Below are 102,669 nucleotides of genomic sequence, written 5' to 3'. Positions count from 1 at the left end.
GTGTAACAGAATTACTTTAAGAATGAAGTAACTAGTAACTGTAACTACTTTTTTTTTACCAGTAATGGGCCCAACATTCGTGTCAATACTGCTGCAAAGGCTGGAATGAAAGATTTCACGGAGGGGTGTGCAAAAGCGGGCTTTCGGGACGCAGGGCAGGGGGGCTTATGGGAAAATCAGCCTGTAATGGTTTTCCTGTGGCTTTAGCGCAGGGGGATGAACTCATTTATTAGGGTAGCGGGATGCAATATTGAGTCTGACAGCAGCCGAAGAATGCACATGACCAGCTGTCTGCATAAAGATCCGATTGGTGTTCGGTCTCACGCCGTGCCAGGGAAAACAAAATCACTGCTGCTTTCAGGTTGGAGGGAAGAATTGTTGCCGTCTTCATTTTACTAAATGTTTTGGTCTGAGCATTGGTTTTCACTCGTTTATACAAAGCCATTGGTGAGTGTTTTTCAACTAGCTCCAACGAGTTCTGGACGATCGTTCGTAAATTGAATTTATTTGCAAGTTGATTCAGTGCTATATTTTGAATGGAATGTATTTTTAAGGTTTGTATAAGTATGTTTAAGGCTTGTATAAGTAATCTGTATTGTTTTGTACTGAATATAAACATTTCATAAAATAATATGCTCTAAAAAGATAAATAAAGTTAAGTTTAACTTACTTTTGGAAAATGAGCTTCAAGAATTAGGCGACTTTCTCCTCCGTGATAGAGAGTGGACGAAAAAAAAGCGATCCAACCATTTTCTCAACCGCATCAAGCTTTCATATTCCACTTTCATTTCAAAAGGAATGGTTCGCCTCTTCTTTACACTTTACACCAACCATTTTGAATGGATGCACAAGATATTAAACAATAAAAATGTCAAAGTTAGAGATACAGTATAGAGGAAGCGGATTTCTTCTTCGGGGTGGATGATGGGTGACCTCTCACAGCGCCATACGCCAGTAGTGGCGGAAAGAAGCACAACTGTAATGTCCTGTACTCGGAAAAAGGTGAACACAATATAAAATCTAACTTACAGCAACGTCCGGATATTTTTCAATATCCTGGAATTTTTTTCGTATCTACTTTTTCGTAAGTCGAATGGTCGTAAGTAGGGGAGCGTCTGTACAATCTTTTCACATAAAAGAAACGATATACTGTAAGGCCAACTTCGTTTCCTCGTACGAGCCGTCGAGGGTGCTACCGATTCGAATCTTAAAACCGGTAAAAGACAACAAGAAGGATAAAAATTCAATCGTTTTTTACTGGTGTAAATCACTCTGGGGGAAAAGGGTCCAAACCGAAACTTGGAATGCCATCAACTCCTGGAAGCAGGCGGTAGAGCTTGCAGAGATGTGGGAGATAAAAGAAATATGGCTGTACATTTATCTTACAAAAACACAACAGTGACAATACGCAGTGGACGTGGTGTGTGCAAAAATGTGATAGGATGAGTGCTCTGAATTTCTTCCTCCTAATGAATGTCCTTGAAAAAAGGAATGTTTTCTTCTTTTTATCCTTTCTTCGAACGCTCCCAACGTGTACACGCCCACGCTGTGGAAAAGGTGGCCGTCTACATCGTGGTCTCTTCCCATTCCAGTTCAACGTCACCTGAAAAAATATGCTGCATGAGACGGATGATAGAAAATGTGTGTGAGATTCCGCTGATTTTCAGGTTTGTTTAGTCAAATTTAGTCAGAATGTTCACATTTATTCGTATGTATACACAAAAAAATGTCTTTATCTGTTTACCAATGCCTGTGAGCATACCTGTCAACCGCAGCCAATTTCTCCACTAGTGATTGCAAATTCTTATATTAAGCGAAAATGAATCATACAAACACAACATGGCACCTATCTACTTACAGCAAAACTATGGAGAATACCACGATAATATCAGGAATATAAGACGATGTCATTGTCTGCTACCAGAGGCCAAGAAAATCCGATTTAGCGTCTGAATGCGTCAAGTGAGAACGATCTAACAAAAAAAGAGTTTTTTACAAAACTTGTTATACAGCATAGACAATTTGAAATCATCAAAAAACTTGTTAAATATGGGGAAAAGTGCATACGTCGAGAGGTGTGACTGATGAAAATGAGAATTATAACTTCTAACTAAAATCATATACAATTTTGGTTCAAATTCAGCGATATTTTCAACATCATCAACCTTATTATATAAAAAATAAAAGATTTATCTCCTCTAATTTTGTCATTTTGTTAATTTTATATAACGTTTGTTCCACTTATTATTATCATTTTTTAATGGATTGTTCTTCTCTATCTGATTAGACAGTAAAAGGTGACATAATTGTGATCAATAAGAATGATTCCCGCCATTTGAAAATATCGCTTTTTGTTCAAAACCTCACATTTTAACTCAAACAACTTTGTTAACTATATTTACGACATCACATATTTTATGTAACATTTTAATGCATTTTTAACATGTATGTTTACTAATTTTTCAAACTGATCTGCTGAATACTTTTTAATTTCTATACCAATTTATTTATGTTACAAATATTATTATCCATCCATTATCTGCACCGCTTATCCTCAGTAGGGTCGTGGGGGTGCTGGAGCCCATGCCAGCTATAGTCAAGCAGTGGGCAGGGGACAACCTGAACTGGTTACCAGACAGTCGCAGGGCACACAGGGACAGACAGGTCACTCGCTCATTCACACCCAGGGACTATTGGGACCGGCCAATTCACCTGAAATGCATGCCTTTTGAATGGGAGAGGAAACCGGAGAGCTCGGAGGAAACCCCGAAAGCAGGGGAAGAACATGCAAACCCCGCACAGGAAGGTTCGATCTCATGACCTCAGAACTGTGCCCCGAACGACTCATCCGCTGTGCCGCCCTCAAATGCTATAAATAAAAATTAATTCTTGAGAGGTGCCAGTTTGCAGATAGGGTATCCACAAATCTTGTACTTCCACAACTACAACTTTCCTATTTGCAGGGACTCTTCCACCATGTTTTGACATATTCTAGGGCAAAAGTGGGCACACCTTATAAGTCGCAGTCCACATTGGAATAAACATTGTCGCAACAGTCTCAAATTCGATACATGGGCAATACACGAGATAATGTAGTATGTGTACGATAGTCATTTATGTAATCTCTGCAGTATCTTTTTTCATTTTTCTGCATTTTCCATTCAGGGAAAAATTGAAAATGACAAATGAAATGGCGGTAAGTCATTTTAAAATACCAACAGAGATATGCATCTATGAAAAAACAAACATGCTGACATTTACAAACGCATGTTATGTTTCTTTTTTGGGCCATTCATACATTTTTTAATCAAATTGGCCCACAATTAAAACAGAGTAGAAAAATATGTTCCCTTTAAAAGCATTACATTTGATAAAATGCACAATAAAACTCAAAATGCAATACAACTGTCTTGTTTTTTTTCCATTTAATTTGATAAATATCTTGATAAATCAAATAAAAGCATGATAAGAATAGCAAGTAAAGAAAAATGGATTCAGTTAGGTTAATGTTGGGGACAAGCATGGCACCAAATAGACACAATTTCATCTGAAGTACATGTAATACATGTTCTCATTATACTTTTAACATTTTTCTATGGCAGGTCAGATAAAAATGCCTGATGGGCCACATGTAGCCTGTGGGCAGTAGATTGCCCACCCTTGTTCTAAGGCAGGGGTCGGGAACCTTTTGGACCAAAGATCCATAATGGTGTCTGAAATAACGTCTGCCCGGACGCCCAGGGCGTGCATCTTTTACATCGGCCGTACAACAAATTTCAGAATTTCGGTTCGTTTGGCAATTTGCATACTCGCCATCCAATCAGAAGGCTGCATCTAATAACATCGTGCTTCCAGACTTTCCCGAGCGTTATAAGGCCGTGCATTTGCATATCATTTTCCAAAGTAGACGCACAGAGAACACAAGAAAAATGCACAAGTGGTTAGGAATCAAGCCAAAACCTCAGCCCCACAGGAAATATTTAAAAGAAGCTGACAAAAATGATGACGCTACAAAACGTAAGCGTATATTAAAAGCATCGTGGAAAGAGGAGTTTACGTGGCTTGTGGCAGACGATGCAACGCAAACATTGCATGAAGATGGATGAGTAAATACAGGTAAATACTGATGGCAGATGGAAAACAGCGATCTCATATACATGCAATGAATGTTATAAGTAGATTTATAATAAACTCAATCCTTGATACTTTGCAACAATTATTTTTTTTGCTTATTGTGTTTTAAGTTGTGAAAAATGGGGCAGGCCACTTTATGGCAAGTAAGGCAACTTTTCAGAACTGTGCCGCGGACGCGCTAACCACTCACCCGCCGTGCCAATCAACAAATATTCCACTTTACATTTGTCTTCATCCTACAATTATTCAAGATCGTTGAGGCTCACTTTGACCTTCAAATGTCAGAAAATACTGCAAACGAGGCTACTGACGTATTTACCTTCGAAGAAGACAGAACTGCGCTGTGTGCATAAATCCGCCAACTCCAACTGCTCACCCATTAAAATTGCTCTGCGTACTTGGCGGGCGTTTCTGGCTGTTCACAGTTTTTCTGTGGCTTTTCATCATAAAGTGTCTCAACAATGAACCTAAATTGTTTAATGAGCTTCCGTGTATAGGATTCTTTAGGGAAGTACAGCCAAAACGGGGTGACACCTTGTTTGTAAACTGTATTAAGAAGTATGCTCTTTATATTTTGGATCGAACCATCCATCTTTTTAGCGATACGTCAACTATGCGCGCACTAGACTCGACTTTCCGCTCTTAAGAATTGGAACACTATAGATGAGATTTGCATGAGTATCATTTAATTTCCGAGCCATAGGTTCCTGACCCCTGTTCGAGGGTATTGACAAGAACACTAAACGAAGAGAGAACTTTAGGGATCATGAAAGATTGCGAGGAAAAAAAAGTCATCTAAATTAGTAATGAACAACTTTGAAGAGGTGAAAGCTTCTTTATTTTCAAAATGCAAACTATGTACAGTGGCTCACGAAACTATTTGGGCCCCTTGAACTTTGTTACTTTTTGCCACATTCCATACTTCAAACATAAAGATATACAACTTTAATTTCTGGTGAAGAATCAACAATGAGTAGGAGACAATCATGATGTGGAACACACTTTATTGGATATTTTAAACTTTTTTAACAAATAAAAAACGAAAAAATGGTTGTGCAAAATTATTCAGCCCCTTTACTTTCACTGCAGCAAAGTCTGTGCAGAACAATGCAAGACGTTATGTTTGGCGTGAAAGCAGCACCATCCCCACAGTCAAACATGGTGGTGGCAGCATCATGGTTTGGCTTTGCTTTTCTTCAGCAGGGATAGGGAAGATGGTTCAAACTGATGGCAAGGTGGATGCAGCCAAATACAGGACCATTCTGGAAGAAAACCTGATGGAGTCCGCAAAAGACCTGAGACTGGGACGGAGATTTGTCTTCCTAGACAATGTTTCAAAACACAAAGCAAAAGCTACAATGGAATGGTTCACCAAAGACATATCAAGGTGTTAGAATGGCCAAGTGAAAGTCCAAACCTCAATCCAATTGAGAATCTGTGGAAAGAACTAAAAACTGCTGTTCACAAACGCTTTCCATCCAAACTCACTGAGCTTAAGCTGTTTTGCAAGGAGGAATGGGTAAAAAAAATCAGTTTCTTTATGTGCAAAACTGATAAAGACACACCCCGAGCGACTTGTAGCAAAAGGTGGCGCCACAAACTATTAACTCAATGGGGCTGAATAATTTTGCACACCCACTTTTTTGTTTGTTATTTGTTAAAAAGAGTTTAAAATATCCAATAAAGTGTGTTCCACTCCATGATTGTGTCCCAATTATAGTTGATGCTTCACAAGAAATTACAGTTTTATATCTTTATGTTTAAAGTCTGAAATGTGGCAAAAGGTCACAAAGTTCAAGGGGGCCAAATAGTTTCGCAAGGCACTGTACCTGTTTTATTGGCTAATGTGCGTGTTAACTGTTACCTTCCATTGCATCCAGTGAGTCCATCTTCTCCAGAGCAGAGTAGCTGACAAACCAGATGGACTGACTGTTGCCTTTGTTGTTAAGCAGCTCCAATGTGCTCTGATGCAAGAAGATGTACTGGGCCTAACACACAAACGGACACATGAACATCCACGCATGTGTTCCTCAAAATATCGTGCAGGCCAAAACGAGTCTTTTATGCAAATCAAAGTGACAATAAGTACTGTTCGGCCAATCTGTCTCACCATTATGCGGCATACACAATACATACATTCTGCAAACGCTTCATTAGCTGCTCCAACACTATCTCATGAGAGCTGATACAAAGAGAAATTTGCTGCAACGCTTCTTGTAAGTACAATACATATTCTCAGGTAGCCAAAGTAAGAAATGTAAATCTACAATAAAGGCTTAGAGTTTTTTTTAAATACAGTATCCCGTGATTATTTTATTTAAAACATGACTACTAAAATTGTAGTTTTGGTCGAACTTGAGGATCATACCACCCAATGAGAAGCTGTGACGCAAAACAGGGAAAATATTACAATTCTCAAAAGTTATCGAATGAATTAATTGTGCAATTTAAAGCAGAGGTAGTAAAATATGTTCACCTTTTTTTTCCAAAACCAAAATGACTTTAAGTACATACTTGCATATAGCCGAGATTGCATATAAGCCAACATTTCATTTACAGACGCTCCCCGACTATTCGACTTAAGAAAAACGGTAGATAGGAAAAAAAAATTCGGGATGTCGAAAAATCTCCGGACATTGCTGCAAGTTAGATTTTGTATTGTGTGCACCCTTTTCTGAGTACAGGACATTACTGTAGGGTTTTTTTCCATCGCGTGGTGCTTTGAGAGGTCACCCAGCATCCACCCCGAAGAAGAAATCCGGCTTCTTCCTCCAAGTTTGTGTGTAATCATACTATACTGTATCTCCAGCGCGCCAAGAATTTTGACATTTTTATTGTTTATTATCTCGTGCATCCATTCAGTATTGTTGGTGTAAAGAGTAAAGACGAGGCAAGCTGTTTCTTTTGAAACGAAAGTGGAATAAGAAAGCTTGATGCGGTTAAGAAAATGGTTGGATCGCTTTTTTTCAGCCACTTTCTAACACGGAGGAGGACCTCTTGATGCTCATCTTCCAAAAGTAAGTTACACTTAACTTTATTTATCTTTATAGAGCATATTATTTTATGAAATGTTTATTTTTTAGTACAAAACAATACAGGTTACCTATACAAGCCTTAAACATACTTAAAGAAATCTTGAACATACATTCCATACAATAAATAGCACTGGGGCAATTTTCGAACAAATTCAACTTACGAGCAATCGTCTGGAAGTAGGGCAGTGTCTGTAAGCGATAAACTGCTTTAAAACAGCCACATACTAAAAGAAGTCTTTACCCGATTATATTAAAAAAAAATCGTGCACTTAAACAATGCTAATTGTTTATTTGTGTCGATAATAAAGATCAATCCACTAGAAAAAAACTTGGAAATAGAACATGTTTTAACCATTTATTGTACTTTCAAGCAGTACTTCAATTGCAAACTCGTACAATATTTTTGTACTTCGCAATCATTTTTTTCTTGTCAGTGCTTCTCACTTTTCCTTCCCTTTATCTTTCTTTTGACCCATCACTATGGACAGAAAAAGCAAATAAAACATACAAAATCCCAGAAAATGAGATGTTGTCCTTCTTAAACATGATTGGCACAGCGCTGATTGACTGGACAAGAAGAAGAGTTCAAGTAGGGCAGTAACACCATCTACTGTGTAATAATCGACGCTCCGTTTTTCTCTTCTTCTCAGTATCATTTTGCCGGGTCAATGGCCCGCAACCTACTTTTGGGTCCTAACCCACCAGCTGAAAAACACAGGACTAAAACACAAATAAAAGTAGGGATGGGCGAGTACCATTACAAGATACCAGTACTAGCTGATACTAGCAAATGTAAATTATATCTCAATAGCACAAATTTAATGTAATTTTAAGCGAAAATATTTGGTAATTTAAAATAATTTAAATGGGATTGTTTCTCGTTTACCCTTAGTCTCACGACACAATATTGATATCAATAAATAATAAAAAAATCAGTATTGATATCAACAGATGTCTGGAAATCAATATGGTATCGAACATCCCCAATTAAAATCATGTATCAATCTGACTGACATCACTGTTTGCGATTTTCAAGTGAAAAGGTTGTATCCAGATACTCTTAAGTGGTATCAGTCCGTAAAACATTGAACATCACTAAATAAAATTATGCGTAATTTACACTGTATCGCATCAAATTCATATCAGTATCAAGAACAACTTTAAAGCTTTCATAACAGTATCGATCAATAAACTAGGTTGCGGTATTGCTATTTTGCAGTTATATCAGGACACCCCGACTGGTAGTGGTATCGGTATGTCAAAACATATCACTGAACATCCCTAAATAAAAGTAAGCGTGGTTAATGCTACAGCACATCAAACTAATATCATATATCATATTGATATCAGCATCAAACAATATAATAGGTAGCAATGTTTCTATTTACATAAATTATATTGGTACACCAACAACTGGGGGATGTATCGGTCTGCAAAAAAATGGAATCAAACATCCCTAAATAAAAGCCTGTTTAGATTAATATTGGTTTAAAGTCATAACGTACGTTGCGGTATTATTAGGTAAGCAGACTGGAGGATTTGTTAAGATTTGTGAATATGTCAGGAGGAAGACCGTATGGGTTGGTATCTAGCATTGCTAATGCTATCCACAGTTTCTCTATATAGAGCACTTTGGGCTTTCTCACAAGGTGAGCCACCTCATCCGACAGCTGCACAATATTCGTGACTCGTCATTGCCAATGGTGTTATAGTATAGTATATTTTCGTAGTTGTCGTCTACTGTTTATTGGCCTCGTCCATTGTTCATTACGGATTACTACTGTCCGTCATGGTGTCGTCACGTGAATATGTAGGGAAAATTATGGTTAAAATGTGCCTTTTATACGATATACTGTCACGATTATTCATTGCAATCACCTGTGCCGGCTAGTTTGGCACCAGCTGCTGCTTGTTGCTTGATTGGTCCCCCCTCCCATTTAAGCTCAGTGCTCTCACTCACCCTTTGTCAGTCCGTCAGCAAACCTCTGCATACGCAAGGCAAGCACTTTGACTCTGATCCCGTTTTTTTCATCCGTATGCCACTCGTCTGTTCCTGATTCCCCGTTTGTCTTTGGCTGCGACCAATTTTTTACCACCGACCACGTTCTTATCTCCTGTCCCGGCTAACGACCCGTTTTCGACCACCGACCAAGCTCTGATCCCCTGCTCCGGCTATCGACATGTTTTTTCCCGTTTGACCATGCTACGATCTTCCGCTCCGGGAAGCGGGAGATCCACTTCCGCATTCCAAACACGCTCCGATCCCATAAGCGGCTTGCTTCCATTGTCCAGCAAGCACCGGATCGCTGGCATTTATTTTTCCTGTATATCTCAATAAACTTGTGAGTAAATGTTACGCATCTGGGTTCTCCTCCTGTTCTGATTCTGACATATACTATATTTATATACCCAATATATACTTTTACTCTTACTTTTATACTTTTATATCTTTATACGTTTGTATATTTCTATAGTGTATTCAAAAAGTGTGCAGTTTTTTTAGGAGTGAGCGCCTTCAAGGTCAAGAGAATAAGTTTCCCAAGCCAAAAGAGTTTGTCTCTAATTAAAAGTTACAACTTGGAGGCCACTAGTTATCAAACAGGTGCACAGAACTTCTTTTGTTAACCCATCTACAACTTGAAGGCCACTGGCAATTTTCTCAAGACTCCTATCTATTTTCAAACAATGAACTGCTCTTATGTATCACATGAATCATTCAAAGGATTTTTTTCAAAAAAGGTACGGCCTTCAAGTATCTTGTTAGGTAAGCTTGCTTCCTTGTGGAAGAGTGTACTGTCTTCCTTCCATGTTTATTGTAAGGTTAGCATGCCTTCTAATGGCCAGCTGTGTATATCACACCATGTAACCAAAGAAATTGTCCAATCAGAATACTCTTACGTGCACGCGGTTTATTCTATGTATCACGGTTGCCATGGTGCCCAATTGGCCCCGCCTGGGTGGCACCAGCTGCAGCTTGTTGACACATTGGCTCCCGGTAAGTATCTAAACTATGTCCTTTCAGTCCCCTTTTGTCGTTTCGTCTGCAAAACTTTATTCGGCAAGCCCTTTTTCGCCAGTCCTGTTTGTCTCCCACTACAATCTGTTTTGATCTCGACCACGTCTGCTCTCCCGTCCCGAATTACGACCTGTTTTGATCTCGACCGCGTCTGTTCTCCCGTCCCGAACAACGATCCATTTTTGATCTTGACCACGTCTCCTCTCCTCTCCTGGCTTTCGACTTGTTTCCAATCCCGTTCACATTTTTGCTCTCCTTTCCCAGCTACTGACCTGTTTTTTCAGCTCCCGACACCGCCGTCACTCACCACGAAAGTGCCACTTCTGCAATCAGAGCGACCTGCTCCCCGCGACCAGCTATCAGTGGATTGTGTGTGCAATCCTTTCCCTTCTTCCCAATAAAACTGTGAGAAACGTTACGCGAGTGGGTCCTGTCTCCGTTCTGGGTCCTGACACTATTCTCCCATAAGAATCCATGAAACGGTATAAAAAAGATGCTCATGCTTCAGTCCGTGGGACTATTTCATAGCAATCTAAGAATATTTTTGCCTTGTCCGATGTGCTGACTTTTCTTTAATCAATAAGTTTGTTTGTAACTCAGAGGATCTTTTATTTCATCTTGACATCGTTTTGAACCTGAAGGTCTTCACGTGGTTAGGCTACATGTGTGCAAAAGGTCAATAAAGAAATACACAAAACTTCCTCCCAATTCGTTTGTATATTCCTGTCAATGCTACCTAGTGGATCACTTTGAAGTGTAATGTGATGTTCACAAAAAGGAAATGACACTCGTAAACAGTGTTGAGTTATCCTCGATTACTTTAAATGGAATAAAAATAATAATAATAACAAGCCAGGCACTCGAGGTGCTCAACATCCCCGAAGTTCTGAACCAGAAATCGTCCCCGCTTCACTGCATAATGCTTGTGAAAAAAATATGTTTTAGAATACCCCTATAAATCTTTCATTGATTGGTCTCCATTATTAATGGGACAAACATAACACGGAGCTTAACAGATTCAGGGAATAAACCGGGCAACAAAAACAGATATCGCAATGTCAAAATAACAAACGACGAGCTGAAGACAACAATAACAAGCGCCGAGACACAAATGATCCGTAAGTAAGCACCGGGTGATGATAGGATAACGCCGTGCTTCGTCACGATGGGGGAATCCTGCTCACAATACACGTTTCATCCGGCGTCGGATCATCTGGGTGGAAAAAGAGAATTTTCTAATAATGCCTCGCAGGGAACGGGATCACGCGGAGAGTAAAGTAGGACGACCGCGCTCACATCTGTTGACACTTGGAAGCAAGCCGACGCCACTTAAGAGGATATTCGTTCTTTCTGTGTTAGTCTCGATGGGGGGTGACAAAAAAAAAACTTACGAGATTCTGCACCATGCACATCCTCTCGCTGCGCAGCTCAGCTACCAGGCCGTAGAGGTCCACGAAATCGTGATCTCGGACGTGTTGGATGAGATGGTCCAGAGCGATGAAAACACCTGTCCTGCCCACGCCAGCACTGAAGGCCATATGACTGAATTTGTACCGTGTTTTTCGCAAAATGAGGGATATTTGTACATATACAAGGTGCACCAGACTGGAATTGAATGTGACGGGAATCAAACCTAGGCAACGGCATTGTGTAAGCTGGACCCAAAAGAGAGTCGCGGACCTAATTTCCTTTGCGAAAAAAATGCTATGAAGAAGAAAAAACAGGGGCAATTACACTTCTTAAGAGTAGATGGTAATAATTCCCTGCTCGATCCTGTCTACCTCTTCTGCAAATTGCCGAATAAGAGAAGGACCACATTTCATTTTATTGCGATTTGGTTAGTTTTATTTCCCGTCCATAATAATGTGACCCTAGAAAATCAGTTAAAAGGGGAAGAAAAAGTGGAAAACTGTGAAAAAAGCGATCGAGTCAGAGAAGAAAATGATTGCAAAATACGAAAATGAGCGTCTGCCAGTGAAGCGGTTAAGTAAATGGTTGAATAATTTTATATATTTTTTTAGCTTTTTACCAGTTTTTTCATCTTTATTAACTACATAAATGTCAATGTTTAGGTACACGCTTTATTAATATTATTAACGTTTTTTAGGATGTGGCTATTTCAAAGCAGTTCTAGGGTGTCGCTTATATGCAATGTAGGTCTGTATACGAGTAATATGGTACTTAAAGTCCTTTTCGTTCTGCTGGTCATTTTGTTTTTAATTAAATAAAAAGTGTAAATATGTTATACCATATCTACCTTAAAATGAAAAATCATTTCATGGATAAATATGAGTTGTGGAATTTCTTTCCTAAATTGGGGTTACAACTTTACATTAGGGTGGAATAGTGGGTCCTGACATCAGACCAGTTGAGAACCAGTGCACTAGACCACTAAAAATAAGAATGACACGTGAAAAGGCAGTAATGTTAATATCTGGCCGGGCGAGAATATTGTCAGACCATAAATCGGTCCGTGGTCCAGCCGACTCTCACAGTCTTTACAAAGCGCAGGAGACTCTGAACTGAATGACAAGACAGGTATTATGGGAAGTAATTTGGTCAGTCTGAATTGAATGAAGAGAATGGCATTTTGGGAAGTAATTTGGTCATCCTAAAAGATGAAAGTAAACACATGGCCACACGTATTCAAAACGCTTGTCACTTACAATGCTTAATTTAAGCTAAGAGAAAATGTAACAAATATTCGGCACTGTGACTAAAAAAACTGTGTGATAATGAGATAATACTAAATAACTTTCTCACGTGTCGCCTCAATCCCCACTGGTGTAGTGGTTAAGATCCCATGCTCCCCCCACCGTGATCTGGGTTTGATTTCCGCTGCACTCAATGTTATGCAATTGTGGTCAGCGATAAAATGTATCGACTGATCAACAATTGCACAAATATGGTAGCGTAGTTCCAATTTTGTACGTTTAAGGTGCACCACTTTCACATTTCTGGCCAATTTGTGTTTTTTTTTGGGGTGCTCTTTATAGTCTGGAAAATACAGTATCTTTGCTCACAAGTCTTAAAGAATTTTCAACATTTAAAAGGAACGACGAAACATGCATTGTGGGTACCTGCAGTGCACGGCGATGGTGGTGTGGTCGTGCCGGTGCGCTCGTACCGCCCGGACAAACTTGATGAGGGTGCCGCAGCATTCTGGGACGCCGTGCTCGGGCCACGACGTGTAATTCAGATGGCGGACCAAAATGTAGTGTCCATGCTGCAGAGTAACACACGAAGAAACATCTACTTTGTATTTGTTTTCTTAGCCAAGGCACCAATGGAAATACCAACTATTTTTAACTTATTCACTGCCATAACGTATACATTTGTTTTCAGAAGCATTGTCTCTGAATGGCAAATGGTAAAATCCTTTTTTAAAATCTTTTAAAAAAACTATTCCAAAGGGCTTGATCAGATCTTTGTCTACACATTGAGGAGCCTACACTTCCTCATGTTGCTTCCTCTAACCAGCGATTGAAAGTGTGTGGGCGACCGCCGAGTGACCAAAATCGTGTGATCATGTCACTGGAAATATCGGGCGTTGAAATGTTGTTGCAAAGTTCATGCAACGTTCATGCATAAGATCAGTGCTGTGCCCTTTTGTTTATGTAAAGCACAGAAGTGAAAGTTCTGCTTAAAATGCATCCTTTCACAAAAAGCCGTCGTTTTTAAGTTATTTTCAAGGAACTTAGCAATGTTCAACTGTGTTTAACTAAACAATGGTGAAAGCTAGAAACATCCTTTTTTCTAATGAAAGACCAGGGTTCAAGCTTTTTTTTGATAGTATGTCATATGCCTATTTAGCAACAAAAGTAAATTATCTGTAGGCCTTCATAAATGAGTCAAAATTGTAAAAGTAGAGTTTGCCCATTTGAGAGAAACGCCTGTCATTGAATGAGTTGAATTATTATTATTTCTGTATGGAAAACATACATATAATCGGCCTGGGGAGGGATGGGCGCCACCGGGTTGTAATTGCCAAAAACACACCCACAAGAAATGATGCCCCCAACCACCCAATGCATTTTTCATTTTACTCTGTTTTCAAATTGTTTTCTAATAAAATAGGAAAAGATTTCTGAAAACGGGCTTAATGCCAGTTGGAAGTTGGAAGAAAATCTTGCACATTTAAAGAAATATTTCTACTAAGAATAGAAAAAATGTGTTTGTTTGCAAATGTACGCAGTACTATGCTGTCCTTAGACAACCCCCCCTGCATTTTTGTGTGGTCCAATTCTTTTGCATATGCACTTGTTCAAAAGTAAAGTACAGGGGCAGTAGCTTAGGGAGTTAAGTGCATCTGTTACATAAGACCGTTATGCTTATTTTTAAGTGTAAACCCAACATAAATTATATAATAGTAATAAAAATACAATAATATATATAATATACACATAATATAATATTAGCAATGTTTTCAGAAATATATTGTGTTTTTTGGGTATTTTGTTTTTCACTCGGTAGATAATATTCATCTGGAGGGATGAAGGCATGACCAACTTGGGTGCCGAGGTGCTTAACTACCGTAAATTCCGGACTATAGAGCGCACCTGATTATAAGCTGCATCCACCATATTTTCAGGGGAGAACCGATTTTGTACTTACCCAAGCCGCACCTGTACATAAGCCGGATGCGCCCACATTAAAAAAAATGTAACACAAGCACAAAATTAACTCAGACCCGACTTTAAGTCCCGCGATTTCAACTGAATATCCTACATTAAAGTTCACAGTCCAAAAATCACGGCCGGCATAATGAACGGAGAAATACCAGTTCTTAAGGTTTGATGCAGACCGGCAGAGTCCAGGTCTTGTTGAAAGTAATCCAAAGAAAAAAGTGTATATTTCCAAAGGTAAGGGTGGGAAAAATATATATCCACTATTGTCCGCCGTGTCCATAAACACTCACCTTTACCGGTCCCCACTTCCCGTCAGCCCGCGTTTGTTACGCCCCTTCTTTTTAATTCGCCCGTCCAAAACATATCAGAATAAGTGTCCAAAATAAATACAAATAAATACATTACAAAAATATACAGTTGCAAATACATATTATACATGGTTACACATATTTACAAAGAAAGACGGTACACCGGGAGAGTTTTCAAAGCTTTAACTATTAATAATAATAATAATATAACTTTCATCTGGGCAGTTAATGGTAGCAACACGCTAGCAACACGCTCGCAACACAGTAAACGGGTCTGTTAAAAAAACATACCGTACTTGTAAAAATCACAGTAAACCGTCCTCATCTTCCTCCTTAGAAAAAGTCGTCTTCCTCAGTGTCGGAAAGAAACTTTGTCATATAAACGTCGTCCCACGCTCCCGCAGCCGGACTCGCACCGTCACTGTCGCTAGAACTTTCATCCACTCCAGATTATGTGTCCTCCTCTCCGTCACGCAGCCGACCGGCTCTTCGGAACCCGTTGGTGATGGTGGATTTTTTGATGCTGCCCCACGCTGTCAGGATCCACTCGCAGATTTGCAAAAAAGTTGCCTTTCGCATGCGGCCAGTTTTAGTGGAAGATTTCTCGCCGCTAGTCAAGCCAAGAAGTTGCAGTCTTCCTCGGCGCATATATTCCACCGGTCTAAATCTTACCTTTTGTACTCGAACGCCGCTGGCAGCCGTTGGAAAAATTACATAAATTGCCCGCATCACTGAATAAGCCGCAGGGTTGAACGTTTGGGAAAAAAGTAGCGGCTTATAGTCCGGAATTTACGGTAGTTGTTTGGGCATTTCGGTTGGCCATGGTAATTTTTTTTGTGTTTTTTGCTACTTTTTCCTTTTTTCTTTTCCTTGCTTTTGTATACATGTTTGTCTTGCTGTCGGTCACCCCTCTTGAGGCATATGACTAAGGTAGATAGGTAGTAGATAATATTTCTTAAGTTACCACATTTATTTACTACCTGCTATATTGTGAGTGTGCTTGGTTTAATACTAGTTTTTCTTATTGTTTTTACAAGAACAAGATAAAATATCTCTTAATAAAAAAAAGTTAAAAATGTATACTTAAAGGAAAGCTCTTGTAGGAAAAATAAACTTTTGTAATTATTTGCAATTGTGGTAATATTTGATTTTCCAGAGCATGCAATAGGCACATCACAAAAGTTTTAATTCAAACATTTTACATAGGATTCTAAAGAACTGACTGTATACAATTAAAACAGACCCTCATTTTATTTATCTATCACCCGCGCAACAAAAAATAATTCTTAACCAATTATAAAAGATTTAACTGTTTTTAAGTATTATTTTTCTTGTTTGTGTCATGATTTGCCCTTTGCCCTCACCTGTGCCTGCTCGTTTGGCTCCAGCTGCTGCTCGTTTCCTAATTGATTCCCCTCCCATTTAAACTCAACACTCTCATTCACTCTTTCCGTCAGCAAACCTCCGCACAAGCAAGGCAAGCATTTTTTCCTCCGGCTTACGTCTGTCCTTTCCTATCCTGTATCCTACTCGTCTGCCCCTGGCTGATTGACTCCGGCTACCTGACTTGATTCCTTCCTCCGACCACGCTCCGATTTTCGGTTCCGGCTACCTAACTGTATTCCTTCCTCCCACCACGGTTCGATCTCCCGTTCTGGCTACCTGACTTGATTCCTCCCTCCAACCACACTCCGATCTCCTGTCCCGGCTGCCCGACTTGTTTCTGTCCACTGACCACGCTCTGATCTTCCTTCCCGGCTGCCCGACTTGTTTCTGTCCACCGACCACGCTCCGATTTCCCGTCCCGGCTGCCTAACTCGTTTCCGCCCTCTGACCATGTTCCGATCTCGTGGGCTTCCTGCTTCTCCTGCCCAGCGAACACTGAATCGCTGGTGTTTTTATTTTCCCGCGCCTTACTTCTCCGCTTCCGCAATAAAGCTTGGTGTGTGTGAAACGTTATGCGTTTGGGTCTACCGTCTGTTCTGGCTGTGACAGTTTGAAGATAATTTTAATGTGTTTCTCTAGTTGAACCTTACTTAATAACAGCAACTCGGTAACGGCAGGTGGCAGATACATTTGAGAATTATTTTCTCCCGAAAATGTCAGCAAAACTGGTTTTGCTCATGGTGGACAATTTTGCCGATGTTAAGTATGCTTCTCTCATTTTATTGCATAAAACAGAAAGAGACTATAATAAAATGGGAAAAAAAAATCTAAATTTACTACCAATGGTGTCAGTATCAAGCACGCCACCTTCCCCAAGAGAGCACCAACCGGTTGTGGAGCAAGACACACCTGCGCCATATTTTGACACAGCCGTCCCTATTATATTGACTGGACAACACACGGCGTCGGGTCATTGCATTTTCTTTTGGCCTTTCTTTCTAGTTTGGATTTTGTCAGGTTTGATTTGGATTGGACATGTTATCTTTTTGTGACCCTTTCCCTGTAACTTTGTTCCTGGTTTGGTTATTAAACGTCCCCCGATTTTTGAGCACCCTTGTTGTCCTTCAGATGTCTCCATCCGCAAAACGTAACAAAAGGAGTACCGTAAATTCCGGTCTATAAGCCGCTACTTTTTCCCTTTTTCCCCAAACTTTCAACCCTGCGGCTTATTCAGTGATGCGGCCAATTTATGTAATTTTTCTAACGGCCGCCAGCGGCGCTCGAGTACAAAAGGTAAGATTTAGACCGGTACCGACACTGAGGAAGATGACTTTAATGGCTTCAGTTCTAAGGAGGAAGATGAGGACGGTTTACCGTGATTTTTACAAGTACGGTAGGTTTTTTCAACAGACCTGTTTACTGTTGCTACCATTAACTGCCCGGATGAAAGTTATATTATTATTAAAGCTTTGAAAACTCTCTCGGTGTACCGTCTTTCTTTGTAAATATGTGTAACCATGTATAATATGTATCTGCAACTGTATATTTTTGTAATGTATTTATTTGTATTTATTTTGGACACTTATTCTGATATGTTTTGGACGGGCGAATTAAAAAGAAGGGGCGTAACAAACGCGGGCTGACGGGAAGTGGGGACCGGTAAAGGTGAGTGTTTGTGGACACGGCGGACAATAGTGGATACATTTTTTCCCCACCCTTACCTTTGGAAATATACACTTTTTTCTTTGGATTACTTTCAACGGGACCCGGACTCTGCCGGTCTGCATCAAACCTTAAGTACCGGTATCATTTGCCGTTCATCTTGTCGGATGTGATTTTTGGACTGTGTACTTTAATGAAGGATGTTCAGTCACAATTGCGGGACTTAAAGTCCGGTCTGGGTTAATTTTGTGTTTGTATTACATTTTTTTTAATGTGGGCGCATGCGGCTTATATACAGGTGCGGCTTGTGTAAGTACAAAATCTGTTTTCCTCTTAAAATGTGCTGGGAGCGGCTTATAATCAGTTGCGCTCTATAGTCCGGAATTTACGGTACTATTATTTTTTGCAGCTTGTGTTTTGTTCGAGCTTACCTTTTCCACTTTGAGCATCCTGACAGTCCAATCAGGAAGGACTTCTTCCGATATTTTTGAAACGAGAATGTCACCAAACACCGACATGGGCTTGCTGTCCTCTGGCCAGTACTTGTGGCAGCGGATCTAGAGCGAATCACGCTCGTGTGAAAACGGAGGTGGAATTCAAATACATCTTGTGTATTGTAATTGCCACTCACTCTGCCTTTTTCGTGGCACCGCGTAAGCATGGCGATGGTGCGAGTGCTTGTTTCCCAGATCATCTTCCAAAAGTCTGCCACAGTGTTGGGCAAGGGGCCCTGAGTGGCGATGAACTCATTGGGACATAGGTAGCCCTTAAGAACACACAGACATTTTTTATGATAAGACTGAAACTAAATTAGAACAGAAAATATGAATACGTCATCATGTTTTCCTCTATTGGTACTCACTGAGACAAAGCTGGCGTTGATGTAGTCTGAGCCTGCTGTTCCCGGTTCTGACAGCAGTTTCACCCGATTATTATTATCTGGATGAAAAAGATGTTAGGTTCATTAGAATGGCAGCCAACATCATAAGCAAGGTAGTCTTTTCTTGTCGTAGTTGCCATGGCGCCCAATTGGCCGCGCCCGTGTGTGTCACGGTTGCCGTGGTGCCCAATTGGCCCCGCCCGTGTGGTGCCAGTTGGGGCTCGTTGAGAGATTGACTTTCTGTTTATATAAAGCTCAGCTCTCTCTTGCTTCAGAGTCAGCCGGTCAAACGAACTTCTGCCCCAAGACGTGGGTTCTGACTGTTTTCCTGTGACATCTCCAGTCCGGTATTGTTCCCGTTTAGTGTTGTCCTGTTTGATTTCAGGTTCCAGTTTAGTTTCCGTTTTTGTCCTGTTTATTATTTTCTCCAGTTTACATTCCCGTCTAGTTTCTCCTGTTAATTTTCGATATCCTGATCCGTTATCTACCCTGCCTGGCACTTCCTGTCTGGTATCGACCCCATCTGTCTGATATCAACTCGGGCAATTGGAATCGGTCTCGTCGGTCTCTGGCTTCCGGTCTCTCCACGCCAAACCGGCTACCTAATGTGCATGAATCCCCATTTCCCGTAAAAAAAAAATGCTTGTGTGAGAACGTCACGCGATTGGGTCCTGTATCTGTTCTGGTTCATGACATTTCTCTTACAAAACAAAATAAAATGTTTACGTAACAGGTGATGACTTACTCCTTGTTAAAAGATTGCGGTTATTGTACAGGGGCACCTATTTATACGAGCACCTCCAACCACCCAAATTTTGTTATACGAGTCCTATATTGGAAAAAAAAATCAGAATGCGAGGGATTTACAGGTTACAAGCATTCCCAGAGAGTACAGCTAAAAACCGCCGGTGACCAGAATCGGCTCGTACCAGTTTGCGCATGGAAACTATTAAAGACCAAAAAAACTCAAAAATTGTGTGTGTGTTTAAGTTAATTTAAAGTTACAGTAAGTATACAGTACCTACTTACCTGTTTGTCATGACCAGCACAAAGGGTAGACCCAATTGCGAACTTTTCTCACAAATTTATTGCGATATAGAGGAAAGGCAACGCCAGCGATCCGGTGCTCGCTGGACGCGGAAAGCAAGCCGCTCACGGGATCAGAGTGTTTTCCAAATGCGGAAGTGGATCTTCCGGAGCGTGAGATCGTATTGTCGAAGACGGAAAAAACAGGTCGCTAGTCGGGACAGGAGAGAAAAACGTGGTTGGGATCAAAAACGAATCGTAAGCCGGGACGGGAGAGCGAAACGTGGTTGGGGTCAAAAAACAAGTCGTAGTCTGGGACAAACGGGAAAATCAGGAACGGACGGGTGGAAAACGAGTGCAAAAAGCGGGACCGACGGGAGTCAGAGTCAAAGTGCTGGCCTTGTAGAAACAGAAGTTTGCTGACAGACTGACAACAGGCAGGTGAAAGGACAGAGCTTAAGTAGGACGGGGAACCAATCAGGAAGCCAGTAGCGGCTGGCGCCAAACGAGCGGGCACAGGTAAAACTAATCAGTCATCATGACACTGTTATTAACAGATTCTCGATCCCTGTCAACTTCAGGTAATTGCTCCCCATAAAATCGATTGCAATTCCTCTTATTAAGCCATAATAACCCTTACAAACACACCAAGGCATCTATTTACTCACTGTAAGACAGACTATGTAGAAAACCGCAACAATATTAGCAATCTACAATAACGTCTTCCGCTACCGGTGGCAAGGTGAGGTTGGTCGAACATAAAACAGTTTTTAAAACTTTCCAGTACAAAAATTGTGATACGACGCACACAATTTCAAATGATGATTTATTTTTAATTAAATATAGGGAACACATATAAGTTCACAGGTATGCGATCTCCGATACTCCTCCCACGTTACCTGAGTAATTTGAGCTATGAGCACAATCCTTGAACAAATTAAGCTTGAATGAAGAGGTACCACTGTATAATATTTAATTTTTTACACATTACTCACAGGGCTTTATGTTGGGGAACCGGTTTTTGGATCTGTTCCAAGGCAGGTCTGCGTCCGTAGTCGCCAAATCTTGAAGAAGTTTTGGGAGCTCCTGAAGGGGGCAGACGTTGCTGAGTGTCTGATTTTGCGATTGATCGGAAATGAATCTCACTCAGATATGATTGATCATTTACAGAAAACTCCTCCTGGAACTTGGCGTTGTCATTGCTGCATAGATCCTCGACGTGCTGGAGGAAAGACTTCTTGTTCACAGGCCTTGAAAAGAAAGACAATATAAGACTGTGTGTTCTCACTAAACACACAGACATACACTTCCTACTTTCTATCCCTATTTCACATATCTTTTGATTTAAAAAACGCTATTTTTTATGATGAACATCGAAAATAATATTTGCTTTTCAACTTCGATCACATTGGTATTAGTAGTATATGCTACATTACGTTCATCATAGTACTAGATGAGCTGAGTTTTTAGCAAGAGAGTAAGACTGCGAATAACGATTTCCACGAAGCAAGCGGCACCAATAAACTGTGTTTGAATGCAGCAGCAACTGTCAGCATATTATTTATACACATTGATACATTATTTATGCAGGATGACTTACTTGAGCGATTTCCTGTAGCTGAGGAGTCTGGAGGAAAACAGACGGGGGAGAAACGTGGGAAATAGAACAAGCTGAATCACATTTGCATTATTGCTATTTCTGCACAGGAAATCCTGATTAAAAGAAAATAATTGATCCAGTCTGCTTATGCAAATGAGTCTGGATCAATTACAGTTAAAGACTGGTACAGAAACATATACTTTAAACTCACGTGCGATAAATAATCCTGACAGACTCGAGTAAGAAAGTACAGTAAGGAAGAGGAACAGAGATGAAAGGATGAATGGAGGAAGTATGGGAGGACAGGCGATAATAAAGGAAAAAAAGAGCAAAGGAAGGAGAAAGGGTGACAGGCAGGAAGGAAAGAGATATGGGAGAATGAATGGAATGGATAAAGAGGAAGGGATTAAAGGAAGCAAGGGCAAAGTGAGTTGGGAAGGAAGGAAGGAGGAAAAGAAATAGGGGGAGGACAATGGAAGGGAGGGAGGAAAGAATGAGGAATATGGAGGCAAAAGGAGATCTGGAGGATAAAAGACAAATTCACGCGTAAAGGAATGAAGGGATTAAGAGGAACGTGAATTAAGGAGGAATTAAGGAACAAAAGGAGTGAAAAATAATATACTTATCAACCCCCTGCACAAAAAAAATCTTCACCCATTGCCAATATTTCTCATGTATCAAAGTATTCCTTTTTTTTTTGAATACATTTAAACCTGTTTCTGTAAGAAAAACAAGATCAATTGGTCATGGTAAATAGTAGATAAATGTGAGAATAATTTTTTTACTTAGGTAAAAAAATAAAACTTCAGCAACACAATCTGCATCTACCTTTGGGGAACAATTTTCCTGGTGTTAATTTTATTTTTATTTTTATCTAATGAGAAGAGAAAAAAATATATAGTAAAAAAGGGGAAAAATAATGAATAATAGAATAAGCTCAATTTACCAGCAATGGAGTAGGATTTGAGGAATGAAGAAAGGAAGGACGTAAAAATAGTAGGAATGAAGGAAGGAAGTAAATCAAGAAGGAAGGAACGAAGGAAGGCAATTAGAAAGGAACAAATGAACGAAAGCAGTGAGGGAGTGAACAAAGGAAGTTATAAATGAATGACTGTACGAGAAGAGCAAGGGAGATAGAAATGATGGAAGGAGTGAAGGAAGGAAGGAAGGAAGGAAGGAAGGAAGGAAGGAAGGAAGAAAAGAAAGGATGCAATAGTGTACAAGGATGCAATGAAGTAAAAATGTAAAGAAATAAAGTAAGCATGAAAGAATGCTATGAAAGAAAGAAATGAAAGAAAGTAATGAAACAAAGCAATGAAACAAAGCAAGAGAGCAAGAAAGAAAGGAATGCAATTAGCAATGAACAGATGAACGAAACGACTGAGGGAACGTGACGGAGAAACAAAGGAAGTTAGAAATGAATGAACTTACGAAAAGAGTGAGAGTGATAGGAAAGATAGGAAGGATGGAAAGAAAGAAAGAAAGAAAGAAAAAAAGAGGGAACGAAAGAAAGAAAGAAATAAAGAAAGAATCAAAGAAAGAAAAAAAGAAAGAAAGAAAGAAAGAAAGAAAGAAAGAAAGAAAGAAAATAAGAAAGGAGAAAATTAATGAAGGAAAGGAGGGACAGAAAGAAGGACTGAAAAAAAGACTGAGGAAAGGAAGAAAAAAAAGACGTTTTGTCATGCGGGGCGAGCTTGGCTACAGCAGGCATGAAGAGAACACTTACTGGATGACGTAGATCTCCTTCCGTCTGAAGAAGAAAGATGAATACCTGGTGGGGAAAATTGCACAGTTCGAAAATTTGACGCAGAGTGCTTATAATTATGCCAAATTGAAGCATTTCCGACCAAAATTAGTGGGCAGGATTCACATCGAGATGAAAATTGTCTCTCCTCGAAAAAAAGGTCAGAGCCGATCCTTGTACCATAAATAACAGACTACAAGCCGCTACTTTTTTTGCTTCAATCTAAACACTGTGGCTTTAAATACAGTGCAGCATCTTCTTAAACTGCTCTTTTCCAAAACACATGCGCTTTAATTGGAAATGATTACAGTGACGCCTGGAAACATTTATGATGCCCTTCTAAAGGAGAAATTAGATGTTTTTGCCAAAATTATTCGTCTCATAAGTAAGACAAGCAAAATGTTTTGAAACTACTTGACTAATAACAACAAGTCTTTAAAATATAGATCAGGATTGAACAGCAGTGGTAGTTATTTTATCAAAAGCGCTACACTTCAGTATCTTTTGCATCAATGTAAGGTAGCTGAACTTTCCTTTGATCCTCAAGGAACGTTAACAAGCGAATGCAATACTGTGGAAACCACCAATGACAACAACACAAAAAGATGAAACAAATATTGATATTATAAAAGGAGTACTTGGATCAAATTAATACTATTACTATTTAATAGGGAAGATAAAGGGGTAGGAAAAATAAGTATCTGCTTCTGACTACCCCTTTTCGAACATGTTATGTGACATTATTCTGTTGTTGACTGTTTTTGTCCTGTTTTTATTTTTATGTTCGAAATAAAAGTTTTCATTCATTCATTCCTACTATCATCATGGGATTCAATACTGTCTTACCATTTTAACTAAATAGATTTGGTTACCTGTAGTTCATTTTCTTGGCCTAAAATCCAGCATGGCTTATACAAAGACAAATTTGAGTTTTGTTCATATATCAGAGCATGCAGCTTTTAATCTGCAGCAATTTATGGTAAATATTATACCTGCTTAAAATTTACTATGGCAAATCCGTAATCTAGAATAAGATCTTAAAATCGATACAAACGCACTAAATTGTACGTAGTGAGTTACAAAAAACCCTCACTAGTTTGAGCTTCAGTTATTGCTAGTTCACTCATTTGAGGTAAAAACAAATATTCAATCAAAAAAGATCAAATGTAAAATAACAAAAATAGATGCTTCCATGCTACCAAGGAATGTTTCGGTCAGCCATATATGGCTCGCGAGCCATAGGTTACCGACATGTGCTGTACTGTCACCGTACACCTGTTCTGCATTCCACTGCATCTCGCTAAAAAGAGTTTGTATCCTCTTTTTGTCAAGCCGCCTAAACCATGCATCTCTCTCTATTACTCTCTCCCTCTCACTCTCAGTCAGAAACGTTTTTATTCAAGGAGAGCCAAAAAACAAAACAAAAACATTGACAAATTTAAAATATGTGCTGGGTTTCAACTTTTTTTCCTCTCTTCCTTTTTCTCACTCGCAGTCGGTAAGTTGGCAAGTCCACTCTATAGAAGGGCACCCAAAAAAACAAGTATAGAGGAGGTGGTTTTGGTCCCCATTAACCGCAAAAACTGAGGGATCTCTGAATTTTTAAAATGAAGTCTGGCAGCATTTCAAACAAAAGGCATGTATTGTGGAAGACAGGAGTCGCTTAAGGCCAAGATTAATATGCAACGACTTAAAATCATTGCTTCCCAAAACGAGTGCCATGAAAAGGAGCCGCTATTTTTCCCACCAGGAGCAAATTGTACACGCTGCATATTAAGGGCCACCAGCTTCAATATTTTATGACACTGCCATATATTTTCCAAAGTGGTGGAGTTGGACACAGTAAGTCAGTAATGCGCTTTTATATACAGGATTACTAGTTTTATAGCAGATGAGTATTTTAAAATCAGTTCGATGAATGATTCAATTACGGTGCATTTTGAATAAAAGGCAGTCTTAACATTTAATTATATCAAGCGTGGAGAAGCACTACAGGACACCACTGTAGAAAGAAAGAAGCAGGACACCACTGTAGTGCTTCTTCCCGCCGCTAATAGGGTGTGGCGCTGTAAGAGGTCACCCAGCATCCACCCCGAAGAATAAATCCGGCTTCTACTGCCTAGTTTGTTTGTTAACATACTACATGTACTGTATCTCTAGCACGCTAAGAACTTTGACGTTTTTATTGTTTAATATCACATGCATCCATTCAATATGGTTGGTGTAAAGTGTAAAGAAAAGGTGAGCCGTTACTTTTGAAATGAAAGTGAAATAAAAAAGCTTAATGCGGTTGAGAAAATGGCCTTTTTTTCAGCCACTTTTTACCACAGAGGAAGAAGTCGCCTAACTCTTGAAGCTCATCTTCCAAAAGTAAGTTAAACTTAACTTTATTTATCATTATAGAGCATATTATTTTATGATATGTTTAAATTTTAGTACAAAACAAGTCTTAAACATACTTGTATAAACCTTAAGCATACTAAATATAGAACTGAGGTAACTTACGAACAAATTAGACTTACGAACGATTGTCCGGATCTCATTAATAAGTCGGGCAGCGTCTATTTTTCCATATCAGAAGCTTTTTTTTTTCGTTTTTAAATAATTATTCTGTTTTGGATGAAAACATTTAGTTATATAAGAAAAATAATTCTAAAAAAAGTTCCAAATCAAACTAAAAAAAGTAAAAAAAACAAAAAACAAAAACAACAAAAGACAATATCTAAATGAACAAAAAAAGCCATTCCATTTTCTATATAAAAACGTTTTGTTTCAAATATTTTTCTCATTATGATGGAAAAAGTTGCATATACAGTATAGTAAATTAAGAACCAGAAAGAAATAAACTATAAAAAAAAAAGGAAGTAAAAAAATCTGCCTCGTTTTATATCAGGCCATCTTTTTAATTTCAAAATATTATTAATCTGTCATGATTACCAGTGTGATACACCTGTGCCCGCTCCTTTGGCGCCAACTGCCTCGGACTCTGATTGGCTCCCTGTCACTATTTAAACCCAGTTCCTTTCTGTCACCTGTTGTCAGTCTGTCTGCGAACCTCAATTTACTAGGCAAGCTTTTCGACCCGGACTCACTCCTGTTTTTACTCCCGTCTGTTTCCCGGCTTCGACCCCTTTTTTCTCTTGACCACGTCTACTCTCCTCTCCTGGCTTTCGACTCGTTTCTGATCCCGACCACGTTTTTTGCTACTGATCCGTTTTCTCCGTTCTTGACACCGCCATCGCTCACCACGGAAGTGCCACTTCAGAGCGACCTGCTTCCCTCGATCAGCGATCACCGGAATGTGTGTGCAATCCTTTCCCTTTTTCCCGATAAAACTGAGAGAAACGTAATGCAAGTGGGTCCTGTCTCCGTTCTGGCCCTGATATAATCTTATTTTGATGAAAAAAAGACTGAAATAATATCACATAATCAGAGAAAAATACAATGATCTTTGCAATTTGAGAAAAATATCATTTTTGATGGGGCGTGTCCTTTATTATAAGTAGTCATAAGCTTGATTTAAAAGATTTTCTGCCATAAAACAAAATTTAAATAATTCTTCAATACCAGTGGCTTAGGCACTGTTTATTCTCCGGAACACTCGCAGACAACAGTCTGCAAAGAAGAAAGCGACAAATTTAAAGTCGCGCCTCTGCAACAGCTTTTCCTGCACGCCGCTTCTATTTTCTATTCCGGCTTCGACTCGGCGGGAACGAGAAGATTTAAGGTTGACGGGAGCGTACATCATGTCAGCCACGACGGTGGCGCCACTTTGGTCTTGTTGAATTCATATTTAAAGTCGTATATCAGGAGAGACTGACTTCAGCTTTACGTCCTTGTGTTTAATATACTCACCGGCTGACTTTTTCTTGCTTGAGCTCAAGATCTGCCACCGCGATCAGCTGATCCAGTTTGCACTTGGTCTCGATGATCTCCGCTTCTCGGGGGGAGTATGTTCCGCCCTCCTTTTTGCGCTGATGCACCCTTTGGCAACACATCACATTGTTATTTGTGAAGTAAGTCATGGTCTATTGCCCTTTCAGGCACAACTTTACAGTATTGTTGCATTTAAAACTTCATATCTAAAACAGATGGTGTATCAACACTGGCAGATTTATTTTGTAGATAAAGCTCAATAAAATGTTAAAAAAAGTGTCATATTTTCTGCACTATGAGGTGCACTGGATTATAAGGCGAATGAATGTTAAACTAATGTAAGAGCTACTCTGTTTTCCGTGTTTAATCGTTGGGTTCTTTATACCCTTACGGTGTAAACTGTTGGACTCCTTGAACATTAATGATAAATAAATCGCAAAAATATTGTTCGCAACGGGAATTGAACCTGCATTACATTAACACTAGACTACCAGTCATATTTCTCCTTTTACTTCAAGCTTAACGATTGTTGGCACCATTGTTTCGGTGCATTACTGCCACGGCAGATAACATATGAAAAGGCATGAAGGCTTATCTCATCATTACACTATTTTCACTCATAGTACCAGAAACACTGATTTGCATAGTGTATTTTGTTCTGCATTCTTAATCAATCGTTCCTCTTCTTCACATGTGCGTCCAAATACGAGTATGTAAAAGAGCTTGTATGGTATATTGTTAAAGAAGTTCTTTTTTTTCATTCTATAACATTAGTTTCTGGCACCGTGACTAAATATAGTGTGATAATGACATAAGCTCTAACCCGGACCATCTGGTGGTTAAGAGTTAACCCTCTAACCACCACGACAAGGGTTTGAAACCCTTTGTCCACGGTATTGGTCAGCGGTGCTTATTGATTAGTAGTATACCGTAAAAATTTGCGTAGTAACGCACGCCAATAAATACTATATGCATTTTCAATCTTATCCACTGTATTCTGCTGTATATTAGGGGCACCAGGGTCACTTAACATGTTGGGCCAATTTTAAGGTTTTTAAGTGTGCCTTATAGTCCTGAAAATTCAGTACCTACTTTGTTAGTGAAATTACTGTGTAACTACAGTACTAAACATAATGAATATATGTATCACTGCTGTTCCTAAATCTGTTCCTAAGCGTTGAGTAAACTTGTAAAAACGGCGGCGAGTGTTTTCACTTCCTTACTTGACAGAGGCACAGATGATGACAATCAGCAGCAATGCCAAGACAAAGGAGAGGAGTACACCCAAGATGATCTGCTCGTCTCTGCTTAACAGCCCGTGCGCTACAAGGAGACAAATAATGAGTCAGGTAATTGTTTTTGAAGTATTTATATTTTGCAATGCATACGCAGCTGTGTCTCAATTAACCGGTTTGCTAAGATTGTGACGTGTTCCAATAGAGGAGCGTCAGTGTTTATGCAGACGTTGCATCCTAGTAGATGTTTGGTTTTTATGTAATTTCATGTTTTGTTTTGTTTTTTATCCTTTTTTCAAACATACAAAAAACGGAAAAGAAACTAAAAAAACAAGACAACATTGCAGTGTTGGGTAGTCCAATCTTCATTATTCATAGGTTGTGTCCACATTTTTCCTATAATCTGTCCTTTTATCCCATTTCTCCATGAATTGGGTTTCCTATTCTGACTGTGGTCCTCTCCATTACAAATAATTCCTCCACAGTGAACACCCACTGCTCCACGGTAGGGAGCTCTTGTTATTACCATAATCTTGTTATTACTTTTTTGCTAGCTGTTTTTTTTACCGGGTATTCATCTTTTTTCTGTAATACAGACACTGCCCTACATACGAACAAGATTCCGGGTGATCGTTCGTAAGTTGAATGTGTTCGTAAGTTGCTTCAGTGCTATTGTTTGTATGTTTAAAGTTTGTATAAGTAACCTGTATTGTTTTGTACCGAAAAATAACGTCTAATAAAATAATATGCTCTATAAAAATAAATAAAGTTAAGTTAACTTACTTTTGGAAGATGAGCTTCAAAAGTTAGGCAACTTCCTCCTCCGTGGTAGAAAGTGGACGAAAAAAAAGCGATCCAACAATTTTCTCAACCGCATTAAGCTTTCTTATTCCACTTTCATTTCAAAAGAAACGGCTTGCCTCTTCTTGACTCTTTACACCCACCATATTAAATGGATGCACAAGATATTAAACAATAAAAATGTCAAAGTTCCTAGCGCGCTGGAGATACAGTATCAATGTTTACACACGACCTAGGAAGAGGAAGCGGATTTCTTCTTCGGGTGGATGCTGGGTGACCTCTCACAGCGCCACAAACCGGTAGTGGCGGAAAGAAGAACTACAGTACTTTCCTGTGCTCGGAAAAGGTGCACAATACAAATTCGAACTCACAGCAATATCTAGATATTTTTCGACATCCCGAAATTTTTTTCGTATCAATCGTTTTTCGTAAGTCGAATGGTCCTAAGCAGGAGAGCGTCTGTATTTCTTCAGTTAGAGTCCCCATATAGGGCACCTTGAATGTTTTTGGCATCCAGTATCACACAAATTTCTTTAAAACAAACCATAATTTGTACCAGAAATCTTGATTTGGGGACACAGCCAAAATACATGCATCTGGTCAATGTCTTCCTCTCCACATGCTCTCCAGCTTGGTTGTTGAACCCCAAGGAAAAGTATCTTAATTTTGGTGTAATAGAAAAAGCTATCCGCGCGACCCTACTGAGGATAAGCGGTGCAGCTAATGAGATGAGAGATGAGATGAGAAAAATCTATCTAGGCTCTTCCAGTTAATTTCTCTTACTTTAAATAAAGGCGTGTATTGGCCCCAATACCGATACGTGGTATTGGTATTCGCCATCCCAATCAAAAACTAATTACATTATAAAATGAAATATTATTCTATTTACTGTTAATTTGCAACTAAAATGACTTTTTCCAGACGCCCCAATAGGGTTTGCCCATGGTTTTCACATAGTCAGAATCTCATATAAGCCAATGCCTGATCTTTAAAATTTGTTGCAGTTTCTATCATTTTCTAAATTGTCCCTTAATGGTTTATTAAAGAGTTATTTAACCAGTAGCAGTTGTCTAAATCTGTCATTATGAGAAATATTATTGCTTTATGTAAAAAGTATATCTCAGATTACTTTTGGGGGCACGATAGTGTTTTGTTTTTTTAATCACACTGAAATAAACACATTTTGGAAATATTTTGTTCCACATGGCAGCTATTCAGGTACAGGACGAGGCATTTGTATCATAATGTATCATATCCTAATTCCCTCCCATTGGTAAAAAAAATGTGTTGAAATTCTTTCCAATGGGGAGTCTGATATTGCTACAACTGCCTATTGGCTCGGCATTAGCATCTAAAAACTTTAAAATGAATTACTAATATGTACTGGCTCTCCTAAGATAATTGTCAGGGTTGCCATGGCGCCCAAATGGCCCCGCCCGTGTGGCGCCAGCTGCGGCTCATTGATAGATTGGCTTTCCGTCTTTTTAAGCTCAGTGCTCTCACTCTTCGTTTGTCAGTCCGTCAACTAATCTCTGCTCCGCAAGATGTGGGTTTTGACTCGGTACTGTTTCCTGTTGGCATTTCCCGTCAGGTATTGTTCCCGTTTATGTTTGTCCTGTTTAATATCGGTATCCAGTTTCGTTCCCGTCTATTTTTGTCCTGTTTATTATTCTCTCCAGTTTGTCCAGTTTTATTTCGATATCGTGTTTCATTATCAATCCTGTCTGTCCCGTCCTGTCCGGTATCGACCCCATCTGTCTGTTATCTACTTGGGCAATAGGTATCGATCTCGTCGGTCTCTGGCTTCCTATCATTTAACGCTAGACTGCTGGCGCCAAACGAGCTGGCACCGAACGAGCGGGCACGTGCATGACTCCCCATTTCCCGTAAAATAAACGTCTTGTGTGAGAAATGTCAGGCGTTTGGGTCCTGATCCTGTTCTGGTACATAGAAAATAACAGAATGAAACATTTTCGTAGTGGCATTTAGAAGAGCTGAAAGTAGTTCTAAGACTATGTAAGAAACCGCACACGTTACCTCCTGCTACTGCAAGTGACCAGCAGATGGCACTAATGTACTATGTATAAATATGGAACAATCAACATTGTCAATCCAAAAATAAGCAGTCTGTGATTTTTTTCCCTTGATTTTCATAGTTTACGTAGAAAATGCATATTTCGTAATTTGATGTAAACTGGCATGGTAGACTACAGAAGAACTGTAGTACTTGGTCACGCTGTATGTATAGAGATGCATGTCTACCTGCAGTTTTAATATGGTCGGAGTACTCCGAGTCGGTGTATTGGCCGATGATGTTCGTTGCTCTGAACTTAAACCTGTCGAATAGAGACAGAACTTTTCAAAAAAATGTTCGCCTAATCTAAAAACATTTTTTGTCCCAGGTGTCACTTACACATAAACAGTTTTGGCCTTTAAAGGTCCGTTACAGAGCGCTTCCGTGTTGTTCTCCAGCATACACTCGTCACGTTCTCCGATTACGTACGTCGTGTTGAGATTGCGACGGAGGCTTCTGGATGTTCTCCGACTCTCTTCCAGACACTGCATTTTGGGGAAACCCCGGTCCGTCAAGTACGGGCTGGGCCGTTTAAAGAAGGCGTCCCTCCAGGTCGAAAGGTTTTTGGCGTCCTTCACTGTGACATGATGGTAATTGAAAAGAAATTACGGTCCCCCTTCCAGATTTCTGTGTTTTTTGCACATTAATCACTCACAGAGGTTTCTGATCATCAAACCATTGTTCATATCACACAGAGACAAAATGCAGTTTTAAAATGTTCATTTATCAAAGCAGAACAAAATTAAACCTGTCTGGCTATATGTGAGATTGGCCACCCCTGGCAGCGTTAAAAGACAATAAAGGTTTACAACAATAGGTAATGGCTCTTTCACATGGCTGTGGAAGAACTTTTGCCCACTCTTCTTTGCAAATTTATTTCAACTCAACCCATTTAAGGTTACACCACAGCAACCCAATTGGATTGAATTGACCTTCATTTTGTTTTGTTTTTGAGGCATTCAGAGGTAGACTTGCTGGTGTGTTTCAAATTGTAGTCCTGCAGCATAGTCCAAGAGCATTAGAGTTTGCACGATCGAACGGTTGGTCAAACGTAAACACCAGAATTCATTGTTCCATTAACCATAGCAAGTTGTCCTGGTCTTGAGGCAGCAAATCAGCCTCAGACCATCGAACTGCCTCCACCATGCTTTTATGTTGGCATCTATGTTCTTTCTGTCGAATGCTGTGCCATTTTTACGCCAGACGTAACAAGCTGTAAACCTTCCAAAGAGTTTAATTTTTGTCTCATCAGTCCACAGATTGTTTCTCCAAAAGTCTCGAGAATAATCAAAATGCTTCACAGAGGGCCAGGATAGGCCTAGAACTATATTTCAAAACTGCATTTTGTATTTCCTTGGGTTGTCTTTGTGTGATCTTAAACTGGTTTGATGATCTTAAACCTTTGTGAGTGAGAGATATGCAATAATTCAGGTAGAGGGCAAATACGTTTTTACGGCACTGTATATACTGTTTCCTGTCAAAGTTTGACAGACTTATAGCAGCGTTTGTGAGGAGTCATACCCCCTGACTCAGCCACGATGACCTGAATTTTCGCGATTGGCCCATTGTCGTCACTATAGAAACACGGCGGGATGTGGATGGTGATACTCCGGTGGGTAACCATGGCAACCCCTCTGTGGTTGAGCACAGCCCGGGGTCTTTGGGCAGGCTTGGCCGGCGCTGCAAAACAAATAAAAATCATCATGTTAAGAACCACAGAAACACACGCACAAACACAACCAAAACCACATGAGAGAAAATTGCTGGTGAAATCTAAGTCAGAATTTGGGTATTTAAGGGATTTTCAAGACCACATTTCTTGTCAGACTACTTTGAATTATTATAAATAACATACCCCAAAAGACCTACAGAATATAAACAAATTTTAGAGATCAACAAGCACTAATACCTTATATTGGTATCAGTGCTGATACCAGCCTCATTGTAATGTATGGTAGTCATGACAGTAGGTGATAATACTCGAATGGTGTACATCGGTTTACAATCAGGAACTAGAAATAAATATTTCATTTGAGCAAATTCCATATAATTCAATCCAATATAGAATGATGGGATTTAAGGGTATGTCATTTTGAGGGAAGGGAAGTAATGTAATGAATTTTTGGTATCAGTATTTGGTTCACAGAGAACTTGAGAGTTCAGTATGGCTATCCGTTTTCATTAAAAAAAGAAAGAACAACAATTCCCCAGCCACTTTTCTTGCTGTTCTATGAAATTAATTTTCTAGAGGGAGTGATGTTTTTCCGAATACATTTTTTGTATACAGCATAGACAAATAGCAAAAACTTTAAGAAATAATTGTCGGCAAGATGGTTAGCGCGCAGCCTCACGGTGCAAAGGTTCAGAGTTCAATTCCAGCTACCGCAGCCTCCCCCGGCACTCCACATTCCAAAAACATGCATATCAGGTTAATTGCCCGGTCCAAATTGGGAATGAGCGAGTGAGTTGTCTGTCTCTGTGTGCCCCTTGACTGGCTGGCAACCAGTTTAGGATGTCTCCTGCCTACTGCCGGAAGATAGCTGGGATGGGCTCCAGCACCCCCGCGACCCTACTGAGGATAATGGACAGATTGAGTGACATAAGCCTTCAGTCCCTGATTATGCAGCTACAGTTGCAGAAGCTGACACCAGTATTGATTGTCATTGCAAGTGCCAACACATTAAAATATGCATAGATAATGATCCTATAAGAGGGGAAGGTAAACCTTTAGGAGGGAAACTAGAAGAGGGGTTGGGCCAGGAGGAAAAATGGTCATGATGACTGATTAATTCCATCTGTGCCCGCTCGTTTGGCGCCAGCCGCTGCTAGCTTCCAGATGGTTCCCCGTCCTACATACGCTCAGTCCTTTTACTCGCCTGTTGTCAGTCCGTCAGCGAACCTCTGTTTCTACAAGGCAAGCATTTTGACTCTGACTTCTGTCGATCCCCCCATTTTTTACCCGTTTTCCACGTATCTGTTCTGATTTCCCCGTTTGTCTCCGGTTACGACTCGTTTTTTGATCCCGACAACCTTTTGCTCTTCTGTTCCAGCTATCGACCGGTTTTTCCATCTACGACACTACGATCTCCCGCTCCGGAAGATCCACTTCCGCATTCGGAACACGTTCGGATTCTGTGAGCGGCTTGCTTCCCGCATCCAGCGAGCACCCGGATCGCGGGCGCTGCCTTTCCTCTTTATCTCAATAAACTTGTGCCTAATGTGACGCATCTGGGTCCTAATTCCGTTCTGGTCGTGACAAAAAATATTTGTATTTTTATTTTTTTGTATCTGCCGATACAGTCTCTTGTACATGTTATATTGGATTTTAGATTAACATTCAGAAGTACAGGAAAAGTGATGAAAGGTTTAAAAAAAAAGTTTAGTAGTAACTCGGACAGATAAACATTAAAAAATGATTAAAAATGACAGTTACATAGTTTATTCTTTTATTCATTTTTTTATTTGCTAATTCATTAATTCATCTATTTTTTTCATTTGCACAGTGCTTTTCCAGATATAATAGAACATTTTTCTATCCTAAGATATCTCGGGATGTTGTTTGCAAACACGTTTCGTTAATGTTAGCAAAACAAGCTGTCACTGTGACAAAACCTGTTTTCTTATTCACTTATTCATTAATTGATTGTACATGATGCAGTACAAAAACATGTTTAACGAGGGAGAAGCCACAAAGATACACTGGGGACAAGACAAAACATCAAAAATCATTTCTGTGAAGTCTTTGTTTTGTTCTTACTTCATGTTCAGTGATTAAAAAGCCTGGTTGGCTGCGTGCGTCTTATATAACAGTCCTAAAAGTGTCATGGTTGCCATGGTGCCCAATTGTCCCCGCCCAGGTGGCGCCAGCTGCGGCTCGTTGTTGGATTGGCCTCCATTCTATTTAAGCTCAGTGCTTTCACTCTCCCTTTGTAAGTCCATAAACAAACCTCTGCCCCGCGAGACATGGGTTTTGACCCTGCCCGATATCGTTCCCGTCTATTTTTGTCCTGTTTATTATTGATCTCCAGTTTCGTTCCCGTTTGTCCTGTTTAATTTCGATATCCTGTTCTGATATCAATCGTGTCTGTCCCGTCCTGTCCGGTATCGACCCCATCCGTCCGATATCTGCTCGGGCAATTGGTATCGATCTTGTCGGCCTCTGCCTTTCTGTCATTCCACACCAGACTGCTGCCTAATGTTCATGACTGCCCCATTTCCCGTAAAATAAAAGGCTTGCGTGAGAAACGTCACGCATTTGGGTTCTCCTCCTGTTCCGGTTAATGACAAAAAGTCACTTATTTGGAGATGAGGTGAAAAAAAATCTTACTTTACCCCACCCTAATCACCATTAGTCCGGAATTTTCATGGAAAATGTTTTCAGCGTCAGATTAGAGGAAGCTCTTATCAAATATTTTCAGTAAATGTACGTCCCTCAAGATAAGGAGCACAACCAAGATGATGATCACGTAGAGAAACAATTACCACTCTGGCATTACTCAAACTCAGTCCTATCATCTAAGTAAATGGAGCATCTTTGCACAAATATGGAAAGTGCCAGCGTGCTCCAAACCGTGATGGAAAGAGTTACCCCCAGTAAGGGCATGCAGGCGTGACTTCGATTAAAGGGCCTGTGTGGAATATTTAGTGGCTTCTAGTGATACAAAAAAAACCAAGCCCTTCATGCAGTACAAAAAACCCACAATTGATATGTATAATAGGCGGAAATACATGCACTTTTATACCAGTGTTCTATCTATCCATTATCTGCACTGCTTATCCTCAGTAGGGTCGCGGGGGTGCTGGAGCCTATTTCAGCCATCTTTGGGCAGTGGGCAGGGGACACCCTGAACTGGTTGCCAGTCGCAGGGCATACAGAAACAGACAACTCACTCGCTCATTCACAAATAGGGACAATGTGGACCGGCCAATTAGCCTAACTCGCATGTTTTTGGAATGTGGGAGGAAACCGGAGTGCCCGGAGGAAACTCACGCAAGCACGGGGAGAACATGCAAATTCCACACAGGAGGTTCGATCTCATCTCATGACCTCAGAACTGTGCCGCAAACGCGCTAACCAATGCGCCGCCGTGCTGCCCCATACCAGTGTTAATTTCTATAAATCTTCCTAGGTCGAGAAATTTGTTTTTCTGTTACGTTGCGGAATCCATACCTAGTCATCATGTTTATCTGTCACCTTGCTGCTACGCTGTGCTCATTTGGGAGTTTTTCGTTCGCAGTAAATAATACGGTGCCATCTAGTGGTCAGATATTACACAATGTACCTTTTAACAAGTTTCGGACGGAGAACCACATACCTTTGATTCCTGTCGTTATGTGGACACGAGAGCTGGTTGGACTCCAACCGGCGCCATTTCTTGCGGAGATCTACGGACAAATATTTTTGTTCAGAGAGAAAAACATGCATAGAAACCATTAGGGGTTCAAATTCAGTAGCTTATAGTGTAGGTAAAATACAAATTTTGAATACAGACTTTGTTTCATGCAATTGATTTTTTTGTATCCGTTCATTAATGCACTAAATATGACCCTCCCCAAAAATAAAATTAAAATAAGGTGTCCCTCAAAAATTGTCAGGATTGCCCATTGCCCTCACCTGGGCCCGCTCGTTTGGCGCAGCTGTTGCTTGTTGCCTGATTGGCTCCCCTCCTATTTAAACTCAGTGCTCTCATTAACTCCTTGTCAGTCCATCAACGAGGTTTTGCACTTGCAAGACGTGTGTTTTGACTCTGTCCGGTATCCTGCTTGTGTATCCAGTATCCGGTATCAATCTCGACTGTCACGTCCTGTCCGGTATCTTGCTACAGAATCCAGTATCGATTCTGTCTATCCCGTCCAGTCCGTTATCTTGCTCGTGTATCCAGTATCCGGTATTAATTCCGTCCGTCCTTCCTTGTCCGGTACCTTGCTTGTGTAGCCAGTATCGATCCCGTCTGTCCCGTCCTGTCAGGTATCTTGCTTGTGTATCCAGTATCTGTTATCGATCCCGTCTGTCCCGTCCAGTCCGGTGTCTTTCTCCAGTATGCAGTATCGATCCCGTCTGTCCTGTACTTTCTGGTATCTGCTTGTGTATCCTGTATCTGTTATTGATCTCGTCTGTCCTGTCTGGTTTTGATCTTGACTACCCCGTTACCGTACAATAAGGCTTGTGTGAAAATGTTACGCGTCTGGGTCCACCGTCTGTACGGGTTCTGACAAAGATGATCAGAAATAAGGAAAACACTACAACACAAATTATCAGGTATTATTATGATGATTTTTCATTATTTTGTTTTCTATATGATTTTGGATTACCTAAGCCGCCAAATACCCTAACCTACGCTCGCAGTAAGCTGAACCGCCGACGCTATCTCTATGCCAGTCTCACGACACCCGAGATGGACAGCATACCACAAGTGTACACAACAAATGTGCTCCCGGACAACAAGGTTTTTTGATTTCCAGGAAGTTATCAGACTTTACAAATATACAATAAGTTTTCTATTGTAATCAAAAGATTGTTTGTCGATGTGCTGATGATTGATGATAAATGATTCAAGATCACAAAATGTTTTAATTTGGGAAATTTATAAACACAGGCGTAGCTTTCTTTAACCCGCATAAAAAAAATCTGCGTGCAATGCCAAACCTGACCAGCAGGAATGGCAAATGGTGGAAGGCTCCGCCTCCCCAAACACACTTTTGGGTGGAGTAAAATCACAAGGCCTTAAAAGGTGGAGCACACGTCACTCTCGCTCTTTTGCACCCAGACGAACGAGCACTAATCTTCACCTCCAACATGGGTTAACTCCCACGGAACACATGGCCTACCGATCGAAAATTTTCAATTGACCGTGACTCCTGCAGTCCTGCCCCGCTTTCAGGGTACTTGACACAAAACGAAAAAATGCTGTCTGGTTCTGGGTTGGTCAATTAAGATGAATATGTCTATGAGCAAATTCTCATCAATAGAGAATCATGTTTTCCCTAAGTAATTACAACTTAATACATTCTACGTGTACACCACTACTACGTTAAGCCCCTCTTGTCTTTCCTCTCCACTTTCCCACATGTTACTACTTGCTAATGAGAAACACACAAGTTTGTCTTGATGCAAATTTTTCTTTGTTTGATTGATTTTCTTTCTATGATAAATAAAATGTAGTTTGTTATTTTCAAACCATATGTGCATTTGTTTGTGTCTACATTTTCCTTTGGATCAATCATTCCTATTTAAATTAATTAACTTTAAATTGATAACTTAAGTAAAATAAAATCTATTATTGGAGGGTATTCCCTTCAGAAACTTTAAGATTTGAGACTAATTTAAACTAAGTCTTGTGGTAGACCTCTAGCGCTGGTTAATTAGGTAACTGCCAATGTCCCTGCCCACCATGGTCAATTCTAATTGTCAGCTTTTCAATGTAAATCTCTTGAATTTCTGTCTCAAGGTAATTAGCTTGTTTTTATATTACTAAATATAAAAACAATGTTTCTCATACACACACACATGAAGTAACGTTTCAATAATCAGTCTAATTGCATCTCTTGTACGTTTATCAATCTTATATTCTTTTATTGTGAAATGCTCATGTGAACTTTCTCCCTGAAGTATAATAAATCACGCCCACGTTGTGGGCGGGGTCTCTTTCCTTTGTAACAACATCACATGGAGGACGTGAGGAAATCTGCTCTTGGTATGATTCGATTTTAACTATATATATGTATTTTATTTGGGTAAATATGGCCACGAAATAGTCTTAATAATAATTGACTTTAACACTAATCTAAATAAAAAATTTTTTAAAAGCCATTCCTTCTACACTGGCATGACGTTTTAGTAATTGACTGAGCCTGTTTTAACTCAACTTTGAATAATTGCAGTAGTAATAACCCCCAGTAGAAATAACATAGTGACAACATAGTATTAACACGATAAGTCAGGGGATTACCACTTGTGAGGCCCCTTCTCAAGGTTTCTTTTTTCCTCACGCGTAGATTTAGAGGGGTTTTTTTGCCAGCATGTTGGTTTAAGATCTGGTGTAATTGTAATCCTGTGCAGTCCTTTGAGACATTTTTGTGATTAAGGGCTATATAAATAAATGTGACTTGACTTGACCTGAGTTGTCTAGCAAATCAAACAGAGAGCCCTTCTGGCCAATGGGCAACAAAAAGGTTGGGCCCCCCTTAAAGAAAGTCACCATCATTATGGATTTTAATCTCTTAGAGACCCGACTCACCTGAAAAGTGTAGTGGTGACCACCCTTGAGGCCATCGATAACGGCACTCAACACGTTGTGATCTTTTTGGGTGGTGTTCAGGCTAATGTTCCTCACAAGGAGTTCCTTCTCGTAGATGTGGACGAAGTAGGATGTGATTCGTCCATTGGGCTCTTCTGGAGGCGTGAAGGTCACCTTGACTTGGTTCACCTTGTCTGGGATGACAGACACCACCACGTTCTTTGGTGGGTCTTTGGGCTCTGCGAGGAAGCGAGAAACCGCAGAAAAAGAAGACGTATGTGCTCACTAATATTTGTTATCTGAATGATGTTCTGGAATGAAAAAACAAGTTATTTTGAAATTTTTGTTAGTTTAGTTTAAGTTAGTTTTTTATTTTATTATTAGGCAGTAAGATGATATTGGAGGGAATTATATGTAAATATGGAATTATGTACTGTATATATTTCTCCCTCTCTTATTTTCTTTTTTTTTACATCACCAATTGGGCTATGAAAAAAAAAATTGTATTTATCGATCAGTGCGCCCTTCGGAATAATATATAAATAATCTGCCAGTGTAATTTTGATTCTCTCAGAGGTATGGAATAGACACTATTAGTCCTCCCTTAATCTTTAAGATATTTTCATCTCAATGAAGCCAACATTACATTGAACATTGAGAGATTCAGAAAATAATTAAAAAAGTATTTATTGGATGATTTACATCAGGGGTCCCCAACCTTTTTTTAAGATGAGATAACTTTTTTGGTTAGCGATTAGGCCTACAATTTTGATACGCATTACTGAAATAACATGTTACTACCATGTTATTAACAGGTTGTAATCATTAACAATTCACATGAACTAACCAGGGAACATCATGTCGGTTAGAAATCACATTTCTTAGATAATCACAATAAAATTATACATTTTAAGAACCGCGGGATACTCAGGTAGTCTTTGGGGGTTACCAGGTTGGAAACCCCCGATTTAGATAATGGACAGACAAAAAGACAATTTTGGAGATATATTTTTTCACATGATTATTTTTGGCTATGCAATTATGGTAATCTATATTTCATTTCATCTGATCTTTTTATATCACCGTAATTGTTATGAAACCCAGTAAGTCATTTCGGATTAGGATACTTATCATCACCATATAATCATATTTCTAATGTGGGTCAATAGTTTTCATGTTTCAGATTTTCCTGTTTATAGTTATTATCGTTCCCAGATGGTCTGCTCTCTTTCTGTGAAATATATTTCAAATTAAGTATTAAATACATTAGCACTGTCTACAAAATTAATTGGTATATAGGGAAAGGGAGTCAGAGTGTAGTAGGCTACAAATTTTCACTCTCTCATCAAAACTTTTACAACACACCTTCTTCTAGCGTTAAAAACACAAGGGGCCCAATAGCCTTCCCGTCCTCGACTGCATTATCCACCGGGCCGGTGAAGGCGGTTACCATCACAGAGTAGCGCGAAAACGCCGTTAAGTTGGTGACAACCACCGTGGTCAGCTCCCCAGGGGCTCGTATGGATGAGAGATTCAAACCGGGTCCGTCCACCTGAAAGAAATCCCCAATTAAATATAAATAGCTACAGTGTTACCCAAAGTGAGTAATAGATGAAATAGAAAACAGAAAGTTGTTCAAAAAAGTACAATGCTAGCTCTTATATACATTTACATATTAAACCAAGAAGTTATTGATGCACAGCTGAAGAATTTGAGAGACTGTTTAACCTATCGGAATGCACAATCGCATATCAGTGTTTCTGGCACCGCGACTAAAATAGGGTGATAACGAAATAAGCCCTAATGCCTTTTTGTATGTCATCTGTACCATTGGTGTTCTAGTGGTAGAGTTTGATTACTGGTGCAATTTAAAGTATCGCGTTCAACTGTCATGTTTGCGGCGATGGACCCAAAAGCAGGGAAACTGAAACGTGGGATGGCTGAAGGTCCTTGTCCGTGCCTGCAAAAAGAGGGCGGGAAACGGTAGAGGACTCCTCTCCTAGCCCCCGAGAAATTAACAGGGTCGGTCAGGGGTCCTTGTCGTCCTCCCGTATGCACAAGGGACCAGAAGCGACCTTCTTGTTGTTAGGTAGCTCTGACTGTTGTCTTAATTCTCTTAGTCCGGTACGCCTTATGATGTGGAAAATAGGGTACCCTTATTTAACAATCCAAGCATACATAATAACCTATCCTTATTGTTTAAAGGTTGCAATTCGAGTAGTTAAACAAAATTGCCATCTTGAAAAGTCCTTAATAGTAACTACTTCGGTGGTGAGTTGAAAGATATTCCACTTCACACAACCTCAATCATCATTTATCATAAACTTTCATGAATTGAGGAAGCACTTATCATTTTTTTAGTATATTCACACGTATCGATGAGTAATTCAAACTGGGTCCGTTTACCAGAAGGAAATCCCCAATGCACTATAAACAGCAACCGTGTTACCCAAAGTGAGTGAGAGATTAACCTGCACTAGATAGGACGTTGGTCCAGAGATAATATCCGGAGGATCCCAGTCGATACGAACGCCACTGGAGGAGGGCAGCACCCGGATATCACGCGGAGGAGCATCTGGATCTGATGGATAGACGCGCACATGATGACATACAGGCTTTTTTTCTTTTTCCGTCCTGCACTAACTCATTAGCTCTGTTCCCCGAGGATCCGCTAATTTCAAGGATTAAAGAGAAGCATTACAGCTGATTACTGCTCCGTTGCATCAAGGAGAATCGCTGCGAATGATTAAACATCGGTTTAGATCATGGTTCAATGGAAGCTAATGTCTTTGTGTAAATATCATCTATTCATTACTCAAGGCAAAACATAAAGCACAGTTGGCTTTTTCAAGTTTTTATCCAAAGAGCAAAATATTAGAGGATCATTTGGACTTTGTTTTTCAAGAACACCCGAGTCAGTAGATAAATTCATTGCATAATGTTTTTAAAACGCTTATAGATTTTGGGTGTCCACAAATTGGGTACTAGGAGAAAAATCAGTAGTCTAATCTCATGCCTAAATTCAGAAAAAAATAAAATAGAAATAACACAAGAACTGTTACTAAATGACAATTTGTTATGGTTCTTTGAAATAATTGATGCGATATCCGTATTATTTGGTGCCCTGCAACTGGCTGGCAACCAGTCCAGGGTGTCCCCTGCCCACTGCCCAGAGATAGCTGGGATGGGCTCCAGCACCCCCGTGACCCTACTGAGGATAAGCGGTGCAGATAATGGATGGAGGGAAGCACAGGTTTTAGAAATGTTTCTTTGAAATATGCTTTCAAAGTTATTATTTGGCAGAATAATGGCACATACTTTTTTTTGTTTATTCCTAAACTTTACACCAAAAACAAAAATAATCAGTACATTTTTTCAAAAGTGGAAAAACATGATTGTTAAGTAAACATTTCTTTTTTGGGTTTTAAATAATAATTTATTAATATTTTTTTCTTATTTTTCCCATCATTTTTCCTGAGTTATGGCAGCTCCTTATATTGATCAATTTTAAAAATACGAAGTCATTTCTGTAAAGACGCAGGTAAAACATTACATTGATTTTAAAAAAAATTGTAGAATAATTGATCATATTTCTTATGATGGCATACTATTTTATTGATAAGTCTAATTTCTTCTTTAACCTAATTTTTCATGTTGACAGTGCAAAAAGTCAAGATTTTCTTTTGAAAAATATGTCAAACACAAATAATGTAACTGCCTGAAAAGAATAAATAAATCAAATTGGATGGGGGACCTTAGGGGCCGGTCACACAGCCGTTTGCGGCTGAATCACGGCTAAAATTTTGCGTTTTTTTTTGCCCGTGGTTGCCCGGGATGGAAAATGCGCAAAATTGGCCAACCCGCTGTTCATCGGTGGTATGCCCGCAAAACAGACGCCGGCGACTGTTCCGCTTCCTCATCGCGTCATTTCTGCGTCATTTTCTCGTGTGGACTACGGGTATAAAAGCTCCCGAGCCGGTGTTGTGCCCAAATCCGACTCCTAAGCAACAACCCCCCCCCCCACCCCCTCGCATGAACGCACATTCTGCTGCGTTCGCTTTTGTTGTAAGTGTGCATTGACGTTGGTGACTTTTTCATCCGCGTTAACAAACGCATTTTGTAGAATACGATCGCACTTTATTGTTTAAATAAACGCGTTATATAGACTAGGATCTCCCAATTGTTATAATTAGCTCGCTTTATAGTTTTAATAAGCATTTTATATAGAATACGATCGCTTTCGTTGGAAGCGCAGCAAAATGCGCGTTCACGCGAGGGGGGGAGGATTTACCGTTCGATTACGTTCACAACAAAAACAAAGACGGAATGGTTTAAGTTGTATTACATTTCCAACAAATGCAAGACGAAGTGGTTTTGGTTATATGTTCGCCATTACATTACCTAAAAGTGAGATAAAACGAGGTAAAAGTGGTTGTAGTAGTGAGGGGATGCAAATCTCGGCACCGGGCTGTAGAAATCATAACCGCACAAGACACAGTCCCGTGAAGATCAAGATTTCAAGCTATGGCATCATTTTTATTTTATTATCTTGAAAAGAAATGTCAAGAAATAAAAATGGATTAAGACGAGGTCACTACGCTGACGGGGATCCATGTTCACCCCCTTGACGTCTCGAGCACAACTGACGTGTGCTCGGCATTCGCGCTGTTTATACGCGGAGAAAGGCGTTTGACCGTCACACGCGTAACACGCTAATTTCACGTAATAACACTGCGATACAGGCGCAGAACATGCTATTACCATGCTCCACCCACGATTACCCGCTGAAATTTCCCGTCCTACCCATGTGTAACCACGCCCAGGCCGCGGCCAGAGCACGTCGTTCCGCGTCATTTCCGCGTCATTACCTCGTGTTGACCACGTGTGCGGCACGCGGTTTAACACGTGCTCAAACTTTTGAGCAGCTCAAAAGTTTTGAGCGCGGCCAACCACGTGAAAATTTCCGACCGCGAGTAAAGCACTGCTCTATCTCGTCTATATGGCGGTCTCAAAACGTCTAACAGCGCCTAACAGCATCTGCTTCACGGCCAGAAATTTCTGGCCGTGGGTCAGCCTCAATACGCTCGTGAAAGGCTGTGTACCCGCGCTCTGAAGAATTGAGCAGCGCAAAACTTTTTCGCGCTGCCACCCGCGCGCGAATTTCCGACCTCGTGTTAAGCACCGCTGTATCTCGTCTGAATGGCGATCTCAATGCGTCCAATAGCATCCGCCTCAAAGGCAGAAATTTCTGGCCGTGATTCAGCCGCAAATGTCTGTGTGACCGGCCCCTTAAATAGCTCCTGGACTGATAATTTGTGTAGAATAAATCTGGAAAGCAGTCCTAAAGAGGTCCGTGATGTGTTTTTTTGCTAAAAGACGAAGACTGTGGGTGCACCTTATGAGAGTACCATAATTTCTGGACTATAAGCCGCACCCAATGCATTTTTAAAGGTAAAAAAAAGTTACACACACACACACACACACACACACACACACACACACACACACGCACGCACACACACACACACACACACACACACACACACACACACACACACACACACACACACACCCTATACCTGACTATAAGCCGCATTTTCCATGATCAGGGTCAGTATATGCTAATTTTACTTAAGTAGAAAGCGCGTTACGGTAAATTTCTTCTTTTGTGGTGTTTATTAGGACTTGTGTCTTCCCTCTATCTCCAAACCACCTGTCTCATGTTTATCTTTTCTGTTCAAGCGCCCCCGGCGGCCATTAGGAAACAGGCATGCATTAGCTCCATCTCTACATAAGAAGCAAAATTGAGCGACGTAATTTGCGACTTATAGTCCGGAACTTATGGTATGTTAAAACCCAACTTCCATAAGTGCCGTAACATTATCACAATTATCCTTACTGCCGGCGAGGGTGCGAGCGTAATTCCACTCGGTATATTCTCCAACTCCTGCGTTGGTTACTGCTGCCACTTTAAAGCGATATTGTCTGTACTTAGCCAGAGGATGAACCGTGATACTGGTAGCATCTCCCGAAGCGTTGACTGAGATGGTGACATTCGACTCTACGCAATCTGGAGCGACTACGACTTCGCACTTAGTGTCCAGCAAATCAAAGAGCAGGCGATACTCTTTGAGGAGGCCCGGGACGGAGAAAGGGGGAGCCCATTCTAGTGTCACGTTGACGGACGTGATGTGAGTGATGGCCAGGAAGCGAGGGGCAGATGGGACTAAAAACAAAGACCAGGATTAAGTAAGGATTATGTTTAACATTCACTTTTTTGTCTTTTTATTCAATCCCTAAAAGGATTACATGAATAAATGTATGTACCTGACTCGGAGAGGGTAGAAGCAGTGCAGTTGATTTGCTCTCCAGGTCCTACGGTGTTGACCGCAGCCACACTGAGTATGTACTCCTTCTCCGGTAGCAGTCCAGTCAACGTGTACTCTGCTGGGTTGACGCGGTACGTGTACTCCTCTAATACGATTTCATAAAAGAGGATATCTCCGTTTGGGTTGAATGGAGGATCCCAAGATAATTGAACGGAATCCCAGCTGATTCCAAAGCACGACAGGTTCCCCACAGCTTCTGACACTGCAAGCAGATAGGATTATCTTCTGAAATTATTTCACCAAATGATTTATCTCCGTCTCTCAGAAATGGGACATTTCATTTCTTTATTAAATCTGGAGCAAGGTTACAATTGTAATAGCGTATCGTACGAATTCTGTTTTAGGAGCTTACCACAAACCAGAAAGGAGTCAACATATTAGTGCACTCACAGATGACCTACGTTAGTACCGTTTGATTTTCCCCGGAGAATTTCAAAACAGAAAGAAAGCAACATAACGCATCCCAAACCAATCTTAAATGATGTAATACTGAAAGATAGAGTCAACTGGCATAAAGAGGGAAGCAAAATACAGGATCCTGCCGAGCACTCTTCAATGCCGGTTAGCATTAGCCGTGTTTGCAAGCTAGCTAAATTTAGCACTGGTGACACCTGCGATTTTGATCTAAAATAGCGTTAACTTCCTGTCAGAACCCTAACAGATGGTGGACCCAGGCGCGTAACGTTTTCACACAAGCTTTATTTTAGGGAAATGCGCAGTCATGCGTTTGATTACAAACGCCAGTGATTCGGCGATCGCAGGCGGAAGACGTGCGACAGAGACGTCAGGCGTAGGAAAACAGGAGGCCAGAGGCAGACGAGATCGAAACCGGACAGGACAGACGGGATCGATACCAGATACAGGATACGAGAGCAGATATCAGACAGGACGGGACAGACGAGATCGATACCGGATACTGGATACAACAGCAAGATACCGGACAGGAGGGGACAGAAGGGATCGATACCGGATACTGGATACACGTGCAGATACCAGACAGGACGGGACAGACATGATCGATACCGGATTCTGGATAAAACACCAAGATACCGGACAGGACGGGACAGACGGGATTGATACCGGATACCGGATACACGAGCAAGATACCAGACAGGAAGGAACAGAAGGGATCGATACCGGATACTGGATACACGAGCAAGATACCGGACAGGACGGGACAGACGGGATCGATACAGGATACCTGATACTGGAGCTAGCTACCGGATCTGACGGGACAGACGGGATCAATACCGGGTACCGGATACACGAGCAAGATACCGGACAGGAAGGGAAAGACGGGATCGATGCCAGATACTGGATACTGGAGCAAGATACCAGATAGGACGGGGCAGACGGGATCGATACCGGATACTGGATACGCAAGCAGGATACCGGACAGAGTCAAAATACACGTCTTTTAAGTGCAGCTGCTGTTGACGGACTGACAAGGAGTGAATGGGAGCACTGAGTTTAAATAGGAGGGGAGCCAATCAGGCAACGAGCAGCAGCTGGCGCCAAAGGAGCGGGCCCAGGTGAGGCCAACGGGCAATCGTGACACTTCCACTGAAAATAAGATGATTTTTTTTTTTAAATAGAGTTCAGCGTTTCTTATTCAAGACCATTTCTTTGGGTGGGTGCTTATGTGCGTATATTTATGCGCTTCCGAATAAATCTTAATTCCATTTCCATGTATTTTCAACTCCTAGCTGACTCAAGTAGTAAGGAAACAAGTAGAAGTGAAAGGTAGCTGCTCTGCTAAGCATGACATTATTGCGTGGAGTCACAAGCTTATGCTGAAAAAAATTCCACCAAAAACAACATATTGGTTTTATAGTATTGATATTGAAAATACATATCCAAATGACAAAATTGTGTTCTTAAGACTTCAGACTAAGACCCATTTTTTCATGACAGTTTTTTTAGTGTGTAACGTACACTCAAGTATAAAACCAACACCTAATTTTGGATTTTTGAAAACTGGGTAAAGAATTTTGTTTCCCTTTTTGTCAGCACAATCATTCCAGTTTAGGCATCGGTTTTTATCTCAACATCATACTATTTTCCGTATGTCACTCTATTTCATTCAAAAAACTTACTAAGAAATGTTAAAATTTGCTGTATGGCTTAGCATTTCGGACTTGGAATTTAGCACTTATTCTCAGTAGTGTATCGTTTCCTCAACCTGTTTAAAAGAATCGCAGTCTTATTTCAATGATTAGAAAAATCATGTTTATGCGTTTCTTTCTTTATGAGTCTTACATCTCTCTGTGAGTGTTTTCATTTAGTATGTTTTTTTCATATTGTTTGAATAAATAGTTCATCAGCATCTGTAGCGCAAATTGCCGACGCTCTAGAGCATTACACTACTTGAATTGCCTCTTTTTTTTAATTCTCTGAATGTAAGTGGCAACTTCTCTTGAACCTGATTAAATTCTGTCTCACAATAAAAAAAAATAACTCACCCTAGCAATACTCAGAAAGATGTTTAAGTTTAGGCAATTGAATTGTACTTGTTCGCCGTATAAACAACAAACCATGATTATGTTGGTAATTTGCTTTCTAAAAAAAGAAAACATTGAGACATTGAAGTGACTGTATTTATGTTAGAATCTGGCATATTTTAATTGCAATGCTGAGATTTAAGCATCCACTGAACCTCACATAAATAACAAATTGCTAGAGAATCCGAAATAAAAAATACAGCAAATATCATGAAACACGCAACCTTCATTTATGATTAGATATCAGTATAAAATTTATTTTCCCTTTTTTTCAACTCAACCTAAGCATTGTAAGTAAAAAACATTATTCAATACATGCGTTATTGACAACTATGAACACAATTCCAACATAACACAATATTTATTTAATGTCCTTCCATTTATATCTTTCAGGTTGGCTTTATGTGCCATTTTCCAAAATTTGTCTCTGGTACTGTGACTATAAATAGTGTGATAATGAGATAGTGTCTAATGCCTAATTGTATGTCATCTGAAACACAAGTGGGTTAATGGTTAGGACTCTGCACTGCGACCAGGGTTCGATTCTTGATGCGATTGTGGTCAGTGATGGACTGATCAATCATTGAACAAATGCTGTGATATACTACCGTAAAACCTCGTGTATAATAAGCAACCAAAGTTTGAGTTATTTTTTTAGGTAAAAAAAAATGCGTGTTATACACCAATAACTGTTTTTAATCCCCAAATTTGTTGATGTCTTAAAACAAATAAAAGTCATGTGTTTTGTTATAAGATGCACACGCTCCCCTACTTACAACCATTTGACTTACGAAAAACGGTCGTTACGAACATTTTTTTCGTCATGTCGAAAAATATCCGGCCATTGCTGTAAGTTAGATTTTGTGTTGTGCGCACCTTTTTCCTTGTACATGACAGTACTATAGTGCTTCTTTCTGCCGTATCGGCGTGTGGCACTGTGAGAGGTCACCCAGAATCCACCCGGAGGAAAAAAAAATCCGCTCCCTCTTCCTCATTCGTGCGTCGACATTCTAATCTCTTTATACTATGTCTATACTATCTCCAGTGCGCGCTAAGAACTTCGACATTTCTGTTGTTTAATATCTCGTGCATCCATTCGATATGGTTGGTGTCAAGTGAACAGAAGAGGTGAGCTGTTTCTTTTGAAATAAAAGTGGAATAAGAAAGGTTGATGTGGTTGAGAAAACGGTCGGATCGCTTTTTTTTGGCCACGTTTTACCACAGAGAAGGACGTCGCCTAACTCTTGAAGCCCATCTTCCAAAAGTAAGTTAAACTTAACTTTATTTATGTTTATAGAGCATTTTTTAATGAAATGTTTATTTTTTATTAAAAAACAATACAGGTTACTTAAATATACTTATACATACCTTAAACATACAAAATATAGCACAGAAGCAACTTACGAACAAATTCAACTTACTAACGATCGTCCGGAATCTAACTCGCTCATAGGTTGGGCAGCGTCTGTATTTCAAAAAAATGTGTTGTAGTGGCTGCTTTATTACAACAACACCAAAAAGGCACACATCGCCTGGCCCTTACAATGCGCCTAAAGATTTTACCTCTGAAAAGGTACTTGATGTATCTGGGGTTGTTTTTTTTTTTGTGTCAGATATAGATAAGTTCATTTTCCTTACATTTACATAAATAAATAAATAAATAAATAATATTTCGCCCAAAGTAGTTGTTATCGTCATTTGGGAAACATCTGTGTTTTTTCTCAGGGGCTATTCTTGTCTTCACTTACTTGATTCATTGGTGGTGAAGGTCACCGGTCTGCTAAACTGGTTGCCGTGGCCTACTCGCGTGTAGCTGTAAACACTGATCTCGTAGGAACGGTGAGGCTTGAAGCCGGAGATGTAGTCAGTGTTTGATGGACCAGATGAATTCTATAACCATGTGCACACACATCCGCGCACAAACACACCCATCCACAAAAACAAACCCAGGTTTTTTTTAAGAGAAGGGGAGCCAGTCACCCAATTCAGATTATTTGCTGATGATATCTTATTGTATGCGCACGTGCGGCTGCATATAATGCTAACTCCGAGGGGCATCTGGAGTGTGAAATTAGAGCCACTAATCCATGTGACAGGTATGTTTTTGCAGGGAGGCTCTCCTGAGTGAACTTTCATGTTTTGGTTATTGCGGACCGGGCTTCCGGCGTGTGAAATTGACGGTACCCAGTGTGTGACGGCTTGTGTGATGAGTTCCCGAATCCGGAAGCCGTATTGCAGGACCACTCCGTTGGGCTCCAGAGGGGGATCCCAAGTCAGCCAAACAGAGAAGGCCGTGTGGTTGAAAATGACAAGGTTGAGAGGAGGGGTCAGGGGGCCTGGAACACACAAAGTTATGGTGGTGGGAATTGTATAATTAAATGAGTTTCCTACAGTTCTTGTTCTTTCTGCTACAGTTCCTTTAAACCAGGGGTCAGCAACAAGCGGGTCTTTGGAGCTCTATAGTTGCGTTTTTTCAAAAATGTTTGATAATGGAAAATGATATGGTTTCTGTAGGAGGACAAACATGAGGAAACCATTCTTATCATTTTCAGATGAATGTAGATATACAGTAAGACCTCGGTCATCGCGGTTAATGGGGACCAAAACCACCTACGATAAGTAAAAATCCGCGAAGTAGCGGCGCCCCTTCAAAAAAAAAAATTATTATTTATTTATTTATTTTTTTGAAGGGGCGTTGCTACTTCGCAGATTTTCAGTTTTTGCGGGTGTTTTTGGTCCCCATTAACCGGGTCTAAAAAATAATAAATGATAATATATATATACATATATATATATATATATATATATATATATATATATATATATATATATGTATATATATATATATATATATATTTTTTTTTTTTTTTTAATTATTATTTTTTTAGACCCGGTTAATGGGTAGCAAAACCACCCGCAAAAAGTGAAAATCTGCGAAGTAGCGACGCCCCTTCAAAAAAAAAAAAAAAATCTCATCTCATCTCATTATCTGCACCGCTTATCTTTATCAGGGTCGCGAGCGAGCCCCTAACCCGCGGCGCGGGTACTTTCGGGCGCGATATGCACGACACCGCGACAAGCCGAGCGGGTCGCGGTGTCGTGCGGGAGCGCAGCAGAATGCGCGTTCACGCGAGGGGGGGAGGATTTTGTATGGGAGTCGGGTTTGGGCACAACACCGGCGCGCGGTTTTGGTGCGGCTTCTGCTTCACCGCCCCCTAACCCCACAGGTCCCCCCTACCCCTTTCCCCCGCGGCCCCTGAGCCATCGAGGGCCGTGTAGCGCAATGTAGAACCATCGCGGCCCGAGCGGGAGACGTGACGCTGGTGACTTTTTCATCCGCGTTAATAAACGCATTTTGTAGAATTCTATCGCACTTTATTGTTTAAATAAACGCGTTATATAGACTACGATCGCCCAATTATTTTAATTAGCTCGTTTTATTGTTTCAATAAGCGTATTATACAGAATACGATCGCTTTTGTCGGAAACGCAGCAGAATGCGCGTTCACGCAAGGGGGGAGGATTCTGTACGGGAGTCGGATTTGGGCACAACACCGGGAAAGGAGAACAGCGCGCCGTGCTAGGGTCGTCGGCCGAGGGGGATTCCCGCATAAAGTGAAAATCTGCAAAGTAGAGACGCCCCTTAAAAACAGACCGCGAAGCTCTGAATCCGCGAACGTCGAACCGCGAAGTATCGAGGTCCCACTGTATACAGTATGTATACACTATGCGATGCCTTCCTTATGAGGCTTGAATTTTAATTATTTTGTGCCTCCAAACATTTGTAACTCATTTTTTGTCAAACATGGCTCTTTCAACATTTTGGGTTTCCAACCCCTGCTTTGAAAAATTAAAAACATGTGGAAAATGTATGAATAAATGTAATAGATAGGTTAAATAATTATGTTTCCAAGTAAAAAATATTCTTGGTCCATTGGCGGATAATTTTGATCAATAAAATAGAATTGTTGCTGGTAAAGTAAAACCAATTAGGAGCTATTTGGGATATTATTTTAACAATAAAATACAGATAGAAATATATGAAAAAATGCTAATTAAGTTAAGTAATTGTATTTCCAAGTCAAATGTCCCTGGTACACTGGCAGATAATTTTGATCAATTTACATATTATTTTTTATTTCAATATTTTTTGCTAGTGAAATCAAACTAAGAGCTATTTTGGGTATTATTATAACAATAAAAGACGGATAGAAAATATATGAAAAAGTACCGGTAGTAAAATAGGTTAGATAGTTGTATTTCCATGTAAAATATTCTTGGACTATTGGTAGTTAATTTTGAGAAATTAAAATATTGTTTTTTATTTTAAGAATTACTGATAGTAAAATAAAACCAATTAAAAGCAATATGTAGTTAGTATTTTTACCACAAAACACATAAATAAAATATATGAAAAAATGTCGTAATTTAGTTAAAAAAATCTAATGATCCACAGATCATTCAGATCAATTGAAATATAATTTATTTATTTTAACTTGAATAGGACACAAAAAGCAATTTTTAGGTATTTTTTCAAGTATTATTTTTGCTGTTTTGTGTATGTTTTATTTCACAATTTATTTTAAGAATGATTCTAAAATAATAAAAAATATAGCTTAAATGAGCCAATTAGTTTAGGTATTATTCTAAGTATTTGTTTAAACATTTCACGAGATATTTTAACTTTATTCTCGAATGAAACAACTGTAATACTTAGATGATAGATAGCTTATTCTAGACATAAGATTTATTTACAATTTGTTTTCGGGATTACTGTTAGTAAAATAAGATCAATATCCTTTTTATACTTTACTTTGAAGGGCAGCACGGCAGCGCAGTGGTTAGCGCGTGTGCGGCACAGTTCTAAGGTCTCGGGAACCACCTGTGCGTGTTCAAATCCAGCTACCGGACTTCCTGTGCGGAGTTTGTTTGTCCTCCCTGTGCTTACGTGGGTTTCCTCCGGGCACTCCGGATTCCTCCCACATTCCAAAGACATGCATGTCAGGTTAATTGGTCGGTCCAAATTGTCCCTAGGTATGAATGAGTGAGCGAGTTGTCTGTCCCTGTGTGCCCTGCGATTGGCTGGCAACCAGTTCAGGGTGTCCCCTGCCCACTGCTCAATGATTACTGGGATGGGCTCTAGCACCCCCGCGACCCTACTGAGGATAAGCGGTGCAGCTAATGAGATGAGACTTTACTTTGAAATATTAGCGAATAATACAAATAAAATGAGAATAACATCTTGCAGTGGATCATGAAATAAATAATAAAGGTTTAATAGCAAATTGTGTTCAGAACTGAATTTGTTCAACGTCAGTCTAGAATAATAATGAACAAGTTTGCTTGCAGTTTAAATTTCCAAAAATAATTTTGTGTCACCAAATCCTGGAAGATTTCTGGTACACATACCTGTCAACCTCCACGGCTCCATGCCCTTACAAACTGTCGTATTTTCCCTTACAAAATAATCTTACACCATATTTTTTTTGTCAAACGTGTTTATTTATGTAGTTCAACATGTTATAATGTACAGTTGTTTCGTTATATCATATATATTGTTAATTAACATTATTTTGTCAGATACTGAGTTGCTCGACATGAATGAGGTTTCATATGAAAAAAGTTAAAAAATGAAGTCGCTTGGACGTTCACTCTAGAAGGAAAAAATACATGCAAATATAATTAAGTAGAATAATACATTTTCTTATTCAAATTATTCATTTTCTGCATTAAATTATTGTTGTTAATATACTGATTAAAGGGATAACCACAAACCTGTCTTTTTTTATTTTCTCCTTTCATACTTCCTTTTTTTAAAATTCTTTGTACAACATAATGATTCGCAATATAATGCATCAAAGCAATTGAGCTGTTTGAGAGCTGGCTGTCTTTAATGAGTTGAACCGAAAAAGCCGGTTCTATAAAAAGAAATGGACTTCCTTTCACTACACAACTACCACAAATTTGCGTTTTTCCGTACAGATTTTCTTGTACGTCGTACACGTCTTAAAATGCATAATAAACATACTTTATTCAGCAAAAACGTACAGGTTGACAAGTATGGGTACATCCAATGAATAAATTGTAGTAGTAGTAGATTGTGGCTACTAAAACACATTTACCTTGCGTACTTAGAAAATCGTTGAATCTTTATGTTTATTCTGTTTGTCAATATTGGACAAATGCAAAGGAGATTTCAGAGGATGCCAGTTCCTCATTTTGACTATTATTGCACTCCAAAAATAGGATGCTCAGGGGGGCGGCAGCAGAAACAGGGAATAGAATAATCTTATTTCAAGGCTCCTCACCCTGTTTTTCGTTGCAAGTTCAAAATCCATTGATGTCCTCTCTCCTTATTTAGAGTGTTTGGTGAAGTTCTAAAGTCTAAACTTAACAATCACTCACAAACTTAACATAGAAATGTTTTATCTGTATTAATTTCATAACAAGCATCAAAGCCACACACACTTTCAGAAAACTAAGACTTACCCCCTTCATCAGTGTGTAGGTTCAAAACCAGTGCTGGCCCTGAACCTTTACGTGTCGCGGCGCTGATGCTCAAGTTGTAAGCTGTGTACGGCAGCAGGTTGCTGAACGTGAAGGAGTTCTTTACCGTCTGCGTAGTGTTTGAGCCCCCAGGGCCAGATAACATTAAGGTATACTCAGTGATCTCTCCATTAGCCTCCAGGGGGCGCTGCCATGTCACGGCGATGGAGGACGATGACAGATTTTTGGCCGACACCAGCAACGGGGCAGTACCTGGGACTGACAAAGCCAAAAAAGGACTACATTTATTTGTGTATAACGCACGCTTGTGTAAAACGCGCACCAATCATTTATGATAAAAAAAACGGTATAAGATATTGTTTCACTTTTTCTCATCCAATTCTATGCATTGTAGGTAACAAATGTGTTGAGAATTATCATATAAGGATTCGAATCCGAATCGTGGCGTTGAGAGTGCTGATTCTTAACCCAAAAACCACTACGGTTATAGATGACACAGGAAAAGGGATTAGATTTCATCCCATCATCACACTATTTTACAGTATACGCTTCTGCTGAATAAAATGTAGCCATGATCAAAATAATTTATTGATACTAAATCGGACTTTGAAAAACATTAAATAAATACGTTGTAAATTGTATTTAGGTTTTGTGTTTATAGTTTACATATTCAACAATGTGTTACAGTGAGTAAAAGGAGTTTCATGAAAAGATAAAAGCTAAGGCGGGCATGATTAACATGTCAAAGCAGCCTGTTGGATGATGAAATCCTACCCGCCTTCAATTTCTAATGCAAACCAAATGCTCTCTCCAGTTGCTAGAGGCCAGTGTTGAGTTTGTTTAGCATGGTGAGTTGGTTCAGGTGTAAAACTGCAATTACTCAACTGTCGAAAAATAACAGTTAAAGCATTATATGCCAAACAATTTCTTTTTCTCCAATTGTCTGTGAAAAAATGTGTTATGTTTAGAAAGGATCCATTGTCATCCATGATTATAATATGAAGGGTAAGCTACTAAAGTAGGTTAAATGATAAAGCATAATACTGAAAAACTTATTTTACGTAGATATTCTTTTACCAATCTAGCCCGCCTGAGAACAGAAAGTCTGGATCCGGCTTCAGAGCCAAATTGAGTCGGACATCCCTGGTCTAGCGGTTGATAATCGACCGTCTCACCGCCACGCTCTCTGTTAGAAACCCATTGCAGCCAATGTTATGCAAATGTGGACAGCGATACTTTCGAATGATCAATCACTGCTCAAATACAGTAATGTACCGTAGTAAAACCTCAAGTATAACGCACCCAAACATTCCTTTTTTGGGTACAAAAAGTTGAAAATTATACACAAATTTGAGCTAACCGTCATCATCCGTCCTCAAGTCCATGGTGCTGGTGTGGTTATAGGCAGGGCCGGCCCTGGTTGCCGGAGTGACGGTTAACACATAAGGGAAATACTTTCGGAGTTTGGTGAAGAGGAAGACGGTGTCGGTTGTGGTGCGTCTTATGGTTTTGTTGACCGCCGGAGGAGCTTGGTTAACTCCAAGAGGGATGATGCCGGCCTCCTGCAGAGTGAGGATGTAGTGGAGGTGGCCATTGGGCTCCAGGGGAGGGTCCCAGCTCACAATGATGGCGGTAGAACTGAAGATTTGTGCTGTCAGGTTGTGGACGGGGTCGGACGGCACTGGAGGGAACATGGGTGGGAGAGTGTTAGATTACTTTCTTATTGAGTGACATTGCTTTACCATTAAAGGAGACACACTATAGTATGTCGAATTGACTTGACTGATGTGAGTCTCCTGCTCAATGCCCACACAGCAAAAGTAAAATGATACGACTAGGTACATCTTTTGATATTTGTCTGATGAGGTAAATTCTGAAAAATGATGACACCACAATTTGAATTGCAATGAGGACATTAAAAGTGTTCACTGGCTGAAACATTATTACATCATAAGGAAAAAGGTAAGAAGAGTTGGATTTGTTTTTGCTTTCCTTGCAATTCAGCATTGATAATTGCAGCGTGTCTATCCTATACATGCCAACCTTGTTGCGCACTACATTTTACACATGAAACCCAATCTGTCCAGAATAAAAAAACAAAAAACAGACAAACAACATGTGCTTGTTTAAAACCAGAATTGGCCAACTTTTACCAAACGGATTTCTAATGCGGTCTATGTATGCACAATGACTTAGTCCTGCTTCAAGATAAAACAGACGTAGACTAAATTACTAGTTTTAAGTCAATATTTCCTTTTGCTGTTGACATGCTGAGGTTTTGAGTTTTCCCTTGCCCGCATGTTGGTTTAAGATCAGGGGGTTGTGTAATTGAAATCCTGTGCAGGTAGGCGTAGGCATTTTTAAGGGGAGAAAAGTGGCATTCTAACACATGGCACACAATGCAAAGGGCACTTACGGTATATTCTTTTGTTAGTGTAGAAAAAGAAACTACAAAAGAATCTTGCTATATTTTCAAAACGTTGCTTGTATTTTTACACGTTTTACATTTTTATTACTTTTCACTGTATTTGTATGCAAGACAAATTACCCTTGTAAATAAAAGGAAAGTGGTTCTTATTGGGTAAAAAGATTTAATAAGGAAGAAAGTTTTTTGTTTTAAGAAAATGTCATTCAGAAAAATCATTTTAAAATGAGCATAATGGATAACGAGAAAGCATAACCAGAAAGGTTTGCTACCTAAATGTATCTTTTAATGTAATTGTCCTGATTACTGATGTGACTCAGCTGTGCCCGCTCATTTGGTGCCAACTGCCGCGGGTTCTGATTGGCTCCCTGTCAGTATTTGAACCGAGTCCTGTCAATCCCCTGTTGTTAGTCCTTCTGCGAATCTCCGTGATATGAGGCGAGCGTTTTTTGACCCTGACTCTCGCATGAGTCGTTTCTGCTCCCGTTTATCTCCGGCTCTGACCCGTTTTTGATCCCGACCACATCTGCTCTCCCATTTTGGCTTACGACTCGCTTCCGACCTGACCACGTTTTTGCTCTCCTGTCCCGGCTACTGACCCGTTTTTTTTCCGTCCCCGACACCACCATCGCTCGCCACGGAAGATTCATTTCCGTGTTCGGATCACAAGCCGAGTACAAGAGCGAACACCGGATCGTGGACGCAGCCCTTCCTCGTTCGTTCAATAAAAATTGGTAAACGTTATGCGAGTGGGTCCTGTTTCTGTTTTGGTCCTGACAGTAATGTTTTTAGTTTTCTGATCTTTCCACCCAAGCTAAAAGAATACTAAAATATTTAAACTTATGCCTAAAACATTGCAAATTGGGTATTATTTTTATCAGCAGTGAAGAATGCTTGATATAAACTTTTTAAAGACTGCTACCAACACTGAACTCTCATGTGGTCATTGTTGCTGATACCAGTAAGCCCCAACCCTCCAAAAAGAGCTAAGAATTTATTCACTAATATTTTTCCCCTAAAAACTGGATGAAATATATTGCAATTTATTATTAGTTGGATCTATAAAACGGTCACTAAAGGACAGTTAATACTGATCTCCACTACTATCGAGAGGACCAATACCTTAAATGGAGGCTAGTATCTACTGGAATCGAAATCAAAAGCTGGTATCAGTGCCCACAGGTCCTTACACAGATATGTCTCCTTTAATGTAAACAAATCAGTTTTCACTCGTCACAACCATCATTATTGCAACAATATTGTGATCAAGTGGCAACAATAGAAAAACATGGAATAAGACATCAAAGATGCAGAAAATTGGCAATCAGAAAGGAAATTTGCCTTTGAGGGCTAGAAAAACAAGAGGTCAGGTAGACAATACTCATCCTGCACGTGCAACCTGAAAAAGCATGGGAAGGTTAAGTGTTGCATTTAATATCAGTGAGTGGATTCAGGTAGGCCAGGTATAAGTTGGAGTCGGTGCCCGAGAGGGTATCGACCCCCCCTGCCGAGCTTTGCTGAGTGGCAGAAACGAGGCGGCATGGTGGTCCGCTGCTCGGCCCGAAAACGGAGCGGCTGGATTATGGAGCAGAGATACAGAGTCAGTTACTAGGAGTCAACATTTCATGAACACTCTTGAACTGGGGCTAAAACACCGGAAGCCATCTGCACCCTTTTCCAAAAAAATCACATAAAAACAAAGTCTTCTGACGTCAATTGGTACACAGCGCCAAAATGGGGAGCTAGAGATGAGGGAGGGAGAATGCCGGTTTCCATGGCAACAAAGCGATAGCGGCACGAGGGCAGCGTGCAAATCCCGCTCACGAGACCTGTCAGCCTTCGTTATCCCTCAGTCGTCGAGTGCTTTTTGCGCTCGCTTTGTTCCTTTCTGCTTTTAATCCCACTTAACTTTTATCCTGCTAACTGAAAGGAAATACAAACTGGTTGTCCTCGGGACAAATAAAATACAAGAGCCAGTTTGCTAGATGGAGAGGTATCTCCTTTCGCTGGGCAGGCCGAGCAGAGTTTTTATGTGATTTTAAGTGTAAGGTGGAAGGAGAGAGTTGAAAACGGTGTGCAGATGAGGCCTCCTGGAAAGTACTAAAGGATCAATTAGGTGCTCGCTGGGCACTTTATTAGCACGACACAATCTATTGAGATTGAATATAAATGCTGTCTCATAATTCTGCTTTTGCAAATAAAATACTGATCTGTTTTGTCGCGGGGACAATTGTAGATAACAACCCTGCTACAAATATTACAAATCTCTACATGTTTTTTCTTGTCTTGTCATTACTTTCATGCAAATATGAACAACTCCATCCTTGCTGTCACCCCATAATTCAATATACTCATGACATTCCAGTCGTTTTTTCATTAGTGAGAATATTTTCTACGACTGACATTTCTGCAAGCGAGTAGAGAAATTTTAGCGCAATCGTTGGGTATTAAGTAGCTTTCTGAAGTCATTTTTCTCTTCTGATTAAAAAACAATCGACTCTTATATAACATTTTTGTAGTAGGTGTGATGTCATGAGTACTCATAATACTCACCTGTGCCCACTCGTTTGACGCCAGCAGCTGCTGGTTACCTGATTGGTTCCCTGTCCTACTTAAGCCCAGTCCTTTCACTCACCTGTTGTCAGTCCGTCAGCGAACCTCTGTTTTCACAAAGCAAGCATTTTTGACTCTGACTCCCGTCGGTCCTGTTTTGTTACCTGTTTTCTACCCGTCCGTTCCTGATTTCCCCGTTTGTCTCCTGCTACGACCCGTTTTTTGACCCCGACCACATTTTGATCTCCCGTCCCGGCTAACAACCTGTTTTTCCGTCTAACTACGCCACAATCTCCCGCTCCGAAAGATCCACTTCCGCATTCAGAACACGTTCCGATCCCGTGAGCGGCTTGCTTCCAGCGAGTACTGGATCGCTGGCGCTGCCTTTCCTCTATATTTCAATAAACTTGTGTGTAACGTTATGCATCTGTGTCCTACTTCTGTTCTGGTGGTGATATGAGAATTTTTTGTCGTGGGAAAGTGATGCAAAAGTTTTTTTTCCTACTACAATTTCTATGAGGCCATTACACTGAAATAAATGCTTATAATTATATTAATTTAAAGAAGGGGTCTTCAACATGTTGCCCATGGGCACCAGGTTGCTTCCAAGATCACCTGAGTAGCCTACGGTCTGGTTCTGAAAACACTTTATCAGTGATGGGTCACAGTGATGTTCTAGGATATGTGATTTCTAACTTGCAAGAGAAATCAATGAAAAAAATTTTTTAGCGGTTGACTGTGCTTATTTTAACCCTACTTCTAATAATTACACTCTGATAATAACATAAAAATACACTGTAACAAAATAGTAATACCATAAGTTACTATTTTAGAAATGCATTTCAAACTGTTAACCCTCTGTGCTAATAAGTAACAAAAGATAAGCTTAAGGTTCAAAATGGTTGGCGACTCCAAAATATATATATATTTTTTTATTACTTTTTTTTAAACTATACTTTTACTATACTATACTTTAAACTTGGAAATATTCTTGTTTTTACTTTATTTATGTATTTTATTTCTAAATACTTGTTTATACTGTTCATGTTCTAGCTGTTATTCAGTATTCACTGTCTTATTCCTGTAACAAAAGAAATGTCCCCATTGTGGGTCAAATAAAGGATTATCTTATCTTATTTTATCTTATCTTATCTCCCACCCATGTTCCCTCCAGTGCTGTCCGACCCCGTCCACAACCTGACAGCACAAATCTTCAGTTCTACCGCCATCATTGTGAGCTGGGACCCTCCCCTGGAGCCCAATGGCCACCTCCACTACATCCTCACTCTTATGCTAGTTGATTGTATAATAATAAAAAATGTTTGTAAAACAACAATAGTATTGATAATAAGAATACATTTTGCATCACTATCATCATTATTATTATTATTATTATTATCATTATTATTATATAACCAAAGAGAAATAGAAGAAAATATAGAATAGAATGTGTTATTCATTATTATTATTCATTCATTTATTCATTAAATATATTAGAATTTTGACTAAACCATACAAAATAAGTTTAAGACACGGTAAAATAAGAAAAAGAATACCTATAATATGTTTTAAAAAATTGCTCTATGGTTTTATTTTCCTTTTTATTAAGATTACCATACCAGGATCTATCCAACTGCGGGGATTCATATTGAGGTCATGTATATAAGGCAAACCTAAAATCCATTATTCCACTGCTCTCTGTCAGGGATAAAGTACGTATTTTCTCTCCTGGACTTTAACTTTTACCAAAGCTGCCCTCCAAGGAATCAACTGCAGAAGCAATGTACTGTACAGTAAACATTCAGGACACAAATCAGTTCATATTAGATCTATACGCCAAATCGCGTGTAGTTTAGTGCTTGGAGCAGGTTTTCTTATATTGTTTCAACATTATAGCGAAACATCACTGGATAATATGTTGTTCAATTGTCTCCACTCCAAACGGACCAGTATAATCTTTGAAAAGGCTTTTTTATGATCTCTAAGCTGCTCTCATAAGATTGTGCAGACGACCCAAATATGGCTTTGGACTGTTTAACTGTTTATGCTGTTCTTTCTTTTTGTTTTTGTACCTCGACGTTTATGTGGAGCTTACTTACCATCCACAGGTAGGATCAGGGACAGGGGCTCGCTTCGGAGTCCTCCATCCCCACGCACAGTGCTCGAAGTCATCCATACTGTGTAGTTAGTGCCGCCAATAAGACTAGTCAATGTCCAAGACAGAAGCGTGTCCGCTGATACTGGAACTGACCCTTCTGGAACTGGAACTTCCTGTATTGGGAGAGAAGAATATGAATGTGAGGGTTTTTTTTATCTGCTGGTATATGTTTAAAATTCTCCACACCTGTTTGACTACAGTGCCGTTGTCATCGTAGTAAATTGTATAGCTAATAATAACAATTCCATTGGGTTGAGCTGGTGGATACCAGAGCAAGGTTGCAGTGGAAGTAGTCAAGTTTTTAGACGTCACCATTTGAGGAGGTTCCAGGGGCTCTGAAGGACAAACATTGATCAGAGAAGGTTTCATTTGAGATTTGAAAACGTGTTGAACGGCACCTGCATCAAAAATGATATAAGCTTGCAACCCTCCGTCGCCCAGCCTGGTCCAGCTGGAGACAGACACATTGTAGATGCTGTCTAAGTCCATATTTATTACCAGCAACGTCTCAGTTACGTTCTGCAGAAGATTTGTTGTCTCATTCCTGCGATGACATGGCAGACACTCTTGTTTTTCGTAGTTATACATTAGAGCTGCAACTATCAACTGTTTTGATAAAAAACAATTAGGAACAGCCCCTGATCAGTAGGGAAATAAATCTATTAATACACATCCGCCCATTTTTTAGGTACAAGCCTATAAATGATACATTCAAATCAAATGTATCCCTGTAAACCAAGAACAGGCACATTAGCAGCAGCATAGTAGTACATAAAACAAATATTAAGGGATTTTTGTGTTGTCAAAAGCAAAAGTCCGTAACAAAGGAAGTAAACTCAGCAGTTTGAACTACTGACGTTTGTAACATTTTAACAAGAAGAGTTTGTTCTTCTGACTGCATGCATTTCATTTCAAATATTTCTATCAGGCACAGTCAGGCAAAGGTTAAAGCTTTTTATAGTGACATATACGCCTAAAAATAGTACAATGCACGTCAGCAAAACAGTATTGGCTTGAATGTTACCTGAATTTTATCGAAGCGAGTCAGACTCCTTTTCGTTTAACTTTCCGATGTGCTTTCTCTTTATAACTTCCTGCATCATCGAGGAACTGCCATAATACACAGTGTTCTTTGCAGACTTAGCAAGTTGTCTTTTGATTAGCCGTATACATGCTAAAAAGCTCCTATTTAGAATTTTTTATTGCCTACTTGATGTTGACGTCATCCTTTCTGCGTGTTACGGCTCGAGATGGAGATAATATTGCGCATGAATGACTCTCAGCAGAGATCATATTCACTTAAAGATACCTCACTCTTTTGGAAAAATATGTCAGGCGACAATAGTCCACAATGGAATTCGTTGGATTTCTGGTATGGATTTTTTTCGACAACCACACTTACAGTAATCCGTTCCAGCCCCACTACACATCAATACACTGTGTAAAATCTCACCACACTCTGACAATGTAGTGGAGTATATTCGAGTTGGCTTCTAGTGGCGGCAACCATGACAACTCCACCTCAAAGTTGGATAACCTCCTGGCGCGGAGGAATCGAGGAGGCGTGTCTGGAGCTGTTACGTGGGAGAGAAGCTGTCCAGTTTAGCAATAACAGAAGCAATAAAATTCAAGGCAGTGGAACCTTTTAGTCTTTTGATGCTGGAAATTGAAAATATGGTTAGTTGTCGCCCGCAAGACAAAGAAGCATTTGGTAGGAAATGATTCAGAAAGGAAAGCGTACAAGAGACCAGGATCCAGACTTAACAGTCAGTCTATCCGCCTCACCATCCTCCAGTGTGGTGATGTTCAGGGGCTCTGTGCTGAAGTTGCCCGGGCCGGCGCTGGTGTGCGCCTGCACCGTGATGCGATATCGAGCGTACTTCCTCAGGTGGGTCAAATGCAGGAAATTAGTTGATGAGGTGAGGTTGAGATAGTGGGTGGAATTCCATAACTCCAAGCTGTAGTGGGTTATAATGCCGTTGGGCACCAACGGAGGCAGCCAGGTCACGTTCACCTCGTTGGGACTCAGCGACTCGTATGAAAGACTAGTAGGAGGACTCCCCGGAACTGGAAACAACACAAAGGACTTCCCACTTAACAATTCCATCAAGGGATTTCGTTTCCAATGCTTCAAAAACCCACCGTCCTCCCCAGACAATACGCTTAAATATTCCGAGGTTTGGTTGCCGTGGCCGAAACGTGTGAAGGCCATCACAGAGACGTTGTAGTAGGTAAATGGCCTCAGGTGTGTCAGAGTGACTCGGTTGCTGGAGGTGTTGATCGATTTGAAAGAAAACCGGCTCTCATAGAAGACAGTGTACTGTTGGATAACCCCGTTGGCTTTCACTGGCGCAGACCAGGTCAACGTGACTGTGGATGAGCTGGTGTCCACTATGGTAAGATTTTCTGGAGGCGAATCCGGTTCTGACAGACAAACAATATACACTAAGTAAACTCGGCTGTTTTAATTAAACGCATACCTGAATCCACTTGAAAAGTGTCAATATTGCATTATTGCTCAGTGCTAAATATAGTTCAAACACCTTTGAGAGTGATGTGCTGTTAATGCAACTCTGGTAGTTGGTACAACATTCAGACTGAAAGGAAAAATCTCAAACGTCAAATCAATGCTAGAAAGGGTGTACATTTATTCACACAGTGATTATTAGTGGTGATTTTATTTACTTTTTTTACTGTATAGACATTTAATAGTACAGAGTTTTGGAGCAACACCAACGAGTGTAAAAAATAGAATAGGACTGCATACAAAAATTCCCAGTGCTATTCCAACTTGTTTTCACAGTTTTACACTGTAATCAACATTGGTCAGTGTTAGGATGCCGTTTAATTTACACTAAAAATGTTAAAAGTGAAAAAAGATATTACTGACAAATATATGTAACAATGAAGTAAACTCTTTGCCAGGCATACAAAAAATGAAAACGTACAAATTTGTATCAAAAAAGTTAAATAACATTCTCACAAAAGAACTAGCCAGAGTTGGATTAACAACAGAAGAGTGTTTTCAAATGTCCACAACCAGGGGTATTAATTTGACAATTTTCAAAGGAAAACTATGACTTAAACACTTAACAGTACAGTATTAGTTTTCAGTATTAAAATGAAGTTCTTTGACCAATTAAATCTCATGAGTGAAGACACTAAATATTTTTCCTGTGATAATCCACAATACTAGTGTTTAGTTTTGTGCATAAAAGTAATTACAGTATAGTTAACTGTTAAACCAAACTGTATTTAAAATAATATTTCTGTCAATGGAATAGCAAAACAGTCAATGCAATTTTAAAACTACGGATGGGTGCCACCAGGCTGTACTTGGCAAAGACACACTGCAGGAAATGGTGCCCCTACGACTCTAGTGGTTAACCAACCAACCAACCAAACAGCTTTATCAAACACTGAGGTTTCGGTACACGGCCTTCAGGATTTTTGTGAAGGCTTCCAGGTAGATTTCTGAGCCTAGCAAAAACTAATGGCTGATTTGTGATTCTTTAAAAGGGGTATCCAAAAGTTTAAAATGTTTTACCTGCTCACACCATCTTCTGGCTAAAATTATTGTTGCAGCCTCTTTCAAGTTCCTCTTGTTGTGCGTGCAAGTACGTGACTCTCTTAGAAATGCTCGGATAAACTCTTCCCTTCTTATCTTTTTGGGGGTTTGGGTTAGCATTTTAACTGTATTTGAAACAATCATTTTCTTAATTTCACCATTTTCATCTTAGAACTAAAGAAACCGCGGCCACATGCATGATATCCCTCTTTTTAACCCCAACCTGCCCGCCTCATTTTCTCAAACCTAATACACTGCGAGGCCAGAACACTGATGATAAAAGTAAGATAAAAGCAGACAGGTGCGGTGAAAAAAAAATATAAAGGCTTTTTGAACTCCGTTGCGCATCGTTAACACATAACTGATAGAGAATTTTTTTAAAGACACCCCAAACTATGCCCACCACCATTAAATATAAAAAAAACCACCGGGAAGCAGCGCAAGCAATGAAAGTTGACAGAAAATTTGAAATTATCTCATAAGTATTGATGGACTACATATAATTAACATTATATGATTCAAATTTAATTTCAGGCCAGCCTTGTAGGCCCTGATATCCCACCACTGGTTTCGTCTAATGTTATTCTCCCTCTTCATATAAAACCTCCTTCAGTTTGACTTCATCTCAACACAACCAGACAACAACAAAATCCTTTGTTTGGCAAATTAATTCATACCGTCCTCTAAAGTGAGCACCAAGATGCCATCTCCTTGGGATATCAAACTCTGACCCGCAGCCGTTGAAGCTGCCACTTGTAGAAAATAATCAGAATACTTTTCCAAGTCTGTGAATGAGATATTTCGAAGGGAGATCATGAGACCCATGCAAGGCATTATCATTGGTTTAGCTCGTTACCTGTTATCAGAATGCTGGTTGAGTTTGAGACCCACTGTAATTGCTGACCACTATGCGGTTCAAAACCGTAGACGGTGTAATGAGTGATTCGCCCGTTGGGGTTGAGTGGTGCCGCCCAGTTCACGAGTATGGAAGTGGAGCTGATGTTTTGGTAGGAGAGTTCTTGTACTGAGCTGGGGACTACAAGACAAGTGCAAGATACCATTGTCATGAAGCTGTGAAACACTTAACACAAGGAATGGAAAAAAAAATCAGTTGTTATGTACAAAACTTCTTAGTAGTGGATTCTTAATATGATTTTGTTATCCCTCATAGTTAGGAATTCACTGCTGTATCTAAGATTTGTAGATCACTTATTTGCTTTTGAACCCTCTCACAACACCTAGGGGTAGCCCGCCAATCACCGACACTGCATCTACAACTGGATTGAGCACACCTATTCCCTGCAATCTTGCTACCCAACCTTCATCGGGACTCATCTATGCTATCACACAGTCAAATGAGGAACTTTTTCCCAAATTGAAAATATATTGTTCCTGTCATGATTACTGATGTGACTCAGCTGTGCCCGCTCATTTGGCGCCAACTTCTGCGGGTTCTGATTGGCTTCCCGTCACTATTTGAACTCAGTCCGGTCAATCCCTTGTTGTCAGTCCGTCTGCGTACCTCAGTGTATACTAGGCAAGCCTTTTTCGACCCTGACTCCCATCTGTCCCGTTTTTGCTCCTGTCTTTCTCCGGCTATGACCCGTTTTGATCCTGACCACGTCTGCTCTCCCATCCCGGCTTACGACCCGTTTCTGACCCCGACCACGTTTTTGCTATCCTCTCCCGGCTATCGACCTGTTTTTCCGTCCTTGACACCGCCATCGCTCGCTTCGGAAGACTCACTTCGTAATCCGAGTACGAGAGCGAGTGAACACCGGATCGTGGGCGCAGCCCTTCCTCTTTCCTTTAATAAAACTTGTGAGAAACGTAACGCAATTGGGTCCTGTTTTCGTTCTGGTCCTGACAGTTCCATTGGGAAAACATCTTGCATTTTCTTTTCTTGATACATTTTTACTTTGATTTCAATCGCCAAATAATATTGTTCATTTTAAGTATTGTCCCTATCTTACTAGAAAAACAAATCAAAAAGAGAAACTACAACACAAAAGGACAAAATATAGTCGTATTAAAAAAACATTTAAAAAAAAAAAGAAATCTAAAAATAGGCAAAACTTTCTCCAAAATGAACTATTTTTTATAGCTGTTCAAAAATAATTTACCGTAAATTCCTGACTACAGAGTGCTCTAATTGATTGGGATTGAAAGCTGCGGACATAGTCAGCAGACGAGTGCCTGCTGTGTCACTTTTTTGTACTAAAAATGTCCGCATTCATTCTGCCAAGATTGCAATCTAACTCTATCGTGAAAGTGGGAATCTTTTTCATCCATTCATGCGCGGCACTAATTAGGTGAAGAGGCATTTGGCTACCAAAGCAAGTCATAGCTACTCGAGTCATTCAATCATTGAATATCTTCACTTTGACATTCAGAGCACTTGGAAGAAATCACATCGCTTACTCACCTGCCTCATGCCCACATGTTTGCTTTGTTTCATTAAACAGTCCCACCACACTGGTCCGCACTATTTCTAAGCAAGCTTCTAGTTGCTGGCCGAGGCGACCTGCCGGGGACTGCCGGACAAGGGGCCCCGACGGGAACCGAAGAAATAATAGAGATCCGAGGTTAGGGCCTGGCGAGCATCCGAAGTCTCTACCGACTCTCTTTCGGCCATTTCCAAGAAAAAATTAAAAATCAGAAATAATAAGCCGCATTGTATTGCATGCTGCAATGTTCACAAAAAGTAGCGGTTTATAGTCCAAAATTTACGGTAATTAAAATTAGGATTATCCCCCAGGAGAAAATTATTAAAAAAAACAAAAAGACAAGTTAGTTAATACGAATTAATTAATACACTAAAAGGTATTATTTTTCCTTTTTTCCTCAATGTTTAACTTATCTATTTAAGTTAAATGATATTCAAAATAAGCTAAATTATCTGAGATAGATTATCGCAAATGATTTTGTGACTTTCAAATGTTTTTTTCTCATGTTAAGATGGATTTTAATATTTATTTTTTAAATAAGCTACTATAAGCAATTTTTGTTGCAGGGTCATGCCTATAAACCTCAGCTCCCTTATTAATAATTCCGATAATAAACATTACTAACACAATGCGGCCTTTATCTACTCGAAGCAAGACAGGCTATGTAGAATTAAAAAAAAAAAATATAGTGTAAACATTCTTATCTTATTTATAAAATAATGCTTGATCTGGGATAACATTTACTAGTGTAACTGGACAATTTTAGCAATCTACGATGACGTTGTCCTCTACTGCAAGTGACTGATATGATATTGTCACGACCAGAATGGAATTAGGACCCATATGCGTAACGTTAACCACAAGTTTATTGAGATAAAGAGGAAAGGCAGCGCCCGCGATTCGGTGCTTTGTGGGCGCGGAGCAAGCCGCTCACAGAATAGGAACATGTTCCGAATGCGGAAGTGGATCTTCCGGAGCGGGAGATCATAGTATCGAGGTCGGAAAAAACAGGTCGATAGCCAGGACAGTAGAGCAAAACATGGTCGGGGTCAAAAAATAGGTCGTAGCCGGGGACAAACGGGGAAAACAGGATCGGACGGGTGGAAAACGGGTGCAAAAAGCGTGACCGATGGGAGTCAGAGTCAAAGTGCTTGCCTTGTAGAAACGGAGGTTCGCTGATGGACTGACAACAGGCGAGTGACAGGACTGAGCTTAAATAGGACGGGTAACCAATCAGGAGCTGTAATTAGTCATCATGACAGATACGTATTACAGCCGAAATGGGCAAGATGAGAATGGTCAAACAAGAAACCATTTTTAAAAATCGATACCAGTATTTTTCATGTGCAAAAATTGTGCAGCGTTCACAATTTTGAAGAAAACGTAAAATGTGCGTTGAAAAGGTATAAGTTGACAGCTAAGCAGTGTTCAGTATTTGTTATCTTCGGGACCATGTTTGCGTGAATATGAAATAAAGCGGTTGTACTGTAGAATAATTGTATCGTTAAGCTGATAACACACACCTTGCTCTCGGGTCTTCTCTGTGATGTCAGCGGCAGGCCCTTCACCCACAATAGTGGAGGCGGAGACCCTAAACGTGTACTCAGTAAAGGGTTCAAGGTCAGAAACCAGGTAATAGAGCTCATCTGTTAACAAGTCTGCCACGTCCTCTCGCACGGCTACGCCTACAAGCATGAGCACACATAAATGATAAGAGGTTGTTTTATGAGTTGTTTTGTGCTTCAGTAGTAGAGGTTGTACCTGTACTTCCAGAAGCCACCATGTTTCCAAAGATAGATGCATGCCGAGTAGACAAGCCCAAGTTTCCAGGAGTGTGACTGAGATGGGATGAATCTGCAGTCATGTCGTTGTCCTGCATCATCAGCCAAGGCGGGAGTGAAACTGGTGGCACGGGCGTAGCAGAAAAAACATCGACGGTAGACTGGAGTGAATGTGAAGTCGGGTCGGGTGACTCGGTGAACTTGGAATCCTGGAATTCTCGAGCTTCAGTACTTCGCTCGGCACTTGTGAAGTGAGTGACTGCCAGATTGAAGGAGGTGACACTGGCTGTGAATTCAGAAGAAGTGGCAGTGGGGGTCTGACCAAGATCGGTGTTCCTCTTTTGACGCGCTAGACCGACATCCTGATCAGGGCTCAGTAGCTCACTTTCATGAGAAGCATTTGTGGTGGTATTCTGCCAGGGTAATAGAAAGTCTACATATTAATTTACAGTCTCACAAAAGGTCAAGGATATTCTGGAAAAATTGCATCATGAACTTTCATTTTTTTGGGGTGAACATCATTTGACCTTATCTTTTAAATGCTCAGTGTTTTAGTACCTGAGTTCACTTTCACCTTTCTAAAAAAGAGCTGAATGGCAATAAATCAATAAAGGTGATTTCGCCAAAGGAACAATCCTCTTCTGTTCACATTTAGATACCATAAAGAAACTTAGGTATTGAATCATTTTAAACACTTCCAATAAGAGCTAGCCTCTGAATTTTGAGTGTCAAGAGTTTTATCGGAGACTAAAGCCCGGCGCTTACCTAGCGCTAACTGCATGGGGAATTTGGCACCGTGCCCCCGCACTCTTAAAGCAGTTTTCAGATACGCCGCTTTCAGCTCTACTCCAAGTTGTTTACCTTAAGTGTTTTGGGATCAGGTGACTGTTCAAAAGAGCGACTACCACAGAGTCAAATAGAGATTACAAAGATGAGCACTTTTTAAGTACTGCTCCGAACGCAAACGCAAACGAGGGCTGAGTCGTGTGAAATTCAAGCTTTGTATTTCTAGACAACAGCGCCAGAGAATTCGTACCGTGGAGAATGATACCATATGTAAAAATCGGTCTTTTTGTGTTGGACTAAATTGAATTCATTTGTCATCCTTCCTCATGGATTAAAGGAGTATCGGCAACCTGACAATGCCTCAGATAATGCAGAGAGAGAACGGTAGCATTTTTGATCGATAACCTCCACTGTCGTTATATTCAGATGTATGAATCGTGAGACTTGATTTGTGTGTAAAAAAGTTAAAATAACATGAGTAAGTAATAAGGTTGAATAAAATACGGTCAGACCTTCTGTTTTGTATAATATGAAGAATACTGGGAAAAACATTGACTAATTTCTCCTCTAGAAGGGCGTCATAAATATTTTTAGATGTTGTTGCGGTGTTTTGTATTTATTGCACATGCTCTTTTGAAAATAGGCAGCTTTCTGTTTTCTCTGTCCCCCGCATACTCAAAGATTTTGGCCACTGGGCACTGAAATGATCAAACATGTTTGATAATCAACACCACTGGCACAGCGCCATTTTCCTCCAATAATTATCCCCCTCTAACTGATCCTAAAGGCAAAATGCCGATCGCCGGTGGCATCGAGCTGTTGGCTCCAGGTGTTAAGGGGTTAAGCAAAAGCCGATAGCTCGTATGATTTTTTTTGCTGTGGGAAGAAAAAAAAAGCCAAGCCTTCAATTACTGCTAATTCTCTCTGTCAGCAGTGGTAAATACAATGTATTTTCTTTTTTCCTTTTTTAGCAGAGAGAACAAAGAACACGAGCCTCTTCACAGTTTGCATTGTCCATAAAAAAGAGTGTAGGCTACTTGTGTAGGTGGCAACAAGTCCCCTAGGATGTGATTGGACACTATAATTTACTAAGACTGTGACAATCAAGAAGAAATAAATATTTGTTTGCAACAATGCAGAAAAAATACGTTTTAGGGCTGTCATAAAGTTGTTTTATCGCATCGTTTAGGGCATATTTTCCCATCCTTTTTAGAGCCAAGGCACATTTAGTTATCCAAAAATCTCGAGGCACACTGTGTGTCGAAAATGTTTTCATAGTAAATTCCTGGCACCAGTTTCATATCTTTTCAAGCTTAAGTTATCATGTTGCCTAAATTGACAGTATCGAGTTTTCAAGGTCACTGGCTCCGGATGTCATACAGATTATTTATTTGGGTTCATAATTTTGGATTTTACTATATATACCCACTTAAAGTATTTGGACAAATGCAGTTACTTGGCAGATTAATGAATAAGGCAAATAGCATGTAAGGGAAATTAGGGTTCAAATGTGCTTTTTATATTCTGGTATTTTTATATATTCTTATACTTTTGTACTCTCATATCTTTATACGTTTATATTTTTATTGTATACTCAATAGGTGTGTGGTTTTACGCTTTCACACTTTTGGTGTTCAGAGGCAAGCGCCTTCAAGCTCAAAAGATGGTTTTGCCTCCCACATTCCTTTCTTCTTACAGAGACGCATTGTGTTTACTAAGTTTCGGTGTTGGGAGAGCTTAACTCCCACATTCCAAGTCATCATTATTGCTCTTTTATTATACTCGCACGCCATCTAGCAACCAACATTATACACTGCATCTAAATATGTAATTCCTGTCCAAACCAATCAGATTCACTTCCTGTGTTCATATAAACCAATCAGATGTGAAGTTTCATTCTTGTGTTTTCCAATTAATGAGCCTTCTGCTAGAGAAAGAGTGTGTTTCTCCTCGAGCCGATCCTGGACGCACGCATCTCCGATTGAAGAGGCTATCACTAACCTAAATTTCCGACTTTCTACTACAATCTCAAGTTTTGACCTTGACAGTAAATTTTTTACAAAGATGAAATTAAGCAATTTCCTGCATCACATTAGGCAAGGTCTCACCAAACACTGGTTGAAAAACACTGGTTTTATGCAATGTGTTTTATGTAATTTTGATAAGGTGATACTGTGACATGCCAAAATATTTGCACCTGGTTATAATCAGAATTCCATAAGACATAGAAGTGTTTTGTGTTACGTATCCATTTTAGTTCACCTGTATTTTTATCACCCAAAAGTCAAAATCCCCAAAGATTTTTTTTAAAGGAAATTAAGTTTTGCTAGCACATGAAAAACCAAGGCAGTGTACCATCTCGCCTACGAGGGTGATGTCTTGTAACAGAGTTTGATTCAGCAGGACCTGCAGCCTGTACTGGGTGATTGGACCGTTGGGCTGGGCCGGACTCCTCCAGATGACGCGGACGGAAACTGCATCCTCTGCGACAGCCATCAGGTCCTGAACTGCACTGGGTGCTACTCCACAAAAACGAAAAAATGCTTAAGACAAAACACATGAAGAAATCTTCAGTTTTTTTGTATTTTTTTACATCGTCACCTTCAGCAGATGTTCTCATTTGCTCCTTAGCCACCGGACCCACTTCTCCAGCCGCCCTGGCCCCCACCTCCACCATGTACTGGGTGTACGGTCCCAATTCAGTGAAGGAAAATCTCATGTCTGCTGTGCTGCTCTCGTACAGATATCCTAAACCCAGATGATCAAATCAAATTAAAACATCCTGCTGTCTCTCCATGGACTGCATTTTGTTCTAACCTGTAGGTCCATACAGAAATAGAACGTAGGTGAATTTCCCAGTGATGACGGTGGGCGAGTCCCAGGAGAGTGATATCGATCGAGATGTCACGTTCAATATAGAGAGGTTTTGTGGCGGGTCCTCTGGGGCTGTGGTGCACGTACACACAGACACAAGTATTTTGCCTCAGACATTTAAAAAAACAACAAAACAGAGACAGCAATCAATCAGCAGCGGAGCTGTGGGTAAATCCTGTCGAAAAACCCTGTACCTGACTCGGGCATACGGACCATGGTGGAGGCAACCTGCCCCTCCCCGTCAGACGTGAAGGCGGACACTTCGAAAAGATAAGCGGTGTAAGGCCGAAGCTGATCCACCCCGACTGAAATCGGCACCCTCCAGGCGGCCGCGGAAGGCACGGCAGTGAGGGTGTAGGCCGGAGACGCCACCGTAATTTTTAAGGGGCTCATTGTGCCCCGAGACAGAATATCTGCCGCATCCTTAAGAAATTAAAACACAAACAGAAAGATGCTATACAATTACTGTAGAATCAAAACTTTGCAGCTGGCATAGAATGCTGCACCAAGGCTTTTACAAGAACAAGGGCTATTATAGCTGACGTGCACTAGCTTCCTGTTTACGATGTGATTCTAAGGTTCTGTTGGTAACATACTAAATTTTGCCTCCTAACGTTCTGATTTAATTGTCCCCAATGTTCCTTCTTGGAGGCTTTGCTTGAAAATGCAGGTATATGATGATTCAAGAGTCAAGAAGAAATCTGCAGGTTTGGGAGTGTTCTACATTCGGGCCCAGTGCTTTGGAATGCTCTACTCTCTGAGATACGATCTGCAACCTCAGTGAAAGTGTTTAAATCTAGGCTTAAGACACACTTATATTCTACGGCTTATAGGTGATAATTACCTCATACTCTATCTTATTGTCCTTGAGAAGGAAGGAAGGGCCTGGCTCTGGCACAGTGCATGTATTCTCAGCCATTGTACTTGCACTTGGACCTAATGTATGGCATCGCTTTGGTCAATATTTTTCTGCTTGGGAAGCTGACAACTGGACATTCTGTTATTGAAGGTATTCAATGTTGATGATGTTTGTGTATTTACTGTTGTGCCCTTGCATCTACTGTGGCCTGGTCAATCCTCCTAAGGTTTTTTCATGTTCCTAATGCTGAGGATTTTAAGTTTATCGATGCACTCATTCAAGTTTCAGATGAGGTAATGTTGCCATAGTGGCATGTGCAGCCCTGTTTGTTATTAAGGGCTATCCAGATAAACATGACTTGCAAATACCGGACCAACACAGGTATTGGTGCAGATACCTGTGGTAAAATTACTTAAAATGATTGTAGCTGATACCAGTATTGACGGCCCTCTAATAGACATTTGGGAACGAGAAATTTAAATAATATTAAATCGCCATGAAATAAATGCATTATCAAGAGGAAATGTTATGTATATATATATATATATATATATATATATATATATATATATATATATATATATATATCTCATCTCATCTCATCTCATCTCATTAGCCGTACCGCTTATCCTCAGTAGGGTCGCGGGGGGGCTGGAGCCCATCCCAGTAATCATCGGGCAGTGGGCAGGGGACACCCTGAACTGGTTGCCAGCCAATCGCAGGGCACACAGGGACAGACAACTCATTCGCTCATTCACACCTAGGGACAATTTGGACCGGCCAATTCACCTGAAATGCATGTCTTTGGAATGTGGGAGGAAACCGGAGTGCCCGGAGGAAACCCACACAAGCACGGGGAGAACATACAAACTCCGCACAGAAAGTCTGGAGCTGGATTTGAACCCACGACAGGTTCCCATGACATGAACTGTGCCGCACAAGCGCTAACCACTGCGCCGCCGTGCTGCCTATATATATATATATATATATATATATATATATACATACATATATATATATATATATATATATATATATATATATATATATATATATATATATATATATATATATATATATATATGTAAATATATATAAAAATATATATAAAAATATATACCGTAAGTTATTTTATGTACTAGTTGTATTGGTACCTAGTCTCGATGACTGCTCGAGTTGAGTATTGGTATAGAAAAAATGTGATATCAAAAGTCCAGGAAAATAAACATTATAAAACAAGCATACAGCAAACCCGATTGAGCAATTAATGGAGGAACTCAAAACAATTATACTGGGTGTTAAGTGGGAATGTTGGTGGTCAAAACATTCCCACTTAAAATCAAACTACACCAATACCACTAGAGCAGGGTTTTCCAACGTGGTGCCCACAGGCACCAGGTAGCTCCCTAAAACACTTGAGTAGCCTGCAGACAGGTTCTGAAATAAGCGCACCAGTTATGGGGGATTGTGATATTCCAGGAAATTCGATTTCTAATTGGCAAGATTTTTTATTGGTTGACTGAGCCTATTTTAACCCTACTTCTAATGATTGCAACCTGGTAATAACATACCAACAACAAAGTCATAAGATGATAAGTTGTCATTTTAAAATCTGTATAAATATGGTATCCTTTCCCGCTAAAAAAATAACAAAAAGTTCCTCTCAGCTTTAAAAAAAAGTTTGGAGACCACTGCACTAGAGGGTGCTGCAATGCATTAAATTAAATCATTACGTCAAGTATATTGAGCCAGTTTTAATACCGCACTATTGTGATTTTCTTTTCAAGAGGATAAAAACACTAATATTCGTTCCCCCAAAATATTTTGGGAGATTTTTTTCACATTAAAGAAATGATTTAGTAGTGACAAATTTGTGAAAATGATTACTGTCAAAATAAGTCATTGACGAACCATTAGAGGGCAATTTAAGTAAGAAACAAACAAATACTATTTTTTGACAGCAAGAAGCAGCATTATTTTAACCAGTGTATATTAGGTTTTATAACTGTCTTAGATTAAAGCTACTGAACTTTGTTCATGATGTTTCTGCTTTGCTTTGGCTTAATAAAAAACTTCACATCTCTGCCATTAATACTTAAAGAGTTTACATTGCAATGAGGCAGCGCCCCCGCCATGATGTCCTCGGCATTGACCTCCAGGTTGCGCACCGTCTGGCTGGTGCGAGCGTGTTTGGCCTTCACGGCAAACTTTGTGATAAGGCCATTGATGCGGTGTGGCAGGAACCACTTGACCAGTACTGAAGTATGATTCTGTGCAAAGGCGGTCAGGTTGGTCACCAGGCCCGGAGCTACGATCAACACAGACAAAATTGAATTTCAATATTGTGCTTTCAAGTAGAAAAATGTGTTTGGGGGTACTCACGGGACTCATTGGTCTTTGTATAGACAGGTTTACTAAATGGACCCATACTGGCAGAAGAGGCTGCCACCTAAGGACAAGAAGTTGTAAAGTATTTATCTATAAGAGAGTTTCCTATGCGTAGGATGATTTTAACTGTCAGGGTTTAATGGACCTAAATTTATTTAGATGCAAAGTTATCTCATAATAACTTCTCATTACAGAAATGATCACAAATGCTGTGTTGTGTATTTGTGCTACGTCTCAGTCACAAAGAATCTTGGTCAGTCATCCTTGCCCCCAAACCAGCATTTATGAAGTTTTTCATTTAAATGACTCTCTATTAAGTTATATAATCTGATAAAGACATGAATAATCAGAAAGAGCAGTATTGATTTATCCTTCATTGTAGGTAAGATGACATTCGGTTGCTGCAATGTCTGTCCCGCCCCGCCTGCACTAAGATCAGAGGGCGGGGTAAAATGAGACATTGACGGTGTCACGATTACCGATGCGAATCACCAGTGCCCGCTCCTTTGGCGCCAACTAACCTCGGACTCTGATTGGCTCCCTGTACCTATTTATTTGTCCCCTTTTGGTCAGTCCATCTGTGAACCTCAGTTAACACTAGGCAAGCCTTTTTCAACCCTGACTCCCACCTGTTTTTTGCTCCCGTCTGTCCCCCGGCTTTGACACGATTTTGGATCCTGACCACGTCTACTCCCCCGTCCCAACTTTCGACCTTTTTTGTCCCCGACCACGTCTACTTTCCTCTTCTGGCTTACAACTCGTGTCCGACTCCGACCACGTTTTGCTCTCCTGTCCCGGCTACTGAACCGTTTTCCTTTTCCGACACCGCCATGGCTCACCACGGAAGGTCCACTTCTGCGTTTAGAGCGACCTGCTTCCCGCGTCCAGCAATTACTGGATCGTGGACGCAATCCTTTCTCTTTCTTCCAATAAAACTTGTGTCCTGTCTCCGCCCTGGTCTCGACAGATTCAAGTTGGCCGTCAGGGTTTAATGGACTTACATTTATATAAATGCAAAGTTAACTCATAATAACTTAGATTTCTCATTATAGAAATGATCCCAAATGACATGTTGTGTATTTGCCCTACGTCTCAGTCACAAAGCATTTATAAAAGTTTCCATTTAAATGACTCGTTATTATGTCATTTAATCTGATAAAGACATGAATAATCAGAAAGATCAGTATCAACATATCCTTCATTATTGGTAAGATGACATTCAGTAGCTGCAATGTTTGTCCCACCTCGCCTGCGCTAAGATCAGAGGGCAGGGTAAAATGAGACATTGACGGTGACGTTTTGCCCAAGCTGAGCATTTTTGAATTTTGAGTAAAGGTATTATATTTGGGAGGAATCAGGAAGGGGAAGAGTGATTTTAGCCAAACACCCGCACTCCCGCCCCTTTCCTACCCCAGTGCCACGCGCGCTCAGGCAACGAGGGTGAGATCGCGCGGTCGTCCACAAAGAAAAAGAAACAAAACAACGAAGATGGTGAAGAAAAACACTTTTTATTTTGGAACTCGCCAAACAACCGACATGGCATTGCATACAACTGGATTTCAAAAACATTTATCACTGCCGTCAACATGCAGTGTCAGCCATTCTTAAAGTGATAGCTAGATCTAGTGGTGCTTAACAATACTTACATTACAACCACACCACAGAAATGATATTTAAAAATAAATAAACGAAAGAGAAACCCAGCTTGGCTGCGACTTCATGATTGATATCATCTCGGGTCAGGTCAGGCCTAAAAGCGCCTAAAAACTTGGTACTGCTATTGCAAGCAATTAAAAAAACCATCATAGCAGCAATCACAGAAGCACCTGGACTGATATTTAATACATGTTACAAAATTAACAATATGAGTTTTAAATTCATTTAAATGTAATTGAATGTGTTAAAATACGATACTTTAAAACTGTACAGCATCGGCATCGGAACAGCACTAGTTATTTTTAGTCCCATTAATTAATTTGCATTTAACTCCCGTCTCGTTGACCATCTTTTGTGGGTGTGACTTGTTTGCTGTGTCATTGCCTTTCATTACTATTTATGATTCATTAGTTTACAAGCGGCAGAGTTCTGAGGTTGTGAGATCAAACCTTCTTGCGTTTAGTTTACATGTCCTCCCCGTGCTTGCGTGGGTTTCCTCTGGGCACTCCGGTTTCCTCCCAAATTCCCAAAACATGCATGACAGGTTTGTCTGTCTCAGTGTGCCCTGCGACTGGCTGGCGACCAGTTTAGGGTGTCCCCTGCCCACTGCTCCAAGATAGTTGGGATGGGGCCCAGCACTCCCGTAACCCTACTGAGGATGAGCGGTGCAGATAATGGATGGATAAATTACAAGGGCACACATCCATCATAAATCTAGTTTCTTGATTTTGTTCCCAAAAATGCAACAGATTGATGCATTTGAATCTAAAATGTACAGGATTTTCTGCTGGGGGAGCATGGCCCTGGATCCTCCTTGAATGTCCTGTCCACCCACCACGGTCTCACAGATGATAGGGAAAGACTGTTTGTGATGAATATTCTATTATCTTTTCGAAATTCTTAGGTTGTTAATATTTCAAGGTGTGATTCATGGTCCTCGGGTTGTTTTATGAAAACACGTGTGGATTGTTTTAAGTGTAGGTTTAGGAATGCTTTGGCAAGTGAATATTGTGGTAAGAGGACACACGTACACAAATACTGTAAATGGAGTAGGGACACCTTGAAACACAAAGTGCGCCTCTAAGGCTATTACCTGACATTTGTCCAAGGGTCAGGGCGGGTTAATGAATTCTCCAAACTAATAAGCACTGTCACATTCATTTGGTCATTATGGAAACTGAAAAGAGCCCCGGCTGATCCATAGCTCTGATTACCTGATTAATAATGCAATTGGGATCAATTACCGATATTGAGCCTTATCCAAAGAGCGCTTGCGGGATTGAGAGAAATGGTAAACACGTTCCAGGAGGATTACAATTATTTATTTTTTTGCAAATGTGGTGGCACACAAGCAACCAATTGGATAAACAAATCAGTAAGGCCGCTTGGGCTGTCGCTTTGCAATTTCAGGTTTGTTCTTCTCCAGCACTGTTGGGTACTCTGGTACTATTACACGAAAAAAAAAATCCTAAAGAATTGCTGATTTGAGTGGATTTTTTTCATTTTTATGATTTATTTTTGACTTGTCTTCAAGTCAATTCAAGGAGATGTGCGGAATTAGGACAATTTTTATTCACGGCAGCATATCATGGCTTGTGAAGCTCCTGCAAGTATGTGCATTTCGTGGACGCGCTCAATATACTCTGTTTTATCTTTCTTGGGGTGTGAGTTTGCATTTGGCCTTTTCATACTTTCACCAATTTCATACTGCACTAACAAATAAAAACAAAATAAAACCACACAGACGAGGATTCTTCCTAGCTAATGTGTCTCGCTCCGAACAGCTTTGCTAAAAGTGAGACAAAAGCAAATATGTGCGGTGGGGAAAAAATACACATATTTAATAAACAAAATATTCTACTTTCAACTTTTTTAGGGACAACTCAAACAACGCGCCATATCGTTAATGTTTTTCTATAAAGTAAAAGAGCATTTATTATAGGAATTATTTTTGATGTCATATGAAATAGCAAAATTTTTATCAACAAAATAAGGAATTTTTTACATGATATAATAAATATTTTACTGCATTAATCCTACTGGACTTTTAGCAGAGTACTTTATTTTTATTGTAGGAACCATGTTTGCTTGAAGATGAAATAAAGTGGTTATACTACTAATAATAATAATTAATTAGACTTTTTTCTTAATAAAATAATTTGCCACGATAAAAAGTTTTTATCGTGGCAGATTGTTTTTTGTCAACCCCGCAACCGAAATGGGGGTAACGAGGGCAGAAAAAGCATGGATGTAGTAATCCTTGCACTAATACTCGTCTAATAACTGCGAACTTCCCCACGGGGATGAATGACGTATCTATCCATCTATCTATCCATCTAATAGTGCCCTGTTTAGGTTTTGCATGCACCCGTCATATTGGGCACATATCTTAATAAGACAGTGTCATACAAACTAATGCAGGCTGCTGTAAATCACGAGGGAAGAAATGCAATGGCAAAGTAAAGCCACCAGAGTGCAGTGTCGGCATCATTTTTAAGCAGGCTTGTGGACCATGGCAACAATTATTAGAATTTACAAGCACTTCACCAAAAATTCAAACACGTTTCAATCCGTGAAAGCATTTTCAAGTTTTCAAGCCCTGTTACGAATCCTGAATAAAGAAATCATTTGGATTGTTTTATCTTGTAGGTGGTAGATGTGTATGCCCATTTTGAGAAATATATTCAACCCAGATCAGAAAAAAAATGTCATCTGAAATCTACTAGATGAGAAAATGTAGCTTGTTTTTAAGTCATTTGCTTTTATGTTACTAATAAAAGAGCATCTCTTCTAACTTTTATGTTTTCTAACTTTTATGTTTTCACTTCAAGTCATCTGTTGGATGGCACAATAAAATGTTTTGCACAGCAAGGACAGTAAAACAAAGACGCTGTGTCATCACAATTGAGAGAACATAAAAAGTAGGGGTGGGATTACCTTTTTTTAAAAATAAATAAGTCATATTTTATACAGAACATTCATAATTTTCACAGCACTCTAATTACAATGTGCGGCCTCTTCTCAAGGTTCTTTCATTCTCCCCATGCTGAGGTTTTTGAGTTTTTCCTTGCCCTCATGATGGTTTTAGATCAGGGTATGGTCTAATAGTAGTTAGTGGTCTCTACAGCCCTTTGAGACTTCTTGTGATTGAGAGCCATACAAATAAGCATGACTTGACTTCAATATAAGGATTGTCTTTGTAATCTTGGTAGAAAGTATTTCTCGAAACGAGAAATATTACATTCATTATGCAAAACCAGTTACTTTTACCGATTTTAAAGGAGCAATTTTCTTATTTTTTTTAAGAAATATGATAAACTGGTGAAAATAAGAACCTTATACTACCTTAGAATTTGCCTTGCTGGAATAAAAGCAGTTCCCGGTCCTCAGGATATTCTAAGAGTCGAACAGCTTTGGCACCATCCAATGGCTAGTGTATCAACACAAATTAATTTTGATAAGGGATGTTTTGGAACTAAAGAGAATTACTAATTAGGTAACATGAAAAAATGTGTTTTCCGTAGTGGTTATGACTAATATAAATCAGCCATAGCAGCAAATGTTTTTGAACATTTTCAATGAGAAAAAAACGACTTCCTTTACTTGATTGGAAATTTTCGACAGTAATAGAGGAAATAATTTGCGACTTGACATTAAAACAGAGAAAATTACTCAGGGAGCAAATCCTTGAAGTAAGAAACAGTCAATAATTTATTCAATCATATCCAGCCACCAACCATTTTCCATTGCTCTTTTCCTTATTACGAGTGAGCTGGAGCTTTTCCTGGAAGGCTGGACAAGAGCCAGGCTGCACCCTGGACTGGTTTCAAGCCAATTGGAGATTGATGAAGTATATTAATTATAGATATAGTTTTAATATGATGTCAATCATTAATTTAATCTACTCCGTACAACAGGAATGGGCAAACTGTGGCCTGAGGGCCACATGCGGCCCGTCAGACTTTATAATAAGGGCCGCGGGACGAATGGTAAAAATATTATGGCAATGTATATAACAGTAAATAAAAAACACTAATAAAACATTGTTTGGGCTGCCAGCTTCATCCCTATGTGAGTCTACTACAGAAATGCTTCAAAATTACTACCAAACTTAATAGCAATTTGAGTGCTTAAAAACAGGGACTTATTATTTGCTTATCATCTGTTTAAGCTCAGTACTCTCACTCTTCTTTTGTCAGTCCGTCAACGAACCTCTGCCCCGCAAGACATGGGTTTTGACTCGGTCCTGTGTCCTGTTGGTATTTCCTGTCCGGTATTATTCCCGTTTATTTTGTCCTGTTTAATATCGTTTACAGTTTCGTTCCCGTCTAGTTTGTCCTGTTTAATTTCAATGTCCTGTTTTGATATCAATCCTGTCTGTCCCGTCCTGTCCCCTATCGACCCCATCTGTCTGATATTTGCTCGGGCAATTGGCATTGATCTCGTCGGCCTCTGGCTTCCTGTCATTCCACGCCAGACTGCTGCCTAACGTGCATAACTCCCCATTTCAGGTAAAATAAAAGGCTTGTGTGAGAAATGTCACACATTTGGGTCATGATCCTGTTCCGGTTTTTGACAATTATCTTATTTTCCTTTAATTCTGGGGAAAAAAAAACAGAACAAAACAAATACTACAGAAATGTTAACACAAGATACCGAAGTTATAATACGAAAATACTACTACAGAAGCACTACAGAAATACTAAAACAGTAATACTACAAATATATTACAAGAGAAATACTACATAGATATTTCAAATATACAACTACACTAATACTACAAAGATATTATGAAAGAAATACTAATACAAAAATACCACCAAAATACAACAAAAATACATCTATATTAATACTATATAAATATTACTACAGTAATACTGTACTACAGAAATTCCATGACTGATACAACAGTAAAATACTACAAAAAAAAGGCAAAATACAACTATAATAATACTCCGGAAATACTACTAACATAACTCTACAAAAATACTACAAAATTCTGCAATTGTACTGCAAAACTAAATATCAGTTCTTAAAACAGGGACTTAACTTATTATTTTGTCTTAATTCTGAGTGTTTCAAAACCAATTTGATGAAACTAATCTATCTAAAAACAACAAACATGTACCGGTTTATGTATTCAGTAATGCAAATGTGGAAAAACCCGATGAGTCTCCAGCCCCAGGCGTCTGGCCACGTTTTCGGAGCAGATGCAGCCCCAGACTCTAAAAGCTTGCTCATCCTTGACCTAGGAATCCATTAAAATATCTCCTCTGGAAATACTAAGAGGAAAAGGATTATAACCCAATTGAAACATTTGAAGGACCAGTGTAAATGTTTAATGATCCTGTAAAAATAGTAAAAATGTATGTATTGTAGTGTCGCATTAGATAGCGACCACTCGCACAAATACCTGAATTTGATACGTGGAACCCGAGGTGAATTCCGTGAGAAGAATCTCCGGGACGTCCAGGGCTTCCCTTACATATGTAAAGTCAGCATCCGGGTAGGGACACACTTCCTTGTACCTTAAAAAGATTTGGGCGGGTCAACTCAAAGCATTTTGATTTTTAAAATGAATTGCGAAACAAATAAACCACAAATACCTGATGACATATTCGTCAACATCGCTGGTATCAGGAGGCATCATCCAGGATAGCAAAATCCCGTTGGAGCCTACAGGATGCCCTTTTAGTGCTGTGGGTGGCCCTGGAACTTGGGAAAAAAAAAAAAAAAAAAACCTCTTCAGCGTGTCTGGTATTTAACTCAATTACTTTGATTAAATATTTTCATTTTAATTGGCTGGCAAGTGTAATGTGTTTTTTTCATTCTAAAAAAAGGTGTTTCCATATGAATTGGAGAAACACACATTCTACATAACAGATCGGGCAATGACAGGGTTGGCAACCCAAAATGTTGAAAGAGCCATATTATATCTATCCATTTATCTTTTTTCCAATTTTTTTACAGATAATAATGCAAGTGAACAGCAAACAGTATAGTTTGAAAAAAAGAATGAAATAAATGTACTAACAATAATTCAAAGTATTAGATTTTCTTTTCTGCTGGTAGATAGTTTTGCTCACTTTAAACATTTTTCTTATTTTATGATTTTTCTGTCAAATAGTTATATATTTGAAATAATCAATGACCTGTCCGTTACTAAAAAAAATAAATGAATAAAAAAATAAGATGTCATGAACCGGGACAGGATCAGGACCCAAACGCGTGACGTTTCTCACGCAAGCCTTTTATGTTACGGGAAATGGGGAGTCATACACGTTAGGCAGCAGTCTGCCGTGAAATGAAAGGAAGCCAGAGGCCGACCAGATCGATACCAATTGCTCGAGTATATATTGGACGGTTGGGTTCGATAGCGGACAGGACGGGACAGACACGATTGATAATGAAACAGGATATCGAAATTAAACAGGACAAACTAGACAGGACAAAAACTGGAGAGAATAACAAACAGTGCAAAAAATAGACAGGAACGAAACTGGAAACGATATTAAACGGGACAAAAATAAACGGGAACAATACCGGACAGGAAATACCAGCAGGCAACAAGAATGAGTCAAAACCCACGTCTTGCGGGGCAGAGGTTCGTTGACGGACAGACAAATTAAGAGTGAGAGCACTGAGCTTAAATAGACGGAAAGCCAATCAGTCAATGAGCCACAGCTCACAACACATGGGCGGGGCCAATTGGGCGCCATGGGAACCGTGACATAAGAAAAACAAATAAAATGAGAGAAACTACCGAAACAAGAACATTTTACTCTGAAAAATAAGTACAGTAGTTTATTTATTGGCAACATAATTTACAAGTCATTGGCATGATTTTCTCATTGCTCTTGCCTGCTCTTACTTGTTTAGCCACAGCTTCCACTTGTTCACTAATTAGTTCACCCCCTATTTAAACATATCGTTCTCATTCACTCCTTGTCAGTCCGTCAGCGAACCTCCGCACATGCAAGGCAAGCACTTTTTGATTTTGGATCCCGTCTTTCCCGTCCTGTCCTTTTTCCTGCTCGTCCTTCCCTGGCTTCCCGATCTTCTCCGATCCCCGACCATGCTCCGATCTCCTGTCCCGGCTGCCCGACTTGGTTCCGTCCTTCGACCACGTTCCGTTCTCCCGTCCATGCTGCTCGACTTACTTCCAATCTACGACCACGCTTCGTTTGCAAGGGCTTGCTGCTCCTCCTGCCCAGCGAGCACCGGATCGCTGTTTTTTGTTTCCTTGCGCCTGATTTCCTCGATTCTCCAATAAAGCTTTGAGTAAAACGTTATGCGTTTGGGTCTACTGCCAGTTCTACTTCTGACAGTCATTTTTTTCAGTGACTTTTCAGAGTTTAGAATGCATCTGTCTTGTTTTAGGGAAACTGCATTGGAGTGACTTACTCAGCTATTTAGTGGGGTTTGCTGTAGCTTGCAAGATTGTGCAGATTATTATCAGAGTTATTAATCATTACCAGTTTGTTTAGGTTATTTTACATATTACCCATGCTGGTAACAAATCTTTTGCTCTGTACAATCGTATGCCCACTAAGAGAAGGAGACACTTGGTTTTAAGATTAATGAGGCAATTTGGCGTGTTGCATACATAATTGGAATTCCTGTTGATTGAAATGAATAGGGTGTAACATATGTGAATAAGGCTTACTGATTAATCCTTGAATTTAAAGTGCAATGAATGTGGATTTTTTTTTTCAATATCCTTTTTTAAAGCAAGGCTGTGACAATAAAATAACAGTTTTAATCCATATAAATGCGAAGTGGGAGCTCTACATGTTACCAGCTGTCAATAATTCCCCTTCTGTTCCTGGAAAGTAGCACTTGACAACTCAAAGAGAAGCGTTATTGAAGCAAGTGTGCTAGCGAAAGGGAGGAAGCGTGTTCATGTTTCCACAGTTCTTCACTTAAAAGTGACATTCACGACCATTACTGAGTCATTCATCGAGTAGTTCAAACATATTACCGGGAAGGAATACAATAGTTACAATCCCGAGGACTGACACATTCTATTCTTGAATTCAATAATTACATTACCAGAAGAAATAAAAACATTTGAGAATGTATTTTTCAAAGCAGTGGTGCACTTGAAAGTAAAAAGTATGTGTTCTTGTTGAACTCTTTTCACAAAGACAATTAAAGAACTTGTCTTTACTGGTACTTTAGTGGGGATTCTACCTTCTTTCCACAGACATATTTAGGCAGCTGAAATTTAGCAGTTGGTTGAGTAACAACAGGACAGCACAGTGGAGCAGTGTTTAGCACGTGTGCGGCACAGTTCTGAGGTAATGAGATCGAACCTCCTGTGTGGAGTTTGCATGTTCTATCCGTGCTTGCGGGCACTCCGGTTTCCTCCCACATTCCAAAAACATGCAAGTTAATTGGCCTGTCAAAATTGTCCCTAGGTGTGAATGAGCGAGTGAGTTGTCTGTCTCCGTGTGCCCTGCGAATGGCTGGCAACCAGTTCATCGTGTCCCCTGCCCACTGCCCGAAAATAGCTGGGATGGGTTCCAGCACCCCCGGGACCCTACTGAGGAAAAGCGGTACAGATAATTGATGGATGGATGAGTAAGTGCTGCCTGTCCAAGTAAAAGTGTACAACAGAGGTGATGCAAGGGCCAAATAAAACATTATGCGATAAATCAAAGGCCGGATTTATCGAATGTTCAACCATTTTAAAGTGACACATAAAGTCTAGTCAACCTAAAAAGTAAAATCAAATAAAAAAGCCTCATATAAGCCGTATAAGGAAGGAAATACATACTGTTTTTATCTGTATTCAATGAAAAAAGTAATAATGTGTCCTGTTTGTCCTCCAACAGAGACTATATATTTTTCCATTATCAAATATTTTTGAAAACGTGCGAGGGAGACAGTAGGGAGCGCCAAAGAGCCATATGCGGGACCAGAACAAGCATTGTGGGTCGAGAAGTCCAACTTTGTTGCCGATAGAAAGAATCTTCCTCTGCCTCATAGCCCAGGCCCCTGTGCTTTTGTGGTTCCAGAACGTTTTGTTGAAATGATGGCTTTTAAAAAAATGTGAAGTGTAAAAAAAAAAAAAAAAAATGGCACATATGTAATGTTGGATCATCAAGCTGTTTTACATAGGTGGACAAGTCAGACCGTAACATCATGGATACACAGGCAGACACAGAAAGAAAAGGGGACTGTTTAGTCAATCATTATGCAAAACACAATGTACGAGGAGTAAACCACGATGCAGCAAGGAATTACTACTCAGGGGCCGAAGAATACCTTCTAGGAGGTTGGATGTGGCACAGGGGCCTTGATTTGTGTGATTTGCTGTGGGTGCAGGTGCCCAAGACATACTTCTTTTTTCGTCTTACCATCCTCGTCAGTAGTGATCATGCGGCTGACTCCCGGGCTGAAGTTGGTTGAAGACGCCGCAGTGACTGTCATGGTGTAATGTGTGGACGGACTGACACCGTCAACATCAACCTAAGGTAAACATACGACGTCACATGTCAATGGAAGTGTCGTCAACTATACTGCACAAAAAAGCACAAACAGTACAGTGGTACGTCTTTATACAAGCACCGCTAAACATGAGAATTTTGATATACAATTTTTTTAGGAAGAAAACAGACAAAAAACCCAGGTCACGAGCATTCACAGAGGCTACCACTAGAGACCATTTACTGCCAGCATCAGAATTCTGGTTTGCACATGCAACTACTATGTGCAAAAAAAGTGCTGTATAAATATTTTTGCGTATACATTCATTTAAAGTTACAGTACCTTTAATTCTAAGTGTGCAGTAAGTGCTAATATTGTCAACAGTCTCTCAATCTCATTGGCCAATTCTTCCTCTTATTAAGGGTCGCTATTCCCTTTATTAGGCTATAATAAATGATGAAAACACAATGCGGCATCTATTTACTTGACAATATAATACGTTGACAATATAACAATCTCAGATGCCGCTGTCGTCTGCTAGCAGTAACCCAGACGATCCGGATTAGAGCCAAAATGGGCAAGAATGTCACGACCAGAACAAGAGGAGGACCCAGATGCGTAACGTTACTCATTAGTTTATTGAAATCTAGAGGAAAGGCAGCGCCAGCGATCCGGTGCTGGCTGGACGCAGGAAGCAAGCCGCTCACGGGATCAGAGCGTGTCCCGAATGCGGAAGTGGATCTTCCGGACCAGGAGATCGTAGTGTAGTTAGAAGGAAAAACAGCTCGTTAGCCAGAACGGGAGATCAAAACGTGGTTGGGGTCAAAAAACGGGTCGTAGCAGGACACAAACGGGGAAATCAGGAACGGACGAGTGGAAAACGGGTGACAAAAATGCTTGCCTTGTGAAAACAGAGGTTCGCTGACGGACTGACAACAGGCGAAAGAAACAACCGAGCTAAAATAGGACGGGCAACCTATCAGGTAACCAGCAGCAGCTGGCGCCAAACGAGTGGGCACAGGTGAGTGTAATGAGTAATCATGACAAAGAAGAGATTAATATTTTTGATTTGTTTCTGTCTATAAAAGTTGTTAAACAGTGTACACACTATGAAATGTAAAAAATATATATAAAATATGAGGGAAAACGTTTAGGTAGACAGGTCTCCGTCACTTTGCAAACCCCTAACCTACATCATTTTTTTGTTAACATTGTCGTATTTCTAATTATTACTGTAATTTTTATGTTGAATTGATATTTAAATGTGTTTTAGTGATCAGGAAGATGTGTTTTATAGTCATTCAGGGTTCACTCGGATGCTTTCGGGAGGACAGAAATGAAGCATTTCGTTTTTAATCATTTTATATCGGGCGCATTCACTCATTACACAAGCAGTTCAAGCTATGAGCACTATCCTGGAACAAATTCAGCTCGTGTAAACTGGTACCACTGTACAAGGAAAAACATTTTCTTTTCCATATCATCCAAAATAAGCCGTTGACACCAACTTAAAACTGATATTTTGAGCAAATTTTAGGGATTGTATATGACAAACTCCAATGGAAGAATTCATCAAGTTAATCTCTAAATGGGTAAGCAGGAAGCTATTCTGTTTCATAGGCCATCTTCTGTGGTTTCTGAATACTGTCAAGATTTAGTGATCAGTTTAAGATTTTGGCATTATTAAAATGGTTTCCGGTGCCCATTTGTTGCCACTAAAAGCCTTATTTTAATGTCTTCTTATCTCAAATGATGAGATAGCTTCACAGAAACTAAAGGCTTTGCTGATTAAGCTTAACACGGCCAGATAGACATCTCTATTTTCACAGTTTATAAAATGCATCGATTGAATATCTGAGATATTTCTGTTTTATGTGCTGAAAGCAGTACGTAATTTGTTAGAACACTAGCAAGGACGGGTGCAACAATAAAGCATTAAAGCAGGAATAATAGGCTTCAGCGGCAAAACGCGCAGGAAAAGGAACGTTTTGTCAAACAAAGTGAGCCTTTAAGATAAAAATTGCACAACTGAAGAGAACGGCATGAGTGATTCAATTAGTAAAAACACACTGGTATGAATAGGGAGAAAAAGAGAAACTGTGGGCACATCATCTCACTATGTGAAAAGTTTGCAACATTATGTACATGATTGTGCTGCATGAAATGGTTAATTAACACATTTTAGTTAAACTGAGCGTTTCAAAACCAGCTGAACTGATAGTGATGTAATGTCATTGATGTAAACAGAGTGTAAATGTTTTAATTATTTGTTATAGAGTTGCAAATATGAAAAATGAGTTGATTAACAAATACAAAAATATTTTTGATAAGGGGGTAGAGCGCCCGCCCTGAGACTGGGAAGTTGCTGGTTCGAGCCTCCGCCGGGTTATACCTAAGACTTACAACATTGTTACCCATTGCCTCCTTGCTTAGCGCGCAGTATTAGGGGTTGGAATTGGGGGGGTTTGGTCACCTAACGACTCTCGACGAGATGTTGCAAAATATAAGTTGGGTTGAGCGAGGGGGCTGGGAATCCCCTCCTCTGTATAAATCTCCCAGAAAGGGTCAAACATCTTAATGTGTTTTAAATAAATTAAAAATTTCCAAATGTATTGTTTTTCAGTCCCTCCTCAAAAGCACATATAAATGTATCATTTTATTATGGTGAGTGAAAACAAAAACGTTTGCCCATGTTTAAAGATATTGCACCATTAGTCAATTGTTAAATTAGAGTAATGTTAAATCATTATTATAATTATATAATCACAGCGGCTTAGTGGTGAGGGGGTCCGCGGCATTTCTTTGGTCATGTAATCAAATCCAGCTATTCGGCCCTCCTGTGGTGAGTTTGCATGATCTGCCCAATCCTGCGTGGGTTTCCTCCAGGCACTGCGGTTTCCTCCCACATTCCAAAAAGATGCGTGTCAGCTTAATTGGCCTCTCCAAATTGTCCCTAGTTGTGAATGATGAGTGAGTTGTCTGTCTCTGTGTCCCCTGCCCACTGCCCGAAGACAGCTTGGATGGGCTCCAGCACCCCCGCGACCCTACTGAGGATAAGTGGTGCAGACAATGGACGGATGGCTTGATAATTGTATCATTATTTATATGTTAAAATTAAATCATACAGTAATATTATTAATTTCAGCACCCTAGATTTGCAAAATGTCCTAAATTCTAACGTTAAAATAGTTGGATGTATCAATTATTTGTTGAACTACAGTACTACAGCTTTTCTTTAAAAAAATCAATTTGTCAATTGCTTTAATGTAAACTGGGTAGAAACAGAAGATTAATTTATTTTGGTTATTATATAAAAAATCTAATCCTAATTAAGGTTTTTCTAAGCAGTATGTAAGTCTATTGTAGAGTTACATCTTAGGATATATTTTTTATAAATTCTATTTATACTGTTTGCTAAAAGCAAAATCCCACCAGATTCAGGTTGTCCCAAGCAGTGTATCGTGACGAGGATCCACTACTTTTGCAGAATTAAGAATGTTAGAAGTAGGTTTGCCCTTTTGTGGACGTTTTGCAATGAGAAGAATAGAGGAATATTATACTGTCTTTTTTATTTATACAATCTTAAAGAAAAACTGTCTCAGTCGGATGCGGAAATTATAATTCATGCGTTTGTTACCTCCCGTCTCGATTACTGTAATGCACTACTCTCTGGTCTCCCGAAGTCTAGGATCAAGTCTCTTCAGCTGGTACAAAATGCCGCAGCGAGGCTTTTAACTAGGACAAAAAAGTACGATCACGTAACACCGATTTTGGCTAACCTGCATTGGCTCCCAGTTAGCCTTAGATGTGATTTCAAGGTTCTCTTAGTATTATACAAACTCATAACAAAAAGATCATCTTATATTTCAGATCTGATTTCCCCCTATGTCCCGGTCCGAAGCCTATGATCTGAGAGTGCCGGTCTTCTGGTGATCCCAAGAGCAAAGAAGTGTTCTACTGGTTCGAGAGCATTCTCCATCCGGGCACCGGTGCTGTGGAATGCTCTTCCCCCTGAGATCCGATCTGCAACCTCAGTGGAAATGTTTAGATCTAAACTTAAAACTCACTTCTACTCCATAGCATATGAATAACCTACTCTTCTCGTCGGCTGAAAAATAGTCTGTGTAATAATCTGTGAAGCCCTTTGAGACTCTTCGTGATTTAGGGCTATACAAATAAAAATGACTTGACTTGACTAGACTATTGGGATTCATTTGTGTTTCTTTAAAATATAAATTAATGCAGTAGTAGAATAGGTGACTACTCAAGATCTACGTATCGGTATGGGTAAGTCAGGACCAGTACAATGGGTAAAATGTTAAGAAAAAAAAACACACAGCCTAACTGCTCAAAATTAAAATACTGTACCATGAATCGAACCGCCTCAAATAGTTTCACTGCTTAACATGTCAACATCCATGTATATTTTCATTTTTATAGTTTTTTTAAAGAGCTGCGCCCCTTAAATTCCATGTGCATGTCAGAGACAAAAATTGGTCTTGTGTTTTGATATAGTATAGATGATAGCTCCAAGAATAATACCTGACCTTGATCCTTACCTGTGAGTGAATGAAAGCCATGCAGAGCATAAGCAGCAAGATGCGATAAAAGGCGGCCATGACGCAAAGCCCAGTTAAAGGTTAGGTTGAGTCACCCTAGTACTGAAGAGTTTGTTTAGGTAATCCACGCAGCTCTAAAATGCCTCAAGCCGCTTTGTGGCATGATTGAACCCGGCAGAGTTAGTCATGGAACGACCTCAACTAAGGTGCCGTTTTCCGATGTTTCAGTACCGAGGACAGTGAACGCATTCATTCGTCGTTTGGGCAAATAAAAAATTTAAGTTGGAGATGACTAGGCCATCTCAATAACTCATGAGATCTATTACTCGGCTGCACGAGTGTGTATGTGATTGTGTGTGTATGTGAGGGGGATAGGGTTACGTTTTGGGGAGCTAGGGTATGAGACACCTGGTAACCGGAAAGAATCAGGGAGGGGTGGAGCTTGGCAGGAGGTTTGTTACAATTAAATATTGTTATATCAATTCTAACCAGTAATTGCCGTAATTTCCAAACCATTATGTGCACCAAATACCCTAATTCAGCCAAAAATTTGAAAGTGTGCCTTATAACCCTTTGTGCCTTATATACTGCAGAATATGGCGGATAAGATTAGAAATGCATATGTTAATGATTAGAAAGCTTTACCAAACAAAGTTTTACATCAATCTGTCCATTATCTGCACTGCTTATCCTCTGTAGGGTCGTGAGGGTGCTGGAGCCCAGCCCAACTGTTTTCTGGCAGTGGGCAGGGGACACCCTGAAGAGGTTGCCAGCCAGTCAGTCGCAGGGCACACAGAAACATACAACCACTCGCTCATTCACACCTAGGGACAATTTGGACGGGCCAATTAACCGGACATGCATGTTTTTGCAATGTGGGAGGAAACCGGAGTGCACGGAGGAAACCCACGCAGGTGAGGGGAGAAAATGCAAACTCCACACGGGGAGGCTGCAGTAACTACCAGCCGCCATTTTACAGTAATAGCATCTTTGAACAATGATTGATCAAATCGATAAACATTGCTGACCTAAATTGCAATTTTTTTAGCATATCTGGTAATGTTATCTTTTTCTTTTTAGATTTTGATTTCATTTATGTGTCCCCTTGGGGGAATTCACCTCCACCGACTGTACCGGGGGGGAAAAAACGGGCGTTACATGACAAAAAGAAATACAAATAAATGACAGTGTGGGACAATGAGGTTGAAGGTAGCGGGGATCAGGATTTTACCAAACCAGACCCTCTTGAATCTTATTGTCCTTTATCTGCGCCCAAATGGCAGTGGGAAGAAGTGCTAGGGTAGTGGGTGAGTGATATGCTGGGCTATTGTGTTTGCCAGTCTGATGATGGAGATGTTGTTCAAGTTTTGAGAGGTTGGGTGTGGGTAAGCCGATGATTTTTGCTGCTGTGTGAGTGATACATGTGAGTTTGACCAGGTGCGTGACACAACTGTAACTCACAGTGCTAGGAAAACTGATTTGCATAGTGCATTCTGATAGGTTAAACAGACCACTTCTTCACCAGTGAATGTTACAAAATTGCGAAAATCAACAAAATACCATGCAAGCTCTCTTACATTTGCATACATATTAAACCGAGAGGTTATTGACACACAAGTGTAAGAATGGGTAGACTTTTTATCCTATCAGAATGCACTATGCAAATCAGTGTCATAGCACCTAATTAAACATAGTTTGATGATGAGATAATCTCTAATGCCTTATTGTATGTCATCTGTACAACTGGAGTTCGAGTGGTTATGTGTCACCTCCACTACTCAGGTTTGATTCCGAGTGCATATGTTTAGCAATTTGGGTTAGCGGCACATATTAATTAATTGCATTAATATATACCTGTACACAAATAAGCTCTTACTGTAGTCTCAATTTCATGTGCCTTATAGTCCGGTATATGACAAAAGATCGTTTTTTCGGGCTGCACCTTATAATATGGAGGGCCTTATAGTGCAGAAAATACGGTATTTAATCCACGTTTTCTTAAATTGTATTCTAAATTCCCCATATTTCCATATTGTACCTGTACAAATCCATCGTGAGCTGGGTGCACTGTGACGTTGCCCTGTTTGGGTTGCAGGTCAACTTGGTAATTATCAATACAACCGGCAGCTTCTTCCCATCGGACTGAAAAAGTTCGTGCAGACACACGGATAACTCTTATTCCGCTCACACGAGTAGGCACTTAGAGAAAAGAAAGGGAAGAAGAAACATGATTCAACATTCAACAATTAAGGGGGACATCGACTGGAATACCATGTGCTAAGTATACCCGTGGCGACTGTCACAAAGGTAGAGCGCCCTGAAGTGGTCCCCCTCACTCTCTGCACACTTAAATTATAAGTGCAACCTGCTGCCAAACCTGTAACCACAGCAACACTCTCTTCCTTTGGTAGTTTGAGAGTGCAAACGGTTACAAAAGCGTCAGTAACAGTGACTCTGTGGAAGTCAAAGTCCCTGAAGGCCACGTCCCAGCTCACAGAAACAGACGTGGAGTTCACGTATATCACACGGAGGCCTTGTACTCCGGCAATGACTGAAAAAAGAAAAGAAAAAGTCATTTTTGTCTCCGCTGGTACAACACTCAAGCCCCTAGAAGGCTTGCAAGCATGTGATATCAAAACAAAAAAGATTCTTGCTGTGCAAAGAGGGGGCATTCCCAAATTTGAAATCCCTCGTCAATGCGTGAGTGAGCATCAAGGGCGAGTGAGCGCACAATTGAGAAGGAAACAAAAGGTCTTCAAAATCAAACAGTACATTTTGGGGGTGACCTCTTAAACATGGGAGGTCCTCAAGAGAGAAAGAGGAAGGTGAACTGTGATTGAAAGAAAAGAACCATGCATCGTATATATATATATATATATATATATATATATATATATATATATATATATATATATATATATATATATATATATATATATATATATATATATATATATATATATATATACATATTTATCCTCCTGTCCCGGCTACCCGTATTCTGATTCTATTTCCTGTATCTATCCCCGATCCCTGGCTTCCTGCTCGTCCCGGCTACCCGACTTGTTCCGATCTCCGACCACATTTCGTCTCCCGTCCCGGCGCCCCGACTTGTTCCGATCTCCGACCACGCTCCGTCTCCCGTCCCGGCGCCCCGACTTGTTCCGATCTCCGCCCACGCTTCGTTCGCAAGGGCTTCCCGCTCCTCCTGCCCAGCGAGCACCAGATTGCTGTCTTTTCCCTCTCGCACTGACATTCCCAATTCCTTAGTAAAGCATTGTGTGAATTGTTATGCATATGGGTCCCCTGCTTCTGACGGTCATGACAGGAATGGGCAACCTTTTACCAAAATGGAAAACGGATGCAATCATTACAGAGGTTTATTCACGCAAAAATACTTAGTCTCACTTCAAAATAAAACAGCTGTAGACTAAAATGCTCGTCTCGGGTCAAGATTTTGTTTGTGTTGGTTAATCTAAAAAAGCCTTTTTAAGGGGGGAAAAGCAGTATTCCAACACGTAGAGCGGTAGTGTTGGTGAGTATGTGAAATAACTTTTTTACTGTAATAGTATTGTCTAACCAAGGATAATAATTCCAATCATAGGGTCGTGACCCTTTCTTTCCACAATCTTGATATGAGCACAGAAGATAAAAAACAAGTTAAAGAACACAAAGGCACATGCATGCACACCCACACAAATACACACCCTACAAAATAAAGTCTCAGTCACATCCAAGGGCTGCATGTCGAAACACGCTCGGTCATTTTCCCTGGCCGATGCTCTACGGGGATCATACATCTTTAAACAGCTGGAAACCTGATCTGTCATGTGCCGATGGCGGTTGCTTGGTAACTAACAGGTGAGCCTGGAATGTGACGCAAACATGGAGAAAGACTCTTTTTTTGTGTGCTTTAAATGACATCATCAAGTGGCGCTTGATCGATGTGCCACTCTGTTAACCCCGTCGTGGCGATGAAAAACAGGTGGACACTTTCCCCTGTCAGCGCCCATTCTCATGATGTCTAATGGAATAGAGATCTAACAGAGTGAGAGCACCTATGATCACCTTGACCTTAGACATTGCTTATCCAATCAGCGAAAAAAACGGATCTCATCTAAGGAATTGTGCTTTTTTTGTGCAGGGAACATGCCGTAGTTATAAGCAGTAAACTTGATTCTATTCAAATGAAATCCATTTCCAGTGTAAAATAATTGACAGAGATTAATACATTTAAAAACTACGGAATCAACTATATTGCAAATACGAAACTAATACCCTATTCTCCGGACTACAAGGCACACCTAAAAACCCTAAATAGGCCAGAAATTTGAAATTGCACCCTGTTACCCAGTGCACCACAGAATACGGTGGGTAAAATTTGTAATGTGTACAATAATAAAAGGTATGGAATACATACGAGGATTTGTGAAAAAACGTTTCAATGATTGGTTGTTAGACATTGCTGACCAAAATCCCATAAGGTTGCATGCGACAGGAATTCAAATTGAGCAGTGGCGAGAGTGCCAACACCTTAATGATAACATGCGATAAGGCATCAGAGCTTATCTCATAATGACACTATTTTTACTTATGGTGGCATAAACACTGATTTGCATAGTGCATTTTATCAGTTAAGCATCCATCCATCTATTATCTGCACCGCGTAGGGTCTCGGGGATGCTGTAGCCTATCTCAATCATCTTCGGGCAGTGGGCAGTGAAAACCCTGAACTTGTTGCCAGCCAGTCGCAGGGCACACAGAGACAGACAACCTACTTGATCATTCACACTACAGGACAATTTAGACCAGCCAATTAACCTGCCATGTTTTGGGGAATGTGGGAGGAAACCGGAGTGCCCGGAGGAAACCCATGCAGGCACAGGGATAGCATGCAAACTCCACACGGGGAGGCTGCTGCAGCTAGACTTAAACCCTGAACTTCCGCACCGTGGGGCTGCGCGCTAACCACCCAGCCGCCGTGCCATCATCAGTTAAACAGTCTCTTCAATTCTTCACTATTTAATTTTTCAGAAAACAGAAAGTCTTTCAACTAAATACTATAGTAGCTCTTTTATGTACGTATACAAATTAAAGTGCAAAGTATTGACGCACGGATAAAGAAGTGGAGAGACTGTTTATCAGAATGCAAAACAAAAGGCACTGTGCAAATCAGTGTTTCTGGCACTGTGAGCGAAAATAGTGTAATGATGAGATCAACTCTAATGTCTTTAGAGTTTATATCATTATCACTGACATTATAGAGGTAAAGTGTCGGTGCTCGTCAATACTCAGGATCGAGTCCCATAGAATACAATGCTTTGCAATTTTTGTCAGGGACACTTATCAACTGATCAGTCCTTGCATTAACGTGAACCATAAGTGTAGAAAGAGCCCTAAAGTTAAGAATGAACACACATGGTAGCTCTTACTGTAGTCTCAATTTCATGCCCCTTACAGTCCTGTAAGTGATACAGATGGCATACAAAAAGTCAGATTTGATCCTATTATGACACCGTTTCTACTCACATAGCCAGAAACAATTGTTAGCGAAATGAGAAAATGGTCAACCTGAAACATGTAAATACACACCATACAGTAAAATGTGTGAAACAATTCTTTGGTGTATATAATGATGATTCAGACTTTTATTTATATCTTTCAGGACGGAATTTATATTGTCTCCACAATTTATATGTACATTGTACAATATTGACCACTAGATGACACTGTTTTGTCCAATGCGAACATAAACCAGTCCCAGAACAGTGTAACAGCAAGATGCCACACAAGCATGGCGGAGACTACTAGATATGGATTTTGCTATGTAAAATGAATACAAATTCCTCGACCTATGAATATTTATAAAGATTAACATTGATATAATAGTTAACGTATTGTTGCCTATTATTCAGATCAAGGTAGTTGTTTTTTTCTGGAATAAGGGTTTTTTTCTACTGCTGAAGGCACTCAATATTACACACTTTAACTCTCTTTAACAATCCTCTCTGATAAAAATAGTGTGATAATGAATCAAAATGTAATGCTGTGTCGTATGTCATCTGTATCTTGGTGGTCTAGCGGTTAAGTGTCGGCACTCTCTCGGTCGCGACTCTGGTTCGATATCAATTGCATACAATGCGCAGCAATTATAGTCGCCAATGTTTTTCGATCGATCATCTATTTCACAAATACGTACGGTAATATATCGTAAAACCTTGTGTAGTGATGCACACATATAAATACTGTATGTATTTCTAATCTTGTCCGCTTTATTTTACAGTATACAAGGCGCAAAATTCTGGCCAAATTGGGGTTTTAAGGTACGCCTTATAGTCTGGAAAATACGGTATATTATCCAGACAAATGAAAAGGAACCCAACAGACCTGTTCCTACAATCACAGGTGTCTGCTCACAGCTCTCCATCCCATGTTGAGTGACTGTGCGTACATCAACGCTGTACCTCCTGTCAGCCTCAAGTCCTCCAATCAGAGCAGAGAATAGGTCACCGCTACCAGAGGACTTGGAAGTGTCGGTAAACACAACCATCTGCAGCTCACTCGAAGACAAGTCTTTATAACGGATGACAAATCGCCATCTTGCCTTGTATGGGAAATCTGGACACATCCATAGAATATGAAGTTGTGTCTCTGTTCTGAGCACAACTGTGATATTTTGAGGAGAAGGAGGTTCTAGAATACAGAAGAAAAAAAACAGTATTAATACAAAGAATTTTGTCTTATGACATTCTTGATACACATCCTGAGATCCATGTCAGTATAAAGATAATTCACCTTTTACATTTTAAATCTGCTCCATCAAAAAAATTACCATATTTCCCGCACTATACATTATTTTGTCTCATATTTTTTATGTATGAGGCGACTATAAGGCGCATGGAATTTATACCACACTATGAACTACCAGATTTATTTGTGTATAATCGTTGCACATATAACCTCTGTATATAGTTTAATGATTTATTATCTGCACCGCCTGTCCTCAGTAGGGTCGCGGGGGTGCTGAAGCCCATCCCAGCTGTCTTCGGGCAGTGGGCAGGGGACACCCTAAACTGGTCGCCAGCCAGTTGCAGGGCACACAGAGACAGACAACTCACTCGCTCATTCACACCTAGGGACAATTTGGACCGGCCAATTAATTTGACGTGCATGTTTTTGGAATGTGGGAGGAAAACGTAGTGCCCGGAGGAAACCCACGCAAACACGGGGAGAACATGCAAACTCCACACAGGGGGTTCGATCTCATGACCTCAGAACTGTGCCGCACACGCGCTAACCACTGCGCCACCGTGCTGCCCTTAGTTTAATGATTTATCAGATCAAAAATATCCCTGACTAAAACTGCAATGGGAATTTAACTACACTTTCTGTCATACAGGTAAAATTCGAAAAAAGCATTACATCTTATCTCATTGTCACACTATTTTACTCAGGGTGTCAGAAACAAATGTTGAGGAACGAAAAAAACAAAGTGTCGTCCTGAAAGATACAAATGCAAAAAAGCACGATGAGGGTAGAAACTTTTTAGAGTATCTTATGATTAATCGGATCATCCGTTTATTTATATGTTTCAGGAATTACTTTTTGTTTCTGGCACCGTTAGCAAAAATAAAAATTGAATGCCTTTTCATATGTCATCTGTATCAATAGTTAGCTTTTTGTGCTCTTACTGCTACAACCCAGGTTCAATTCCCGTTGCATACTATGTTTTGCAATTTAGGTCAGTAATGTTTTTCAATTAATCAATCATTGCACTAATACGGTAGTATACAGTAAAACCCAGTGTAGTAAAACACGCCTGGTTGTAAGGCTATAACATTTGTGGAGTTCACGTATATCACACAGAGGCCTTGTACTACGGCAATGACTGAAAAAACAAAAGAAAAAGTCATTTTTGTCTCCGCTGGTTGAGGTTTTTAGGTGAGCCTTATAGTCGGTATAAAGTCCACTTAAAGATAATTTAAGGCTTGGAAAAATTAATTCACAGCCCTTGAGGTTAATATAAACCCTATTCAAGCAATGAGATGCAAGAGATTTTTGCTTAGAATTGTTATTCCATTCTAAATGACATTTTGCTAACCTGGGCCTTGACTTACTCATGTAGGCTTGTCTTGTCTGTCCCAAAGTCCAAATGGCCCCAGCGGTGTGAAATGCCTGAAGCGTGAAGGAATACAGGCTCCCCGGAGACAAACCTGTGACCGTAACCCCTCCAGATGCCAGGGACACGGGGACCTTAACAGATTTCTTTAGATGGATGTTCCCTGGCCACCTACTCTGCTCCACTGAAAAACCACATTGATAGCGGAGGATAACCTCAATAGGGGAGCCGTCAGTCAAAGAGTTCAGGGATGGTAGATCACTCCAGCGAAGCTCCACCTGACGCTCCGTTACTTGAACTAGGTCAAATGTGAAAGTGGATGGCACAGAAGGGACTGTGGAGGAGCCAAAATATGACATTGTCACAGTTTAAAGTTTGCATATGACTGGCTAACTGTGAGAGAATTCTTGGGAGGAAGGAGGGAATCAAATATTCATCTGGAAATGCACCCATACTAGGTTTTAGTGGACCTTCTGAAAATGCTTTGAAAACCTTCTCAAAATATCATGTATAATATTGAAGTGCTTCAGTATGTAAAGTCTTGGTGGAGGGATACGTTGTGTCTTGAGGTAAGTATGACCTTTTTTTGAATACTAATTTCCGGATTGTGGGAGAACTACACCTTTTCAGCCACCCAAGGTGGCTAAAATTTTATTCAGAAGGGGGACCATTTGCTCAGTCCCTCTATTACTGTAAAGTAGTGGTCGGCAACCACCGGGCTGCGGACCAGTACCGGGCCGGTGATCAATTGATACCGGGCTGAATAAGAAAAGATGCATCATATTTTGTTAACAGTAAATGTATTCGTAGATAGACCCAAATTAACCCACAAGGTTCAGGTGTACTTCTACTGGTTTACGTAGTGTGATGATGAGATAAAATTGAATGCCGTTCCCTACGTTATGTACAGTACATCCCTAGCAGTGTAGTGATTACTCAGTGGATTTAGTGGATTCTATTATTCTATAGCATCATTTTTACTAATTGTAATATTGGGCTTGGGCGCAAAAAAAGGTCAGAAATGAAACCGATCCGTGGTGCAGAAAAAGTGACGAACCGCTGCTCTATAACATTAAGATAAAACACATAGACTACAATGTGGTGTGACTTATATCAAAGATTGAGTTATAGTGCTCAAAAGACCCCTCCAGTTCCCCTCAAAACAGATTATTTACTTTTGTACTGGCAGATGAAAGGTAATGGTGTGCGACACAAGAGTGTTGTCGGGAAGTATAGTCCTGTGGTGTTCCTCTGAAGCGCAAAACAATCCTGATCGATTGCCGGTGATGACAACATCGTAGGGGTATAATCATCTAACCACAGTTGTCTGTGGTCCTGCTGGACAAGGAAAGGGAAAATCTTTGCTATAATTGACATTTTGTGATGCCCTCAAAACTCAAATCATGTTCTATAACCTACCAGCTTATCAACCTGTCCTTTCCACATTAGAAACAAGGTGTCATGTCTCTGCAGATGAGAAGAGATGAAAAGTAAATCTTCCTTTGTCCTCAGCTCAGCCAGATGACTTCCAGCCACCTGTTCTTGGCAAACGTGCATAGCATTCTTCCAGGGCAGCGCTGTCCTGCTTAGAGTGTAGCAGCTTCTACCGTTTGCCAGCCAATTTGTGTGGCAATATCCTAAAAACATGAATGTTTATTAGCTTTTGGCTAGAAATCTCTGCTACTGTTGGAACAATGAAAAATATTGTAATTTATAAGTAGCAGTAGCTTAGGAGGTAGAGCGCTCGTCTTGGGATCAAGGGATCCCAGTTCGAATCCCGGCTCGTCTGTGCTACATGTCGAAGTGTCCTTGGGTAAGACACTGAACCCCTAATACCCCCAATAAGCAGGTTAGCGCCTTACATGGCTGCAAGGCCGCTATTGGGAAATGTGGAGCACATTGTAAAGCGCTTTGAGAAGTCATTGACTTGAAAAGCGCTATATAAAATGCAGATCATTTCATTTCATTTCATAACATTTCTGAAGACAAAACACAAAAATTGTCACAAATTGACCACAACCTGAA

The 102,669-nt window shown here is 40.0% G+C and overlaps 1 protein-coding gene and 1 long non-coding RNA gene across 2 annotated transcripts; one reads left to right on the top strand and one right to left on the bottom strand.

Moving 5' to 3' along the window:
• Positions 1-1,102: 1,102 nt before the first annotated feature.
• Positions 1,103-92,585, bottom strand: ptprq (protein tyrosine phosphatase receptor type Q). The gene is made up of 46 exons (XM_088339324.1): positions 92,526-92,585; positions 87,897-88,008; positions 84,141-84,249; positions 83,948-84,062; positions 76,873-76,939; positions 76,599-76,798; positions 73,826-74,054; positions 73,575-73,703; positions 73,359-73,505; positions 73,113-73,276; positions 69,952-70,384; positions 69,714-69,875; positions 66,600-66,779; positions 66,421-66,528; positions 64,318-64,599; positions 63,961-64,242; positions 63,629-63,749; positions 62,574-62,719; positions 62,362-62,510; positions 62,117-62,288; positions 56,400-56,720; positions 55,022-55,297; positions 50,717-50,868; positions 50,281-50,422; positions 45,970-46,233; positions 45,542-45,868; positions 42,114-42,223; positions 41,008-41,194; positions 39,643-39,881; positions 36,721-36,790; positions 32,927-33,085; positions 31,745-31,982; positions 31,594-31,667; positions 28,519-28,618; positions 27,275-27,403; positions 23,402-23,446; positions 21,676-21,702; positions 21,244-21,325; positions 21,071-21,161; positions 19,032-19,108; positions 18,801-18,935; positions 18,601-18,726; positions 13,266-13,411; positions 11,577-11,712; positions 5,999-6,122; positions 1,103-1,603 (listed from the first exon to the last, which is right to left on the bottom strand). Exons 1-46 carry the CDS (start codon positions 92,583-92,585, stop codon positions 1,566-1,568), a joined length of 7,182 nt encoding a protein of 2,393 aa, XP_088195450.1. The 3' UTR covers positions 1,103-1,565.
• LOC148362762 (uncharacterized) lies at positions 27,118-34,628 on the top strand. The gene is made up of 3 exons (XR_015850823.1): positions 27,118-27,435; positions 28,526-28,644; positions 34,456-34,628. It is a non-coding gene; the product is annotated as an uncharacterized LOC148362762 (long non-coding RNA).
• Positions 92,586-102,669: the final 10,084 nt, after the last annotated feature.

The sequence above is a fragment of the Urocampus carinirostris genome, chromosome 7, assembly GCF_059441175.1.
Source record: "Urocampus carinirostris isolate Australia breed hairy pipefish chromosome 7, RoL_Ucar_1.0, whole genome shotgun sequence".
Taxonomy (NCBI): Eukaryota; Metazoa; Chordata; class Actinopteri; order Syngnathiformes; family Syngnathidae; genus Urocampus; species Urocampus carinirostris.
This window is presented reverse-complemented; position numbering and strand designations above follow the sequence as displayed.

What these genes read in the sequence shown, in the direction of transcription:
- ptprq (XM_088339324.1), bottom strand. Translation starts at nt 92,585, where the DNA reads ATGGCCGCCTTTTATCGCATCTTGCTGCTTATGCTCTGCATGGCTTTC. An exon ending in CGTATTGTCTGGGGAGGACG is followed by an intron (nt 64,243 to 64,317) that starts GTGGGTTTTTGA and finishes TGTTGTTTCCAG; the next exon opens with TTCCGGGGAGTCCTCCTACT. An exon ending in ACGGCACTGTAGTCAAACAG is followed by an intron (nt 62,289 to 62,361) that starts GTGTGGAGAATT and finishes CTCCCAATACAG; the next exon opens with GAAGTTCCAGTTCCAGAAGG.